The sequence below is a fragment of the Myodes glareolus genome, chromosome 18 (genome assembly GCF_982192425.1).
Source record: "Myodes glareolus chromosome 18, mMyoGla1.1, whole genome shotgun sequence".
Taxonomy (NCBI): Eukaryota; Metazoa; Chordata; class Mammalia; order Rodentia; family Cricetidae; genus Myodes; species Myodes glareolus.
In genome coordinates this window covers 16,767,255-16,911,433 of record NC_142043.1, presented here as the reverse complement: position 1 = coordinate 16,911,433, position 144,179 = coordinate 16,767,255, and the positions used below count along the sequence as shown (strand labels likewise).

General features: G+C 39.1%; 3 protein-coding genes across 4 annotated transcripts; 1 reads left to right on the top strand and 2 right to left on the bottom strand.

Moving 5' to 3' along the window:
• Positions 1 to 25,779: 25,779 nt before the first annotated feature.
• On the bottom strand, positions 25,780 to 34,274 carry Glyatl3 (glycine-N-acyltransferase like 3). The gene is made up of 5 exons (XM_048442704.3): positions 34,197 to 34,274; positions 33,287 to 33,394; positions 32,342 to 32,468; positions 30,279 to 30,411; positions 25,780 to 26,940 (listed from the first exon to the last, which is right to left on the bottom strand). The coding sequence occupies exons 1-5, from the start codon at positions 34,272 to 34,274 to the stop codon at positions 26,514 to 26,516; spliced, it is 873 nt and encodes a 290-aa protein (XP_048298661.2). The 3' UTR covers positions 25,780 to 26,513.
• Positions 34,275 to 42,997: 8,723 nt separating this feature from the next.
• Cenpq (centromere protein Q) lies at positions 42,998 to 55,551 on the bottom strand. Its single transcript, XM_087898003.1, has 9 exons — positions 55,399 to 55,551; positions 52,805 to 52,939; positions 52,515 to 52,569; positions 51,530 to 51,656; positions 50,431 to 50,499; positions 49,169 to 49,298; positions 44,413 to 44,532; positions 44,198 to 44,275; positions 42,998 to 43,550 (listed from the first exon to the last, which is right to left on the bottom strand). Exons 2-9 carry the CDS (start codon positions 52,901 to 52,903, stop codon positions 43,419 to 43,421), a joined length of 810 nt encoding a protein of 269 aa, XP_087754129.1. The 5' UTR covers positions 52,904 to 52,939; positions 55,399 to 55,551; the 3' UTR covers positions 42,998 to 43,418.
• A 101-nt stretch (positions 55,552 to 55,652) lies between these two features.
• Mmut (methylmalonyl-CoA mutase) lies at positions 55,653 to 86,371 on the top strand. 2 transcript variants are annotated; one of them, XM_087898001.1, is made up of 13 exons: positions 55,653 to 55,790; positions 59,404 to 59,822; positions 61,072 to 61,439; positions 64,518 to 64,675; positions 66,316 to 66,487; positions 68,942 to 69,190; positions 71,827 to 71,938; positions 73,658 to 73,773; positions 76,895 to 77,010; positions 78,032 to 78,163; positions 80,718 to 80,865; positions 81,285 to 81,452; positions 84,986 to 86,371. In XM_087898001.1, the coding sequence occupies exons 2-13, from the start codon at positions 59,444 to 59,446 to the stop codon at positions 85,112 to 85,114; spliced, it is 2,247 nt and encodes a 748-aa protein (XP_087754127.1). In that variant the 5' UTR covers positions 55,653 to 55,790; positions 59,404 to 59,443; the 3' UTR covers positions 85,115 to 86,371. The 2 variants fall into 2 exon arrangements, with proteins under 2 accessions (XP_087754127.1, XP_087754128.1); XM_087898002.1 differs by lacking the exon at positions 55,653 to 55,790 and adding an exon at positions 55,987 to 56,005.
• Positions 86,372 to 144,179: the final 57,808 nt, after the last annotated feature.

The window sequence follows — 144,179 nt, the reverse complement described above, 5'->3', positions numbered from 1 at the left end:
ATCACTTCAATTCTGATTGGCTCGTGTCTAGGGACTTCTCAGGAATTTTATTTTTGAACCTTGCCTGTTGCTTATCAAGTTTTCTTATCGGCTGAACTTCGGATGGGGACATTCGGCAGTTATCTGGACTATCCAGAAGGCTATCCTCTTACTTTTGCCCCAAGCCATTTCTGAGGACTGGAACATTTTACAGGAAATGGCTTACACAAGGCACAAGATGGGGGTGGAGGACAACATGGAGGATCTTTGGTTCTTCATTCCCCTCTGTTCTAGTAACTATAGTGAACCCAGTCATGGGTTCCTGACTTACCTCTTGAGTATCTTCAGTCCTAAGGGGTCTGCAGATTTGTGGTCTCTGGGCCATAAGTTGTATTGTACCCAACTTGTCTTTCATGAATTTTACTCTTTGTTTGAGAGTGCAAGGCCCAAAAGTCAGTAACAAAAGTAGAATTATGAGGGGTCCTGATAGAGTGGGGATGAGAGTGGTAAACCAAGGGGAGCCATTAAACCAGGTAAACCTGGTTGGCTTCATGTTCTCTTTTCCACTTTGCCAACCCTTTTTTAACTTTAGCCATATTGTCTTTAATTATTCCCAAATGATCAGTGAAGAAACACCATTCTTCCCCTAGAGCTGCACAGAACCCACCCTGCTTTAAGAAGAGAAGATCGAATCCCCTCCTGTTCTGCAAGACTACCTCTGCCTGGGAGGATAAGGACTCCTCTAGCAGGGAGACAGATATTTTTATGTGCTCTATATGCACATCTATGGCCACACATAGATTAGAATAATATTGATTCTGGGTTACTAGTCCTGAGATTCCTATACCCAATCCCCCTAGACTAGCGCCTAAAAGTAGCCAAGGATGAGGGCTGTCATAGGCTCTGTCTTACGTCTCCATAGCCATGAGGGCTGGCTCCATCCTTGCTGTACGAGGTCTAGGAACTCCTGATCAGTGTGATAGCTTATTCTCAGAACAAGCCTGACTAGTACACAGTATCCTCTGGTCTGGTATATCAACAGGCAATTTAGGTAGTCATTTTGTTCCCCATGCCAGGGAGTTCCCCCTTGTCTCAGCATTTCAACCTATTCTGGGAAGGAAAATGAGACAATGTGTTCTTTTCTATAACTACTTTGAGCTGACATTGGGGTGTTGTTGTTAGGGTCCAAGTAGGCTGAAAGGCTAGCCAAAGGTAAGGAGGGAATTATGCAGTGGGGCACTCATCAGAAGCATCTGGTTCGCAGACTCTGTTGAAGAGACAGGGAGCATTCACATCAGCTGCACTGGTCCACATCAGCTTTCAGCAAGGCCAGGGCTTGCAGTCATTCAGAGCAGGTTGTAGTCAGCAATTGATGCTTAGATGTATGTGCCAGTCAAGTGGAAACCTATTGAGAGAAGTTTAAACTAGAAACTACAGATTTTGATTAGAAACGTGTATTTTTCTGCTCTCCAGACAGTCATGTATGGATTGGACAGAGACATCTTTGACCTGATGAGAAACACCTTTGAGTTCATATTTAGATGGCAGCCAGAAAAAAATCTAAAATCTCGAGCTTATGACCAAACAGTAACTAGTCATTTCTCTATCAGCTTATCATAACTATAATTTAGAAGGGGAAATAAATTAGAAACATTTTCCTGTGTTTACATCTTAAACCATTTTTAGACCCACAACGCTTATGAGCTTTTATATCCTCAGACCTTTATATATCTTAAAACATTTTTTTTAAGTCAAGAGACCTAGTAGCTTTAGCAAAAGCAAGACTTGATTTTTGTATCTATAAATTGAGTTGACAAGCTGGCTAAAGCTTTGTGGAAGCATCTGGATTCCTGTTGCTGCTAAACTGACAACATTATAGCTGGCCTAGCCATCAATACTCTCAGTGATCTTAGAAGGATAAATAAATTATACCTGAGTACAGATTAAGCAGCTTCCGAATCTACTAAAAATGGCGGGGACCAGAGTCCATATACAGTTAGCCATACTCAGGTCTCCATAGCATTGGAGGCAGAAGGATCAGAACGGCAGTCTTAAAGTCTTAGCCAGGCCCATAAGTTGTTTTTTTCCCCCCTGTGGAGGAGGGCCATGGAAAAGACTGACCTTATTTTGTCTAGGCAAAAGTGGTGCGATTAATTCTCCAATGTCCTGCTGTCTGTCCACAGTCTGGACCGGGTCCTGGCAGCAGAAGTTGCACTGGGGCATCTCGCCCAGTGGTCGGTATCATTATTATCCAGGTGGAGACTTCACAGTGTCCTGTAATCTTCTTTGGAGCCCTTGGGTGCCTCGTAAGATCTGGGAGTATCTATCTAATATAATAAGCTTTTTGATCATAATTTTAAATGCCATATTCTGCAGATTTCTGAAGTATGAAAGCTGCCTAGGTACATCTGATTAGACAAGCTTTGTTTCTAGTTACTTGTTTTAAGTTTGACTTTGAAACATATACAGGGACCTAAATAAGGCTTATCCCAGTAATTAATTATATCAGTACTTTAAGGATGACTAACTAACATGTATTTCCTAATGGTCTATAATAAATTAGCAGCTCTTATAAGACTAAAACTTTACAATCTATTAGGTTTAGCCTTAAAAAAATAATGATTTTGAATTGAATCTAATAAAGAGTCATTGTGAAGATAAAAACAGAACAAGTTTGTATCCAGCTGTTAATACTGTCTCCTGGGAAACCAAGGAAAAGATCCCAGGGCAAACCTGTAACAGGAGGGAGCCTAGGGTCTGGCATTGCCCTTGACAAGTTCTAAGGCACCACAGCTGCTGTGTTAGGGAGGAGCCACAAGTTCCCCTTTGCTAGAGATTAAGAAGGGCTACACCCTTTTAGGGTGTTAGAACTTTCTCCAAGCCCCTTGGGGGAATGGGAGCTTTATCAGAATGTCTGACCTTGGGGAAAGGAGTTTGTAGTTTTATCTCTGTTAAGTAGAAGCCCTAGAAAACATAATTTTCCAATTGAAGGTTCCCCTTAGTATCAATACAAATAATTTATGACTCAGTTCATTCAAATATCTTAAACCCAATAAAGTTAGGAGGCTAAACGTACATTTTTAAGGCTGAATAGACCTTGAGCAAGAAGATACATTTTTAAACCACTGATTCTCAAGTTTTTAATGTTTTGACCTTTTAATATAGTTTTCCATGTTGCGATACTCCACTATAAAATTTTTCCATTGCTATCTTACAACTGCAGTTTTGTCATTGTTATGAATCATAATGCAAACATATGACATGCAGATGGTCTTTGGCTACCCCTGTAAAAAGGGTTTTGGTTTTTTTGTTTGTTTGGGTTTTTTTGTTTGTTTGTTTTCCATCAAAGGGTCAAGCCTCAATGGGCTGAGAAACTGTTTCAAGCCTTTTGCCTGACAGCTCAGGTCATTGTCTTGCTGCATTATAAGAAATGAACATCCCAGTTCCTGGTTAGCATTTGGTGTTTATGACTCTGACCCTAATTTTTAGCCTTTTATTATGTCCAAACATTAACAATATAAAACATTTTATAAGCACAAATGTCCCATAGTTTTAACTGTTCTTAAAACATTAAAATCTCTTAAATTTCTTCCTGCAATATCAAAAATAAAGGACCTCTTTCACTGCATCTTTGATGGCATTATACATAGCCTGTCTTTTAGATCTCAGCCTACTCTATTTTACTGTAACTTGTACTTCTGGTGATAGAGAGTGTGTGTGTGTGTGTGTGTGTGTGTGTGTGTGTGTGTGTGTATGTGTGTATATATACATTTAAATAAAATATTGCAGGTCTCCAAGTGGCAGCCACGGGCATTTCTAAAACTGTTAAGGTCCATTCTTTCAACTGTACATTCTTTGGGACTCTAGCCCTGCTGTACATTTGTAAGCCTCAGCTGTTCCCTATGATCCCTTTATGTCTTTATAACCATTATCACCTGGGTGACTCTTAAATGAACAAAGTCTAGCTGGCAGAGCAAGGTACATTTTTGAGTATAAAAACATTGAGGTGAAGCTTTAATACATATATATATATAAATATATATATATATATTTATATATATATTTGTTTTCAGAATGGGACAGGAGTCATCATACAAAAATCTAATCCTCGATTCAAACTATCTTAGAGATCTGCTGTTGCCTCCTATTTAGGCCCACTCCATGTGGTCACCTTTAATCAAGATGGCCGTGAAATCATGTGGCATCCGTTTTTTTTTTTCTAGCAAAAGTGCAAGCCAAAATCCAAAAAGGAGACATGCCTTATGGTTTCTCTAAAATTACTGATGCATAAATTTCAAGTTATCAATTCCCAGTGTTACTAATTAACTTTTAACTAGTTTTATTTTAATTTTAAAAGATTTTTGATTGTACCTAACAAAATAAACTTAAATCTAAAGCTACAGAATGCTCACATAAATCAAGTCCATTTTTTTTTTTGATTGTTCTGCTTTGTTTTCTTCTCCTTGTCACTGTGTCAGGGGCTCAGACTGACAGAGCGAGCGACAAAGGAAACTTTTAAATAAACATGGGTCTAGTGAAGGAAGAGCCATAATCCAACTCTATAGCCAGCTTTTCAATAAATAACAGCATAAAACAGTTGAACATTATCTATAACAAGGCATCTGAATTTCTGTCAACCCAAGTCCTATAACCAGAGCTCAGAGATAAATTTTGAGGTCAGGCCTGCAAATGTGGTCACAGCAGTGATGGGTGACATAGACAACAAAAATATCCAAACCACTTCTGTCTCAGCGCCGTGTTTGCAAGAAAACTAACATAGACAAACTTTTCAATGAAACGAGCATATTCAGTATTTACATGTATGAGAAACTACAGCAAACATAGTTCACATCCCCTTCTGACCTTCTATAATTTTTTATATACCTTTAATCCATTTTTCCCTCTTCATTCTTTCAGTCTCCTGCTTTCTCTCTCACTTCCCAGACAACATATCAGAATTTTTCTTGCTTTTTACCAAAGTCTTTCTCGCCTTTCAGACAAGATAACAACTCTTACCAAAGTCTTTCTTGCTTTTCAGACAACATAAAAACTCTTACCAAAGTCTTTCTTGTGATTTTCCTCAGTAGTATGTAATATGTTGTATGGTTGCAATATTTTAAATAAGAACAGAAACACCCATATACTATAACAAAAATAACTTTAAATTTGCATCACTTAAAATCCTGTACCAGCATGAAACATCTGAGACTAACAGTTTTTTTTTTCATACCATAACCAGTAGTAATTTATAACCAGCCTCTCTAAATGATGACAGATATTTATAACCCACCGGATCTGAATGACCAAAGCAGCTATGGTGGAGGGAAGTCTGGTCATAGTATTACAACACGGCCACTACAGCTTAACACCTATAGTCAGTGACTTCTCCTCACTGCCCTTGGCCCGCAGAACCAAACCATGGCCATGTTTGGCCAGAAATCGAGGCCCACAGTCCCCAGAGCAGGCCAAGGGAAGTCATCCACCAGCATGGGAAGTAACAGGGTGACATGCAGCATGGGGGTTTTAAGGGGAAAACCTGCAAAGGCGAAGGGAGTACAGTCAGATTAGGTGGAAGGAAAAGCCTGTCCATTCAAGTCAGTTGTCAACAAAGACACAAAGACAGAACACACAAAACCAACAAACACAGCAGTTAGACAAAGGGCCCAAAACAGACACTGATAGGTACCAGATGGTCTGATTTATTGGGAGCCTGAAGACTCGGCCTCAACAAGATCAAAAAACATACAGGAGGGATGGGAGGCATTCAGTAAGGCTATCTAATTACCAGAGACTTCAGATTCAGAGTTTCAGATGGGGCTTGACTGAGTCCCTGACGGGATGGTCTCAGATGAGAGACCCCTGTCCAGACAAGGAAAGGGGACGTCTTCTGATTCCTCCAGGTCAGCCATCTAGTGAGTCTGCCCGGACAAATTGACCTGTTCAAATTTAGATTCAGATTCCGAGATTGGCGCTGGCGAAAATGGAAGAAAGACAGACAAAACTTCAAACACAGATTTACCGCAGTAGATCAAAATAAACCTTCCAGGGTCAGGGGTCCCAATAGGGGTGTCTCTGGGGATCCCAGACAAGCCCCCGAATGTTATGCCTAGTCCTTGGGGACTCCAAAAGATCTCCAGGGAGATAGACTCACTGAAATGCAAAAGTAAGATTTATTGTGTGCACAATACAAGCTGGCAGGGACCTTGTCACAGCAACTGGTGCAAAAGCAGCAAGAGGAGGTGCCCCGCCCTTCTAGAGGGCATTGTTTAACCCAGAAAACATTAGCACAGTATGGGGTGATGGGTTTAATCCTGATTGGTCACATCTAGGGACTTCTCAGGAATTTTATTTTTGAATCTTGCCTGTTGCTTGTCAAGTTTTCTTATCGGCTGACCTTGGGATGGGTGTACTTCCCAGAAGGCTACCCTGTTACTTTTGCTCCTAGCCATTTCTGAGGACAGGAATGTTTTATGGGAAATATCTTACATAAAACATAAGATAGAGGTAGAGGACAAAATGAAGGGACTTTGGTTCTTTACCTAGGAGAGGGGGTGTGTATCACTTCCAAGTACATTTTTTGCCTTGGGATGAGATGAAGAATTAAAACAAGGAATGAAAAAAGGAGAAATCTATTTGCTAAGGAATGAGGCAGAGACACCCCTCATACAGCACTTGCAATTTTAAATGAAAAGACATTATGTATTCGTGCACATAGGCTATGAATGAAAAATGTGGAGGAAATACACTCACGAGAAACAAAAGTAGAGAGTTTTCCCTGAGGGTGGCATTTGCTGTGTGTTGTGTGGCAGTATGGCCTCCCAGGGAAATTATTTTCTCACTGGGGTAGGAGGGAGGTTCATGATATCCAGGAAGTAAACAAAACTTATGAGGTTCAGGAAGCTACTGAAAAGCCTGCCATTCTCAAGCCCCCTAAAGTAATATAGACAGTGTAATGTTCTGTACAGACTGAGCGAGTTACCGTGGGAGAACTAGCTGTCTGTCTGTTGTGCAATTTAGTGACTCACCGCTCATGTTGGTGGGCTTTCCTGTGAAGCAGCTGCCTTTGAGTCACCCATGCTCCTGTAATTAACCCCAATAAACTCCCAGGCTCACCAAGCTAGACTTAAGTGACATCATGTCTCTGGCTTGTCGTCGATGCCCTGGGCTGAGTGGACAGTCCTTCAGAGTCCCTTCCATACGTCACTCTTAATATATCAGTGATTTTAAAGACTGTAGAAAGAGGACTGAGATGAACCATTAGCTGACTCTTTAAGTTACTTATGAGAGCTGCACGAATGCTGGCCAGTGAGTGCGGGTGTGTCAGACTGTGCTGAGTTCTACTGAACAGTAATGGTGAAACCCCAATTTGAGCTAGGATCTCAAAGTTCGGGAGAAGATTTTCATTAATTCGCTGTGAGACTACGTGTCTTTTAGCAAAGGCAGAAACTCCACCCATAAAGTCTAACCAGCATGACTGAGCTGAGCTGGATGTGAGCTGAGCAAGGGTGACACCAATGGACAGGCCAAAGTGAATGAGGGAAAAGCCCATGAGGTCTCAACCCTGCACAAGAACTACAGACAACTGAGGAATTCTGGGAGTGGGGGAGTAATCTTCCTCAGGACGAGCACAGCAGTTGGTCGATCCTGAAAACATATATACAAATAAAATGTTATACTGACTGAGCAGGTTATATTTAGGAATGCGTATTTGTGTGCACGCATACACATACACACACACACACACACACACACACACACACACACACATACACACACACACAAAAATAACAATGAATGAAGAAGAGACCAAGAATTTGAAAGATAATGGGGGAAGGATATATAGAAGGGTTTGGTGGGAGGAAAGGAAAGGAGGAAATGTTGTAATTATGCTATAATCTTAAAAATTTAAAAGAAAAAACTTATAACTACTATTTTTTTCTGTATTATACTTGTATACTTTTGTCAGTGTTCTTCTGGATTGGACTTTGAAGGGTGGTTATCTCTCTCTCCTGCCTTTCTGTCTCTCTCATCATATGTGTGGGTGGCAGGGGACACCCCAAGCCTTGAACATTCTAAATAAGCACTCTGCCACTTAGCTACCTCTGTGGCCTCCAGGAGTTATTTCCCACACTTATAATACAGTGTTCTTGTCAGTGATTCTAATTCCACTTCCTCTAGATGTGCCATCTGTTGGCAGCCTCCTGGTCTTACCTTACACCCACATTAGTACTCAACAGCTTTCTTCCCTTATCTGGTCTAACATCCAAGAGTTGAAAAACTGGTCCAGCAACCAGTTCTCAGCTCCTGGGAAAGTGACTGCAGTCCTTCCAGCGGGCCAGGTGATGAGCCTAATGGAACGTAGTGAGTCAAGCACTGACCCAACAAAAGCTGCCCTGGAACCAAAATGTTACACTTGAATACTTCACGGCGTCTCAAACTTGACCGGACACTGGGATAATCTAGGAAAGTCTTTTAAGATGTCATCTGGCTGACTTTGAAAGATTGTACCATAACTGTGCTGGAATGGGGCTGGGGCCCATGTTTAAAGCGTCCTAGATGGTTCCAACAACTACTACATTTCAGAATCATTGAGTCAGATCATCTTTAAGGCAACACTAAATAAATAAAAAGTAAGAAAATATATGGAAATGTTACACTGAACCCTGAAAATCCATGCAGCTACTGTGTGTCCATATATATATATATATATATATATATATATATATATATATATATATATATATTTGATGCATTAAGAATTTTACATTATGCACCCCAATTCCACTCAGTTCTGAGGCCTTCCATGTCTACCCTCCACCCTTGCATCCCCCCCAAGAAAAAAATCACTTCACTCCTTCATCTTTCCCTCCTCTCCATCATTTACTTGTTCACCATAATGTCATTAGAAACTGCAGTGTGCCACATAGTATATCCTTCTACCCAAACAGCATTACTTGTAAATGTTCATAGTAATGAGCTGTCGGTCTAGTACAAGGCCTCTGGCTTCTGCTATTTCATCAATACTGGACCCTCACCAAGACTCCTGTCTGGGGTCTAGTTGTTGCCCCGAGTCATGGAGCTCCTTTGGCATGGTTCAGCAGGACACATGTGGTCCCTCCAGCAGGTTAAATATGGGATAGATGTTGGGGGTCATAAATGGGGTAGATGTTGGGAATCACAGAAGGAGTGGTTGTTGGGGTGGGACAACTCAAAGCCCTGGATATGAGCTTGGATGATAACTGGCTTGGTAAACCCAGGCCTCCACCAGGACACTGTGGCTGATGGATGGCAAGGCCAATTCTCCCAGAGCAAGTGAGAGACAGGACCAGCTCAGTACTGGCCCTTGCAAATCAGCATGGCCTCAGATGGCAGTCCAGACCACAGGCATCTACATGGTACTTGGTGGCAACAAGAGCCAAGGACTTTAAAACAGACCCTGGCTTCAGAAGGACCATGAACATAGACATGGCCCTTGGTGGCAGCATGAACTAGGATGCCACCATGTCCTCAGGTAGCAGCACAGGCCATTCAGATCAATATGGCCCTAGTGACAGCACAGTCCTCAGACATCAACATGGCCTCAGGTGGCAACCCAGACCATAAATAAACTTTTAAGCAGAACAGCACCTGAGGAAGCTCTAAGATTGTCTGCAAGGCCTCCACATGCATAAGAATATACACACAGAGAGACACGTGCACACACGTGAATGAATAAATCAATGAAGGAATGAATGCAGAGAGCAACAAATACTGATTGACCCACACAGTGAACTACTGCCCAGCCATAACAAGAAATGAATTGTGGGTTCGTGATGTAGTAGTCTGAAGAGAAGAACCTGTACTGTGTGGTTTCCCTTGTGTGAGATATTGGAAAGTGCTAAGTGATCTGATGTGACAAGATGATCTGGGGCTTCCCAGAGGTCCAGTGGGAGCAGGGCAGGACAGAAAGTTCAACACAACCTTCTTGCATAAGCATAATCTTACCAAATCTTGCGTATTAAGGATGTACACTAGCGACGGTGGGGCAGTTTGAATATAATTGTCCCCCCAAACCTCATAGGCAGTGGCACTCTTAGTGTGGCTTTGTTGGAGTAGGTTTGGCCTTGTTGGAGGAAGTGTGTCACTGTGGAGGTGGGCCTTGAGGTTTCCTATGTTCAGGATACTGCCCAGTGTCTCAGTCAACTTCCTGTTGCCTGCAAGATACAGTGCTCTCAGCTCCAGGACAATGCCTGCCTGCATACTGCCATGCTCCTGATGATAATGGACTGAACCTCGGAAACTGTAAGTGAGCCACAAGGATTGGAGATGGAATTACAAATGTTACTGAATCCGATCTTTAGTAGGTAATAAAGGGAGCATAAAGCCATAAGGGTCATGTCCTTAATCTGATGGTACTGTGTCTGACAGAAAGAAAGAGGGGCATTGATATAATCCTTTGACACTGGAGGATATTGCAAGGAAGGAGCTTTCTTAAGACAGAAAGAGAGGCTTCATCCAACCCCAACTGAACAGTGTTAGCACCCAGACCTCAGAGCCCCTAACTCCCAAACTGAGAGAAGACCATTTCTTGTTTATTTAGCCCATCCATACTTTGTTGTGACAGTCTGACCAACCCAAACCTGTTTAAGAAAAACAGGCTTTGTTGTAAGGATGTTAAGATCAGCAGACTTCAAAATAAGTAAAAGAAAAATGTGTTACAGAGGAATAGCAAGTTGGTTCTGCAGAGAGTCTTAGCAGGCTCCACCTCTTAGCTGAATGAAGAGCTCTACCACCCATTCCTGAGGCATTTACTAAGAAATTAGACCCTTCCCCCCACACACACTTGGAACCAAACTGGACCAGTGTACACAAACTTATTTATTCAACTTATTATTACCAATAAAATGAAAGATACATTTGAAGAATCATCTGGAGATCACTGTTGGCCCTTACAATATTTAAAATTTATTTTTAGAATTATGTGTATGCACATGTCTATGTGTAGATATGTCCCCACAATTGAAAATGTCCGCAGAAGCCAAAATAGGTCATCAGATGCCCTGTAACTAGAGTTATAGGTGTTTGTGAGCTGCAGTCTGCCATATGTGGGGCCGTGAATTAAACTTGTTTCCCTGCTAGGATGGCAAATGCTCTGAATCACTTAACTTTTTCTCCAGTTGGCTGACTTTTAAAATGGAAAACCACTCAACTGAAAATAAAAATTGTAAAATATGTATTAATATGACATGTGTCCCACACCCTCAAAGGCTTGGTCACCAGCTGGTGGGTCTATCCGAGAAGACCAGGGAACTTTTGGAGGCGGGTCTAACTGGAGAAAATATGTCACTCACGTCATATCATTGTGGTCACATTGTGGTCCAGCTCTGAGTTGTTTCCCTCTGCTTCCTGAGTGCTAGCAATATTCTGTCATGGCGCTGGGCTTCACTACAAGCCCACAATCACGGAGCCAAGCACCCTTGTCTCCAACCTTACAATGTGTGGACCAAAATATAAATTTCCTGCTTTTAAGTTCTGTCAAGTGTTCCGTCTGTGATAAATGAAGACAACATGCCGTACAGACCGAAGCAGAATGCAGCAGAGCTGGGGCAGTTGATACACATGCAGAGAAAGAAATCATTATTGTTATTATACCCAGTGAAAAGTCCTGATTTACTTATGACAATCAAGACCTAATTAAAAAAAAATTGTCCTTGGTCAATTTTCTACTGGATAGCTCTTCAGAATATTCCCTGTTCACATCAAAGCCCAAACATCCCACATCCCAGATTAACATAATTTTCTCTTTGTCTCTGCCCGCCGCCACCATGCTGACACAGGGTCTTTCTCTCTATGGAGTACTGACTGTCCCAGAACGGGTTATGTATCAGCCTGGCCCCAAATCAGAGAGCCTTCAGGCTACGGTATAAAGGCATGTGCCACCACACCCAGCTCCTCTCTTCTCTTAACTCTGTTTTCTCATTCCTGTGCTGCTTCTATGACTGATCAACAGGACTGCAGTTTTATTGCCCTTCCTCTCCCCCAATGGCTTCCCCTTTCCCACATACCTTGTATTTAACAAAATTATGGAAATCTTACTTCCTTACTGTTTTTTTTTTCTTTTTTTTCTGTTCCCTTCCTTCTTAGCCCTCACAGGTGCAGACTCTGAGGTCAAACATAATAAAATCTTTCTAACCTTATCCATCCTAATTACTACATATGGTGGACCGAATCGCCCAAGCAGAAAACTAATGAATAATATCTATGAGCACAAAGTGCAGATTGGAGAAAATGTGAGGTGACTCAATATAAGTAAAAGTTAACCTCATTATGAATAATATTGAAGATTATAAGCATCTTAAAGGAGAACTTAATCACACTTCCCGTTTATAGCTGGCATTCTGTGACTAATCCATTTCAACTGTGAAAAGAAATATAACCATTCTTCAAGTGTGTTCTTGCTATTGTGTGTGTATAACTGTGTGCGTGTGGGTTCTGTGAGTTCTGTTATGGTAAAAATAAAATGCTGCAGGTCCCGAGTGGCAGCAGTGGGCAGTGGGCACAAGACCATGGTGAGCCACGAAGGCAGCCAGGTCCTAGGCAGGGAGCTGTTGTGTGGCAGGTGGGAGACCCAAACAGATAGGCAATGCCATGTGGAGGGAGGCTGGATATTTATTTAGTGGGTTATGGAAGGGAAAGGGAAAGAGGGGAAGGGGAGAAGGGAGAAAAACAGAGAGGGAAGGAAGGAGGGAGGAGGGGGTAAGGGGAGAAGAGGGGAGAAGGGAGAGAAGCAGAAGCTGCCTCTTCAGGAGAGAGACAGAAAAGGAGAAGGCTCAGGCTGAAAGTGAAAGAAAGATCTGCTTGCCTCAGTGGTGGATGGGGGCAGGGTTTCTCTCTCTCTCTCTCTCTCTCTCTCTCTCTCTCTCTCTCTCTCTCTCTCTTTCTCTTGATTTTTATTGAGTTCTACATTTCTCTCTGTTCCCCTCCCTGCCTCCTGCCTCTCCCCTCTACTTCAACCCTCTCCCAAGATCCCCATGCTCCCAATTTACTCAGGAGATTTTGTCTTTTTCTACTCACCATATCTATGTATGTCTCTCTTAGGGTCCTCACTGTTGTCTAAGCTTGTCTCTTAAAGGCGCAGGACAGACCATTGCAACTTCAACATGTAAAAAGCATAAACAGCACTTTCTCCAAATGTTTCTTGAGGTGTTACAGAATTAAAATAAAATGCTCTCCTAAGTTTTCATAAATCATCAAATATATAAAAATATAAAACACACTTTAATTTTTAAGGTTTCAGTTTTCTTTTAAACTGAGAAGTGATTGCAGGGTTTTTATAAGTTTTCTAAATCCAGAAGAAAAAGTCAAAAGTTTACATGTGCCTGTGCATGTGTGTGCATATGTGTGTGCGTATGTATGTGTGTATGTGTGTGTGTTCGCATGTACTTTCTACAGTAAAAGAGGCAGAGGGCAACTTGTGGAGTCAGTTCTTTCCTCTCCCATCATGTGTGTTGCAAAGACAGGCACTGGTTGTTCGTCTTGGTGGCAGGCACATTTACCAGCTGAGTCATCAGGCAGACCGCCCATAAGATAATATTTACAACATGGAATCTTGTTTAACACATTGAATTCAAAGCGTTCATGTTTTGTTCTATGCATTTTATGAACTTTTAAGAACTTACACACCATAGAAGAGGTGGCAATTCCTGTGCATAATAGTGTTGCTAAGATATTTTGAAATTCTTAGTTAAAAAAACTAAAAAACCCATTTAACCACAAGGAATAATATATATGTATATATAAACGTATCTCAGTAATACATTTATATATGACATTCTGATTAATAAGTAGCTGCTTACACAAAAATTTTAAATTATAATTCATTATTGGCTGTTTGCATTATTCTAGGTTTTAGAGTAAATTTATCATAGTTCTTTTCTGTCAGAGATCAATTTAGGGCTCAACTCTTTGATGATAAACAAGCGTTTTACAAAACAGGAAACCATGCCACCAGAAAAAAACAATGTCAACACTCAAGGACGTTAACGAATACCCAGTATTCTCCAGACTGTATTCTATTGCAACACAAACAAATACATCTCTTCAACAGAAACATGTAGTGTTGCCAGAGAAAGAATTTCACCTTTGACCCAATATATTAACACTAATTACATATTCCAAATGAAACAAATATGTAGTTGTGGTCTGAATATGAAGTGTCTCCTGCAGGCATATGTGTGTGAAAGCTCTGCCTCCAGCGGAGGATCCATGTTAGGAGTGGGTGAGACACTGCTGGAGGGGGTGAATCACTGGGAATGTGTCTGCCAAGTGTGGACCTGGGGTACTGGTTCTCCCTTCCTGTTTACCAGGAAGTGGAGAACAACCTCTGCCACACATTGATGTTTACCAGGAAGTGGAGAACGACCTCTGCCACACATTGGTGTCTCTGATGTTTTGTTCAAGCAAATGAGGCTGAGCAGCCCTGAAGAGAAATAAATCACTGTAACTTTAACCCACATTTAATCTTTCTCCTCTAAACTGTGTATATAGATATTTTGTTCACAATGATCAAGAGCAACTAACAACAAGAGCTGGTCTTGATTAGGGTGCGAGACCATTTTTCTTCAGGTGACATCATTGTATAAATTCTACTTCCCTCTCTGTCTGTCCTCCCCGTTTTCTTCTCTCTCTCTCTCTCTTTTTCTCTCTCTTTTCTTTTTTTTAAATCTGACTTTGACAACCATAGAAATAATGTTATAGTCACAGAGATTTTGCTCTCTAAATATTTAGCTCTGTATGAAGATTCATGGATGTGTTATTCTCAGCAAGAGACAAACCGAAAAAAAGATACTGTCTGCTTTTCACCAAGATCACAAACAAGTTGTTCTGGAATGTCTATCAGCTCAAAGAAAGGATTAGTAATAATCGCTTTTCCTTCTCCGTTTTGTACATATTGCATAATCCACTCCTTAAGGGCAAGGCTTGAGCAAAATACACAGTGAGTTGAGCCGGTTTGGACTTCCCTTTGCTGTTTCTCAATCCCTCGACAATCAACTCACCATTTCTGTTTATTTCTTTCTCTCTTTTTCCCTTCCCTTTGCCCTTTTCCCTCTTGCTTCCTGCCTCCTACTCCTCTTTCTTCTCTCATCTACCTTTCTCTTGTTCTTTCTTTCTCTTTCCTTTGCTTCTTTTCTTTGTTTAAGAGAGAGGATCTCGCTATGTAGCTCAGACTAGTCTAGAGCTCACACTGTGTAGACCAGGTTAGCTTTGAATTCACCATCCCAATGTCTCCACCTCTCCTAAAGGCATACTCAACAAAGGCTGGCTCTATGTATTTATTTTCAACACTATAACTTCATTAAGAACCAAATAGAATCTTCTCTTTTATGCAACCCTTTCTTTGATTCTTAGATTAATTCAGTACCAAAATCTAGGAGTGCAGATGGCAGAGTCAATCTTTGTAAATTTAGCTCTGTCGCTGCTATATAGCTAGCTAGCTGTAAGACTTCAGGCAGGACATCAATTTTCATCCAGCTTTAGTTTAAAGAAGGGAAAAGTTGGAGTGAGAAGAATACTAGTTGGTAGGGGAAATTACTATTTACAGAGCCCTTGGAATAATGCCTGTCATTAGATGTCATGGGGCGAAGGCAACAGGTTTTGTTTCTTTTACTTGCTTCAGTACAACCTTACCTACCCTGTTCTAACAGCCTTCTAAAGACTTCTCGACATTGCTGTTAGCTAATTCATTTATTCCCTCTGGATTTCTATCATCCACAGTACTATTTCCCCTGTGAATCTTGTCCTCTATCTCTTTCCTCTCTGAGATGCTTCCCCTCCCCCTTCCATTTGCTTTCACATCAGAATTCTTCCTCTCTGTCTTCCACCATCTATTGCTGGTGCTCTTGTTTAAATTTGGGTTTAAGGTTTTAAAGCAAACAGAGACATTTCAAACTCAGTACACATTGGTAATTTTTAGTTGTGGGCTTCCTTAACCAGAGTGAAAATCAAATAACATTTTGATATAACATTGCATATAGTTTGTGGTAGTTTCTCTTTTGGTCCCTTGTATAGTTTGAGGTATCTCTTAAAATCTTCACTTAAGTAATAAGTTTTATTTAGATTCAAAATAAAATAATTAAAATTATAGTATAATAAACTGATATGTGCCTTTTATGTGCATCTGTTAATATTTTATCATATGGATTATTTTTATTATCTTTATCTTTATTTTTTTCTCCATGCCCAAAATACTTAAAATAATGTAATTACTTGACCCCTGTATCATCTAAGAAAATTGACTTTAATTCACAAGTACAACTTAATATAAAATTCCAGGTTAGTTGTCCTGAGACCTCAAAACATACTTTATACCTTATTCCCCTGAAGGTCTATCAATTACAATTTATTAAGACTTTTAGCTGTCCTATAAAACTGAATAAAGTGGTCAGTTTTTTTCCAGTGATACTAACTTTTTAAGCAGTCAGGCAAATTATGTGCTAAAACATTCCACATTATAGGTTTTTAAAATTGTTTTATTATAATGGGATTCCTGTTCTAAAAATAAATCTGTAGATCTGGCCTGTCACTTGGGTACCCTGTCCCTTTAAGAGATAAGTCCCGCCCACTCCCAATTGCCCCCTTCCCACGAAGGCAATGGAATCTCCAGCCTCCTCTCCTGTTCTTGCTCTCTCTGTCCACCCTTCTTGTAGAGAGACAACTTCTGTCTCTCTCCCTTCTCCCCCCTTCTCCTCTTTCCCCCTTCTTTCTTCTCTCTCTCTCTCTTTCTCTCCCCCACCCCTAAATAAACTCTCTGCCCAAGCTCTCTCCACATGGCATAGGTTTTGACTTTGTGCTTTGTTTTGTGACAGGATCTTACTCAAGCCTAAACTGGCTTCAAACATGAGGACTGAAATTAAAGTCATGAGCCGCCACAGTTGGCTATCTGTGGTGAAACTTTGTTTGTGCTCTAACAAATAAAATTTGCCTGAAGATCAGAGGGTGGAGCTAACTACTAGGTAACTCCTAGTAGGTAACCAGGCAGGGGTGGCACACACCTTTAATCCCAGCACTTAGGAACAGGAAGCAGGAAGATCAGGAGTTCCAGGCCACTCTGGGCTACAGGACTCTGAACCACCTAAAAGAGCAATAGAGCCCCCTGATGGTGGTTCACACCTTTTGGTCCCAGCACCTGGGATCTCATGTGTTGGATTCCAGTACATGGGAGGCACATGCCTTTAATTTCAGCACTAAGGAGATAGAGACAGGAATATAAAGCAGGTGGAGCCAGGACCTGTTCTGTCTGAGGATTTGTAGAGACAGGATCTTGTCCCTTCAATTTGAGAATTCAGTAGAGGCAAGAAGTCTCTCTAGTAGCTGGCTCCTTTACTTCTCTGATCTTTCACCATTTACCTGGATAACTGACCTCTGGTTTTTATTATTAAGACCAATTAGAATTCACACTACAGCTGTCTAAACACTTTTGACAAGGATTTTACTTGGGAATGGGTGAAGCACAGTTCTCAACATTGTTGGTGTGCACATTGCACCCTTCAGAATGTCCTAGCATGAGGCTGTTCTACTTATTGGAGCTGACAGTCCTGTCTGACCAGTCACCAGTGCACAGCCCCATTACAAAGGTGCATTTCTCCCTTTACAGTTAGCAATTAGCCTGCTGCAGAAGACCTCTGTCCTACATTGTTACTGTTTCCCATCATCTCTTTCATGGTGGCAATGGATCCTCCTTTCTTGCACAAAGTAATAATGTGAGTAGTGAAGAATGACAGCTTTGTCATCCTTTCTAATTTTTAAAAGTAAACAAACTTCTGCAAACCATAGCCTTTACATGCTACCCCTCCTCTTTTTTCATATCATTTTGGACTCAAGGATTTATGAAAAAATATATTTGCCATATCTGTTAGTAATATAGTCCTTTGTGATGTTTGTTACACCAACTCAGATAGGGAAATTTTTAGGTGGATACATACTTTTTTCTTTCTCTTTTCTTTTTTCTTTCCTTCCTTCCTTTCTTCCTTCCTTCCTTCCTTCCTTCCTTCCTTCCTTCCTTCCTTTCTTTCTTTCTTTCTTTCTTTTTTGGTACAGTGTTTATCTATGTAGCCCTGATTGTCCTGGAGCTCACTTCAGGCTGGCCTCAGACTCAGAGATCTGACTGCCTCTCCCTCCTGAGGGCTAGTATTAAAGGTGTGCACCACCACTGCCTGGCAGCTCATACATTTTTAATAGTTGTTACTATTAGCAACAAACCTGTGAGATGAGCTTTGTGACTGTGTTGGATGTACACTGTTTACACTGGGGTGTAATGTCTAATGTTATAAGAAAACATTTTTGTATTTAAAAATGATTTTTAAAGGGTAAAATAAAAACAATATAAAAACAAATAAAAGGATGGCAGGGCAGAAATTTTAAAAAGAACTAAGACATTTCAATGTTTAAAAAGCCCTTCATCTGTCATATGGTAGAATGGGCAAGTGAGAGAAGACCTCCCTCCTTCCCTTCCTCTCACTGCCTGGGGCAGCTGGGAAAGCTGGCCCTGGGGTCCCGAGACTGAGACAATTGGCACTGCACCTCACCCAGGTGAGTACCTGCACAGTAGAGCTGACCCTCTTGGTGGGGAGGTGGAGCACAGTTGGGGCACAGGCTGGAGGGCGTGAGAGCAGGAGAACTGAGACACAGCCATGTGGTGGCAAGGGTGAGAGAAAGAGGCCCTTCCTCCTTTGTCCTTTGCCACCTGCTGGGGAGCTGGCATTGCCTCTCACCAGCTGTAGCACAGGGGAAAATAGGGCTTGCACCTCACCTGAGCAGCACACTAGAGCTGACCCTGGTGGCGCTGGGGACAGCGGGGCAGGTGAGCCAGTCCTGTGGACAAGAGAGCCGCAGAGCAGAACCTGGCCCTCCCTGTACACCACACAGTGGCAGAGATGGGGAAATAGGCTCTTCTCCCCACTCCTTGCCAGCTGTGGCAGGCAGGAGAGCCAGTTGCCCGAGAAGTAAGAATGGACTAGCTGGCCCTGTCCCTCACCAACTGCAGCAATTGGAAGAGTGTGCTATACACCTCTCCTGGGCAAGTCAGTAGAGCTGGCCACAGAGGTATGAGTGTGGAAGAACCTGACCCAAGAAAGTACCGAGAGCAGGAGAACTGTCCCTGCTTCTTGCTGCCTGCTGTGCTGAGTGAGTTAGCTGGGAAGTGCTGGAGAGCTAGCCCTGTTGGTGACTAAGAGGGAAAACTGGTGGACTGACCAACGCAGCTACTGCCCAGGCTCAGTACCAGGCCTATGAGTTAGCCTATCCTAACATCCACTTCATCTATGAATGGCTAGAGTATGTGAAGGGGCCAGTCCCCAGTCCTGCAGATCCAAAGCTGCAGGATCTTCATGACACAGGACAACAGGATATCAAGGAGAAGTCCCAGTGAGGGCTTAGTACAGACAGGATAACAGAAACCAGAGGCCTCAAACCAGACCAAAACATTCCCATTGTAAAAAACACAAATAAAGATGAATGGACTATGGGGTGGTGGGCCGTACAAGCTTCCACTTGGAGATTTTGTTGTTATTTTGTTTAGTCTTTTGGCTATACTTTTAAATTTTATTTTGTTCTTTTTTAATGGGGGGTGGCCATAAGGTTAGAGGGCATAGGTGAGGGGATGGGGAGATGAGTGGGATCAGGATTCATGGTGTGAAATCTATGAAGAATCAGAAAAAGTTAAAAAAAAAAAATAGAAAATAATCTAGAACTAAACTCTGACATCTAGTGTTCACTATAGAAACTGCATTTTCTTGTCTAACCACTTGCCTGTCCTCTGTATTCATTCAACAGTCTTTAATATCTCATGTCCGTTTTGCCTTGGAAACACAGGTCTGTTGAGTGAAGAGAACACTGGGGAGGAAGAACTACGTACATGGTGCATCCCTGTCACTTATTTTAAAGCAGAGGGATAGGAATTGTGAACAGCAGTTACCCAAGGAGGAGAAAATCACCCAGAGAGGGAGCGACGTTGGAGCAGTGGTGAGGACATGTGACAATCCTCCCTGCCAAGCTTTATGAGGCATCTGGAAAGGAGGAGCCATATGCAGTCAACATTTCCAGCTTTATTTCAGACTTCAGGCACAGTACAAGGTAGATACTAGGAAGAACAGGGAGATTCACAAATTGAATTTCATGGTTGGGACTAAAGTAAAAAAAAAATCTTGAGCTTAGATAAATGGTTGAAAAGTGAACTAGTTTGTTAAGTCTGCCACCTCAAAAGCAGAAACATATGGCAATATGTTGTTATACCTCTGCTACTTTAGAATACCCCCACTCAAAATTTTTAATCAACCATCACAAACAAGAAGGAAGATGCTGTTGGAATCTGGGCCATGCTATTCCACTTGCTTTTACTTTCGTTCTGTGTTCTAAAGTTTACCAAGATTAGAAAAAATGAAATAAACTTTAGGTCTAAAATGGACAACTTAAGGGAATTTAATGTATAGTTACCTTGTTTGCGTCCTCAGAAGTCAAACTACCATGTGGTTTGAGAATATTTCATATTCTGCTCTTGGTTGTTTTTGTCACTTTTCCTTGGTGAATTTCAGAATGTCAGTTCATTTTTGAGAAAATACTAGACGCTTACAAGACCCAAGGAAGTGCACATCTTGGAGACATGAGGCTGGTTACCTCTATTGACTCTTTATATCACCCTGCCCTGCATGGCTGCGCCATACAATGTTTGTTACTACTTACCAAGGGCTCTTCTCTCTCACTGCACATCATTAAACTGCTTTCAGATCTATTTCCAGCCTCTGTACACTTCAGTTAAAGTTTAGCTAGGTTATATATGCTTCTGTAACTGCTTTACATTTGCACATGTTGTATTTTCCCTCATTAACATAATATTCTGATCTACCATATTATTTCACCTGGTGGTAGCATTGTATTTAATCAGTGTGCTACTTTAAAAATTATTTTCCCTTTTAAGCAGTCTTTTTACATTTTGCAATTTGTTCTATAATAAATTTTATGAGTAGAAAGGTAGGTCAAAGAGCTGTTGTTTCGCTAGATTTCAGCTCATTTGCTTTTAATGAGTTTTTTTATTGCGGAATAACATGGATACACAGACGTATTTGGGCTGTGGTAACTTGATGGCTTTTCACAAAGTGAAACCTACCCAGGAAGTGCTCTAACACTGAAACCCAGCCTTTCTGAACTACAGCCCAATTCTGATTTCAGAAGCTGGAGCCTGGTTTTGCCTGGTTTGTTTCCAGGCTGTGTGTAAACAGAATCATCCAGCTGGAATCCCGTCCCTCCTCAGTTTTCAGCACGTGTGTTTTCAAAGTTCACCATGGTGCATCAGAGAATTCTCCTTTCATATTCTCTTGTAGTTTTACTTCATTTGAGACAATCTCCTGTAATTTGGACTGACCTCAGACTCATTTTGTAGCTGAGGATGGATTTGAATCCTGCCTCCACCTCCTGCCGAGTAGGAATACAGACTTGCCCCTACAACTCCAGGCTCTCGGCTTGTGTTCTTGAGCCTCAGCAAATTTCATGGCTTGATCATTTCTCATCTAGAAAATTCTTCTTTGTGATGGCCATCTGATGGTGTTTCTCTGTCTTGAGAAACATTCTAGAGACTTTTTCCATTCTAGAGACTTTCCTCCACTTACCTAAAGTGATTTATTCAAGATCTAGTTCTAAACAGTCTCAGTAAAACTCCTGTTTCTTTCTGTCTGCATCCTGATGATTCCTGACTATATATTTATGTCTTAGACGTCTCTGTGTTTAAAACTTGGCATTCAACTGACCCCACCGCTTGCTGTTCCACAACTCCAAAGTTTAACAGTCTAAGACTGAACAAACGTTTTCCCTCCTTCCAACCATCCCTGACCCAGATTGTTTCTGGTCTCTGAAACATCCCACCACCTAGTTCTCACAGCACTGAGAATTCAGTCATAACTGGCATTTATCACTCACCATACCCAATAGTCCCTCAGCTCAGTCCTGACATTTCCTCCCTAGTGACTCAGGTAACTCTCCACGTTTCATGTTAGGATTTGCTAGCACCCAAATCCAAATCATTGTTGTCTTTTGTTTACTTCGTAGCCTTTCAAGGAATAACTAAAGAGATGGCTTAATTAAGTTTAATCAAGATTAAGCTCTACTTTGAAAGTCTGCATTGGTTTGAAGTGCACAGAAGAAAAGTTTTTAAGCGAGTAAATAAAGGCCTATTATCTGCTACTCCTCTCTCACCCCTGTAGAAAGGAGCTGCGGGCAGGCCTGCTTTTCATCCTGCCTGGCTCCCGCACAGCTAGCTTAGCCCCAGAAATAATAACACACAAGTTATATTCATTTAAACACTGCCTGGCCCATTATCTCTAGAGAGTTAGTTACTGACTAACTCTCATATCTTGATATTAACCCATTTCTAATAATCTCGTGGTAGCACCACGAGGTAGTGGCTTACCGGAAAAGATTCAGCATGTCTGACCTGGTGACTAGCTCCATGGCGTCTGGCTCATAGCCCTCTTCCCAGCATTTTGTTCTGATTACTCCGCCTACCTAATTTTCTGTCCTATCAAGGGGCCAAGGCAGTCTCTTTATTGACCAATGAAAATAACACAATAGACAGATAACCCTCCCCCATCACACCCCATCCTTCCTCTAGGCATTTCTGGATACATCCATACTTTCCTTAAATATGATTAAAACAGAGTTGAAAGTTGAACAATTATTTCCATCATGGCTCCATGTAAGATAGAATGGTTAATGCAGTGCAAATTACAAGGAAAAAAACTTAAATATTGGGTCCAATATTTTCTGACAAAATTACATATTTAATGAGTGACATCATACTAAAATATGATCAAATTTGTCTAACACATAAATATATAGACTCATGATTTTTTATACTTGTATGAGTTTTAATTAAATTATATAAAATTATTTCTTACATATACAGACAATGAAACTGAAAAATGACCAAAAATGGTGTCAATTGTTAGAGGTAAACATTTTTGAAAATGGGAAGATAATAGAATCATTTCTAGAAGGTTCCAAACGACATGAGGCAAATTAAAACAACTAGAAGAAGCTTTGTTCCCAAAGGAACTGTGAGGGATCATCTCAGTTTGTGTTCACAGCAAAGGGAACCATCACTTGCTGAAGTTAGTTTTCCCAGGTCTGAGGAAAAAGCAGGGTGCATGTAAATAGAGTCCATACCTCAGAAGACAGCAAGAGAGAGATGTTAATATCCTTTCTTCTACAACCTCATCACAGCAAGAGGGAGATGTCAATATCCTGTCTTCTACAATCTCATCACAGAAAGAGGGAGATGTCAATATCCTGTATTCTACAATCTCACCACAGCAAGAGAGAGATGTTAATATCCTTTCTTCTACAACCTCACCGTTCGCATTGGCCTATGGTCGCCTTCATTTTGCAAACACTGGTGTTCTCGTCCTTCTAAAACTGTAACAACTATAACACAACTTCTACACATAAGGCTCAGAGACCATTGTAGAAGAGGAGGGCAAAAAGATTTTAAGAATCAGAGGAACAAGCTGGGTGGTGGTGGCTCATGCCTTTAATCCCAGCACTTGGGAGGCAGAGGCAGGCAGATCTCTGTGAGTTCGAGGCCAGCCTGGTCTACAAGAGCTAGTTCCAGGATAGACACCAAAGCTACAAAGAAACCTTGTCTTGAAGAAACAAAAACAAACAAACAACAACAACAAAAAGAATCAGAGGAACAGGGAATGAGACAGTGTCTCCTAGAAATGTCAGAGAAGCCACGTTCATGATGTCTCACCAACATGGATGCCTAAACAAGACCTGACTCAGGACAGCACCAATAGACATGGGGGAAGGGTGGACCTCATGGGGACCCACCCTTAGAAAAGGAACTATAGAAAAGTATGGAATGCTGAGAGTGGGGAAAATAGGTTTCTTCAGGGAAGAGAGACCCCCAGTTGGTTTACTAACACTAAAGCATCAGCCTTGAAATCATATACATCAAGTAATATTATACAGACTGAGCAGGTTGTATTTACATATTTAGGAATGTAAATTAAACATTTTTAATTAAACATTTTAATTAAACATTTTAAATTAAACATTTATGTAAAAAGAAAGGATATTTACAAAATAAACATTGTGTAAGTTAAACAATAGAAACCATGACTTTGAGATAGAGTTCAGGTTAAACTGGAAGGGTGGAGAAACGGGAAGAGGGAAATGACGTGTTTATATGTTAATATCAAAACTAAGAAAAGTTAAAAATGTAACTAAAAGGTTTTCTGTATCTCAATAATAGGTGTTTCCACCTACGCAGTATGCCAGATCAAGCCAAATTGTAAAAGTCAAAGAACAGGTTTACTTGAGCAAAGTAACCCCTGGGTGAGTTTTCCAGCCCCAGTGACAGAGGCAGGAGTAGCAGCATGCCTGAACTAAAGCAGGTTATATAGTCTGTAGAAGAGGGGTGCTGGTGTGTCCAACCCCAGGTTGGGTTTGTGCCCAAGTGTGGTCATAAACTGAACAGTTTACGTGGGGACTTGGGCTGCTGGCAACTTTAGGGGAGGAGCTATCACAGCAGCCCAGAATGCAGAAGTGGGCTTTTTGAGCCTTTTCTTTGTTGGAGAGTCTCTGAGAGGGCAAGATTTGGAGAGGGAGAGAGAGAGAGAGAGAGAGAGAGAGAGAGAGAGAGAGAGAGAGAGAGAGAGCGCTTCTCAGACCATGCAGGATCGAGTTGAAAGTTCCTACTGAGCAGTAACAACTAAAAATACAGTGTTAAGTGTACAATTAGGGATGCAACAGATTCAGATAATGGTCATGATTTTGCCACTTACACACTGAATAATTTTTGATGAGTCATTGCATCACTAACTCAGTAAGAGAACAGTTCATCTATCCTGAAGATTACATTATGAACATACAGGGTTTGGTGTACTTATCAATAAGTGGTAGATAAATTATCACTAGGAAGAAACAAGCAATAATGATAACACCAAGAACGCGGCAGGGGCTACTCATGTTTGAGTCAGGGCTAAAGATAATGAGCCTCGCAAGGGCAGAAATTAGCCCATGTTTTCCCCAGGGTTTTATGGACTCCTCTTATTTCTCTCTGGTACCAAGCATGAGTTTCTAGGTAACCGTTGGCAAGGATCGCCTATGAATAAATCCGCCCTCAAGAAGTCTTATTAAAATGTTGTGCACACCAACCATTTTGTCTCCTCACAGAATAAACATCAAAACATTGGATTTTGTCTCATTTTTGTAATTAAGATTTGTAATTTCCAGAGGAGAGGAAGCAGTGGTTTCTGTATGGTAAAGTCAACTTTATTGAGTCTACATAAATTCACCCATTGCATTGATGTCTGCTTTCATTCTGTTGTTTATTACATTATTACATTATTGAAAATTGCATATGACTAGACCAGTGGAAATTAAATTTAAAATAATGATAACAGGGATGCTGAGATGACGTGTCAGATAAAGGTGCTGGTCACTGAGTCTGATGGCCTGAGTTTGAGGTCTGAGACCCACATAATGGAAACAGAAAATTAACCCCCTATCTATTCTCCTCTGATTTACACACAGAGGCCAAATAGCATAAAAATGAATCACAACAGGAAAATAGCAATAAAATAATTTAACTATTCGAGAACTAAAATAAAAATTACAGACTTCTGGCTTTCCAGTACTAATAATAGTAAATGTAATCTTGAAGGATTTATTGCCTCTAGATTTCAAATTTCTTCAATGTAATAAGATTAAAATTGATTATAATATCAATATTCAAGGATTATAAATATATTCCTATAGAAAATATGCATGCAACACATCTTATCTGCCATTTTTATAACCTCATACACACCTATATGTGAATTTCAGATTTTCATAAACAAGCAGATTATCATTCAGGTGTCTGGAAGAGTTCACGGGTAAGGTCTTGTCTTACAATGACAGTTGGTCATCCAAGGCAAATGAGAAGGAAACCTGGGAAATCCTAATTCTCAGGTTCTGCCAGGTGCTCAGTGCAACAGGAGCTATGGGAACAGGTCGGCCTCTGTGTTGCAATCTCTCAGCCTGGGGTTTCTGATAAACCACTCCCACGGAAGAGCTATAGCTAACGTCACCCTCAAAACCAGCAGTCAGTTACTAAAAGGGGACCCAAGACAGGTTGTGAGCGTGAAGATTTTACAGCAGGAGGGAGTGGCATGGCTGGAGACTATGGAGCAGGGGGCCAATGGCCCTACATTATAGCACACTTTCTCATGCAGCCGTTTCTAACACGAGCCAGGAACGGCTGAATTTAAAGGTATCTTCCCTGCAGTGGGTCCTCACAGAGGACACACACCCTCTATTCTGAGACATAGTTACTGGGACCCTAGCCCTCAGAATTCTTGATGGTGGAAATCTAAGACAGAAAAGGTTTCTCCGGGTGATCTTGCATGCGTTTTTCAGACCCTTTTCATTGATACGCTTTTTTGGTTTAATTCACACTTCACAGGTATCTAAAACAGGGTGTATATTCAGGGAAAGTAGAACATTCTTGGAGTTTCTGTGAGCTAAAGTAGAGTTTGTCTAGAGAAAGCCGCAGGGGTGAGAATAAGTCTATGGAAACGACAAGGCAAGAACTCAGCATGGACACTCTTCAGGAGGTTTATAGAAGCCACGTTGTCATCCAGGACATTTCCCTGGGAGGGGAATCCGCGGCTTTGCAACTTTCTGGCCAGTGTGAGGGCCACCAGTCGGCTGTAACCTTTCCTGCGATGGTCAGGTAGGGTGTAGCCGTGACACATGGTGGCAAACTGGTCGGTGATACCCCAGGACACGGGGTTTCCCTGCTCGTCACGCACACACACGCTGGGAAAGCACTCGATGAGTTTGGCTATATACCGCAGGCACTGCTGGTTGCCGCCACGTGACCAAGTCCGGTTGAGGAGATCAGCATCTGAGACGCTCAGGTAGGTCAGTCTCGGGATAGGCCCAGTTCTGGAAGAAAATCAATAAATCAATAAATTGGTAGTCACATGACTACCAACAGCTACCCTTTTCCTACCGATTATAAATGAAAATCATCTCCAAGACTATGTTTGGCTTTTTCAAGAATTTGGAACTTAAACACTTCCCACTTGAAAGACCGTCACGTGAAATTTAGTTTCATGACCACTTGTTTTCATCAACTCTGCAGACTGCGGTGTGGCCGAGGCTGCTTCTGCATCTTCACTCTCTGGGAGAGGAAGTATAACTTAATTTATATTTGGATTGCTTTCCAACTGATGCAGAAGGATAAGAGACTCTCAGGGTTCAGCCGGTCACAAGCAGACGGTTGACCAGAATCACTGCCAAAGGAGGCAGACACCTAGCTGATGACAATCACGTGATTCCCTACTTTGTTCCCAAGTATCCAACTTGCTATCATCTGGAGGGGTGGAGTGTTGGAACCTCTTTTGATTTTGAGTGTTGCCAGATACTTGAATCATAAGCTAGGCTACAGTTAACACACACATACATTATTATTATTATTATTATTACTACTACTACTACTACTACTACTACTATTTTCACCCAGAGTTGCCTTTAAAAGACTGTGTGAAGTCTTACGCAATCCAGATTTTTTTGCTTCCTAATATTTTGAACCTAATGATATTTTAGCATTCAGTATCCTTCTGCCTTTGCATAGTCATGGCTACACAAGTCACAGTGAATATGTACACTCTCTGGAAGAATTAGGTTTGCCAGACTTTCCCTTCTGCTGCTTCTCTCTAGATCGAATGTTCTCATTTTTTCACTGGCCAAGGCCAAGTTTTACAGGACACTAGCTTTTATTTATTTTAATTGTTCTATAGAAGTGTCTAGTAATTTTATATGTAAAAGTCCTGATGTCAAGATAAAATTCCCGGTTCATCTTAAGAACTGAAACAAAGGTCTGGACTGGAGAGATGGGTCAGCAGTTAAGAGCACTGGCTGCTCTTCCAGAGGTCCTGAGTTCGATTCCCAGCACCCACATGGTGGCTCACAACCATCTATAATAGGTTCTGATACCCTCTTCTGTCATGCTGGCACACACAGAGAGAATTCATAAACATAAATGACTGAAATTATAAGATCAAAAGCAAAGTATTGCCTCTAAGGCTGAGTGTGCCTTGGAATTTGCTATCTCTGTGAACTTGTGAATACTACTTAATCCATTGACTAGTAAAGACTTATATTGTAGCCCTGCAGTGGTGTTATAAACGTATCTAATTATGCATTTTACTTTTCTTAGTGGTTGCCAGCTGCAGCACTGGCCAATCTTCTATTGAGGAGAAGAAGGAGGGAAACTGTCTTAGGATTTTTCAGTTCAACTTTGAAAGTACTACTTTAAAAAAAGGACAGAGAACCTCAAGCACAAATATTAGTACAAGGAGGAACATTGTCAAGGCAAGCACACCTCAGGCATAGTGTGTTACACATTTGCACATGAAGGATGAAGTATTTAAAGTACAGTCCACAATTTGAGTATGGCTTTGGGGTTAAAGGCAAAACGTTACTGCTAGGAAAGATCACCAGAATAAGCCCCATGACATTGGGATGGACAAGGATATTTTGAATAAGATACAGAAGTATGGGAGAAATTGCCAAAATAGGACTGCATCAAGCTAAGAGCTTCCAGAAGGCAGCTATATTCACTATAATACACTATGGTGAAAGGCTATGCACAACTAAAGAAACAAAACAATGAGGAAAACCCCTGAAGAATGGGTAAAAGCACTTGGAAATTATCCTTGAGGTAGGTGTCTAATATTAGAATACAAGGAAGGAAAGAATCAAAGAATCCTAATGAGGATAAAAACAAAGAACACAATTTAGAAGTTTAGACCTACAGGGACATTAAAAAAAATACGGTATACAAATGACGAAGAGGTATATGAAAAAAACTACAAGTCAAACCCACAAAGAAATATCACCTCACTGCAGTTAGAAAGGTTCTTGTCCAAAAGTCAAGGACAACAAAAAGTAGTGAAGATTGGAAAAGGAAACTTTATACACCAGGAGAAAGGTAAATTAGTATAGCTACTTAGGAACAGGGTGGTGATGCTCCCAAAAATTAAAATCGGAACTGTAATATGATCAAGGAATTCTATTCTGGAGTATATAGCCCAAAGTAGTAAAATCAGTCCCTGTTGACCACAGCATGCTTCTCAATAAGCAAGACACGGACTCATGTTGGGTATTTCAAAATAATGTGACATATATACAATGAAATCGTATTCATCCTTAAAAAGAAGACTCAGTCTTATCATCTGTAGAATCATGGATGGGACTGTTGTTATATTAAAGAAAACAAGCCAAGTGCAGAAAGTCAGAGAGCACACAATCTCACTCACATGAAGAATCTAAAATCCTAATCTCCATACAGCAGAGAATGAAATAGTGGCTAGCCACGGCTGGGGAAGACAAACAGAGATTAGTTTTTCTTTTAAGAAATCTTCGTCTTACCCAGGAGTGGGGGCGGCACACACTTTTAATCACAGTACTTGGAAAGCAGAGGCAGGTAGATCTCAAAATTTGAGGACAGCCTGGTCTCTAAAGAGTTCCAGGACAGCCAGGGTGTCACAGAGAAACCCTGTATCAAAAACCGCCCCCACCACACACACACAAATATTCCTTGCCTTTTACATCTTAAAGTAGCTAGGATTAAGGATAAAGTGTACCACATTCTGTTTTAATTAATTGAATAGGTGTGCAGCATTGGTAGGGTATAGTTCTCAGGATGAATATGGAAGATTGTCCCTGTGCTGGGGGAGGTCACAGGGTATACGTGAAAGATTACCAATATACTGTGGGAGGGTTTTCTCCTTTCAAAGTTCGTGTGTGCTCCAAGTTTCCATATTGTGGCAACATAAAAGAAAGCCCTGGTAATTTCTTTTGATTTCCTGCAATTTTAGAGTTAGTCTGTGCTTACCAGCTCCTCCAACATTTACCATGGGAGCAGAGAACCAACAGGCATGGAGGTGGGCACTTTTTAATCAACTTTGTTTCATTTTTTTTTAAAAAAAATCTCTTAAAAAAGATACTACACCTTAATTCTTTTAATTTAACTTAAAAATTGTGTGTGTGTGTGTGTATGTGTGCATGTCAGCATGAGGTGTCTTCATCAATTATTCTCTGCTATATTTTTGAGACACACACACACACACACACACACACACACACACACACCCTTAGCCCAACGGCCCAATTCTAAAAGCCTAACTATTCCTCTACAATCATAAATATTCTAGCATTGTTGTTTGGACTTGCATAACAGTACATCCAGCTCCAAATGCAGAACCTGTTTTACATACAGGAAATTGTGGTCTGGCACAGACGAAACAGGAGAAAAATGGACAGCCTTGAAGGAAGACAGCTTTATATCCAAGTCCAACAGCTTTGCATTGGCAGCAGCTTTGGAAACAGCATATAATTCACTTTGCAGCCCTGGATGATGACAGACACAGAACCACAGTCATTTATTTCAGCATTTTTATGGCAAATGTCATCAGTACCACTCTCTGATACCCTGTCATGTTTTAACCATGATATAGTTAGCTATATATGTATTACTACAGACATTCTCTTCTTGATCTACAAATCAAATTATGTTGTCATCACCATTCATGCTTTTCCACTTCTGCTGGAAATATCTCAAGGGAATTTGGAATTTCTTACTGGAAGTTTTATTTGCTAATTTACTTAATACCTCAAATTAAATTTTTTTTGAAGAGAATTGTCCCTTTTTTATTTTTAGCTTTAAAAGTTAAAGGCCAGATGTTTATAGGAGTTTAGGCTTATTTAGTATGGTAAATCAACTTGACAACCTAGAATCACATGGGAAAAAAGTCTCATTAAGGACTGACTACCTTGGGGTTAGCTGTGGGCAAGTCTATGCAGTATTGTCTTAATCAGTTAACTGATGTGGGGAGAACCAGCCCGCGGTGGGTGGCAGCTTCGGCAGGGATTGGGCCTGAACTTTTTAAGAGTAGAGAAATAAAACTGAGTGCAAGCAAGCAGCTAAGTGAGTGAGCGTGTATGGGCACATCCTTGTTTCTCTGCTCGTGACTTCTCTGTTCTTGGATGCAGTGTTGGAGGTTAGTACCCTTGACTGACCACCAGGGATCGATGAGGACCTGGAGCTATAAGCTGAAATAAACTCCTTTTGCCCCTAAGCTATTTTTGGTCAGGATATTTTATCATCCACAGGAATGAGACTAGAACACTAAACAACTTTAAAGCTTCTTGTCCACTTCCACAACGTTCCTTATGGACTTCCAAGTGCAGCCTGGAGTTGGAAGATTGAGCTCAGTTGATTCATCCAGATCCTACTCATTTCTCCCAGCATGCTATATTATTTGCACCCCTTTGTTTGATATTAACTGTCCCCACCCCTACCCCCAGCATACAAAAATAGGTTTTGGTCTCTGTTCTTAAGAGCTACAGCATTGCACTTTTCCCAAGTGCCCTGTTTTCTAGCCTTTGCAGTCTGACTATGGGTGGACAGAATCCTCTGTAGTGCGGTTGTCTCTCTTCTAGGCTCATTCCTGAAGCAAGTTATATGGCTCTGTTTTCCTCCCCACTTGTGAGTCACTTCTCAGCATGGCCTCAAGACTACAACTGGGTGAGAAGGCATATGGAATGCAGTATGATGGCTGAACCTTGACACCTCCCTCTCTGAGCTGAGCCTCAGTAAAGACTAGAAAGTTTACAGGTGAATGCTACTAAAATTACAGCTGCAGTGACTAGTGTCCCTTATTATAAAGCTGAGTTATAGCTAAGTTATCAAAAGGTTTGAATTTTATTGTTTTTTTTTAAACCATGGACTATATATGTAGTCTGTGTGGCTTAGAAAGACCTAAAATTTGTATCCTTCTGCCTCTACCTCACAAACACTAGGATTGCAAGTGGGTTCCCTCATACCCAACACTCAAAATATTGCCTAGAAGAGAAAACATAAGTGATACAAGCCAAGGGTACCATACACATTCTGGTATAGGAAAAGTAACTGTATAAAACTCAAGTAGATATGGTAAGTATTTATGGACATATTGCTAAGTGTCTATATCTATGTGTGTAATATCTTTTAAGAGATCTATAAAAAGTGTGTGAGTGTGTGTGTGTGTGTGTGTGTGTGTGTGTGTACACACAGGGGCACACTGACTGCAAAGGCCAGAAGATGGTTTCAAATCTCTTGGAGCTGAAGTCACAGGTGGTTGTGAGCTGCCTAACACTAACATGGTGCTGGAAACTGAGCTCTGGACCTCTGGAAAAACAGCAAGTACCCTTAACCACTGAGTTATCTCTCTAGTCTCCATGATATCTTTTCATACAGGAAAATGCGAGCATATAGTGTGTGCTTTGAACTTGACCTTACCTTGTATCTGAAACACTTGGTCCCAGTTGATTACGTCACGCTCTTCCAATAGCTGTTGGTAAGCACTGACATCTTTGTAGAACACAGCGTATGCATTAGTGTAATGGTCAAAATTATCTGTCTCAGCCTTGGGCAGAAGACATAGTCATGAATGTAATACCCCAGCGTATCTTCTGGGTAATCCATGCCCTGGAGAGACTAGCTATTATTATTATCTAGCTAATTTTCAATTGTTCAAATCAGTTACATAGAAACAGAGAAACACGAATGAGGCTAATATACTGTAATGAGAAAATTAGAGATTTTGATTCTTTCTTCCAGAACTAAGAAAGTTTTAAGAACTTTCCGACTTTAGGATTTAATTAATAAAAATTAAAACTGTAGTAGCTTGAGCAGTGCCTCTGCTGAGTTGCCTCGGATGACTCTAGAAGCTAATCAGGATATCTGGCTTTAATCACTAGACACACACACAGAGGAGGAAACGTAAAAGTCAGTGAGCACCATGTAAGAGCCACAGCCCTCACCACCTTCCTCATGCAGAGGGCAGCTCATCTCTGATCACTTGAGGTTCTCGTTAGCCTCAGAGGGAGAATGACATCATTGATCTCATTGTGCTGACTGCCTTAAGTTTTCCCAATGTTTTTGAAAATTCCCAAATTCATCAGTCATAAGAAATCCACTACTAGAGGAGGAGCTAGTGTGTACATATTGGGTGCTTCATCTCCTAGAGACTGTGAGATGCTAAGGGAACACTTGCTGGCTAGCAGTCTTCCATCTGCCTGGGACTCCAAAGTAGCCACCTACAAATCACGGATGACATGCATAACATGTTAAGGTAATGTGTGGTATTATAATGGTCATACCACTCCCTTGATCTAACCAATTTTTTCCAGTTGGAGCCAATTTTTACTTTTAATGTGTCTTAGTTGCTTTTCAGCACTGTACCTCTCTCTGTCGCCGGGTGATGACAGCTTTGAAGTCAGGCCATGAGTCCACTACTACTTCCTTTTGAAAGGGATTACCACGATTTATGTTCATCACTGCTCCATAAACCTGAGCCAGAGAACCAGAGACCTTTAGCTATTCCAGTTGAGAGAGAAATTAGAGAAATATTCACACACATATACACAATGTGGATTTACCATTTCAAATGTGGTCATGGAAACTAGTAAAAAGTCTGTTAAATCCTGATATCTTAGAATTCTGAGAGAGAATGCTTGATGACTGAGTAACAATTAATATGAAGGTAATAAAAGAGGCTGTTCTGGAAAAGATGTCTTTCCCATCTGTTTCCTTCATTAAGAAAAATATCCATCCTAAAAACATCATGCACACACAGAATAAGTGAAAGTTGGAGCATAGCAAGGATTTTCGAGCTAATATCACAGTATTTTCATCATCATCATCATCATCATCATCATCATCATCATCATCATTATCATCAAACAGGAAACATTTCTAACTCCAAGTCAGCTTCACTGCTCACAGCAGCCTCATTTTTACATTTATTATAATATTGATTTATGAAATCTTCAACACTGTCACAGAGTGATCAGCGGGCCCTCTGGGATTTTAGATTGGAGGCTTGAGTGACCCAGAGGTAACAAACCTATAACTAAACTTCAGTCCTCAAGCATAGGCTTACCTTCAGCACCACCAAATTCCATCATTTAAATCGTGTTCAGAAATAACACAGTCTACCATTGCCCAAATTTCTCTAAAGAGTCCCCTGGGATGACAGAAGGGTGACAGGAGCAGATTGTGAAACTAACATGTTCATCAAAGACACATCTGACATTAACTCCTAGATTAACACAGGAAAGAAACTCAGTATGATTAGGCTCACAATAAATACCTTGAGGGATTCAGGAAAGTGACTCTTCAACATGTTCTCCAGGGTCAGTAATTTGGTGGAGCAGTTTAGCACCAACATCGTCTCCAAAGGGTTGCGCTTCCACACCTAACTAGAAACTTGAAGATAGACATTTAATTTCTGCTTATTAACTTTTGATCTTACTGGGAATATGCTAGCGACCCCGTTTTCTTCTAGTATAATGCCAATACTGCCTTTGAAGAGGATGGAAGTGGAAGAGGGGCAGGGGGCTGCAGGGTAGGTACACCAGTGAGTATGTGCAAATGGAGATCACTAGACCTAATCATTTACAGAGGGGACTACACATCCACTATATTCTGACTGTCCCCAGCAGGGAACTAGTAAAAGCTGGACTTCTATATTCAAGTGTGTTTTGTTTTTGTTAGTCTCAAATAGCTTGTTGGCAGCAAGAAGGAAGGGCATTCCTGGCTTGTCAGTTTCTTTACCATCACCCACCATATAAGTTCTGTGTTATAGGAGAGAAATGTAGATACTTATGGACCAATGATTACAGGGAGGGAAGAGAAATAACTGGGTTTGACACAGTAAAACCAAATAAAAATCCCTACTCCTCTAGCGACAATGGTCTCCTTAGCTTGGAGGCCCCTCATTTTCTGGAGGAATTGTAATGCTTGTCAACAAGCATTACCTTTGATTTGTCCTGAACTCTTTCTTGTCTCTCAACTGAAGGACAAAATGAAACCACCCGCTAGCTCTATCATTCCCTAAATGCTGTGAAGCAATTTTTTGAACACAAGTAAATATATGTGTGTGTGTGTGTGTGTGTGTGTGTGTGTGTGTGTGTGTGTGTGTATAAAAGAATTAAGTTGAAATTGAAATTCAGGGAAATGGAAAACAAAAACACAATAGGAATAGAACCAAGAGAATGTTTGGTCTATAGACTATGGTACTACAGATAGAATCTTATTCCTGGATTCCATATGCGATGTCTTTTAATTAAGATTATTTATAACTGCCAAATCAATCCTGGCAATGTGGTGGCATTTATCTATAGATGCGTAAAGAACAATAAAAAACTGTCTCCTGACACACATTGCCAGCTAAGTTAAACAGAGAACTTTATTATCCTATTTCAGGTCTGATGATGTAAAGAAGAGTCACTATTTAGTATTACTTTTATTTACCTAATTAAAACATACCTTTTGTTAGCAATTTTCTTCTTAAAATGTGTGGATAAGCAATGGTACAGTGCTTGGCCCTAAAAGGGACAGCTGTATCACTCTCTCTAAGGTTCAGGGAGTATAGAAGAGGGGGTAGGAAAAAGAGATAGAGGGAGGGAGATGTAGAGCAAAAGATGTTCCCTTGACATGACAGGGCTGTTGCCCTCATAGAATCACTGCGGTTGTGGTTATCTGAATAAGAGGAGACCTGCCAACATTTCATCATGGATGGGCCATGAGAGGTTCCACATCTCTGAAATTGACAGTTGACAATTAATAAGTGTTAAGGGAAATGTGTGTCATTTCCTTCAGAGGTGTCGTCATTGATGAGTGGCCCTTGCTCCACTGAATAACCTTCTACCCGTGGTCAAGGGAAAGGAAATCTAAATTGAGTGACCTTATATAAAAGGAATGGATGATGGGGTGAGTGACTCGTGAAGAAGGGTTCCAGTGGGAGAGAAAGGGGATGAGAGGGAGACAGAGACAGACAGACAGACACACACACACATACACACACAGAGAGAGAGAGAGAGAGAGAGAGAGAGAGAGAGAGAGAGAGAGAGAGAGAGAGGCAGGCAGCAGCGGTGAAAGGAAATCAAGTTCATGCCGTAAATACATGAAACTGACAATTAAAAAATTAGAAATGGCTACTAGTCATAGTGAATAAGTGCTGCCTAGATATTCCTAAGTGCAAGGAGACTGTGGTATCTCAGAGCAAAAGCACATTAAGCATTGTTCAAGCATGAGTTTTAGTGTTACTAACCACTTTGATGAGAGCCAATCAACAAAACATATTGACTAAACAACGTGTATAACAAAAAGAACATACAAAGTGAGGCTATGCATTACTCGTGATTGAAAACAGTCTTGTCGAACCTAACTCCGCTCCCCTAGGAGCAATGCTTCAGTATCAACTACATCAAAGTTTCACACGACAGTGCAGACTGAACCATCAGCAATGAGGAACGCCATGTTGGGAGCTCACATTTGCCACTAAATTTTCCAGTAGTTAGCATGGAGAGAAATAAACAGGATTAGGTACTGCGTCAGTGCTCCATAAGATTCTTCCATGTTCTTCTCCTGTCAGTTACTTGCTTTTGCCTGTCAGTCATCTCTACACCGCAGTCCGGTTTCCTATATTCAAAACCTCCCTGGATCAGACTCCTTTTGAGTCTAAGCTCTTGCAACCAACAGATGACTCAGGTGAAAAATTAAAATCAGTTATTCCCCTGGACCTTACACGCATGATACTACTTTTAACACACAGATGTGAAAATGCCTGTTCAATAAAGAGTGATGAATTTCACGAGTGATCGTCATCAAATGCGAAGATTTGGTTAGTGCCACAAAACAGAATATAGAAATTCCCATAGATAAAGAAAATATTTTTTTACACATTAAAAATATGTATATATTTGTATATATATATATATACACATATGTATATATACATGTATATATATATATGCACAAACTGTTACCAGAATGCCATGTCCTTCCCACTCCACTACAGGTCCCTAATAATCAGAATGTCTTCTAGAATTGGAAAGTAGAGGTGTATAACCCATTTAAGTAAATTTCTGCCAATAGGCACACATGAAAAGTCTTATTGAGAAAAATAAGTTTTTCAAGGTTTAAGACCTTGAGTTTCTATAAGAACATTGTTTATAAACACAGAGATAGTACTTGGGAAATTTTATTGATTCATCATACAATGGAAGAATGACTGTCTTGGAAAATCATTTTTAGGAACAAGAAAAACATAATTTGTTTTTATGATAGTACACCATTTACAACACAATGCCCAGTATCTTTTTTTTTAATTTTTAGGGGAGTACTCATATGAACATGATAAGCTCCTCCTATCATAAGTTATACAATCCACTTTCCCAAATTTGCAGAAATTGTACATACCTCGTGGGATGGATGAGTCTTGGAGCCTTACCCTGGGAAAACTACCTTTTTTATTATGGTATATCTCTGCTGCCAGTGAGCTTTTAAATTTTATTTAAATTACAATTAATAATTTCAAAATGTTTTTAATTTTCAAGGGCTACTCTAATAAACTACTACAACCTGGGTCTTTGAGAAGTTTTCTCTCCTACAGCCCTGGAGCCTAGACAGTGAAGAAAGGGATTGGGTAGGCGAAAGTCCTTTAGGTGTTTCCAGCCCCTGGAAGTTGCTGAAAGTGACCCCAGGTCACAGAACTGTATCCAGGGGAGCTCCCTGCTGAAGAGAGCAGCAATGAATGCATGGCCTCCAGCGAAACGCTAATTTTAAGGCTACTATGTTAGGAACTTCTAGAGTTGCATGTTCTAAAATCATTGTCCTTCGGTTGTGAATATTTGGAATCAGATTGATTTCTGATTCTAATATAAATACCTGTGTACAGGAAAAAAACAAAACCAAAACCAAAAACGTAACAAAAAACCTTTCATTAATTAGGTTCACAATTCCTGTGTTTTGTCTCTGTATGTGGCACGTTAGACTTGGGGAAAATGAATCAAAATCAGGGTGAAATATAGGACCTTTTTCATTCCTCTTTAAACAAGAAAAGTTTCTTTCGAGGACCTGTCATCTATTGCTTGTAATTACCACTCTCAGCGACCACATATAAAGGACTTTTGGTTCAGATGACAGACATATCTTCTGTTACTCAGGTTAAAATCACGGCACAGCGCAGCTTGAAACTATGCAGTGCTTATCCTTCCCATGGAAAATTTAAAATGAAAAATGAAACCACACAAAAGTGTTCTTTCCTCTAAACACAAGGATTTATCCTATCTATAGAAGGTTAATTTTATCTTTACCATGTCTCTCCTTCCTTCCCAATGATAGACTAATGACTTGGAGGGGGTTATTTACAAAACATACCTTGCTGGTGAGAGAGTTCTGTTGGAAACAGGTATTTTAGCTGTGTCTCTCTGCAGAGCGCGTTCTGTGTAAATGGTAAACTTATACGTCTGGGCTACTTTTCTAATTAAGCCTTAGTGGAAAGAGGAGGGAGAGTGGCCACACCTAGAGAAGGGGGGGGATTTGTGCAGGCCTGCTAATTATCATCTCAAATACAGCACAGGTATTTTCAATCCGTTTTTCTTTTCAATGCCATCTAATCTTGTAGTGCAAAAACCAACAAATATGAACCTTGAATAGATGGCTAGTTAGATCGGCTTTAGACATCGGCTTTAGACATGAGGCCTACCTATTTATCAGAATCCCATTGTGGGGCAGGGTAGAAAATAAGAACAGAAGCTAGGCAAAGGAGGTACAATAGAAAAATGATATCTGTACCAACTTTTTGGATGCTTTTAAATGTTTTTCAAAAAAAAAAAAAAGACGATTTTGTTGCCCTAAACTTCCAAGGTTAAAGCATTCAGAAAAGGGTATTTGTGGAACTGAGAGTTGTTTTGGGAATTATAATTTCTGCATCATATTCTTTTAAATGAAAAAGTCAGGCTCGGATTTCCACCACCGAGTGGGCACTTGAGCATCTCAGCACATGCTGTGTGCAACAGGGCTTTGGGAAACAAGCTGCAGAGATGTCCTGCATCTCTCCTGCGGAGAGTGCTTGCTTGAAGCAGCCATGGAGGAGGCCACTGTTTACCATCTTAACTGCTGAGACTAGGTAAGTTAGGGCGTTCTTCCTGACAGACCCTGTTCTAAAGAATAAAATGAGTAACTGGCAACTGAAACCTAGCTATTTGAGAAATCATTATGTCAATTATCCTGTGATAAAACTAAGGGTGTTAGATACTGGTACATTGATAAACAAAACATAAGACATGTAAGGGCAATATATATCTTTTTGCAGTCCTTCATTTTCCAATAAACTGATTCTGTTAATGTAGAATAGAACCATGTGCAGAGTGTCCAGTGGAATTATTTAAACTTACGAGGTCAGGTTATTTGTGGCCTTAGAGAGCTCAGCATCTCCTGCAATGAGAGCGATCTCCTATCCAGGTGTTTTGAATGACATCAGAATGACTGCTTCTGGCCTATAGGAAAATAACAAAGCAAAGTGCACTTTCCAGGACAACTGAATCTAAGATGACAATCCTGCAAATGGGTACTTTACAGTACAGTGAGCATTCGGCTCCAAACTAAGGAAAGTGTGTGTGTGTGTGTGTGTGTGTGTGAGAGAGAGAGAGAGAGAGAGAGAGAGAGAGAGAGAGAGAGAGAGAGGGAATGTAAAATAAATGGAAAGGGGCTTCCCTTAGTAAACACAAGTGATACATATGGAATGGACCTCACTTATTATTTACAAAGAAAAACAAACATCCCGGCTGCTGTAAGGGATCTACTGATATTTAGTAGTTCCTTCTAGCTGTAGTCCAGAAATTTTGAAGAAGTAGAGGAGCAACTAGACTGTCCACTGCCACATTCTGATACTAACTCTTTGTGACCTTAAGATAGGTACTTAACTTCCTGGTACCTCAGTTTACCTGCTGAATGGATATAATAGTGTTATGAGATTTAATCCTCACTGGGTTAGATTAAATATTGGTATAGGACAGGAATGGCATGGGTGTACACACAGACACACACACACACACACACACACACACACAATGGCAGGTCAACCCTCTAACAATGTGATCGTAACCAAGTCCCCTTTGCCATATTTATATCTGGAATGTGTATTAAATTCTCTTTCCTTCCTTCCTTTCTCTCTCTCTCTTTTTTTTTTTAAATGACCCTAAGAGAGACACACATGAATCCACTTATGAAGTAGAAAAAGCCAATCTCCTGAGTAAATTGGGAGTGTGGAGGAGAGAGTGAGGGTGGAAGGGGAGTGGGGAAGAAATGAGTATAGCTCAATAATAATAATAAAAAAAGAGAAAACTTTTCCATTGGCCACAAACCATTTAATTTAAAAAAATTCTAAAATCATTTCATTGAATTTTGAAGACATCTTTTTCGTCTTTTTGTTCAGTTTGAATTGAATCATGACATTTGCACTATTGCCACAGTAATTTATAGCTCGGGCACAGAGGCTATTCAAAAAGGGAAGCAAACTGAACCTAGTGGTGCATGCCTGGAATGTCAGCGTTCCTAACCAGAGCCAGAAGGATTGACACAAGCTCCAGGCCCGCCTGGGACTACACAGTGAGGACCTCTCTCAAAAAACTCCAAACCCCTAAGCCAAAAAACGTGGCTGTTGTGTGGCGATTTAGAAGTAAAGAAATGCACTGAAGGGCAGCTTTTTAAGAAAAGCGCATTTGAACACAAACAGGGCTCACACTTGTAGATAAGCCATCACTCAACTGGGAAATCTGAATTTCTCCTTCTTTCCTTTCTCTTTCCCAAAGCCGAAAATTTCTTGACAATGAACGAAATGTGAGATTTACACATGTTTAGAAAAGAAGCCAATATCAACAACTCAAATGCTAATTTTGACAGGTGCAAACTGCATATTTTTGGTAAACAAAGAATGAAAAGAAATGATATCCAACCACATAACACAAATCCTTTAATCGTAGGTTCTACCGCAGGTGTTTCACAATAAACAGAGCCCAACAGAGTTGGGAGGGAAACGGAGAGGCTTACATAAAGGATTTTAGATGACTGATGTGATGTGGAGGCTGTAATTTACCTGTATAGTTTTAAGTTAGTCAAACAGTTATACCATGTTATAGTCCTATGGCAGTTTACTGAACACTTATTTCCCTGTTAGTTTACTTCAACAGTTTTCATTCTGAGTTCAAAATAATTAACAAATAAACATTCACCAACCCAACTGGTGAAAACACTTATTTTGTGTGTAAATGATCATTTTAAGGTTGAATATTTTTCAAATATTTCTTCACTTTAAAACTTTTCCTTTGGGAATTAATCCATTTTTTTCTCTTGGTACTTCACTTATAGCTATTTATCTATAAAGACATACTTTAACTATGTTGAGCTCTCTGGCCTACAGTGCATTTAGTATCTGGCTTGGCTCTTAAACCCTTTTCAAACCCGTCAGAACTTCATATAGTTCTCTGTTGCTGGGACACAGGCTATTCTACACTGACACCTGCTGTTCACTCATACCTTATTTATTTACTGATCGTCTACGTGGCCATAAAGAATATTAGCCATGAATTTATCTCAAATCATTCACAAAAAGTATGACAAAATAAAGCATTTCAGGAAAAATGTATGTTTCTGGTTGCCTGTTAGGTCCCTGACAGTAGCACAGATCTAAGTTAGGGCTATATCTTTCCAAAGACCAAAGAGCTGTCGATTAGTTGATCCATGGCAATGAGCTGCCTCTCCCTCAGAGTACTGATAAACTAGAATTCTAATTGACCTGAAATCGTTCACCAAGCAGATGACCTGAGGAAAACAGCATGCTGGTGTAAAACACTCTAACTAATGATAAACATCAATGACTTGAGGTTTTATTAGTCTAAAAGTTTGAAGTTTTCAGTTGCTGAGTGCAGGGTTTTAAGTTATTCTGTGGCATTTATTCCTTTCCTGAAGTCTTCCTGACATTATTTCCTAAGACGATCCTGCTTCTGATTCTTTGGAATCGAGCAGCTCCATGATTCCTAAAACAATTCTTCCTTCTATAATAGGCATCAATCCCAAGATATTGAACTGTAGATGAATTTTGGGGAGCTCTGCTAGGGGGCAATTAGCAGTATTATGACATATCCTTAATAAAGTAACAAAATATTCTTTACTAGAATATTTTCAGCTGGAGTTATAAGTAGCTAAAAAAGCCAAGCCAATGTGCATCTTTTGCTTAGAGATGACTTTGACCTGCTTATGGAATTATTTCTTCACATACATAAACTTACCATGAGGCAAAGTCTATGCAAGAACCCTTTGGTGGGATACAGGTTTATATAACTAATGCTGTCTTTGTCAAAACCGCCACCTTGCCTGTCAGCTGGCCTGGCACACATCTTCTAGAGATAGTTGTTGAGATATGAGATGAACACCCGTGGAGGGCACTAACAGCACCTAAGCTGTCTCCTAACTGACATGCGTGTAAACAACATCTCAGAAAGCTGAGGTACATGAGTGAGCTGTGGGCCACCTCTATGTAGCTTCCCATAGCAACACTTCTTTCTACTCCAGGTGCTGGACCTTCCTTCCAGCCAGCAGCTACACTCCCAGCTGCAGGTCTCCATACATCACGGCTGGTAAGCCTAGGCTGTCACCTCCTCCTGTCACCGCACTGCCGTCTACCTTCGGCAGTCAGCTCTCCTATGCTGGCTTTCCCCAAAATTGCTTTCTGGCTGGTTTTTATTTATTTATTTTTTTCATTTTTAAGGGAATAGCTATACTTAGGTTCCTTTTAAACAATCTTCTTAGAGTATACTTTGAAAAGAGCAGAAAACATCCAACATCTAAGCATTCACCAACCAAAGGACCAAGATGTTATTACCTTCAAAATAAATAAACATTTGGAATAAACAGCATTAATTCCACAAAGACCAGGGATTTAAGGAAGCATGTGGGATTCTTCTAGTTCCACATGAGCAAACAGAAAATGTAGGTTATTAGCTAAAGGGAAAGATACACTCACGTCTTTACTGGTTAAGCGCTACACATAAACCCTTCTTATCCACAAAGCTACTTTCAATAAATAAGTTCCATTCAGAAATCATAAACTGTTACAAAATTGTCTTTTTATTGAATTTTAAAAATCATTCTTAGTACATGGTCTTAGCAAATAACTATAGACATAGTATATATGTATTTCTTAGATTTAGCAACTACTATAAACTGTTTTAAGAACATTAGATACTAATGATAGGCCCACAAAGGCTATTTTTAAAGTGGATATAAGAGGGGAACTGTTCTGCAGAAACATCAGGTTTGTAGTATTATTACAGTTAAGTACAACTTCAAGCCAGATGTGCAGCTCACACAAGTAATCCCAGCACTCAGATGAGGCCAGCATGGGTGATACTGGACTAGCCCAGGCTACACACAGAGTGAGGCTCTGTCTTGAAAAGGAAAGTTTTACAATTCATAAACAATAAGTTAATATGGAGCAATGTTTAAAAACAAAAACAAAACCAACTCTTTAAGAGTGCTCAAGTTTCTTATAGGCTTCTTGAATGAACGCTGACATGTTCTTCACTGAGGCTGAATTATGAAGGACAACCAAATCCTTTAGAAGAGCATTCTGGTTTGGAATTAGTGCCAAAATTTCTTTCTGTGGGTAAGACAGTACAATTAATTATAGCACTTTATGATGAAAATACATCATATTTCTATTATTTGAAGAAATATAATAATAACCTTAAGTACCCACCACCCAACTTCACTAATTATCAAGTGATGACAGTTCATTTTCAAATAAGTTGTTCCTTCTCCCATTCCTGCTAAGCTGGGCCATGACAGATAATAAAATGAGCATTTACGTGACAATATCAATAAGCTCTCTGGGAGAAAAGACAAACTACCAGCATATAGATTAATGATAAATACTCCAGTGCTATCTCATAAAGAGCTGTCAAAAGTTAGAGTTCCATACCTATTATTAGAACTCTACAAACACATAAGAGTATATAAAGGAGTATAATATAAATCTACTCATTTCTACTAGGACTTTACAATGGTACACTGGCGTACTGGAACATTAAATAAATACTGATAAGACTAGTCTACATGAGCTGACAGAAAATATGTTCAAATATGCCAAGTAAGAAAAGTAATTTGTCAAAAAAATTTATAAAAGGATTAGCTTGTTGAAAGAAATGGGATATGGTTTTATATGAGGGTGTGTGTGTGTGTGTGTGTGTGTGTGTGTGTGTGTGTGTATAACACAGCCTGGCAGGAATATGGTAAATGGGTACTTACTTGAAGTATGGGTGCTTTAAGACTTTTCTGAGAAAGTTCTGGAAGAGACAGTACCTTATTAGTATCCACGTGAAATTCCTAAATAGAAACAGAAAGATAGGGATTATTTCAAAAGCCTGCTTTTTTTCATCTTACAAAATTCAAGTTATCTTGGTAACACTTTAGAATTAAAAATTATAGTTAAAAATACTACCAATATGGTTTTTAACCATTACCTGTTTCATCTTCTGTTCTTCTTCCTCTACGTCATTTGTCAGAATTTGAATTTTGTTCTTTAGGCTCTGAATATTCTCAGTCATGGACTCTGTGGTTGCTACTATTTTGTCTATTTCGTTCTGAGGCAAAAAGATAAGTATTTTAAAGTAAATGTCTTCCAAATGAAACCCTAGGAGAGAGTGTGTCCATAGAATACCATACATTTTAACACGCTCTAGATGACAATTTTAACTTTACTTTTGCTTACCTTTCAAAAACAGAGCCCCTGGAATGCTGTTTGGCCACTTTAACATGATTTATAAGAAAAACGTACTTTCATGGGATAAAGAGATAACTGCCTATCACTGCTTCTTCTAAACTTAACCCAGCGGCTAACTAGTCCTGGAAAACCCTCCTATGGGTCTTGCAGCCCAAGGACTCTGCAGCAAGCAACAAGCAACAGCATTTGTTAAGCAGCATATACTTTCAAGTGCCAGAAAAAAAATGAAAATATTTTTTATTTTAGTTAGGAACATTTGAATGCCTGTTTAAATATGCCAGAAGAATAAAACGCTAGGCATTGAGATTAGATATTAATAAAAACCTTGTATGAACATTTTCTAAATAAAAGAAACATGTTAATTTGTAGAAAAAGACAAAGAAATATGCAAAATGAACGAAATATAGAAATAACAAGAATATGCTGATTGCAGACCAAGTACAGTATAAATCAGTTACTGGGTTACTAGAGTTGCACTATTTTAAAGTATATCCTAGACGTCATCCCACTGCATCTGTAAATATTTCAATGCACAACTCTAAACGATGTAACAAATATGTAAGATCTGTATTACCACATTAATTAAAATTCTATTAAATTCCACAATGTTGAATATATTATTCTTATTATTATTTCCTTATACACAGGAACTACTTTACACTTTGTTTGACTCAGGCTCCATATTGGCAATAATTGGTCTATTTTTTCTTTAAGTAGGTTTTCTATCCCCCCTTGGTCTAATTCTTATGTAACTGAAATTCCTAAGTCGAGGGAAGGAAGTCATTTGTTTTTACGAATGCTTCAGGGCTTGAATACTGCATTCCATGGTGAAGTTAACCTGCTCCACAGCATCACACTGCTATGAACTGACATCTGATTTTACAATGTGTGGATTAAGACAACTGTAAAGCAAACCATATATATCAGTTTACTATGGCTGCTCCAACAGATCAGTTCCAAAGGGCAATAGCCCAAACAAAGGTTATGGTTTGGCTATGATTCCTTTAAATTATCTGGCGTGAGGGTGGGTGGGCAGGTATTTTTGGCTTTCCAAGTTTCTGCTCTGCTTTGCAGCAGGCCTTTTCCCCCTGTGTATGCTTCCTTTCCCCGTTCTGTGTATAAAACCCTTCTCCAGCTGCTGGTTTGCTGCACTAGAGATTTCTCCTTTGTTACTTAGAGCTAAAGATTTTTCCAACCTTTTATTATTTACTTGGTTGTTTGTTTATTATTTTTTCAGTACAGGGTTTATCTGTATAGCCCTGGCTATCCTGGAATTCACTCTGTAGACCAGGCTCCCTCAAACTCAGAGATCTTCCTGCTCCCACCTCCTGATGTGCATCACCACACCCCGCTATTTCCTGCCTTTTAACTTTTTTACTGGCTGAGAAAACAAACCTTACTAAGACTCCTAGATGGTAAAATTTTTGAACTTTCACCTCACAATTTGTTCGGAGGATTGCAACCTCCCGCAAATAGTCACCAGATGGACATCTCGAGTTCTGAATCTTTGCAATCTGTTAAGTTTTATTGTGATCCTTAGATCAAGATCCCTCTGCAGCACTCTGACTGTTCCTCTGCCTTTATCACCCATTTTGACAGCTCAACGGAGCTAGAGTGATGGGTACCTCATCCCCCAAACTACCTACAGTAGTAAGGTGACCTCTAAAAGGGAAAATGAAGGATTAGAAGTTGTACAGATTTCTTGGTAGGAAGACAGACAGTGAGAGGGACCATGGCTGGGAAACAAAGGCAGCAAACTTCCAAGACGGCTGGCTTCTTCCTCAGCCTCCCAATCTGAGATAAAAGCCAGGCTGCTTAAAAGAAAGGCATTGTGCCCCACCACCATAATCCCCAGGTGGCTCCTCTAGACACATTGGCTATACCGTCTTTCTTCAAACCACTGAACCACTACATTAGGGAAGAAGGCTCTTTGGAGACTTTAAAAACCCAGTCCTAGTGAAGAGACTGGATTTTCAGCTTCCTGAGACTCCCTGCTTTGTGGGTGGTCTCTCTGTGCTCTGATATAGCCTGTTTCCTCATCCCCAACTGCTGGAAAAAAAAAAAAAGATTATATGGAAAAGCAGGGCATGGTGGCACATACTTCTAACCATAACATGGAAAGATTGAGTAGGAAGAGCAGGAATTGGAGGACAGCTTCAGATCAACAAAATCTTGTCTTAAAAACCCCCAAATTATAGAGATTTCTTCCTTGTCTATTTAGGTTTTTGACTGCACTATGCCACTTCGTACCTTTGTCTTGACATGGCCTTCTCTTTGTTTCTGTATTTTTATTTGCTTCTTGTAAGTACATTTATTGTTGGATATAAGAACCACCCATGAAGCCATGAAGCTGGGCGGTGGTGGTGCACGCCTTTAATCCCAGCACTCCGGAGGAGGCAGAGGCAGGTGGATCTTTGTGAGTTCAAGGTCAGCCTGGTCTACAAGAGCTAGTTCCAGAACAGGTTCCAAATCTACAGAGAAGCCTTGTCTTGAAAAACAAGCAAACAAACAAACAAACAAACAAACAAGAACCACCGAAAAAATTCGGGGCGCCTCATTTAGAAATTATTTAATTCCATTAACTAATTAATTTTGAGACAAGCTGAGTAACATGTCAGCCAACGTTACACACACACACACACACACACACACACACACACACACACACGTCCACATCACTCACTAAACAAAGAGTTACATACAATAATGAAGATTTTCATTATGACACTAGGAATGGTGGCATATATCTATAATTCATTTGAGCCTTCACGAGACAGACGCAAAAACATTATAATTTTATGGTCAGCTCAGGGAAATTAGCAAGATTCTGTCTCAAAATATAATAAAAAGCCTAGCCATGTAACTCAGTGGCAGAGTGTTTCGGGTGGTGGGTTCAGCCTCCAGCAACACAGGAGAAATGGAAATCACTGTAAGATTTAAAGTTTATTTCATCCCACATTGTTATTATCCTCTTGGATATTCCTATCATATTTATGCTGTGCGGCAACACATTCCATCGCACCCAGATGTGGTACCTCCTCTGAGTGAGTGCTAAGGAAACCACAGACTGTACCTGTACTTGTGCCATTGACGTTGAGTTTTAACTGGAAACTGGAAATACTTTCCCATAAGGTCACACTATCATTTATTGCTTATTTCTGAACACTCTTATTTGACACAGTGAACAATTATCATGGTTTAAAATATGTACAAAAACCCTATACTAATGTCATGTCACTGTTTATTAAATGGTAGAGGTGTTGCCAGTACTACAAGATGCTCAGAAGCAGTAACTTTGGGTTGGAAATTGTAGTATGGATTTATGAATTAAGTAGGGCCACTACATAAATATATCTCATTAATTTACAATATATGTGAATGCATTGCACAACATGTTTCTTCCTACTCAGGAAAAGTTGGAATGAATTAGTTTGAGTTACTAGATGCTCTTCACAACATCTTTCTTGTACTAACTACGATTACTACCCTCAGCTTTCAGAAGCTACTCAAACAATACCATCTGCAAACTACTCCAAAACGTCTCAGGGTGGTATGTTATAATTTGTTTTGGTTTCTATAACTAGTGAGCTCTTTAACATTGCTTTTCTTACTTGTTCAAATATCAACTAATCAAAGGCTAAAAGTTGAGCACTATGCTCTGATTCAATTTTAAGCAGTTTGTTTACAGCAAAGTTAGAAAAAAAAAACAGTATTTTTCTCAGATAAATAAAATGAAGATAAAAGGTTAGACTGTTCAGACTGTGTGAGGATAAAAGGTTAGACTGTTCAGATTGTGTGAGAATAAGAGATGTAGTCACGGTGTGTGTGGACAGCAAGTCTTCAATATTCACGAGCTATAGACATGCTAACAATCTGGAACTGTATGGAACAAAAGTTCTGGATTCCATAATAATCAGTATCAAGACCTGGCAATTAAAAATATCTAGAACTCAGCTAAACCAGAGTAACTAAAAGAATGGGGCTGCCCACGACTAGGATTATTTGGCCAACATAAAATAAACTAAATAGTATTTTTGTAGACTTTTTGGTCTTATTGTGGTCTTTTACTTATTTATTTTGATTTTCATTACTGTGTGTGTGTGTGTTTTTTTCCTTTGTATGTGTGTGGTTTTGCTTGCTTGTTTTAAAGAGGAAGACAGAAAAAGAACATAAAGTTGGATAAGTAGGAGGTGGGGAAGTCTGGGGAAACTGTAGGGGTGCAAAAGAACAATCATTATTTATGAAAGGATTTTTCTAAAATATTTATAAGAATAGGACTGTTACTTGATCACAGATAAATAAATCATAAATACGTCAATTTTAGAGGCCTAAAGTTCAAGTGAAAGTTTTCCTTTCATTACAACAAGCAAAACCAACAAAAACATCCTCCATTCAGAATTTGTACTTATTACTAGATCAACACTACGATGACTTAAATTTACCCTAGTCCCCTTTTGCCAGCTCTATAATTACTGAAGCCTTTCTGAATGTCATACCTGCAGTAAAGCCATGTCCTCCTCATTAGCCCTTTCCTGTGCCTTTTCCATTTTCAGCAGATTTGACACATCAGCTAAATAGTTCAGTGTTCTAGCAGGGACTTTCAGGGTTCCACACAGTTGTAGCAATCTTAGAAACAGAACAAACATGTTGATTTATGGGAACACGATCTCCTTTTCTGTTTTAAAACAGTTTCATTTTTTTCCTACTCCCACACTTATAAGGGTTACAATATTCTGTTTTCTTTCTTTCTTTCTCTCTCTCTCTTTTTTTTTAACAAAGCCTAGCTGCATTTTCCCCCCAAACAAATCATCACTTAACTTCAATACATTAACAATTATTGCAAGTCATGAAATGCTAAGGCTACTTTACTAGAACATATTTTAGTTTACACATTTAAAATATATTTTAAAATCAGAATTTCCTACTACTGTTTAAATATGCTTTCTAGACTACTATAGCCTGTAAGTCTGCCAGTTTAGTATGGATTGTTGAATAAGAGAAAGAACTCTAGAAGTTTTAAGTCTGACCACAAACCCCACTTCTCACTTTTTAAGAATGCAAGCAATACAGGTTAGTCTAAACATTTTCATTTTAAAACTGAGTTTTAAGTTTAGGGCAGAAAAGATGATGATTTTTACAGGCTTTGCTACAGAACACAATGAGACGAATTCTACTCTATATTCTAATAAAGTCTTTACTGATCTGCGTGACCACCACTTCCAGCAGATGACAAAATAATGTTCTCGGACCTGACTCTTCAGTTTTATGAGAAAGAAATTAAGAAAAATATACTCAATGTAGTTGTTCTGCCACTATAACAATATGGGTTTTGTAAAAATTCTCTGTAAGTTGAACACCCAGCTAAAACCCAAAATCTGAACCATTTTTGGTTCCAAACTGATCTCCCTGGTGGAAAATTCACCATCATTCACACTGTCTTATGCAAAAAAGTATTAAAAATATTGTACAAAGGCTGTTAAAATGGCTTAGCAGGTAAAGGGCTTTAGCAAGTACCTGAGGATCCAAAGTAGGATACAGGTAGGAACACAACGTGGAAGGAGAGAACCAAGTCTTCAAAGCTGTACTTGACCTGTAATAGCATGCCACAGCACATGCTCTCTCGTGCACACGCACACAAGCAAAAATAAAGCTTTAAAGGGAAATGAAAAAGCACATTCCACTAAAATCATTTTAGAAAACAAGAGCAAATCATATTTTAAAAATAATTGTAATGTAATCATTTCCAAATGTATCTTACCTTTTCTTCAAGCAGTTGAGATGATACTGAATTTGTTTTTTTTCTTTAATGTTCTTGCTTAAAATTTCTCTGGGGGAAAAAAGAGACTGACTAAATATTACTCTGAAACATAATTCAATCTGTATTTCAAAAATGTTTCAAGTGTTCAACCTTACTACCTAGGTAGAACCACTCACCTTCTTTTTTATAGTATATACATTTTTAAATAATTTACGTTGAACTGAAATTCATGATACTAAGATTTTAGTATTCTATATAAGTTTTTATTATTTCTGGTGCAATACAAATATAATACAAAGTAGTGGGTTTTAACATCTTCACAGCCACACCCACACCCACGATGATTTGATAGCATTTCTCTTCTGTTACCCACAAAACACTTTAAGCAGAACAATGACATTTTCTTTGAATCATATTGTATTATAATAATTTATACACCCAACTTATCTGATGTAGTTAAATTCTACTGTGGAATTTAACTCTTTGTATTTCATATAACATAGTAGTTTTCATAGAAAGTGTTATTGTGAATGCAGCTTCTGAAGAATCAATATTGAGAGAACAAGTTAAAAATCTAATAGACTGCAAATCAATCCACACAGACTTAATTTTTCCTTCACTGATAGGTTCCAGGTTTCTACAATTAAGCAAACTCTCCTTGTTAAAGACTAATATTGTCATGGTTTAAATTTGATATGCCTGCCACTGGCACGTGCACTGAGTGTACGCTCTTCATCTGTGGAATTCTTAGGGAGCAGTGACTGGCTGGAGGATATGCAAGAAACTGGGTGTGTTTTAAGTGACACCTGGTTCCTGTCTTGTTTCCCGCTTCCTTCAAGTCATGCTTCCACTGCCATGATGTTCAGCCTCCCAAGGGTTCAGAAGCAATGGAGCTAAGGACTATGGATCACATCTTCTGAAACTGTGAGACTAAATACTCTTTCTGCTGTTTATGAGTATCTTTACCCGTAATGTTTACGTAAGCATCCTGTCACCTCCATGAACAAGGTAACTAACGTATGTAGAAATATTTAGAACAATGTAAATAGTAAATACCTAAGTAGGAGTAAGAGTTGCAAAGGAAATATCTGAAACTCACAGAATGACTGACTCCATCAGACTTTGCAAATAATCTCCAGTGTTCTTTGGAACAGGCTGCCAGGTGCTTCTCTTGTTGGAGGCTATTTTTATCCGTTTTAAGTAAGCACGCTTTGCTTGTCCTGTTACTGGTAATACAAGAGAGTCTAATCAAAATAGAGGTTTGCAGTTTTACTTAAAAATGATTTTAGTGTAAAGAACATTAATGGCATTACGAAACTAAACATTCCACTCTTTAATTCACATTGTCTTGCAGCTACAACATCTCAGTTATTGAAGATAAATTTGCCCACTGTGATGATACCTGATATAGTATCAAGTAACAATGAAATACAAACACTTTTAAATAAACAGTTATTATTATTAAAATTTGTTGCTGAAAAATGACTTGATATTTTAAAACTTTCAATAAAAACACTGGAAAACTATTTCTAACATACACTAGAAACGACAGAACAAGCTACAAATAGACATTGACTATTACACCTTTATATCAGACATGAGTAATTCAGAGTGCGGAGAACTTTCTAGTTCTCATCAGCATGGCAGATAAACCTCAAAAATGTTTGCCAGTACAGTTAAATAGTGCACTGTTCTACTTACATGGCATAAACAATGAGATACAATACTGGCTTCATAAAGACTAGGTAAGGAAAAAAGAGGTATAATTTACTTTGAATAGTAAAGCTAGTGATTATAAATTATCCGTATAGTCCTGGCAGAATCGAAAGCGCATATGTTGAGAGAAAGAGGTAGAATTGTCTTTATCTCAGAGATGAATAATTTGGAGAGGGGGACAATGACTGTTTTCTAGTGCCTATCAATGTGACAAATAAACCTCTTTATATTTGCTAGAAGAATTAAGCACTGTGAATGTGGCTGCTTTGACCACCTTTCACTACTGATGAACTCATGATCATGGAGTTGAAAGTTCTTTCATGAAACTCAGGAGAAGACACTTTAAACTAGACATACAAGAGCAGTACCTTCAGAGGACAGATGCCCTGCATGACTTCTGTTCCTTTTTGCTGTGATTCCAACCTATAGACATAAAAGCAATTAAACATAAGATATAAAGATGGTTTTGAACACATTTCCATGTATACTAAAGGGTTGTATTGGATTTTTTAGTAGACAGAGAAAAACTATACAGCTGCTTCTACAGATAAGGTAAATATTATGAACAAAGAACGCACTAAAGACTTTTGGCCTTTTTAAAGTGATAGATAGTATTTCTAATCAAAGGATCTACATGATAGATTTGATATTTTATTACCTCATTGTCTGGCAAATCTCCATCCTCATTAGCTCTTTGTTTTGAAGTTCTCTTTAACTGTTGAGATTTTCTCTTAGAAGCACTTGCTTTTCCAGACATTTTGATCTAAACCATACAATTACAATGATACAAACTCTGCAAAGGTTAAAAAAAAAAAGAGAAAGATGAGGCTTATACCATGTTTTGTTGAAAAGATTAAAGGTAATTGTTCTAATTATGTCTTCAGAATTTTGGAAAAACATCTTTTCTTAAAACATTTAAATATGTTTTTAAAATATCACGTTGGTGCTGTTGATGTAGCTCAGTTGGCTGAAGGCTTGCCTAAAATGCCCAAAATCCTCAGTAGCTCAGTCAGCTGAAGGCTGTAGATGTAGCTCAGTTGGCTGAAGGCTTGCCTAAAATGCCCAAAATCCTCAGCACTGGAGGAATCTAGCTTGGTGTGCCGCTCTGTAATCAGCCCTCAGGAAGGGTGGTCAGAAGAGTGTAAGCTTATGGCTATTTTCACTTACACCCAGACAGTGAGCATCACTTAGAATGTACATTATGTGCATGAGAGACAGAATAGTGTGCTAAAGCAATCATCCTCCCAATCCTCTCTAATCACTCTTCTTCATTTCTCTACAGAAGTCTGCAGGGCCTTTTCAGTTCTCATCGTCTGACACAGTAGGGTTTTGTCAACCATTTTCTCTGGATAGTATATACTTACTAGCATTCAATCCAATACTACTCCAGATGTGATTTACAAACTGCTTTGAAAAAATATATTGAATACTGAAATTGAGAATAAAATTTCTATAGAAATTTAACAGAATTTCAAGTATGTCAAATTCAATCACAAAATATCTGGCCATGTCTTTTGAACTTCTTATTTTTCTAATAGCTAATACTTAAAATTAGATTAGCTTTGCAGTACAGTTTTAGATTCAAGCACATTGTAAAAAAGTGTAAGGTATTTTCACATCCTACACTGACACATAGTTTACCGTAGCTTTCATTGCTGGTGTTGGATGGTTTATGAGGTTGACTAAAAATCTATTTTAAAGTGTAGTCAACAAAATTATCAGTATTGACTGACTAGAAATCTGAAAACAAGCCAAAACAAAATTGGTCCGTTGTCAGTGGTGTCTTCACGGTCTCTACCTGTAATAGATTATAGTGGCAAAGCTTCTCAACCGCAGCCTCATTAACACTGGGACACTTTTGTTGTTGTGAAAGGCTGGCTTGTGCACTCTAAGATGGTTAGCGGCGTTCTCCTTTCTATTCACAGACACTAGAATGGTCCCACTCCCAAACTGTGACAACCGAAATTGCTTCTGGGTCACTGTCAAACATCCTTCTAGTCAAAAGGCCCCAGGTTGACAGCCAATGGCATGACAGGTAAGAACAAGCTACAAATGGGAGACAAACAGTCCAGGTTCTAAATTCCAATGAACTCACTAGCCCTAAATCCAGTAAATGAACTAAAATTTCCCATTGATACAAAAGTACCAATATCAAGTACCTGAAATGTGGAAACAGCAGAACAGAATACACGAAAGTCCTAGGTCAGTCTATGGGACAGACATGGTAAGAATATAAACAAGGGTCATTACTGTTCCCATTGTGGCAACTTCAGTTCCGAGATTCATAGAAAATCATAGCTTAATATTAGCTTGGCAGACACAGATAAGAAAACAATTACCATGTATGAAATTGTTATGCCCAAATCCGTGGGGTCCCCACAAAAGCCAACAAAGGAGACCGAGTTTCATATGTAAAAGCAAAGAGCCTTTATTTTAATTAAGTTTGCAAACTCGGTCTCTCATCATGTCCAACGTATTGGATAACCGGACAGCCCCGAGCTCAATTGGAATTGGGTTTTTATAGTAGTAAAGGGGGTGAGGGGATCTCTGAGGTTCAAGACCCCTGATTGGCTGACATTTGTCTAGGGGTGTTCTGGTAAGGTGCGCTGGCAGGTGGTCCCCATCCACAGCGGTTGGAAAGTCGGGCATTTTCTTTGAATGGTCTGCCCTTGGGTGGGGGTATGGTTATCTCAGCTTGTGGTTCTTTCCTGTTACCAGGTGTGGCTTCAGGGTAAACTACTGAGACTAAACGCAACCAAAATGACCCGTGAGCAGGTGTGGGAACACTGAAGAAGGAAGAGAAATGAAGTACTTAAATGAAAGCAGCCTGCGGCATGGGCATGACAGCTCAGGAGAGTGCAGTTCCGCCTCCGGAGCCAGTCGGTTCAGATTTGAATGTTCAGGCGAGGAGAGGAGAACCGCAGAGAGACACCCTACTTTTCTGTTTGCTGTTTTCCTTTCCGGTTTGCTGAAACTAGTTTAAAACCTACTTATCTCAATGTAGACCTTTGCAAGCCACAAACGAGAAGGAACTCTGGCGAGACAGCGGGGCGATCCTGGACGGGGTACAGGGCTTCAGGAAGGAGAAGCGGGAGGTCCGGGGGAAGAGGGAGGGAGGAAGAGTGTTTTCACGCCTCCCGGGAGATTCCAAGATCTCAACCGCTGCCCCCGAGAGCAGAGACCTATGCGGACCTTAGACATTGCCCTTCAAAGAAAACAAAAAGCAAAAAGCAAACAAACGACAGAGTTTACCACAAACGCGTGAGCCTCAAAATTCACGCCCTTCTGGATCCATCGGTCCCTTAAACGCTTTCTCCAATCAACGCTGTTCATTCCAGGTCTCGAAAAGCGCGGCTCAGTCTTTCGCGCCCAAAGAACCGGAAAAGAAAAAACCAAACCAAAACAAATACAACGACCCGGGAACCGGAAGTGTCCGTCAAGAAGGCCTGGCACCGCGCGGTCCGTTACGTCATCAGGAGCGCGCCCGCGACGGCGAGATCGGATTGGCTGGTCGGAGGGTGGGTCAGCTACGCCCCCTGACTGGACGGGCTCTGAGTTCCAGCTGCTGGCGCCGGTGACGGGCGGGAATCGGGGCTCGACTGTAGGATCGGGGCTCGGCCCGGTCGCCTCCCACGTTGTGGCCTGTGAGTAAGCCTGTACACCGCCGAACCCGGCAGGCTTGCAAATCTGTCCGCTCACTGCGGTCATCTTTCCGCCTGGTCTCTCTGTCCTCCTTTCCTTCCTTCTTTGCCGTCCTGCTGTGATAGAAGCCACCGGCTTTCTCCCTGAAGTTTAGGTGTCTTCGGCCGACTTCTCATTTTCGGCCAGGACATTGAAATCCGGAGGTCACCGCTGCAAAGTGCGTTTCTACAGCGCAGTAGCCTTGTCGCTCTGTTCCCTGGCTTCCCACGCACGCGCCTGGCAGAGGTCACTTGTGGGTAGAAGTGCCCAGCAGCCACGCTTACATGAGGCTCGGGTTGTTTGTAGGTTGTTTCTGCTAGTCTTGGTGGCACTAAATAAATAAATAAATAAATAAACGATAGGAGGAAGAAATGAAAAAGAAAAGGCAGGTGTAATTCCATACAAAACTAAAAATTTCCATCTTCTCAGTTTTGCCATTCAGAGCACAACACATGCGTGCAATTTTAAACCACTTGTTGATTTTCTTCCAACATAGTTTTGTGTTTAATGGTTTTCTTTAAGACAGTGATTCTCAACCTTCCTAATGCTGCAACCCATAGTGTAGTTTCTCATGTTGTGGTGACCCTCCAACCATAAATTGTCGCTGCTTCATAACTGTAATTTGCTACTTTTATAAATCGTAACGTGAATATTTTTGGACATAGAGGTTTGCCGGAGGGGTCGCGACTTACAGGTTGAGAGCCACTGTTTTAGGCTGGTGATTCCTTTATTCTAATAACTTTCAGGCTTTGTGTATCCACCACTTTTGCAAATCGAATAGCAGGAGTGGCTAGCTTTTATGAGTGTTAATGTGGAATCAAATGTAAACAGTTATACTCGCACGTGAGAGTTATTTTTGTTTATTCTTTTTATTCTTTTTTTTTTTAAATTTGCTTTTTGGAGTCAGGGTTTTTCCATATAGTCTGGGTTGCTCTGGAACTCCGTGCTGTAGATCAGACTGGTGATCTACATGTCTGCCTGTTTGAGAGCACTGGGATTAAAGGATCCCTGGCCTTTTCTAAATTACTTTTATCTGGGGAATATATGCATATATATATATAGTTATAATATATAACTGTTATTTCACTTTAATAAAAAGTGTGTTATTTCACTTTAACACATTCTAGTCGTCATTAACACATTTACATATTGCTACTTTGAATGCCTGAACTCTTTTTATGGCTCTCAAGAAAAATTTAGAAGTCCTGTTGTCACCAACAACAATACTGTTATGTATGTGTGTGTGTGTGTGTTCATGCATGCATGAAGCATGCATGTATGTATGTATGCATTAGAGACAGGGTTTCACTATGTAGCTCTGATTGACCTGGACTCCCTTTGTAGACCAGGCTGGCCTTGAACTCCTGAGGTCACCTGCTTCTGCTTCCCCACTGTGTGGATTAAAGGCACTCTGTGTGTCTAGTTCTGTTATTTTGAAGTGCTGTTTTCAGTGTTTACTAATTTGGCCTTTGGCTTTTCAGAAAATCCCTGTTAAATGGGGACTCTGTTTTGTCATTTCTCCAGTTTGAAGAAAGAGTCGCTAAAATTTTGTTTTCCAGGAGTCTGCTTCCCGTCTTCAGTGTAGTTTCAGACATTTTCTGAGTCCTTTTTAGTGCTCTGCATCACTGCAGAGGTCGTGCAGATGTCAGCTCAGTACTCCCATCACTCACTGCTTAGGCTTTCTGAAACCCAAGTGGCTTGAAATAAAAATGGATAGCAAAGCTCTCTTGTGGGGCTGGAGAGATGGCTCAGCGGTTATGAACCCTGGCTGTTCTTCCAGAAGTCCTGAGTTCAATTCCCAGCAACCACATGGTGGCTCACAACCACCTGTAATGAGATCTGGCGCCCTCTTCTGGTCTGCAGGGATACATGCAGACAGAACACTGTATACACAATAAATAAATAAATCTTTAAAAAAGAAAACAAAGCTCTCTTGTATTTAATAGGTTAAAAAATTACAAAAGCTTTAAAAGTTGCTATCTTTTTTGTATTTAGGTTTTGATTCTGTTCTGCGAACTTTGAGTGTATTGCATTTATGGGGCTGTATCTTGATTCTTTCACCTAATACTTACTTGAGCCTCTTTCCTTTCATATACTATACTCAACATAATTTTGACTTTTAAATTGGTGTCAAAATACTTAGAGAACGCACACACAGTGGTAACTGGATAGAGCACTAATTTCCACAAATGTAACACACTAATATAATTTATGTCCAGATCATAGCACTCATTGTAAAGCCTTCCTTTTTTACTGTCATAAATGAAAACTTCTGTAAATTATGATGGGAAATATTACCTTTTTCTGTTTTCTAAACTTAGTTTAATAGTTCCATTAAATTATTTTCTTTCTCTACGTTTTAACACACATTCTAATTTTAGTTTGTAATATTTCTGTTTCTCTAGTGCAAATAAGACTGCAGAGAATGTGTTTTATCTTTCATTATAGAAGTTATCCCAGGATAGATATTACTTCTCTTAAGGGGGTAACATTTTTGAGACTTTTTATGTATTGGAAATTTACATCATAAAGTAGTTGAAATATTTACTATTTCCTTCAGCCGTTTTATGTTTCTTGTTTTGTGACCAAATAACTATTTGGCAGTCTTCATTGTTTTACTAACTTGATAGGTCAGCAGTAAATGTGAAAAAGAGAATTTCTAAAAAAATACTTTTATATTTTTATTATTTTATGTATGAGTGTTTTGCCTCCATGTACATCTGCACCCCTTCATGCTTGGTGCCCGAGGAGGTGGTGAACCTCTATGTGTGGTCTGGGAATCAAACACAGGAATCCTTTGTAACAGCAAGAAATGCTCTTAACCACTGAGCCAACTCTCTGGCCTGAAACCTAGAGTTTTAAACTCATTTTGCCTAGTGTAAAGCACCTGGTGAGACAACTGTATTAATGAAATTTGCATCTGATTTTCTTTTGAAAACTGGGCTCTATATGTTGAGACTGTGTAACACTTAAGTGTCAAGTAATTGAGGCAATTTGCTGCTTTTCTCTGTGGGTAAATACACGGCATATGCAATGAGCTATGACTGTTCTATTATTTCTAGTACATAAAATGTATGAATGACAAAGACAGAAATACATTTGATACTACATGGAGACCAGGTCATGGATGCCTTGGAGGCCTACTTGTTCTAATTTCTACATTTTCCTCTATACACCAGTGTAATGTCTACCATAAACTAAAAGATTTGTAAATGGGTTTTGAATGAAAATTAATTGAAATACTACCTTACATTTACCACATGATGTGACCTTTGGAAATTTTTGTGGGGAGTAAGATGTAATCAGATTCGCTTTCTATCAGTGTTGAATGGGTTGGAGGGGCTAAATCTGGTCAGGAAGACCAGCTAAAAGGCTGTGGAGTAAGAAGACTAGAACAATAGTGATTATGAAGAACAAGGGTAGATGTTATACAATATCAGGTGCAAAGCAGAAAGGGAAAGAAAAATGAAACAGGACCAATATTACACAATTCCACCTTTTTCCATAGCCACTGAAAACTCCCAATTTTCTTCAGAGTTCTAAATGTACGTGTATTGCTTTTCTAACTTTTTCTAGGTCAGTTCTCATCTCTTTTGAGGAGTATCCATGCTTCACCATGTTGAGAGCTAAGAATCAGCTTTTTTTGTTATCACCCCATTACCTGAAGCAGCTAAAAGATACATCGGCCTCCAGATGGAACCGGCTTCTACATCAGCAGCAACCCCTTCACCCAGAGTGGGCTGTCCTGGCCAAAAAGCAGCTGAAAGGCAAAAACCCAGAGGACCTAATATGGCGCACCCCAGAAGGGATCTCTATAAAGCCCTTATATTCCAGGGCAGATACTATGGACTTACCTGAAGAGCTTCCAGGGGTGAAACCCTTCACACGCGGACCCTATCCCACCATGTACACCTACAGGCCCTGGACCATCCGGCAGTATGCAGGCTTTAGTACTGTGGAAGAAAGCAATAAATTCTATAAGGACAATATTAAGGGTAAGACTTCAGTGTGAGAGGTGATGGGTATGATGACATAAGAGACATTAATTCATTTCTGGAAATATGACATTCATTTTATGTGTAAATTTACTGTGAAGCAAATGCCTTTCAACTTCTGTGGCCAAAGAGATTTGAGGTAAAAGTAAAAAGTGTAAAATTCTTGGAGATAAACCACACTTTTGCCTACATTGTAGGAAAGAAATGAGATGAATGTACACAAAGGAGAGAGAGATGGGGTTTATCCTTGGACAGCTTTTAGATGGTTTCGTTGATGTAAGAATTGGAGGGACAGCTTAGGTGATGCCAAACAGTACAGTAGGAAATAAGGTGGTAACCATATCTATAGTGAAATCTGCCCTTCATTAAACAATTGTGTCTACGATTTCCTTTCTACTGTATGACAAAATCTTACTGATTGAATGCTCAGCTTTAGATTTTCTAGGTTTATGTTGCTTAGGGAGGATTAAATTTATATTTAATGTGTTTAGTTATTTGGCAGTTTTTCATAGGGACTGAATATTTAGCTTGGTAGTGCGCTGAAGGCCTTGGATTTCATTCCTAGTTCCATTAACATTTTTGAGAGATTATGAGAATAAAATCTAAAATTCTGTTTTTTGTTTTTTTTGTTGTTGTTGTTTGTTTTTCGAGACAGGATTTCTCTGTAGCTTTGGAGCCTGTCCTGTAGACCAGGCTGATCTTGAACTCATAGAGATCTGCCTTTCTCTACGCCACCACTGCCCGGCAAATTCTAAAATTCTATTTCAATAATATTTGAATGGCTGTGGTTTATAGCCATGACCTCGGTAAAGGATTAAAAAAGTAAAAAAGCTTATATATGCTAAATTGCGTCAAGTATATGTGATCATCTAGATGTTTTTCATGAATTTTGAAAACATCTCAATGAAAAGAATAAAAACAACCACAAAATTTGTTTGATGTGTGAGATTAAGCCACAGATCCTTGTGCGGGTGTGAGATGAGTGATACTCTTGCTTCTATTATTCCTTAGAGATCTAGCAGCTCAGTTTGCGTGTCTTAGCATCCTGGAATCAGCAGCTCAGTTTGTGTGTCTTAGCATCCTGGAATCAGCAGCTCAGTTTGTGTGTCTTAGCATCCTGGAATCAGCTGGCTCTTAGGAAGCCAAGCATTTGTTTCCCATGAGCACGGGCATGAGGTACATCTGCTTCCAGTATCTTCCCTGAGACTCTAACATACCCATGGCTTCTTTTTTTCCCTTATGTACTTAGCTGGTCAGCAGGGATTGTCCGTTGCCTTTGACCTGGCAACACATCGTGGTTACGATTCCGACAACCCTCGAGTTCGCGGAGATGTTGGGATGGCCGGAGTTGCTATTGACACTGTAGAAGACACCAAAATCCTCTTTGACGGCATTCCTTTAGAAAAAATGTCCGTTTCCATGACCATGAATGGAGCAGTGATCCCGGTCCTGGCAACGTTTATAGTAACGGGGGAAGAGCAAGGCGTGCCGAAAGAGAAGCTGACAGGCACAATTCAGAACGACATCCTGAAGGAGTTCATGGTCAGAAACACTTACATCTTCCCCCCAGAGCCATCCATGAGAATTATCGCTGACATTTTTCAATACACAGCACAGGTATGCTTTCTTCTGAAGAGTTTGCTGTACTCATTTGTAGAGGATTTCACAAAGCGCTGCAAGTTACCGTGAAGTTCAATACTGAATCTAAGTTATCTTGTCAGCCTGCCTTGTTATCTCTTAGTGTTTTGTCTTCGTGTGGTAATTGTATGGCCATAACCTAGGTGCTGTTCTGCTTTTCCTTTTACTGTTCATTTCATTTTTTGATAGTTAGTTGACTGATAATTGTTAGAGTAAGGAACTCTCACTTCCTTGGTTCTTTTCAGAGTTCGTTCAAATGGAGTTAAGATGCACACTAGTATTAAGACAGATCGATTTTATTTCTGTTACTGACTGATTTGGAACAGACTGCATGTCTGCCACCTCCATGCCATCCCTAATTCACCCCTGAGTTAAGCATCCCTTTTCAGGCAGATAAGTGAGAGAAGGCGGCTCCCTGGGCCTCCACGTTTTCTTTAGAGCAGTGCAATGTTTTCCTGGTCTTCTCTGCACTTCCTGTTAGCAGTGCCTGTCTCCTCACAACCCTTAGAACTGCTTAATGCCAAAGAGGAAGTCTCTTCTGCATCACAGCTTTTTAACCTATTCACCCTCTGCATTGACTTGTATCAGAAGTCCTGCAAGTATTTTCTGCATCCTTCATTTGCTATTCAGCCTTTGTCCTTTGAAAAGTATTTTGATGTTTTACATCTGCCCAGTGGAATTGTACTACATAAATTTGTATATGTAGAATGGTATTATATATAACTGTGTTTATACTACATTTGGAGATTTCCAAGACATATATAAATATTCTGCCTAACAACATATAGCAAGCACATAAATAGCTGTAGCTTAAACTAAATAGGAGTCTGCTCTGTTTGGTTTAAGGAAGCTAGAAGGTGGTCTATGAGGGTTTGCATCTGTGGAGCTCCACAGTAATCAGGACTCCAGGTTCCTTTATCTTGCTTTCTTTTGTTATTAGGTATGTTAACTGCTATGGTTAAGGAAAGAAGGAAGGAAGTATGGCCAGATGTGCGCGAGGGAGAGGGATCTTCCAGAGGACTATCCAAGTCCTCCTGTCTCTGTGGCCACAGTAGTAAGACAAGAGCGGAGACTAGGACTTGTACTGTGGAGCTCTAAGCTTAGGACGTGCTGTCAGAGCAAGACTGGCTGCTGGGGTGGAGAGTATCCTCCTGTGCGTCTGTACCCTGTGAATGTCACCGTGTACAAGATCCTAATGGTATCTAGAAGTTCAGAATTGTGCTTACATACTTACATAATCCTTCATGTGACAGCATGCCAGTTTCAGATTCTGATTAAATGATACTTTTTTAAAAAAAATTGTATAAATTGTGAGCTTTGTATTTTTAAAGAATTCTTAATTATGGGAAAATATGTATGTTGTGATATTACTGTGTTAACTACTTTTAAGTGTACAGTGGTATTAAGTATATTCCACTGTTGTGCAACCATTGCCTGCATATCCCTTTACTCTTAATTTTGCAGAATTGAATCTGTCTGTTCCACAGACAGTCCCATTGTCCCCTTTTTCCTGCTCTAGGATCCCACCATTGTATCGCTATAAGTAATGCAAATTTGAGTACTGCAGATTGCTCACATGAGTAGGATCATGCAGTATTTCTTTGTTTCGATAGGCTCATTTCCTTTAATATACCATTGCCAGTGTTGTCCTTTTTATGCCATACAAGAACTTCCTTCCTTTTTAATTCTACCATATTTTACTTCTATTATTTAAAAGTCTGTCAGTATACTCTTCTGCACAGCAAAGCACCTGTTTCCTGGCTTTTGTTTGTGAACTCCAAAAATACAGTTATTTTTCTCAATTTCATTTGATTCTATCCATTTTTTGATTTTGTTATAGAGAATTTTCAAAGAACTTTGGGTTAAAGTACTTGAAATTGTAAAATACACAACTATATTTGTGTATTATATGAATGTACATAAGTATGGTATATGTAAATGTGGTATATTTAATTTATAACATATATTAACAAGGCCACCTAACTTTTTTGAGAACTTAGTGTCTGCTAGGATAATACTACGTGATTTAGATGAATAATTTCATCTCAAAACAATTCTATAAGAATGGTATAGTTATTACCTCTACTTTGTTGGACACCAGCGAATAGCACTTTTGAGAAACTTCCCAGTGGTTAAGTGTCGTGGTGGAAATATGAGCCCTCTGATGTCAGAGCCCATGTTTACGGTGTTTTTATTTTATGTTCAGTTGAAAACAGTCATATGATAACTCTTTGGTTCTGCAGGGTCTATCCAATCAGGTACTAGACCTAACATGGAATTGGAATGTTGGGAAACATTGGTATGTGGCATTCTTAGTGGTCATGGTAGAAGGAGCTACAATATGCTTGATATTAACAATAACAGTAAATCAAACTGGAATCTTTGATTTTTTTAAAACAGGATAAAGCCAACCTTTTAAAAAACATTTTTTAATTTTTATTTCATATGCATTGCCGTTTTACCTGCATTTATGTCTATATAAGGGTGTCAGATCACCTGGAACTGGAGCTACTGACAGTTGTGAGCTGACATGTGGGTGCTGGGACTGGGACCCAGGTATTCTTGAAGAACACCAGTGCTCTTAGCCACTGAACCATCTCTCCAGCCCCAATCTCTGATATTTTTAAGCTGTATAATTTATCCTATTTTGCTTCAAAATATAACACTAAGAATCAAATCAGGTTTGCTTACCGTGTACTTGTTCATATTGAATACATTTATGCAAATATGAAAATAATGTGAGTAATATAAAATTTGTCAACATATCAGGCAAATCATAAGGTCTTTATGAAGTCTTAGCTAGCCTAAAGGATAACTAGGGCAACTGTTTTCTGGTAGAAAAACAAATATAACACCTTGAAGATGCTTCAAAGATCAATCACTTAAATTAGAGAGGGAATTTGATTAACAAATACTAGGTTTTTTCAGTTATGATTATTAACTACCAAGTAATCTGAAACTGAACATCATGTATAGATAATGCTTGCTTTCATAACCTAAGTTGAATAGAACCTTTTCATATTTCATTAATTGTTATATATTTCTTATTTTATATAGCACATGCCAAAATTTAATTCCATTTCGATCAGTGGTTACCATATGCAGGAAGCAGGGGCTGATGCCATTCTAGAATTGGCCTATACCATCGCAGATGGGTTGGAGTACTGCAGAACTGGACTCCAGGCTGGACTCACAATTGACGAATTTGCACCAAGGTCAGTAGATTAAAGTTAGGTATCTTTTCTCCATCAACAACATTCATGAGCTTGTCCCTGAAGTGAGACTTACCTGTGTGCTGGCAATTCAAATGTGCAAAACATGGCAAATGACATTTTTTTTTGTTCTAAGACATTGTAGCTTGTTATTACAACAGCTTCCAAAATGTGGTTCATTGCCTCCTAGGGATTACATAGATCTTGAAGGTTTACACTGTTCCTGAGTACTTTAAAACTTGGTTTTCCTTTTTCCTTTTTATTTCCCCTAGGGTTGGTATAAACCTGTGTGGTATGTTTTATTGAGATAGATGGGACATATAGATGGCTTTAGCTGTCTTCGTTTAAGCTGCTCATTAAAGAGGTTTGCAAAAGTACAAAACAGGACTGGGAAAATGACCAGTTGGTCTGAGGATCTGCGTTTAATCCCCACAGCCCACATATCAATGCTGTAGACATGTTTGGAATCCCAATGTTGAGGAGGCAGAGGCAGGTGGGTTCCTGGGGTTTACTGGCTAGCTATCTCAGATAGACCCTGTCTCAAAAATAAACAACAAAAACAGGTAGATACTGCCCAAGAAACAGACCTCAGATTGTCCTTTGGCTTGCACATGCACACCTCCACACACATGAGCACATAGGAAATGGACACCCTTCTAATAAAAACATTTTAAAATAAAAATGATTTTTTTTAAGTTTTGATAGTATAAGGAAATATTACTGTTTAAAAGGTATATATTTTACATGTTATATTTTTATTATTTTACATGGACTAATGGATAAAATTTAGATAATTATATTGAAATAAAGAAAAGTTCTTCACAGTCTTCAGTAGATTTTAAGGATGAGCCCAGATTCTAAGACCTCTCAGTATGGGAGTTCATTGAGTTTTATTAAATGTTCGTGTCCTAGTGCCCTTTTGGTTGACATGAGGTTATGCAGCCTTCTGGCCACTAGAAATAGGTAATCTATATATGTAAATCAGTTAAATCCATTGCAGAATGTGAGGTAAAAGGGAATAGTGAGGCTAGGAACAAATTAGAGGAGAATGTGACTAAACTCAGTGCTCAATCATTTCTTAAAACATATACAAATTAAGCCAACCCATGCTATACAAACAAAGTAAGCATGTGATTCTGTTCTTTCAGTCACAACCCTTTGTTACAAAGATTTTTTATTTTTTATTTTTGTAACAAAATGGATCTTGAGCTGGACATGTAGGTGAATGGTGAAAGCATTTGCCTAACAAGTGTAAGGCCCAAGGTTCAATCTCAGCGCTGGGTAAATAAGAATTTGACTCTCTGCCACTCAGGGTGAAACCCAGGGTCTAGTGTGTGTTGGGTGAATACTCTACCATTTAGCCATCCCCTGCCCAAGAATCTATCTTACTCAGCATACAAGAGCAAATTCTTTCCTAAAGGAAACCATCGTGAAGGGAATAATTTTTCCCAGAAGTAAACATTCACAGCCATTTTTATGTTAGGGTCACAGTTACTTAGATATGTGTGTGCTTTGCTTTTACTTCAAATTAATTGTTTGATATTCAGATCTGGACATGGGTTTTTCTAGTGTGTGTTACGATTTGTTTTAATTTCTTATTTGTATTTTTAAGTTTCATATACTTCTGGACTTTACCTTTTTAGGTTGTCTTTCTTTTGGGGAATTGGGATGAACTTCTACATGGAAATAGCGAAGATGCGAGCTGGGAGAAGACTCTGGGCTCACTTAATAGAAAAGATGTTCCAGCCTAAGAACTCCAAATCTCTTCTTTTACGAGCACACTGCCAGACATCAGGGTGGTCACTTACTGAGCAGGTGTGTATCTATCTGAAAATAGATATATTGAATAAAAAAACAAACATTTTTTTCTTTAGAATGTGTGGACAGGAACCATATTTAACAGCCTATTTGCTAATACTGAAAATCATGAGTATCTTGAAGTATAACGCATGCTTACGTTTTGAGTTTGCACATATCGAAAAGAATTAGCGCCCTCTAGTGGTTAACTCAGATCATTTCTATCTTGGCTTGTGACTATTCCCCTTTTATTTTCTTAGTAGTTTAGATTACTGTTTGATCCACCACGTCATCTTCATACACATATGGCCTTATACTTAGCTCTCTTCATTTTCCCTTCCCCACACCCTTTCCCCAGTGCTTCCCTTTCTTTTCCTAGACAGTCCTCTGTTCAACTTTTTAAAATCATATTTTTCTGTTTTATCACATCTGTCCTCTCTGTTACTCACCAACCATAAGATATCGTCCTTTCCCTCTTTTAGTTTTGTGGCCTACAAACACACTTGTAAATACACACACACACACACACACACACACACACACACACACACACATTTAATTTTAAATCTAGATTCTGTGGATGAGAGAAAAATGCAAGGTAATTGTCCTGACTCTGGCTTATTTCGCTGAACATTTGATTTCCAGTTACACCCATTTTCCTGCAGGTCATGATTCATTTTATTTATAGCTGTGTAAGATTCCACTGCATTTAGCTATCACATTCTCCTTTCATGCGTTGATAGAGATCTAGACTGATTTCCTCTCCTAGCGATTGTGACTAGAGAATTAATAAACCTGGATGTGCAAGTATCTCTGTGGTGTGTTGATTTAGGGCCCTTTGGGTGTGTACTCAGCAGTGGTATAGCTGGACCATGTGGTGTGCTGCTGTTCGGACTCTTTGACGGCGCACACAGATTTCTGTAGTAGCTCTGCAGCAGTTCACACTCTCTGGCAGTGAATAGGGCTCCTCTTTGCATCTCTGCTGATATTTGTCGCTGTTTGTTTCCTTTCCTTTTCCCGCCTCCTCTCCTTCCTTTTTTTCTTTCTGTCTTTTACACTATTTCGTCTTCTAATCTGGTATAGAACTCAATATGCAGATCAGGCTGGCCTCTGCCTGCCTCTGCATCCTGACTGCTGGAATTACAGGCGTGTACTCACACCTTGTGTCACTGGTGTTCATGATGATAACCATTCAGACGTGGATGAAATGGAATCTTAAGGCAGTTTTACTATCATTTCCTTAATAGCTAAGGCTGTGGACACTTTGAGTTTGTATATTTATTCTTTGGAGTTCATTTTGGTCTTTAGCCTTTAGCCTTTTTAGTCTTTTCAGTGCATTAGCTTGTTCAGGGATTTAGGAATTTGGTGGTTTGGATTTGGGGGCTCATTATTTGCAGCCCTTTACATATCTTAGGTATTATTCTCCTATTTGGTGTATATGGCAGATTTTTATTTACCCACCTGAGGCAGTCTCTTCACTCTGGTGGTTGCTTCCTTTGTTATGCAGGAGCTTTTGCCTTTCATGGAATTTCTTTGTCAATTCTTGGGATTATTTACTGTGCTAATACAGTAAAAAATTATTTGCTGATAAAGAAGAAATAAAAACCACAGTATAATTAATACATCTTATTATAAAACTACCTATTTATAATTTATTTTTATCCTAGTTCACACACTCAAAAGTTGTGTTTTAAGCAAGAAACACAGACATTTAAAGATTATTATCATTTGAATAGTATAACTTGATTCCATTAAAATCGCATGGTGATACTTGGCTTCTGTATCTGTTCATTTTTATATTCCACATACTGTGATTTTAAGTTACATGTCTTTTTTACTGTTAATAGTGAATAACAACCAACATGTTCTTTCTGACTAGAAGTAGAGATTATGAGGTTGGAAGGAACTTTTATAATCTTGTGTTACTATCCTGATTTTTCCAATTAAAACTGAAATATATAAACTAGCCAACATCTCAGTTAGACATATAATGAAATAGAATCCTATTTCCTACCTTAGAATTTACACAGAATCACTTTAATTAGTCATTAGTCATATTAAGTGCCTACGTCATACACATCCATTGCAGGAGATGCTCTGAGGTATGAAAAATACTTAGGAGATTATAAATTAGGAAAAAAAGATTCCTGTAATCTAAGAAAAATTATATTTCATGATATGCTTATGGAACAGTATTTAAACAATGTAAAATTGTTTGGTATTTTAGAGGAATGTATGAGACAATGTTTTCATGCCTAAGCCTGGAATAGACACTTGACTCTTACTTCTTTTCTAGCTTGCTCACTAATTTGTGTGAGTTTTATTTAATACTCTGACGTCTGATGTTCAGTCCCCAAACTGCTTTGGACATTGGTGTAGGTTATATAGTTGTTGCTTGATTATAATATCTCTTCTAGTTCTGTCTGTGAACTTTTTTCTTGTTTTGTTTTTATTTTTGATTTAATGTTTTAGGATCCCTATAATAACATTGTCCGCACTGCAATTGAAGCAATGGCAGCTGTGTTTGGAGGGACACAGTCTTTGCATACAAATTCTTTTGATGAAGCTCTGGGCTTGCCCACTGTGAAAAGTGCTCGAATTGCCCGAAACACACAAATCATCATTCAAGAAGAATCTGGAATCCCAAAAGTGGCTGATCCTTGGGGAGGATCGTACATGATGGAATCCCTCACAAATGATGTTTATGAAGCAGCTCTGAAGGTCAGTTTCTCCTCTTTTTTGATCTATAAATAATCATTTTTAAATTTATACTAAAATTATAAAATGTATGTGAGGAAAGTGAAATTTATCTTTAACTTTATAGTTTTCACTACTAAAGTGTAATTTAAAAGTATATTTCTGTTTCTATGGTTATATTTTTTGCAGGATTAAAAGCTAGCTGTTACTAAAAGTACATGTGCTTACACAGATGCAAAGACACAGACAGACACACATAGACAACATGCATAGAACCAGACAGACTTACACAGATAATATAGATAAATAAGCAAACAGACACATGGGCACAGGCTCACACTACAAAGACAGACATAAACAGATACACAGACACATACAGAGACACACACGGGGAGGGGGGAGACAGTACTCTATTGTGTTTCAGTTCTTATTTTTCTGTTTACAGGAGTAAGCTATACTGTGTATTTTAAGTGACACATATACTGTTTCTTCTGATTTTGTTGGCTTTAGGCATTAGACACAATGCTTTAGACACTGTCTTTTGATTTCTGCTCTAGAAATGTTTAGTATTTCAGTGGATAAAAATCACTTCTTATTTCCCCTTCCTACCAATATAATGATATCCCGTTTTCTCCCTTCCTGTCATTCTTATTTGCTTTGAACTGGCTTTTCTCTAGGTCTTATGACATTTATGGAATATAAAACCTGAATCTCATGCCTGTTATTTGGAAGTACTTCTTTTTTAAAAATTATGTAATATTCATACATGTGTGTAATATGTTTGAATAAAATCCACCCCTATTCTTTCTTTTCGAATTCTCCTCTCATCTCCTTTATCCTCCTAGCTTCACATGCTCTCTCTTAGAAAAAAAATAACACACTAAGTCCATTTGTGCTGCCTTTCTGCATGGATGCAAGACCATCTACTGTCAGAACACTGCTCCCTACAGCTAATGGGCTCTCTCTCTCCTCAGTTGCCAGGAGCTTCTAAGATGGGGATGGAATGCTAACTCCTTCGCTATCCATACTGAGGTTTTGACTGATTTAATCTTTCAGGTCTTTTGCTTGCAGTTCTAGACAGCCACTGTGAGTCCATGTATGCAACTGGACAGTCATGTCTGGCAAAACTGATGTTCTCCAGACATCTACTCTCTCTACCTCCTGAAAACTGTCCGCCTCCTCTTCCACAATGATGACTTGAGCCTTTGGGGAAAGAATGTGATGTAGATGTCCATTCGGCGCTGACCAGTCCAGTGTCTTAGTCTCTGAGTGCTGAGCAGTTGTGCCTCTCTCTGTTAATCTTGATGTATTTCTCAGAGAAGCTTCCTAGTCATTTATAACTTTATGTGTTTGAGTGTTTCTCCTTTGTGTTCTTATCCTTGACTCACATGGGAAGCAGAGGAAGCCCTGGGTCAATGTAAGGAGTGGATGAAATCCTGAGCACGTCACGTCAAGGACCTCGATGCCTCAGGCCAGGGAACCAGCAAAGCCTTCCTCTGCTCTGTGGGCAGATGTTGACAGTGTGTGCAGGAACTGCAAGTGCCGCTTGTTCCTTCTGGATGACTGTAGCCTGAGGCTGCTGCGTTAGAGACTCCATGTGGAGACTAGCTAAGCGCCCCTGCTGTGCTGCACATAAAAAGCACATAGTTTCTTGGTCATTGATCATCACTGGTGCATTTCTATCTGAGAGCGTAGGGCCCACCCCATCCCAGCTTTGCTTATATTACTTCTGTCTGTCTGTCTTTCTTAATGTCCTGTCACCCCTCGTCAAGTTCAGAAACCCATGTATGAGCTGCAGCAGACTTGATTTAAAATTATTTCTCTGTGTGACTCTGTGATCAAATTTATTAATACTAGTTTGCTTTTCATTCTTTTTCTTGCCTCATATTTGTGATCAGAAATTCCATGTCTTTCTTTCTGAAAGCATCAATATTCTTCTGATTTTATGTTGATACCCATCTCATATGCATATTTTTTCTATATTATACTGAGTTTTTGATGATTCTCTTCTATCTCATATACACACATATATGATAACATTTTTTTCAGATTGAGAGTAGAAATGCATTTTGATATATATTTTTCTTAAAGAGTCATAAACCTTAAAAACCTTTTGTTCATATAAAAATAAAGTCTGGAGAATGAATCTTAAAAACATTGTTCATGTAAAAACAAAGGCTAGGGAATTGGAGTGCTATTGTTGGTCTTTTTCCACAAGATGTGGCTGAGGAATTTCAAGCTTTCCAGAATATACTTTAAAGTTTTTCTTTTATCTCTTTAGGTAGCTTTATGCACATAAATTCTGATTATTTCTCTTGTATTTAGTCAGTTACTTTCTTATAAAATACTAATTTAGCCTGTAATTTGAATGCTTTTGGGAATATATAACATATAGGGCTAGGTTGAATGTCCTTCTCTCTATTTTACTAACCTTTTTGTCTTTTCTCCTTTTGTTTCCTTTCTTTCCTTTCTTTCTTTTCTTCCTTTCCCTCCCTCCCTCCCTTCCTCTCTTCCTTCCTTCCTTCCTTCCTCCCTTCCTCTCTTCCTTCCTTCCTTCCTTCCTTCCTTCCTTCCTTCCTTCCTTCCTTCCTTCCTTCCTTTCTTTCTTTCTTTCTTTCTCTCTCCTCTCTTTCCCTCTCTCTCTTTTTTTCTTTCATTAGCTCATACATGAAGTTGAAGAAATGGGTGGGATGGCCAAAGCTGTAGCTGAAGGAATACCTAAACTTCGCATTGAAGAATGTGCTGCCCGAAGACAAGCTAGGATAGATTCTGGTAAGAGAGAATAGAGAAGTTTGTGTATGAACTGTAATGATTAAGGAGGACTATTAGTTTCTGGCTGTGGATACCATGTACAACTGATACAAATACATTTTAAAATGAAATAGCAATGGAAATAGGTCTTTGATAAAATATTTCTCATATTCAAATATATTTAAATATAATGTATGTCCGTATCTTGTACCTTTGCATTCTTGCAAGCACACAGGCAAGCATATATTACTTACAACATAGATGTGCATATGTGCTGAGCTGTTGCCAATGACAATATCAAGCTGGCATGCTTGGCAGTCTTTGTGCTGTCCATGGAAGAATTCGTTCACTCCGGGGATACCTTTTGGTATGCCCTGTTCGAGTCGTTTCCCGTGGCTGGGGATGCAGCTGTGAATAGGACAGACATAAACTCCTGAGTCTAGAGATTTCATTGCAGTGAAAAGAAATGGAACTGAGTGACTACTGATGATGCTAAGTGCTGGGAAGGAAGGAAGGAGTATAAACTGGGGTGCAACAGTCAGTTACCTTTAGATGAGAGAAGTATGCTCATAATATTGATTTATTATTGATAGATTTTTAAAGTATTTGTCTTTCCATTTAACAACTGGCTGTATGAAAGTTCTATAAAATCATAGAAAGCTATTGGACATTGCTACTCTTTTTGCTTTCTACATCTGTCTTGGTAACTGACTGTCCTTGTTTTTTGTTGAGAATAGCAAAATTCTTTCCTGAAGAAAACCCATCATGTAACTATGTAACTGTTCTTTCCACCTTACCTGTATGCTACGGACCGGCTCAGGGGAGCCACTCAGACCGTGAGAGAATCAGGGCGAAGGACAGAAGATTTCAGGATACGGCGGAGGAATTTGACAGACAGCCACTCTCAACGTATTTTGAAAATGCTGCTGTGTTTTACTTATTCAGTGTGAGGTTTTTATATTATTACAAACAAAGAACTTGGCAAAGGCATACATCATCAGATCATAAAAAAAAGCATAGAATAGTTTACAAAAAGAATCTTTGAAAATGCTTTGACTTGGGCACAAGGACTTTTGCCCAGTCTGTACCAGGCGGCTGGTCATCAGATCATAAAAAAAAGCATAGAATAGTTTTTTCAAAATACAGCAGCATTTTCAAAATACATTGAGAGTGGCTGTCTGTCAAATTCCTCCGCCTTATCCTGAAATCTTCCGTCCTTCACCCTGATTCTCTCACGGTCTGAGTGGCTCCCCTGAGCCGGTCCGTAGCACCTGTATCCTAGGATGGAGTTTCTGCATTATGCTGAAATTTGTGAGACAGCTGTATTTATATTAGATAGCTATTGTTATAGTTTACCAGAAACAGAAAGCAAGTTATGATAGAAAGTAAATTAGGTATAAGATTTTAGACTTACCAAGATAGGATAGATATGAAATATTTTCTCTGAATTTGTCAAATGCAAATGTACTAGACATTGTTGCTGTACTTATTCTCTGTATATATTGTATATAGTCGTTGTACTTAATGTATATAGTTTTCTTATTTTCATTATAGCCTTTTTTTAGAAAAAAGGGGAAATGTAGTGACATTTCAAATGTATTTTAATAAAGACTTTAATAAATAAACAGTTAAGAATGATACTTAAAAGTATATCAGATAATATGTGATAATCAGAGCATTTTCAATAGGGAACCATTTATGCGTAAATTGACATGTTATTCTCCTTTGGGAAACCACTAGGGTCTGAGGTCATTGTTGGAGTAAATAAGTATCAGTTGGAGAAAGAAGACTCTGTGGAAGTTCTGGCCATTGACAATACTTCAGTGCGGAAGAAGCAGATTGAAAAACTTAAGAAGGTATTGTCAACCATTGTTTGATAAGTATGTCCTGGGTTATGGGTTCTGATTTCTTATATTGTTCTGTATAGCTTCTATAATATCCAGAAGAAGTCGGTATTACTTCTCATGTATTTCTTTAAAGGTAAGACATTGGAAAAGTTGCTTGGATTAAATAATTAGGCAGTCATGACTCAGTGCTGAAATCACAAAGTAAGAACACAGTGTAGCTTAGGACCAGTGTTTGTGTCAGAGTCTCTCATTGTAATGGTTCCTCCACTAGACCATGGTTCATTAGCTTTCGGATTTTTCCAATCATCAGTCTTTGTTAGTAATTTTGTAAGCTTCACTGTCTAGGGAGCTTTTTGCATTTTGTTTTAGTATCCTCTGTGTATCTTGGTGAGCATTGTATTTCTGTTTTATTTTAATTTCTTTCTGAAATGTTATATAAAAGTGGATAAAACATTTACTTCTACTGTTGTCACATATACTCTACTATCTGAAGCTGTCCTGTCTCCTAGTCTCTAGATTTTGTAATCACTGTTCTGAGGCAACAAACAAACAAACTAACAAAACCCTTTAATTTTTTCTTGATTAACAATCAACTTTTTCTCTCTTAGTTCAAACAGTCTATAAAACTAAATAGATTTTTTCTAGTTAGCTGGGATAGCATTCTTTGCAGACATTTAATGATCTCTTTTCCACTTTCATCCCTAATCTAAACCAAACATTTTATCATTGAGATGCTCTGTTTAGCAAGTAGCCTTATGTCCCTGCAGTCACAGGAGACTCAGTATTTATTACAGCTGGAAACTCTTGACTCTTGCGCTTTAGTTTCTTATTAACTATATTGTCAAGGCTTGGGACAATCTGTTTACCGTAAACTACCCTAAACTTCATTTGGGGAAAGAGAAACTCAGCTTTTGGAGAAATGGAAGGTTCTGTTGTAGCCTTTAAAACATTTAAACCTGGAATGACTCTTAGGACCATGGCTAAATCAGACTTCCTTCATTATAAAAGTTAACTTTTACTATAATTAATCAATTTAACATGTTTCTGCTGTGGCACCCTGAGCTCTTTCTGGTACTGGGTTAAAGTTTATATTTTCTCATGGTTTCTTTACAAGAAGATATGTGTTTGGCTGTTACGACACCCACCTGCTGGACCCCAAGACTGAACCCACGTCAACATTAATTTTCTCGTAATTTTTTCTTCAGTCTATAATCCCACTTAGTTTTAGTGTGTAATTTTTTGCTCTTTGAATTTCAGTAATCCGCTGTACAGGTAATTGTAGCTAACTAATGCTCTAAGGAGTGCTAGTGTTGTAGTGAACACGGAAAGGCGTACTTCCCAGGCCTTGCCTCATGGTCCACCTTACCTCAGAAACTCCTGGTAATTCCTACCCAAAGTCTGCCAGCTCCACTGCGTAATCATTCTTTCAGTCTTATCTGCCTTATTTCTTCTTTTAAATTAGAAATTTATTTGTTTATTTGCTTATTGGTTTTCCTAAAAATTCCAGGAATAATGTAAAATAGCAGGGTGGCATGGGCATTGTTCATTTGTTGATATAATCAATCACCATGACTACAGTAAAACTGCCAGGAATTGCTACTTAGTTAATACTTAACAATTTTTATTGAAAAATTTTGCTCATCAAACTTTTGCTTGCGCTGAATAGCTTAGAATTCCATGAACTTAAGACGAATCCTGCTTTTGGATCATAGTTGCTGAAAATACATGTTAAAGATTGAATTGTTAGCCATTCTAGCTGTAAGTACAGATGATACTTTCAGACATCCTTATTTCCTACAAGAATGACTCCACATTCTTTTACTACTGCTTCTACCATAATACCAAGATTTACTGAGTATCTGTGCTATGCCAACAGTTGCGTTAGACACACATTTTCCTCATTTAATTCTGTTAAGAATCACATGATTCTTTTTATTAATCCAGTCTGACAGAAGCTAGTTTGGAGAGATGTCTGTATGTTCTTAAGTGAATGTCAGATGGAAATTGTATCCAGTATGAGTAGATGTCTGTGCCTTGTCTCTTCATTCTAATTCTAGCGTATTTCCAATGTTTTGACCATAACTTTTGTGTAGTCAAAAGGTGCATGTTTCCTCCATTCCTCCTATATGCAGTGTGTGAGTACACCTATTATGAAGATAGGTTTCAGCAAACAGTACGTTTGTAAGCGATGCTCCATGCTTGTAGATGTTTTCTATTCTATTTAAATTCCAAAAATAGGTTTGTAACAATTGTTAATTCTACATCACCACACTGCAGTTCATTAGGCATCATAACTCAGAAGCACCACACTCTAGCACACTTCACTTAGATGGAAAATTCAGATTCAAGCCATGCAGCCATGCAATAACGGAAACTAAGCCTTTTCTTTTTGAAGAGGATTTTGAATTGAGTTTTTCCTTGCTGTAATACACATTTTCCATCCATCTCTGATGACAGATTATAATCTCAGTGGCATTCTGAAAAGTATCATAGTTTGAGTTCTGTTTACAGGCGATGCAGCTTTAAAACTTGGGCTTGAGTAACATTGACTGTCCAAGTTGTTGACAGAGCACAGGAGAGCTAGGACCTGAGGGGATATGGTTTTAGCTTTGTTTTCTATTGTCTCTCCTTTTTGGTCTCTTTCCCTCTGTGATGAGGTCTCCCATTAGAACGATTTTTAAATGAAAAGAATAGCAGTATGTATTCTGGACAGCATGTTGTCGTCATCTAAAGGGCACTTCTGGTAGAGTTAAGCTCCCCTGTAAGCTCCGATCTGGTGGTCTTTCCACTGTTAATTGTGAGTCTTCCTTGGCATTCCCCTGTAAAGGGCCCACCTGTTTTCATTGTGTTGTAGTTTCAGAAAAGCCTGGGTAACTATTTGCGATGTTACTACTCTGCTTGCTTCTTATTTGTTGGCTTTGTGCTATATCAGAATTTTACAAAATTCTGAATGAATGAGTTAAATAATGTACATACTTCTTAGATTGAATATTATGCTCTTCCATTGCTTCCTATTCTTTTAAGATAAAGATTATGGAACTTGTTCAGTAGAGTATGTATCAGGGTTTAATCTTGTAGTACCTGTTTTATTGCCCTTTTGCATAAAACTGTCTCTTCTCTTCTTCCTAAGATTAAATCCAGCAGGGATCAGGCTTTGGCTGAGCGGTCTCTGGAGGCACTTACCCAGTGTGCTGCCAGTGGAGATGGCAATATTCTGGCTCTTGCTGTGGATGCAGCTCGTGCAAGGTGAACATGTGGGAGTTTGAAGATTTCCAAATAATGAGAGTTTGACCAATTTAGCTTTTCACAGTGTACTCAAATAAAACATTGCTTCTGTAAATTCTGTGAGCCTAAAAGAAAGTAATGGAAACTGTTAGAAACTTCATACTGGTTTCAGTGCTTACTAATATTTAAAATATTAATATACTTTGAGGGATATTGGTAGTTGTATAATTCACTGTAGCTTAGAACACATGGCACTGTTACAATGCATCAGGGTCTTTGATTTGTAGGCTGTGATTCTGATAGACTCAGCTTTATGATCAAGGTTGTGTGTCCAACCCTGACAGTCTTTGAAGGAAAAGAGGGGGAACTCTTATCTGATAATTGTTAGATAAAGGTTATTATCCTGTCATTGCTTTTGAATCATTAATCTTGAAGCAACCAGAAGAATAAGAAACCCCCAATACTAATTCTTGCCCCTTTGTTGCTAGATAAGTCTAGTGTTGTAAGATGAAAATAGAAGGAAGGGTGAAAAGGCAGGGGGAGGAATGGCAAGAGAGTACTTGTCAAAGTGTTTTACTCTCTTATTTTGTGTCGATGTCTTGGCCTATTTCACACTGTTTTCTTCTGTGTTCTGCCTGGTCTTCTTGAGCTCACCTCTTCCCTTGGCTGGAACACACTGAAAGATTTATTTCTCATCAGAAAATGTCACTGGTACTTTAGCTCCGCCTGTTTGTATTGATAAATGGGATTTTGTTGAGTTACCTTCAGACACTGACTGACTGGTAACTTGAAGATTGTGTAGTCTTTATTTTGGTTGACAGGTATTTAAAGGGACTGCAGTATAGCCTGGCACCAAGAGTCAATTTTAGATTAAGTATTCTCAGGAAAGATGTTTTTTTAGTATCTTATAAACTTTCTTGAGGTTTTGCACTCTATTTTTATTTATTAACAAAGCATTCTAATTGTATTGATTATTGAGGTAAATATTTATCTATTTATTGTTAATTGATTCTCTCCCTGGCACCTCTTTTTAATACTGTAGATGTACAGTTGGAGAAATCACAGACGCTTTGAAAAAGGTTTTTGGTGAGCATAAAGCTAATGATCGTATGGTGAGTGGAGCCTATCGGCAGGAGTTCGGAGAAAGTAAAGAGATAACATCTACCATCAAGAGGTATTGTGTGAGCTCTAGTGAGCTCTGGTCTCATCTTCATGTTAGTTAATACACTTCCCTGAGCCTGCCCTGGCTTAGTGTCTTTGCTACTTGGGAAATACATTGACTGTTGTACTAGTCTGCTGTTCTTATAAAATGAATAAATATTGAATAAAATACACATATTATACAGTCAATATATAACATATGATTAACATTTAATTTATAACATTTATTACATAATTTATTATTCACAATTATTATAAATATGCAGTCCTGTGCCAGTATGTGAAACTATGATATTTTGGCAAATCATAGATTGTATGCATAGTGGCGATCCCATAAGATTATAATGGTTCTAATTTCTGTCTCCCATTGGTATTGCATCTAGTGATGTAGCCGTGGTCATAGCCATGTGTTTATGGTGATGCTTTATACATACACCTGTGCTCTACTAGTTACATAGAAATATAGCATTTACCATCATGTACAGTGTGTAGTACCTAGTGATAACAAACAATGCTATTACTCACTTCCTGTTGTTTTAATTTTTATGTTAGAGTATATTCTTCCTACTGGTAAGTATGGTGTACTGCAGAAGAGTATACAGCAGGCTGTAAGCAGCCTCACATACTTCTGCTTACTACATCTCAATTGCACCATTTTTTCCTGAATTTGATTTAATTTTGTGTTGGGGATCGGTCTCAACAAAAGCACTTCTTGCCAGGGTAGAGTCGTGGGAAAATAAAGACAGGAACCACAAAACAGTAATGGGAGGGAGTTTCAGGGATTATTCAGATCCTGAAAAATAACCCATGCTTATTGTTCCATAGGTGTTTATACCAAACATAAACTGGGGGAGAAGGTAACAAAGGCTACATTAACATGATAGCGTGAGACTTCCCATCATCAGCATTCTGTTGCCTAGGTATCAGGACTTCTCAAGTCAGGTTTACTCACATACACTGGTCACATAGGCAGAAAACACCCCTTCCCCAGAAGATCTCAGTTACAAAGGAAGGAGCAGAAGGACACTGGCATATCCTGAACACTTATCAGATGGTGCTGAGTTTTCTTAACTTCCAAAAGGGGCCAAGCAGCCACCTCCTGAACTAAAAGGTGTGATTAAGCCTTGTTATTCCCCAAACTCTGACCATCAGATAAGGTAGGAAATGGGCCTGCATTTCTTGGCCCCCACAGTTTTGTGCTTATTTTTCAACACTTGTAGGAACAGAAAGCTCTCTCTCTCGCGCCCTCTCTCTCTGTCTCTCTGTCTCTCTCTCTCCCCCTCTCTGTCTCTGTCTCTGTCTCTGTCTCTCTCTCTCTCTCTCACACACACACACACACACACACACACACACATCATAGAGCCTGGGTATGTAGTATGCTGTGCCAGTAAGCTTACGTAATTGTATCAGGTTTTCACATTGACAAAGCCAACTCATGATGTGTTTCTCTGAATATGTCTTGGTCATTTAATAATTTATGACTATAATGAATTACATGTGTAGTATATACTGACTGATGAGAATGAAATTAAATATTAAAACTAATAATCATTTGGCAAAATGAATACTATTTTTACCTTGCACCGTTGTTGCCATTAGGAGTTTTTCATTTCAAACACTTGTTTATTTAATTGATGCTGGTACGGCTTCAGACCCTCCAGGTGAGAGCTTACAGTCATGTTACTATATACTTCTTAACTTCTGTCACAAGGCTTAGTTACTTGAATAGTTAAAACTTAATTTTCCCATTTGAAAACTAAACACATGGCTGCTACCTGTGCAAACTGTAAAACCAGTCTTCACTGAGGTGACAGTGAGGACCGTTGCCACTGCCTGACGTGAAGCTGTAATGTGATTTGTTTCTTGGGTGTAAAACTGACCTCTGGGTGATTGGTGTTTTCAACTTGTGTAACACACTTCCCTCAAAAAATTGCATTACCAGTTAAATAGTCTATAAATGTTAAATATAAGCCAAAATACAAGTCATCAGAAGGAACCTTTATTACAACCAAAAAATTGATGTTGTATTTTGTCATGTTTATACAATTTGTCATTTTATACACACAAGCATTCTGATTATGTATTATCTGAATTGGCCACATTATATGGCAATACTGGCTTCACAGAAAGAGTGTGGTAATACTCCTCCCATTCTGTTCTATGGGGCAGTTTGAGGAGCACTGGTGTTAGCTTTTCTCTGAAGGATCGGTGGAAGTTGGCAGTGAAATCTCCAGTCTAAAACTTTTCCTTCTTGGGGCACTGTTTCTGCCTTGATTCCATTGTCAGTTGTAGATCAGTCAGGTGTTTGTCCTTTGATTTAATTTTAGCAGACTATAGTAGTCTGGGAATTTACCCGTTCTTGGGGTGGTGGGCACACAGGCTGCACTGTCTTTCAAACTTGGCTCTAACCATACAATAACCATATTTAAGGCTTGCATGGCATTCCCACTATTAAATACAGGTTTTAATGACGGCATTCTTAAAAGATTTCTCTGGGTAAATTGCAGTTTTACAACTTACATTGGACAGTTAATATTTAATTATTATTACCTTTTAAATGTTCCTAGAGTTAATAAATTCATGGAACGTGAAGGTCGCAGACCCCGTCTTCTTGTGGCAAAAATGGGGCAAGATGGCCATGACAGAGGAGCCAAGGTCATTGCTACAGGATTTGCTGATCTTGGTTTTGATGTGGACATAGGCCCTCTTTTTCAGGTATGTATTGAAATTATTTTCAAGAAGTCTAACAAATTCTGCATTTTCCAATGTATATAATTCACTTAATTTATGATTAAAAATAAAAACTCATGTTAACTCTGATTTTTGTGAATGTAAATGTCAGTTGGGAATGAAATGTTATAAGGCTTTGGATAGTGAAGTTTTATTATTGTAGTTTTTGGTATGTATGGTAGGTAAAGATTACTTTGAAAATTCCTTGGGGAAATTTTTTGTTCTAACTTAGACTTAATTGGTGAATTCCAGTCCCAGAAACACATACAAGATTGGTGTTCATTGTATCGCTAGCTTCGTTATCACTCAGAATGTGACGATGAGGGACTGGGAAGTGGAACGTTGAGGAAAGAACCCCAGTGCATTGTTTCACCCTTACCTTTCTCTGTCTTCTGTGTGCTCAGACCCCCCGTGAAGTCGCCCAGCAGGCTGTGGACGCAGATGTGCATGCTGTGGGTGTCAGCACACTTGCTGCTGGTCACAAAACCCTCGTTCCTGAGCTTATCAAAGAGCTTACTGCCCTGGGACGGCCAGACATCCTTGTCATGTGTGGCGGTGTGATTCCACCACAGGTATTTTTCTTCTTCATACTTTTCTGGACATATGTACATGTACATGTGTACACACATAGACACTCACACACAGCTTTTCCTGGAGTTACTAACAGGAGTGCAGTTAAGGGTTTACTTATAGGAGCAGGGGTGACTCGAAAGCAGATGCATCACTAAAAAGCCCTCCCTGACACTGGCGAAGACTTAAGAAAGCTGACTCTCTGGAGCTCTCTGCAGGACTTAGGCAGCTTTGTTGCTCAGTCTCCTCCAGCAGCAGTACATTGGTTCTGTAGCCTTGGGGTGGGGTCCTTGTCAATCTTGCAGCTTTCAGCTATCCCAGGCATGTGAATTTTGTTTTCTTCTGAGTCTTAGGAATCGCCTTGCTTTTCCCTCAAGGGAAGGTTTCAATGATTCAGAGAAAATTGCTGTGTAAAACAACACATATATACTGCCTACCCCCATGCATATGTATCAGGCTATGAAACTGGAGACAATGTAGGACTAACACATAGACAGACAGACAGACAGACAGATAGTAGATAGATAGATAGACAGACAGACTGACAAGCAGACAGACAGACAGGCATAGTTGGAAAAATAGATAGATAGATAGATAGATAGATAGATAGATAGATAGATACATAGATACATAGATACATAGATACATAGATAGGCAGGCATGTTTCTCAGGATGAACTGGTTTTAGATACAGAGACAAGTTATGCCTCGGTGATTTCACTGGGTAAATTCTGCACACAGTGAGCACTGTTATTTTTTATTAAGGTTATATTTTAATTCATTATATAAAATTTAATTTAGCTTTTTTCAAAAAATTGTATGAGAAAACCACCAGGAACTTATGATAGCTATCTACCATCTCCATATTCAGTTAACAGTGACAGAGAGATTCGGATAGAAGCAATGGGCTTCCCAATATAGAGAGAAAGATGGTGTAAATGCAGTGTGTTTGTACTTGGGCAGCAGTATAGAGGCTTTGGATGGGTCTTTTAGGTAGCTTGCATCTGTTGGAGTGTTCCTCATTCATTTCTTTGATAGCCCCATACTTGAATGGTTCTCTACCCCACAGTTCTGTCCTTTGCTTAGCTCTGTAAGCTACTTTACTAGTGAAACTGTTTTGATTGAAATAACTTTTCTGAAGTGAAAAGTAACCATACTGTTAGCACATGAAATCAGCTTGTCCTGAATGTTATAGGCAATAAGGAGAGGAAGTAGATACTCAAAAAGGAATAGAGAAATGAATGATGTCAATTAATTATTGTGAGGTAAAAGAACACCACCCCATGTTATTACTGTTGGTTTAGAAGAATTACTTAAGATGCAAAAGGGCCTATTCCCCATCTGACTTCAATGATAACCACTTTTCCTTTTTTATTAAGATTAGAAAAAAATTGGTTTTGAGTGTATAGGAAAGTAGATACTTGTAGGTGCTGCATAGACCCCACCAGAACATCCATCAGTAAAATGCAGTTTCGCATCTAGGTGTACAATCTTTATTCCTCTATTATACCTCACAAAATAAAATGGTGAGTTTATACTTCATTAAAAAATGAGAAAATAGATATGCATGAGGCTGAGATGATAAGGCGAGTGGCATCTTTTTTTCTTGTTTTCTTCCTACATTAATATGTTTTTTTAAAATTTTTATTCTGTTACTGTAACAGATTTTCTAAGTAAAAAAGCTATTTTAACTCACATTTTTGGAGATTTCAGTCCATTATCTATTGTTCCTGTTATTTTTGGGAGCCTACGTTGTAGCAAGGAGAGCATGAAGAAGGACAGTTGATCACTTCAGGGTCCAACATGAAAGATGAAGAAGGAATTCTCAGGCTAGTGACCCAAAACTTCTATTAGATTCCACCTGTACTGCTTTCGCACCTTGTAGTCATGCAAAGGCCTGGGTCCAACCCTTTAACATGTGGGCCTTCGGGGGCTACTAATCGAACTGTAGTACTGGGTGTGTGTGAAATGCTCCTGTTACTCAACTTAAGGCCATATAGTTATTGAATTAGAAAGTGTAACACAGAGTGTTGAACCAAGCAGATTCCAGATGTAGCATTTACAGTAGCCTCTTTGCATAATTGTCCTCAAGTGCTTTAGGCTACCTGAGAGAACACATGGATCCTAGGTACATTTTAAAGCATGATCTGGCCTGTTGTGTGGAAGACATTGTGAAGTACCTTTTTATTTGGAGATAATTCCAAATTATTACCTAAGGTGCAAAAATAAAACAGCATAAACAACATCTGTGTGCTTTTTGCCCATATTCGGGTATTGCTAACTTCTAACCCACCCACTAAGGTACATTTTGCAAAGCTTGTGTGAGAATTAGGCAAGTATGACCTTTGAGTTAGAGAATTTTAGAGTTCCCCAAAACTCACCAGCTGTCTGTAGCTCAGCTGTCAGGATAATGCCATGGAACACTGCATTATTAGAAAAGGAAAACGAGCTGGCAGCCTCTCAACCAGCCTGTTCTTAACCTGGAATTGTTGTTACCAGATGCTACAGTCATTCTTAGGAGCTCCTAAAACATGTAGCACCCACTCTTTCAAACAGTGCTGTAGGGCCAGTGCTGGGGATATGGAGATGATTGGACATGCACCCTCTTCTCAGAAATTCAGGCAAGAAAGACACAGGTTCAGGAGTATGTGTTAAATGCTATTATAAAACATCTAGTATTGTAAGAAGGGTACAAAGGTAGGAAGGGCTTCTTGGCAGATAATTGGTCTGAATTGTAATTTATTCTCTAGTTTTGACCATTTGTATTGTAAGAAGGGTACAAAGGTAGGAAGGGCTTCTTGGCAGATAATTGGTCTGAATTGTAATTTATTCTCTAGTTTTGACCATTTAAAAATGAGAAAAAAGACCACTGTTGCAACAGTTAAACACAGACTGTATCATCTGTATGGTAAAGGTCAAGCCTCACAGCATACACTAAATTTGCTATTGTAGTTAAATGTGTTCTGCTGTTAACAGAGCCTAAAGCCCATGGTGGTGCTTGTGCCCTGGGAATCCTTGCACTAAAACAGTGGCTGTCACTAAATAAGCTAATGACCTGCTGCCGCAGGACAGAAAAACAACCAGTCCTCCTAAACAGAAAGCTGATTACCATGAGGGCAGATTCACGATGTCACTGTTCTGGTGACAGAGACGTGTCCAAGAGAAAATAGACTGATACTAAGTTTAGCACAGAGAACGATAAGCAGTAAGGATTTAAAGAATGGAAAATTAGGTTTTAAAGTACAGTTCCTTCTCATTAGGGCCACATAGCTTCACGTTGCAGACAACAACCGGCAGGTTCTGGTTTAGACATGGGGGTCTGAGCGTAATGCTGCTGGTTATTGTTAACTGCCCCATCAAGAAAGGCATTTGTTTCAGCTCCACATGCAAACAGTGTACCAGGTGAGAAACCTTTGGGCATTGATGAAGAAGAAGAAAGGGAAAGGTGTACACATTCATGCAGGCACGTATGTATAAAGTATGTTTCTTCGAAGTTGGAATAATGTCTCTATTAACCAAGTAAATATGTCCAACAGGATTATGAATTTCTGTATGAAGTTGGTGTTTCCAATGTGTTTGGTCCTGGAACGCGGATTCCCAAAGCCGCCATTCAAGTACTTGATGATATTGAGAAGTGTTTGACAGAGAAGCAGCAATCTATATAACATCTGGATCTGTAGTTATGACCAAAGAAGATAGTAAAGCTATGTCTTCAGGTAATTCCAACATCTGTTGTTGTGCCTGTCTTGGCAGCCTTGCAGTAAAAGACCCTGATTATAAAATGCAGTCCTGCTAATACACATATTTAAAGAATATGAGCTTGAAAGTAAAAATCTCTAAATGGTATCTATACCAAATATTTTTAAATACATTATTTTGAAAATGAAAATGACATACTGCTAAGAAATAACTAGTAAAACAATTTCTTAAAAATAATTAAACTTTTATTTTGTTTTGATTTTTGAGGCAGGCTCTCACTATGTGTCCTTGGATATTCTGTAACTCACTAAGTAGACCAGGTTGGTCTTAAACTCGTAGAGATCTACCTGCCTATGCCTCCCAAGTGCTGGGATTAAAGGTTGTGCCAACATGCCTGGCAAAATTGAACTCTACATATAACAATTTGACTGATTCCTTCTGTCAATTTAGTGTTGATTTGGGTACTAGAAACTCGAGTTCTTGTGTTAATGAGTTAGCAAAATAATAACATTTATCTTGGAAAAGATAGTATAGGGTATTTTTGTATGGAAATAGATTGGGGTTATGATCCTCAGCCAGGTCTACCATTGCTTCAATAAAAGTATTGTGTCACACTCTGCACAGTGGAATAGGGGACAGACAGATACACTGTCTAGAATTGTTCAGTTCATTCTTAGCATGAGAATGTGATATTGTTAAAGTCAGGCCTGCCTCCAAACTCAGGAAAAGATGTTGTGAATGCTTTCTTAAATGAAGTGCTGATGGTCATATGGATTCTTCTAGAGTGCTGATTTAAGTCTGTTACATAAAATCAGCAAGCCTTCAGATAGAAACAGGCTGATTTGTATAGATCGTCTTATTAAAGATGAGTGACCTTAAATAATTTATTCTTTAAAGGACGAGAATAGTTCTTTATTAGCATAAGGCATTCAATGAAGGTGAAGTAAGAAATGAGGGTACTTCTGTAAATTTCTGTATTATAAATCAGATAGTAGGGTTTTGAAGGGCATAATCACATATTGCTGTGGAATTAGACTACTCTATAATGCAGTTTAATTTTCAGAACATGACTTGTAGAGGGCATCATGACTACTATTGTTCTCATTTCAGAGATGAGCACTTTGACTTCATGGTCAGCAATATATTCATTGTGTTATCTTATGTGCCTTTTATAAAGAAATATATATTCAATAAATATGTTATTCCTTTGTTGTGTTCCATTATGTGATTGGTAACTTGATATGTACCATGTTTTATATATTTATAATTCCTGACATTTCTCTTTGAAGATCACTTTGAGAAGAAGAGTCATCAAAAAGCTACTAGATTTTGTTTTTCTTGTGTTTTTTTGCCCAAATATCAAAGTAATAAAGTCAATAATCTCACTATTTTAAAATATTTCCTGAAGTATGCAGAAACACAATGCATAGGGTGGTAAATTTGGCCTTGCACTCGATTAAGTGTTTATCACTATTATGTGTAGAAAATGCCAGCATTTAAACATTTTACTGTTCATTTATTTCAGAACATTCCAAAGGAAATATTCTGTTTAATTTTTCTGTCTTTGCATAAAATTCTCTGTGTTTACCAATAGGCCCTTTGGAATTAGACGATGACCAGGTATACAGAGAAAGTGAATGTTCTATGGTCATCACATGTCACAAAACAGAAAAAAGTTAGGAAGGCATCTGCTGCCTTATGTCTTCCTAATGGGACTGAAATCAAAACAGAATGTTTTAGTGATATTATAAAGCACATTCAAAATACACTGCAACGAGGATTTACTTTACTGAGATGCCTGGGTCAAAGGTTAGTGTCTCCCCCAGCTGCTAAAATGTTCAGAGCCACATCTTAACCCGAGCATTCATCTTTTATCAAACGTTGGTTTTGTGAACCATAGGATGGGCCAAGGTGACAAAGTCATATACCATGTGGCATAGAACACAAATCTTTAAGTATGTTCAGATAAAGAATAAACAGATCAGTGAGAAGCAGTACACCCTTGCCCACACAGTGCGGAACTGCAGAGAGAAGAAAGCCTCCATTTCAGTTAGGGTATAATGAGAACAGTTACCAGGGAGAGGGATGTCTTTATGATTTAATATGAGGAATTTCCTCACACCACTGAACAGAACCTACAGAAGATTCCAAGGAGGCAGCTGCTCTCAGGCACAAACTGAGACAGGCTTTCTGAAGTAGGTGGTCGGGAGGGAAGATAAACGGGGTCTGGGGCAGCAGTTGCAGGTCCAGCACTGTTCTAGGCTATTCAGGAAAGGTATTGGGCCCCTTCAGAGAGCTCCTGAGTGGATCAGATGGGCCATTTAGGATCCCCTCTCATTTGATTAAAGCAACTGAATAAGAACTTGACTTATAAAGTTTCTTCTCAGTATCATTAAAGAGTCATTAAAGTATCATTAAAGAATGATTGATGTAGAGTGAGTGTGTGTGTGTGTGTGTGTGTGTGTGTGTGTGTGTGTGTCTGTGTCTGTGTCTGTCTGTCTCTCATTCATTCTGTGTACATGCATTCCACAGAACTGACTGTTATTATCTTTCTACTATAATCTCAGGTGACTAACTCTGGAAGCCACCTAACTAGAGAGACTGTATTAGCAGTTAGGGGATGGTTTTGAATTCCTGCATGGAGAAGGTCGTGAACCAGAGAGTCATAACCTGTCCATGTTTGGTATCCAACATGGCAGCCCCAAATATAGAAAATGTAGTGGCATTTCATTTATATTTTAATAAATAAAGCTTGCCTGAATATCAGAGAGTAAAACAGCCCCACTGGTCAGTAACACACACATTTAATCTCAGTAGCCATACTAGTTTGCCATAGAAACCAGGCAGTAGTGGTGCACACCTTTAATTCCAGACCTAGAGAGGATTATAAGACAGCAGGAGACAGCTCTCAGACACAGTCTCATTCTGAGATTCCTGGAGGCAGGATGGCTATTTTGGACTCAGGTAGAGGTAAGAGCCAGTGGCTGGTTGCTTTGTTTTTCGGATCTTCAGGTTGAACCCCAATTTCTCTTTTGAGTTTTTATTCTTGCTTCAAGAAACAAGTATGTATTTGGTGATAGAAAAACTGAGCCTGGATGCAAGCTCTTGCTCTGAAACCTCCAGTCTTCTACAGCCATGCTGTTTGTCTCTGGTCATGGGGCCTGAACTCTCTTCAAAGCCCTCATCCTGTTGTTGCTTCTCTGTCCATCCATAGTGTTAGTAATTTTCCTGAGTTATTAGTAGTGTATTCCTCAATAGTCCACCTAGATATTCTCTGGAAAAATCTGCCCCATCTAAAACCTAACAAGTTTATATGGCGATAATAGCCGTCATCAGCTAGAATATGCACAACCTTGCATTTTCTCACCAAGACAGAGATAATGAACATGCAACTGAGGTCAATTTTTCTTTTTGTAACTTTTAAATTTTGTTAGAATGAAGCAAGAATAGCTGTTGTACCCAGGCAGGACGCCAAAGACCATCAAGAGGCCAAAACCGATGCAAAAGCAAGGATATTCTCTCTCTCTCTCTCTCTCTCTCTCTCTCTCTCTCTCTCTCTCTCTCTCTCTCTCTCTCTCTCTCTCACCATCCTGCAGAACAAAGGCAAAATTGCAAGGACCTCGAGAGGGAAGTTGGGCCTTCTTTTAAGCCTCACCGAGGGGAGTGTCTAAGGAAGTTAGGTCATTTTAGATATGATTGGCATAAGGAAGTGGAGATCATATTAGTACGTCTTAATTGGCTAGGGCTAGTGAGGGATTAGTCAGGGCTGTAGTTTTTCATTTTGGGGCGGGCCTGGACAAGTCCCAGGTCCTGTCCTTGAGCTACTATAGAGACCGGCTCAGGCCTGGCCTAGTACTGCATATACCAGGCCTTCCCTTGTTGTTGGGGTGTTAGAGATGGATTGTCCTTTACTTGTGGCATTTTCTCAGAAACTGCTTGATCAATCTCAGGAGACTGAAATCAAGGCCTGATCTGAGAGAAGACTGAGCAGCCTGTTGCTGCATCTGTTCGGTTCTTTCAAGCTTTGTATATGTTAGTGGGGTATGGCGTGATGTTTTGTTAAATACATCATTGCTTCATGATTTTAACATTGTAATTAGTATATTCATCACCTTGAATTTCCCTTATTCCTTTAAGACAAAGAGGTACAGATCCTCTTTTGAATGTAGTTTTAAAGAGTAAACTTTATAGAAGTTGAGAGAAGAGGGCCTGTGCCAAGACTGAAGAGAGCTGAGGTACAGGGAAGTTGGTTAACCCGCGTAACATGGAGTTGGGATAGGGTGGATAAGTTGTGAGTTCTTGCAGCATCATTTTGGAGTGGAATTCCGAGGGTTTGAGTGTAATGTGTTTATTGATTCCGGCTGGGGGAGATTGAATTTTCCTCGTCCTGTTCAAACATCCTGGTTGTTGGTTTTCCTTTGCCTGTGCTTCCTTGCCTGGAATTTCAACCTTCATAGACAGTGAAATCTTCCTTGACATTTTCTCCGAGAAGTAACTCCTTTTCTGATACTGTACCCTGCGGGTCCTAGTCCTAGCTGCCTTGTCCACCTGAGCTCTGGTCTCATCTCCTTGTCTCAGTGAGACGGACACACTCTGCTTACGTTTAATTTCCTATACAGTGTGAGTAGAAAACTCTCCAAGCAGTAGAATGGCCCAAACAAACACATAACAGCGATGGCAAAACTAAACATTATACAAACATGACGTTGGGTGCTTACCTTCTACCATTTAAATAAAATGTAACCCAAACTGGACCAAATATAAAAATAATAGCTAACAAGAGACTGAACTTGACAGTAATCTGTTGAATGTGATATCAAAAGCACAGGCAATATCAGGGGGAAAGTACAATGTTTTGACATCAGAACAATTAAAAATTTGTTTATTTCTGTCCTGACCCAGTAGTTTTTCACTAGGGAGTTGTTCAGTGTCCATGAGTTTGTGGATGTTTCTGTTGTTTTGAAATCTACTTTTAATCTATGGTGGTCTGATAGAAAATGGGGTATTTAAATTTTCTTGTGTCTATTGGGACTTCCTGGGAGGCTCTTGTCTAAGGGGAGGTGGGAGTTGAATGTGGAGGACAGGGGAGGTGGGACCGTGGGAGAGAGGGGAAATGGCAGTCGGAATGTAATATACGAGAGAAGAATAAAAATAAAAAATTAAAAATGTATGCCTCAAAGTACATTCTCTACACAAGAAGCTTGGAGCTTGCTCAGTGAAAGAATTACGGGAGTAGTGTGTTTTTATAAGTGTCTGATCTGCAGAATATATGAATAGTTTCCAGCCCAAGGTCAAAGCAAAAGCATAAATATTCCAGTTGTAGGCAACGGGGGTGGAGTGGATAGAAGGTGCTGAGGTTATAAAGACACTTGTTGCTCCCGCAGAGGGTCTGGATTCTGTTCCCAGCACCGCGTGGCCACTCACAACTCTAACTCCAGTTCCAGGGATTGTGACTCCTCCTCTTCTGGCCTCTGCAGCAGCAGTGTGCATATGGCACACATTCGTATATGCAGGCAATACATATACATATGAAAGAAAAAAATCTAGAAAATAAAAAGTGGACAGAATTTGACAGGGATTAGAGATGGGGTGTGGGTCTGGTTTGGGTTGGGAAGAGTAGGGATGAATGTCATCAAAATACAGTGCTTGTATTCCATTCTCAACTCATGAAATTCTTTTTTTTAAAAAAAACTGGGCAAAAGACTTAAACAGACATTTCTCCAAGTCAATCCTGTAGCTGTCCAAAGCACAGGAGAAGATATTCACCATCACCACTTCCTAGTCTTTAAATGTAAATCAGTACCAAGTGGCATTTCATTTCCCCCTGTAAGAATGTCTGTTGCCTAGTCTAAAAGTTGTGGGGGAAATAGGCACCTTGTTCATTGCCTGTAGAAACTTACTGTGGTTCATCTATTGTGGAGAAGAGTTTAAGTCCTGCAGCCAACTAAACATGATTGCACTTGTAGGTGTGTAGGTTTGCTTTTGTTTTTAAATGTTTTAAAAAGGTGAGCACAGGAAATCAAGCATATTTGTGCAACAGTTGTCTTGTACTGACTGTCACCTCAGTCTGTATTTTGAATACTGAAATATGATAGTGTTTGTAGGTTCTGTAAGGAAATCACTGCCCAGTTTTCATGATGGAATGCATGACTTGATAAGAGGAGACCACAGACCCTGGTCCCTGACCCCACTACAGTAAGAAGGTGGGAACTATCTTCCACATGCCACTTGACAGAGCCTGGCGTGTTGATCTTTTACTTCACCACTTTAATTATTTTTTCTTTTCATTTTACATACCAACTGCAGTTCTCCCTCCCTCCCCTTCTCCTGTCCTCCTACCTCCCCTCATCCCACGCTCCATCCACTCCTCGGAGGCAGTAAAGCCTTCCTTGGGAAGTCAATGAAGTCTGGCATACCAAGTTGAGGCATGACCACCACCTTCCCCCACCTCGCATCCAGGTGAGCAAGGTATTCCATCATAGGGAATCGACTCCAAAAAGCCAATTCATGCACCCGGGATAAGTCCTGATCCCATTGCCAGGGGCCCCACAAACAGATCAAGTCACACAGCTCTCGCCCACGTTTAGAGGGCCTAGTTTGGTCCTATGCAAGCTCTCCAGCTGTCAGTCCAGAGTCAGTGAGCTCCCACTTGCTCAGGTCAGCTGTCTCTGGTTTTCCCCATCATGATCATGACTCCCCTTGCTCATATGATCCCTCTTTCCTCTCTTTAGCTGAACTTCAGGAGCTCAGCCCAGTGTTTGGCTGTGGATCACTGCATCTGTTTCCATCAGTTACTGGATGTAGGTTCTATGATGACAGTTAAGGTAGTCACTAATCTGATTACAGGGGAAGGCCAGTTCAGACATCCTCTCCACTATTGCTTGGAGTCTTAGCTGGGGTCATTCTTGTGGATTCCTGCCAGTTTTCTTAGCACCAGGTTTCTCCCTAACCCCATAATGGTTCCCTCTACCAAGATATCTCTTTTATTGCTCTCCTACTCTGTCCCTCCCCCAACTCAACCATCCGTTTCCCTTATGTTTCTATCTGTATCACTCCCCTTTTACACCCCCTCCACTCAATTTACCCAGGAGATCTTAACTATTTCCCCTTCCTGGGCCCTCTATACATGTCCCTCTTAGGGTTCTTTTTACCTAGCTTTTCTGGGGCTGTTAATTGTAGCATGATTGTCTTTTGTTTTGCATCTCATACCCATTTATGAGTGCATATACATACCATGCTTGTCTTTCTGAGTCTGGGTTACCTTACTCAGGATGGTTTTTCCTAGTTTTGCCCATTTCAAGATGTCTTTGCTTTTTACTGCTGAGTAGTGCTCCATCATGTAAATGTATCACAATTTTTTATCCACTCTTCAGTTGAGGAGATTCTGGGTCTCCAGTCCCTTTGTTTGTTTGTTTGTTTGTTATTTCTCTATGTTACAGCTGCCTCTGCCTCCTGAGTGCTAGGATTAAAGTCTTGTACCACCACTACCCAGTGACTTAACCATTTACAAAACTTAAAACTAAACATCTTTTCTAGGCTATTAAGTCTACAAGACATTATTTTATCAATCTGACAGATAGATATCAATGTTCATAGTGGCATTATTTGTAAGAGTGAAAAGGCAGAGGCAATCCAAGTTTCTGTCTACTGACAAAATGTGGGATGTATTTGCAATGGAATAGCCCGCTGGAATAGGAAACAATATTAATACATGCTACCATATGAACAGAACTAGAAGGCATTGTGCTAAGGAAAACAAGCAAGTCACAACAGACAAAGTCTGTACTTGTACGAGTACTTACGTGCTTATAAGAGATTATTATAGAGCTGTATACAGAGTTTCAACTGAAGAAGATAAAAAAGTTCCTGGAGTTGGATAATGGTGTTGATTGCAAAACAATATGAATGCATAAAATCTATTGAATTGATATAATCAGTTTTGCATTTTTCATATCTTGTTATGATTATGTATTTGGGATAATAATGCCCGGCTCTATCTAGTCGCTACTCCAAGTATAGATGCTAGTATTTTTTTTTCTCTTTTCTTTTTTTTTTCTCTTTTCTTTTTTTTTATTAAATTATAAAAGTTTCCATTTCAGCCCCTCCTCCCAACACCCTCCCACTCCCCCCACTCCCTCTCCTCCTCCCTCTCCATCCCCTAGAGCAGTCAGGGTTTCCTGCCCTGTGGGAAGTTCAAGTTCCTCCCCCCTCCCTCCAGGTCCAGGGAAGATGAGAGTCCAAACAGACTGGAGCGCCAAAATCCAGTATATGCAGAGGAAGCAAGTCCCAGTGTCATTGTCAATGGCTTTTCAAAAAGGCTCCGGGCCAGCCACATTCAGAGAATCTGGTTGGATCACGTCCTCGTTCAGTCCCAGTCCAACAGGCCTTGGTGAACTCTCATTATATCAGTCCCCTTGTATCAGTGGGTGCTCGCATCCCTCGCAGTCCTGATTACTTTTTTTATTTTCTTCATCCTTCTGTTCCTCATTTGGACTGTGGAGTGCTCAGTTCGGTGTTCCAATATGGGTCTCCATCTGTATCGCCATCCAACGTCGGATGAAGGTTTCCTGTGCCCTTGCCTTCTTTGCTCACGATCTCTTTCCTTCTGCCTCTCATTTGGACCTAGGGAGCTAGGTCCAGTGTTCCAACGTGGTTCTCCGCCTATATCTCCATCCATCTCCAGATGAGGGTTCTATGGTGACATGCAGAATATTCATCAGTATGGTTGTGGGCCAAGGCCGGTTCAGGCACCCTCTCCTCTGTCCAGAGAACCATCTGGGGATCTCTCCTTGGACCGGGGATCCCCTTTATAATCAAGTCTCTTGAAAACCCTAAAATGATTCCCTTAGTTGAGGTATATACTTGCCTGATCCCATATCCATCCTTCCTCCCTCCCCCCATCCCAGTCCCCCGATCTTTCCCCAATCCTCCCCTATTCCCTTCTCTCTAACCCTCTCCCTTTCCGACAACCCTCCCACCCCACCCCCCATGCACCCTAGGTTACCTGGGACTCTTGTCTATTTCCTACCTCCTGGCGGGTAGCTATATAATCTTCATCAGGTTCATCTTCTCATTTAGCTTCTCTAGGATCACGAATAATAGGCTCAAAGACCTTTAATTATGGTTAGAATCCACTTATGAGTGAATACATACCGTGTTCCTCTTTTTGGGTCTGGCTTACCTCACTCAGTAAAGCGTTTTCTATTTCCATCCATTTGCATGCAAAATTCAAGATGTCATTGTTTTTTACCGCTGAGTAAAACTCTAATGTGTATATGTTCCACACCTTTTTTAACCATTCTTCTATTGAGGGGCACCTAGGCTGTTTCCAGGTTCTGGCTATTATAAATAGTCCTGCTATGAACATAGTAGAACAAATGCTTTTGTAGTATGTTAGGGAATCTCTAGAGTATATTCCCAAGAGTGGAATTGCTGGGTCCTGAGGGAGGTTGACTCCCAGTTTCCTGAGAAACCGCCACACTGATTTCCACAGTGGCTGCACAAGTTTGCATTCCCACCAACAATGGATGAGTGTTCCCCTCATTCCACATCCTCTCCAGCATAGGCTATCATTGGTGTTTTTGAGTTTGGCTATTCTGACAGGTGTAAGATGATATCTCAAAGTTGTTTTGATTTGCATTTCCCTGATCGCTAAGGAGGTTGAGCATGACCTTAAGTGCTTTTTAGCCATTCGAAGTTCATCTGTTGTGAATTCTCTGTTAAGTTCAGTACCCCATTTTTTAATTGGGTTAATTAGAGTTTTAGTGTCTAGTTTCTTGAGTTCTTTGTATATTTTGGAGATCAGACCTTTATCTGTTGAAGGGTTTGTGAAGATCTTTTCCCAGTCAGAAGGTAGCCTTTTTGTCTTACTGACAGTGTCCTTTGCTTTACAGAAGCTTCTCAGTTTCAGTAGGTCCCATTTATTTATTGTTTCTCTTATTGTCTGCGCTCCTGGGGTTCTGCTTAGGAAGTGGTCTCCTGTGCCTATATCTTGTAGACTACTTCCCACTTTCTCTTCTATCAGGTTCAAAGTGGTCGGATTAATGTTGATGTCTTTTATCCATTTGGACCTGAGTTTTGTGCATGGTGATAGATATGGATCTATTTTCGTTCTTCTACAGGTTGACATCCAGTTATGCCAGCACCATTTGTTAAAGATGCTATCTTTCTTCCATTGTATAGCTTTAGCTCCCTTGTCAAAAATCAGGTGTTCATAAGTTTGTGGGTTAATACCCGGGTCTTCTATTCGATTCCATAGGTCGACTTCTCTGTTGTTATGCCAATACCAAGCTGTTTTCAATACTGTTGCTCTGTAATAGAGTTTGAAGTCAGGGATGGTAATGCCTCCAGAGGTTCCTTTATTGTATAAGATTGTTTTGGCTATCCTGGGTTTTTTGTTTTGCCATATAAACTTGATTATTGTTCTCTCAAGGTCTGTGAAGAAGTTTGATGGGATTTTGATGGGAATTGCATTGAATCTATAGATTGCTTTTGGTAGAATTGCCATTTTTACTATGTTGATTCTCCCAATCCAAGAGCAGGGAAGGTCTTTCCATTTTCTGGTATCCTCCACAATTTCTTTCTTCAAAGACTTAAAGTTCTTGTCAAATAGGTCTTTCACTTCCTTGGTTAGAGTTACCCCAAGATATTTTATGCTATTTGTGGCTATCATGAAAGGTGATGTTTCTCTGATTTCCCTCTCTGCTTCTTTATCCTTTGTGTATAGGAGGGTTACTGATTTTTTGGAGTTGATCTTGTATCCTGCCACATTACTAAAGATGTTTATCAACTGTAGGAGTTCTTTGGTAGAGTCTTTGGGGTCGCTGATGTACACTATCATATCATCTGCAAATAACGAAAGTTTAACTTCATCTTTTCCAATTTGAATCCCCTTGATCCCCTTATGTTGTCTTATTGCTATTGCTAGAACTTCAAGCACTATATTGAAGAGGAATGGTGAGAGTGGACAGCCTTGTCGTGTTCCTGATTTTAGTGGAAAGGCTTTGAGTTTCTCTCCATTCAATTTGATGTTAGCTGACGGCTTGCTGTATATTGCTTTTATTATATTTAGGTATGATCCTTGTATCCCCAGTCTCTCCAACACCTTTATCATAAATGGGTGTTGAATTTTGTCAAATGCTTTTTCAGCATCCAATGCAATGATCATATGGTTTTTATCTTTCAGTTTATTTATATGATGGATTACATTGATAGATTTGCGTATGTTGAACCAACCCTGCATCTCTGGGATGAAGCCCACTTGATCATAATGGATAATTTTTCTAATGTATTCTTGGATTCGGTTTGCCAGTATTTTATTGAGTATTTTTGCGTCAATGTTCATGAGTGATATTGGTCTGTAATTCTCTTTCCTGGATTTGTCTTTGTGTGGTTTTGGTATCAGGGTAACTGTAGCTTCATAAAAAGAGTTTGGCAGTGATTCTTCTGTTTCTATATTGTGAAATACATTAAGGAGTATAGGTATTAGCTCTTCCTGGAAGTTCTGGTAGAATTCTGCATTGAAACCATCTGGTCCTGGGCTTTTTCTGGTAGGGAGATTTTTAATAACAGCTTCCAATTCTTCACGACTGACAGGTCTATTTAGATTACTCACCTATTCTTGGTTCAACTTTGGTATATGGTACTTATCTAAAAAAATGTCCATTTCTTTTACATTTTCCAACTTTGTGGCATATAAATTTCGTAGTAAGATCTAATGATTCTCTGGATTTCCTCTGTGTCTGTGGTTATGTCCCCCTTTTCATTTCTGATCTTATTAATTTGCATATTCTCTCCCTGCCGTTTGATTAATTTGGATAGGGGTTTGTCGATCTTGTTGATTTTCTCCAAGAACCAGCTTTTTGATTCATTGATTCTTTGGATTGTTCTCTGTGTTTCTATTTTGTTGATTTCAGCCCTCAGTTTGATTATTTCCAGTCTTCTACTCCTCCTGGGTGAATCAGCTTCTTTTTTTTCCGAGAGCTTTCAAGTGTGCTGTTAAGTCTCCAATGTGTGCTTTCTCCGTTTTCTTTAATTGGGCACTTAGTGCTATGAACTTTCCTCTTAGCACTGCTTTCATAGTGTCCCATAGGTTTGAGTATGTTGTGTCTTTATTTTCATTAAATTCAAGGAAGACTTTAATTTCTTTCTTTATTTCTTCCTTGACCCAGGGGTGATTCAGTAGTTGACTATTCAACTTCCATGAATTTGATGGCTTCCTGGGGGTAGCACTGTTCTTGAATTCTAACTTTAATCCATGGTGGTCTGACAAGACACAGGTGGTTACTAATATTTTTTTTTGTATCTGTGGAAGTTTGCTTTGTTACCCAGTATGTGGTCAATTTTCAAGAAGGTTCCATGAGCTGCAGAGAAGAAGGTATATTCTTTCCTATTTGGGTGGAATGTTCTATAGATGTCTGTTAAGTCCATTTGATTCAATACCTCCAATAATTCTCTTAATTCTCTGTTAGGTTTCTGTCTGATTGACCTGTCCATTGGTGAGAGAGGAGTGTTGAAGTCTCCTACGATTAGTGTGTGTGGTTTGATGACTGCCTTGAGTTCTAGAAGTGTTTCTTTTACATAAGTAGGAGGCTTTATATTAGGGGTGTAGATATTCAGGATTGAGTCTTCCTCCTGAAGAATTGTTCCTGTTATGAGTATAAAATGTCCATCTCCATCTCTTCTGATTGATTTTAGTTTGAAGTCAATTTTGTTGGAGATTAGAATGGCCACACCTGCTTGTTTCTTAGGTCCGTTTGCTTGAAAACCCTTTTCCCAACCCTTTACTCTGAGTAAATGTCTGTCTTTGTGGTTGAGGTGTGTTTCTTGTAAACAGCAGAATGTTGGATCCTGTTTTCGTATCCAGTCTCTTAGTCTGTGCCTTTTTATAGGTGAATTGAGTCCATTAATATTAAGTGATATTAATGACCAGTGGTTGTTGACTCCGGTTATTATTACTTTTTGTTTGTTTGATTAATAGAGTTTGTATGTGTCCCTTCTTTGAGTTAAGCTCGTGAAGGGTCGCTAGATGTCTGAGTTATTGTAAGCAGCGCTGGCAATGTTGGACTCCTTGGGTTGCGATTTTCCTTCTATTACTTTCTGTAAGGCTGGGTTTGTGGCTGCGAATTGTTTAAATTTGTTCTTATCCTGGAATATTTTGTTTTCTCCATTGATAGTGAATGATAGCTTGGCTGGGTATATTAGTCTGGGCTTGCATCCATGGTCTCTTAGTTTCTGCAGTACCTCTATCCAGGACCTTCTGGCTTTCATGGTTTCCATAGAGAAGTCCGGTGTAAGTCTGATAGGTTTACCTTTATAAGTTACTTGCCCTTTTTCCTTTGCATCTCTTAATATTCTTTCTTTAATCTGTATGTTTTGTGTTTTGATTATTATATGGCGAGGGGATGTTTTTTTTTTTTGATCAAGCCTATTCGGTGTTCTGTATGCTTCTTGAACCTTCATAGGGATATCATTTTTTAGATTGGGAAAGTTTTCTTCTATAATTTTGTTGAATATATTTTCTGGTCCTTTGATCTGCAGTTCTTCTCCTTCTTCAATCCCTATTATTCTTAGATTTGGTTTTTTTATTGTGTCCCAGATTTCTTGAATGTTTTGTGATGAGAATTTGTTGGATTTGCTGTTTTCTTTGATCAGAGCATTTATTTTCTCTATGGTATCTTCAGACTCTGAGATTCGTTCTTCCATCTCTTGTATCCTGTTGGTTATGCTTGATTCTGTAGTCTCTGTTCGTTTACCTAGGTTTTCCATATCCAGCCGGCCCTCGTTTTGTGATTTCTTCATTGCCTCCATTTCAGTTTTCAATTCTTGAACTGTTTCCATTACCTGTTTGATTGTTTTTTCTTGGTTTCCCAGTATATCATTCATGGATTTACTCATTTCTTCGATGTTTTTTTTTAATATTTTTCATCCATTTCTTTACTCATTTCTTCAATCTTTTTGTTATACTTCTCATCCAGTTCTTTAAGGGATTTATTCATATCCTGTTTAAGGGACTCTATTGCTTTCATAAGGGCATTTTTTCCCGCTTCTTCTGAATTAAGAGGTTCAAGTCTTTCTATTGTAGGGTCATTGGGTTCTGGTGTTTTCATGTTGCTTTTTAGATTGTTGGAGGAGTTCTTGCCTTGGCGTCTGCCCATCTCTTCCTTCAAATGCTCTCTACTGGATCTTCTAGTACCAGGTCAGGTTCCCTTGTTGGGCAGGGACTTCACTGACAGAAGGCCTACCTTTCCTCAGGCAGTCTATTGAAACACAGGCACTCCCTACTACCGGGTTGCACTCACAACCCAGGCCCAGCGAGCAAGGGAGTTGCTCTGGGGAGATCTTGTGGCCCCAGAGGGAAGGGGGGAAGAGAGGAAGGTGTACCTGGAAAAAGGCTGGGACGGGATTCAGGAGAGCTCCGCAGGGAGGAGTCGCCTCTACCTGGTGACCAGATTGTCAAGGAGGGCGGGGAAAGGCTGAATTCCTCCTAGCAGAAGCCCTCTGGCCAGGAGAAAACTCACCACTCCTCCAATGGAAGTCTGCTAGAAGTACACTCTCTCTTGCTGGCCAGGAATGTGATTGAGCTGGATAAAGGCTGGGAAGGGATTCAGGAGAGCTCCGCAGGGAGGAGTCGCCTCTGCCTGGTGACCAGATTGTCGAGGGGGGCGGGGAAAGGCTGAATTCCTCCTAGGGGAAGCCCTCTGGCCAGGAGAAAACTCACCCCTCCTCCAATGGGAGTCTGCTAGAAGTTCACTCTCTCCTGGATAAAGGCTGGGATGGGATTCAGGAGAGCTCCGCAGGGAGGAGTCGCCTCTGCCTGGTGACCAAATTGTCGAGGGGGGCGGGGAAAGGCTGAATTCCTCCTAGGGGAGGCCCTCTGGCCAGGAGAAAACTCACCCCTCCTCCAATGGAAGTCTGCTAGAAGTTCACTCTCTCTTGCTGGCCAGGAATGTGATTGAGCTGGATAAAGGCTGGGACAGGATTCAGGAGAGCTCCACAGGGAGGAGTCGCCTCTGCCTGGTGACCAGATTGTCGAGAGGGGCGGGGAAAGGCTGAATTCCTCCTAGGGGAGGCCCTCTGGCCAGGAGAAAACTCACCCCTCCTCCAATGGGAGTCTGCTAGAAGTTCACTCTCTCCTGGATAAAGGCTGGGATGGGATTCAGGAGAGCTCTGCAGGGAGGAGTCGCCTCTGCCTGGTGACCAGATTGTCGAGGGGGGCGGGGAAAGGCTGAATTCCTCCTAGAGGAAGCCCTCTAGCCAGGAGAAAACTCACCCCTCCTCCAATGGAGGTCCTAGATGCTAGTATTTTCATTAATCTTTTAGAAATTCTGTTAAAACTTTTTATGTATATTTTTTAATTGCATCAATGTCTTGCACTACTTGTGTACCTGGTGCCTGCAGAGGTCAGAAGAGAACTGGATCCCATGGAGCCGGAGTTACAGATGAGTGTAACCTGCCATGTAGGTGCTAAGAACCAAACCAAGGTCCTCTGGAAGAGCAGCTGGTCTTACCTGCTGACCCACTTCTCCAGCCCCTATGGTATTGATCTCATTGTGTGTCTCCTACTGCTGCTATATGTAAGAAAAATGAAAAAAAAAATGAATCACAGAGAAAAGGCAGATCATTTAGAAAGCTGTACAGTTAAAGAATTTGAATTTTTACTCTTAAGGCTGCAAAGAGCCACACAGGAATTTTAACTGTATGGAGAAGACACATGTGGTATAGCACAGCTGCGGTGTGTGCGCTGCTTTCTGTGGAGAAGAGTGGAGATAAAGAGTTAAGAGCTTACTATAGGGATGTGTCAGAGAGATTCTAAGCATGTAAGTTTATCTCCTTAGGTAGTTTCTTCTCAGAGATGCCAGTGATGTAGAGGATATGATCATACTTGAAAAGACTGACTTGTAGAAACTGACTTGTATCCTTAGAAAGATCTCTGCATATCTATTGTTTGCTGTGTAAATCTTTTGTCTCTCACCTCATTTGTTGTTCTGAAGATTTAAAAAGAATATCTTTTGTCTTTCTTCAACAGTTTCATACATGCATCATGACTTCCAACTTCCCCCGTCAATCCCTGGACACCCCAACACTCCCATTCCTGTCTCACTCTTTTAATTCTTGATGATTTCATGATTGAAGACACAGGTATAAAATCAAAATGAAGGAAATTTAAGTTCTTGAATTTTCATGGGTCAAAACTAGAACTTTGGAGATCAGATCATGTCTGATCTCCAAAATATACAAAGAACTCAAGAAATTGGTTGTCAAAAGAACAAATAATCCAATAAAAAATGGAGTACAGTCCTAAACAGAGAACTCTCAACAGAGGAATCTAAAATGGCTGAAAGAAATGTTCAGCATCCTTAGCCATCAGGGAAATGCAAAACAAAACAACTCGGAGATTCCATCTTACACCTGTAAGAATGGCCAAGATCAAAAACACTGATGACAACTTATTCTGGAGAGTTTGTGGGGTCAAGGGAACACTTCTGCATTGCTCGTGGGAATGCAAGATGGTCCAGCCCCTCTGGATGTCAGTGTGGCGATTTCTCAAAAATTAGAAAACAACCTTCCTTAAGACCCAGTAATACCACTTTTGGGTATATATCCAAAGGACGCTCAATCGTGCCACGAAGACATGTACTCAACTATGTTCATAGCAGCATTGTTTGTCATAGTCAGAACCTGGAAACAACCTAAATGCCCTTTGACCAAAGAATGAATAAATAAAATGTGGTACATCTATACAATGGAGTACTACACCCCAGAAAAAAAAGACATCTTGAATTTTGCAGGCAAGTGGATGGAACTAGAAAACATCATTTTGAGTGAGGTAGCCCAGATACAGAAAGACAATTATCACATGTACTCACTCATAAGGGTTTTTTTTAAAACATGAAGCAAAGAAAACCAGCCCACAAATCACAATTCCAGATACCTAGACAACAATGAGGACCCTAAGAGAGACATACATGGATCTAATCTACATGGGTAGTATAAAAAGACAAGATCTTCTGAGTAAATTGGGAGCATGGGGAACTTGAGAGAGGGTTGAAGGAGTGGGGAGAGGTAGGGAGGGGAGCAGAGAAAAATGTAGAGCTCAATAAAAATAAAAAAGACTAGAATTTTGTATGCACTTTGGCTTTTTCAGCACATGAGAAAAATGTCCTTTACATCAAAACTCTTGGTTCACCTTGGTTATCAACTAGACATGGCTGGGACGAGTGGACCTCAACTGGGAAGGCTGGGTGCCTTGATCAGAAGGGTCTCTGGCCACTTCTGAGAGGCATTTCTTAATGGCTAACGACTATAGATTAGCAATGGGCAGTATCATCCTTCAGGAGATGAGCTCGAGATACGTATGGTAGGTCACTGAGCATGCCAGAGGAAACAAGCCAGCAGACAGTCTTACTCCATACTTTGTGTAAGTTTGTGCTTCAGGCTCCTGCCTTTACTCAGCTTGACGACAATAAATGTGATTAATTCTTCCCTTCGAAGCATGGTACTTAACATAGCAACAAGAAACAAACGCACATGACGCGCCCGCACATACATAGATTGGCATGCAGGTGACATAGCTCGCCTGTAGAGGTCAGAGAACGACTTTAAGGATCAGTCTTAAATACTATGGGTCCTAGAAGCCAACTCAGGTTCAGGCTTACAAACACCTTTATCCTCAAAGCCATCTCTTGGCCCTTGGTTATATTTATCACTATGGAAGTTGCTCTTCGATTTTAGAAATATTTTAAAAGAAAAATACCCCCCTCCACCCCCACAACCCGTTTTTAAATTAAGAATGTTGTTTTTCTTTGGTTCTTCGATCCGACATTTCTTTTTTCCTTTATGATCTCTAGGTGGCGCTCGAAGCTCAGGATTATTCTATTTCCCTGTTTGAATCGCTTCTCACTTTTGAAAAACTCTCCGCCCATAGTCACTTTCTGAAAAAGCATGTCTGTTTAATAGTCCATTTAGGCATCATTTGGAGCGTGTTCTGTTGGTAATTGCTTATGAACATAGTGTTCTGCACATGGTTGCTGAGGTGGGCAGTTTATTAGCAGTGCGGCTTCGACAAGATTAATGTTGAGTTCTGTTGGGTAAATCCATCCTTGATTCACATTGACTCATTTTAAGCTACTAATTTTTCTTGTCCTGTGTCACCGCATTTCAAATTTCCTATTGTGCTGACATCTTACTATTAACCATGAAACCAAGCTGTGAAATAGTCTGTTTTACATGTTCAACATAATAAATAATTACTCAGAAATACTTTAAAAGGGTAGTGCAGAAATCAATAATTCATTTCCGAATAATTTTCTGCTTTATGTTGAAATCAAAGGCAAACTGTTTTCATTGTCACGTGCTTTTACTTTGACGCGTATTTGTTAAATTTTAATGTCTTACTACTCTGGAAAATAAAGCGGTGTAAGGATTGCCTTCTTTTTTTGCTGTTGTGATTTTGACTTATTGAGACAAGTTCTCACTGTCGCCTTGAACTCACCGTCCACTTGCCTCAGTCACACAAGTGTGGGATATCAAGTTTGCATGCTCAACACGACGTCTTCACTCTTAAATGTGGCACACCTGCAAATCCAATGACCTCTCTGTGCCTGTGCAGCAGGCAGACAGCTTTGCTGTTCAGTCATCCTGTGAGCGTTCAGCTTCGCTCATAGGCACTTGGAGAGGCACAAGACCAGAGCAATGTGATGTGTTTCTGTCCTGTTGTCCCCTCTAGTGCTGTCTGTCTTGTCAGACCACATGGTCATCAGAACAATGTTAGTGAGACTTTTTTTTTTTTGCCAGAGAGAATAAATCAATACCTAGACATTAAGTGTGAAAGGACACGAAGCACATGGCTCTGTCTCCGACATGTTCTTTTTGATCTAAGGTAATTATATTCTCCATGATTGCAGATATACCTGTTAAAAGATGAATATGAAGGTGATCGTTTTAATTCGGTTCTAAAATCACTAAGAGAGTGACTGCTAATTTTGAGATTAACTTCAGAGAGACATTTACATCGTCCTGCCACACTGCAAGAGCTGCGTGCCATTTTCTGTTCAATGAAGGGATGACAGAGCCCCACTAAACTGTTGAGTAGAAGCAGTGAGATGTTTATGATGTCTTTGCACTGTGCAGTAAAAGCAAAAGAAAGCCTTTACTGAATGGAAAATATTATACTTTCTGAGAGCCAGAGTCCTGTTGCTATAGAAATCATTATTATGTAACCCAGTATTAATTATGTATTGCGCACCTCATGTCTAACTGATGGAAATGAAAAGTACACATTCAGGCCCCATGGCAACTGTGACTGCCTGCTAGAAAGGAGGTCTCCTTAGTGCTGCAGAAGGAGAGAAGGAATGGCTGACTGTCTCCTGTGAAATCAAGGAGAGCTCTAAGGAAGACACAACATCTGGAACTTAAACTGGGAGAAGGGTACGGTGGGCAGACGTGTGAATATGTATAGCATGGATGGATAGAACCACAGCATGTCTACGGAAGAGGGAGCAGTTAAAGCGAAGAGCTTGCAGTCCACAAAAGGCAATGATGGTGAAAATACTTTCTAAGAGTCCGTCTCATTAGCACAGTAAAAATGTCCCTGAAACAGCAGTAAAAATGGATTTCTTCCTGGGAGCTGGATGATGTCAAATTGACATATTACTGATGTATCAAAAAATATTCCCTATTTCTAAAACATTTCTAACCTTTCACACTTTCTGTATCTTGTCTTTGTACATAAGGAATTTGAGGATATCAACAGACGACAGTATGCTAAAATGCCAGTGAAATAACAATGGAAAAGTAGTTTCCTGTGCTTTGCCAATCCCTTGGGGCTTAGGGAGCTATTTTTCAGGTTATGGGATATGACCAACCTTCTTTGTGATCCATTGTGATTACTAAAAATATTGGTCATGTCAGAGCAAAGCTCCATTTTTCAAGGTTCATACTAGTACCCATGATTATTACACTAGATATATTATTGGTCACAAAGAAAATTTATACATAAGCTATTGACAAACAATTCTTTTGTTTGGTGGACAAAAATGCACACAGCTTATGCATATTTGAATAGGCAAAATGATTTATATGGACATTTCTCATCTAAAAAATTTATGTTGTATTTAATTGATTGGCAAGCAAGGAGTTAAGAATCAGAAGAAGTGTTTTGTTTGTTTTTGTTTATTTGTTTTGTCTCAAGACTTTGTTACTTTTAAAATGTCAGTTCTTACTGTGGAAAACACAATTCTGTGTTTCCGAGATAACTGCAAACTTGCATTTGCTATGCATCAAAAGATTCAGATTCTCTAACATCCAATTTTTAATCAATCAGTAGCTAAAAGACTTGTCTTTGGAGGGGAAATATCAAGTGATCTGATATCAGAGTTGCTGCCAGTCTCATGAATGCTAAGTTTTACTGGGACCTCACCTCAGGCTAACAGGCTGACCACATCTTTATTTCCCCTAAAACTGTGAACGTACTTTCTCATCAGCAGAGGTGCGTAAGCGAGGGTGTTATAATCCGTGTTTTATTGTTTTGCACATGTGGGATTTGATTTTGGAGATGCTCTAAAGAGGCTCTGAAAGCAAAAAAGTTAATTTATGTAGAATATGGAAAGGAACAGTATCGGGGACCTCTAAGTGCCAGCCTCAGTGTCCCCTCAGGGTCCAGAAGAAGACTTTAGCAAGCTCAGGACTGAGATCTGAGGGTGAAATGAACTCTCCACCACGTACCTTTCTGTATCAGTTTCATTGTTCTTCTTCTGTTCTCCTATTCTGTAAAGTTTCCAGTTTATATACACAGGCGAAACAAAGGCAGTTCTCTGAGCTTGAACATCCCTTTATCTTTAGTGGTCCCAATGTGATCTCTATGAAGGACTCCTTTTCTGACTGCATGTCCTACCAACTGGATGGTAGTTGCAGGGAAGTGGCTTCTAATGCATCTCAGGGAACCAAGTGGAGTATAGATTGTGGAAACCAAGCTTTTTGACTGTGTGACAAAGTTTCCCACTGAAGGTTCCACAGTGTGTGTGTGTGTGTGTGTGTGTGTGTGTGTGTGTGTGTGTGTATGACCCAATATACTAGTACATGGGGAATAGTTGGGCTCACTTATCCATACTCTGCTGAATCTTGCACCAATGGAGAGTGCTTCTTGCTTAACAAGAGATACACTGTGAGAATCAGTTGATATGCAAAAGGTTCACCTTGTGAGCTGGGTTTGCCTCCATCAGAACGCATTCGTTCTGGTGGGTCAGCCTTCTGCCTTATCAGCTGAAATCTCACTGCCTGATTCCTGCAAACCACAGCAGAGAAGAGGGGACTGGAGCTTATTCTTGCTCCAGTTGGCATCATTCTGTCTGTCTGTCTGTCTTTGACTCTGTCTCTGTCTCTGTCTCTCTCTCTCTCTCTCTCTCTCTCGCTCTCTTTCTCTCTCTCTCTCTCTCTCTCACACACACACATACTATGTTCAGCTCAAGATCCTCTTCTTTCTTCTTCCCTAATATTTAGCCTCAAAGAAAATATGGAATTAATGAGGTCCTTCTGCTTCACATACCGAGAATTCCTAGTGTATAAAGAAAGACACTTCCTGAAGAGATGATTGAGAACAGGGCTTTTGCACTCTACAGGGACCTCAGTTGAAAGAAATCAATATTGTAAGAAATGCTTCCTACACTATCCTATAGACATTTCTCTTTTTTATCATAAATAATTTGAGAGGTTTTAACACTCATGTTTGGATATATGTGCCTGTTATGCATGTTGGCACGAGTCAAGGTCACTTTGTGTGTGTGCAGATGAACACATGTGTTGCTGTTCTGTGTAGCTGAAGGAGAAGTACCATAGTTCTGGGTTCTGATGGGCATATTATCTGTCATGTATATGATTCTGATCCAACATGAAAATGAATTTTCCTTTCTGTTCTTTCAAAGTTTTCACTTTCTGTTTAAACCCCTTTAAAATATAGTATCTCACTATGTTGTTGAAGCTTACTTTAATCTAGCTGTCCTCCTGCCTCACCTTCCCAAGTCCTCAACTTAGAGCTCAAAGGCAAGAAGCAGCATAAGGTCTACCTGGAACGTGGCCTCCTATGAATTTTGTAAACTAAATCAATTTATTTGTGACTTGAACACTAGACGGGTGGCGGAGGCAATTGTCATTCAGTTTCTCACCAGCAGTTAGATTTGGGCGAATCACCTACTTGTTCTTCAGAGTCTCTTTTTTTTCTGACTAGTTTTGGTATTTTCCTTAAATCTCTATACGAATGTGCACCCCAGACAGAACCAACGGAGTGCATGTTAGATTTTGCTTCCTTTAGTGGGAGAAACAGATCTGCGCATTATGCAGTCGCAGGTACACAATGCTCTCCACTTGGCTAATGTGGGAGGGGAAACACAATGAGAACCTCTCACTTTGCATTGACTATGAGAGTACTCAGAGAACACTGGCATTTATTTAGTCACTTTCCAAGTTGTGGACTCGTAATTCCCAGAATCCATAGCAGCATGTCCCAAGTTCTGCAAATGGTGTGAGTTGAGTCACCTTGTCAGTTTTGAAACAATGTCATGAATATAAATGACAAGCTCTCCAGGAAAGGCAACAGATATGCCACTTTGCTAACTTCTACAAAACCTAATTTTCTGTGCAACCCCCAGTGCATTAAAAAAATAAAATTTAGCACAGGAGTTGAAAGGGGTTTCCAGATGGCCTTTTATTAGGCCCGAGGAGAATGCAGCTTCTCTTCTTCTTCAGCGGTGCCTGGCATAGCAGCAGTCTCCACTTTGATATGCCCCGAGCTCTCTTGCTGCATGGCCAGCTTAAAGACACTTGGAGGGCAGGTCCTTGAAGTATTTGTTCAGGTAACCACGAGTCTGGATTTGCCCTGCTTCCTAGAAGGTCAGACACTGCTAAAGCATCCCAGTTTTTCATTATTTCTGCCTTCCGCCTCTCCGATGACATTTTTGCTGAGCATAGACTAACACAGAACGATTTTGAGTGGACCAAATAGAGTTATGGTCTCGGGGTTTATTCTGCTGAGCACACCCCATTTGTTCAAGACAGGGGAATTTGTGTTTTAAAGTCAAATCAACGCGATTTTGTCAAAAGAATTCACGGAAGATGGGATTAACTCTTGCTTTCACTTTTCACCTCGCAGACAAAAGTCCTTGTCTGCCTTCCTTGACTGTCCTTTCCCAGGGGATTTCCACTCTTTCTGGTTATATCTCATTTATAAGAATATTCCAGAAGGTAAATTTGCTTAGAAATAAAGATTAAGAGGGGATGGGGATGGAATGTAGAAAGCTGGAGAAGAATCAGATTAAAGTACAATAGATGTATTTTTGGCTAAATTCTGGGTATCCCCTAGATCCTGACATGTATGGATTTGTATAGTTACTGGGAATGCGATGACCAGGACATAACAGTCTTGATATGAGTAGGATTAACTCAGGCCTAATTTAAGGAAGTCAAAAACTCCACTGATCTGCAAATCATGGTCCTCCTAAGGGCTCTGCATGAACCAGGAAAGGGCTACTCCAGTTCACACTTTTAAATGTAGGACTTGAAGAATAAGACTATGGTACACTGGCCAATATTCATCCTGACTGATCAATGTTCTTGTCAAATATGTAACTATAAATATAGTTTCATTAGAACGGAATTAATTCCCATTATCAGAGACTGCCTTAAGTAGAGGGAGAAGAAAACTGGATAAAATACTTTGGTACAAGACAGTGGTGTTCTCAGTTGAAATGAAAAGGTGTGGGGGACAGAGAAAGAGCTGAAACGGACGAAGGGCAAGTGCCATTTACCTAGACAGCCCTGGCCATTTAACCTTTAACTATCCCAGCCACTCGAAGGAGAATGAGTTACGATTCCCACATACAGTGGGAAACGAGGCTCAGCATGCTTAAATGGCTTTTCTGTCAAGTTGTGCAGTCATGAGTTGAAACCCGGGGCATCGCCAGGGCTTGCTTCATTTGCACAGATGGCTGCTTCATTCTTTATGCTGCCCCTGTCTTCTCTCTGAAGAGCTACTAAGGGCCTGAGCCAGGCTGTTAGAGTAGGAGCCTCTCAGCCATTTGTGCTGTTGCTGTTCAATTTAGGTTTGCTGCTCACTTGCGTGCAGTATGTGAGGGCTGTTTTTTTTCCCTGTTGTCCGTTCTCATCTGTTCCAAATGACCCACAGACCCAAACTGCCTCTTACCTTTACTAGGAAGCAAAAGAATCAAGTATTTATTTCCTGATTCTTCTGCCTGAGGGGAATTGAGAGTGAGCCATCAGGATATCAGGGAAAAAGAGGTGATCAGAGGATGGCCGGAGCTGACTGAGGCCCATTAATGACGTGCGAATCTCTCGAATATTCTCAGAAGACATGCATTTTTTGTGTTTGTTCAAGGAAGTGTGGTTCAAACCCCAAAAAGTCAAAACTCTCAACTGGAGCCAGCACAGCAGACTCTGTAGATCACAATTCACCTGGGTATGTGATCCTCTCCCCTTGTTGATACCACCCTACCCCCCAACATCTGGGAAAATGGACAGATAATGAGAAGGTGAAGTAACTCGCCCCAGAGCTTCACAGCCAAGCAATGACTGTGTCCTTGGGTAACTGTATTAAGCAGCAATCCCCAAGGATATATTACCAGTAGCTCCTGCATGCCCAGGGCACTCATCCCATGGATCTTATCCACCTGCAAATTATAGACTTGGGGCTGAGTTCATGCCCTCAAGAAGCCCCCATCAGGGTCTTGAGTGTGAGAATTTCCCCCTCTCACTCCCGTTTGCGTCTTTGTGTGTGTCATTTTATGGGAGTCTTACCGCCCTCGGTGAGAGTCTGTGTTACTGACTTTCAGGACCACAATCACCATTTCATGATGACACACACAGACAAGAAGATAAAACATACAGAGAGAGTTCAGAAAATGTTCACTTGCAGACACCTTGGAAACATAGCAGCTTGAAGGCTGGAAGGAGGGCAGAGCACAATGGTTATCCTCAGAGGAGAAAACAGGCATCAAAATGATTTGAAGATGAGATAAAAAGAAAAGAGACCATGATTCTGAGAGGTGATCAAGGGTGGGGGACATAGGAGTGATTGAAGGGAGAGATACGGGAGGAGTAGAGGGAGAAAAAGAAGGTGGGAAGTGATGTAATTAAATTTGAATTAAAAAATATAAGAAGTCTCTTACTCATTTTTTAAAATCAGACTTCCAGAAAATGTGGTGATCAGTTTGCATACTGTTCTCTCCATTGTAGGCCAAGAGTACTCCTTTGTTCCTGGTCACCCAGTCCTGAATAATCACACAGAAACTATATTAATTACAACATTGTTTGGGCTATTAGCTCAGGCTTCTTATTAATTAACTCTTACATCTTATATTAACCCATTTCTATCAATGTGTATATGACCACGAGACTGTGACCTACTGCTAAGATTTCTGCATCTCTCTCCTTCAGCAGCTACATGACCCAAAGAGCTAAAGCATTAACTATCTCTCCCTCCCTCCTTAGCCTTCCTTTTCTCCAGTCCTTCTCTTTCCTTCCTCTCTCCTCGCAGTAGGAGTTTGTTTTCATTCCGTGTTCCTTATAGCACAAGTTGGCTTCTAACTCCCGATGTAGCTCCAGGTGCTCCTGCCGACCCCTCCAGAGAGCCTGGAACACAGGTTTGGAGCACCAGCTGGTTTACATGATCCTGACAAATGTCCCCAGAACTCATGGGCTCTAGGCAAGCCCTCTACCAGCTGAGCTACATTCATAGCCTTAATTTAATTCTTTACTTTTTTTTCATTTAAGTAATTGGAGTTTTAAACTCTATTGATAAGTTCATATTTATCTCAGTGAAGAGTTTCTCTAAAGCACCCACCCGACCTCCACACTACCATCCCACTTCTGCTGTAATCATTTTTGTCAGAGTTGCTATTGTTTCAACATAGGGGTTTTCAATTTTTATTTCTTTAGTCCTGTCACCTCAATATGCATCTGACCTATTTTTTAAAATTTTTGTTGTTCCCACAGATTCAGTATATCTCAGACTCAAGCGTGGTTGAGCCTTCTAAACAAATTGTCTAACCACCTTCATTTCTCTGAATAATATCGATCTGTTCTAACAGTTCAAGCTAGAATATTCTGAAATCCTCCTAAAATTTCTGTGATCCTCTTCTTACACTCTGCCACATATTTCTGGAGGTTTTCAACTTAAGTGATGAAATTAGTTGGCATAAATGTTTCTACATACTTATGGAGTAGGGTATAATGCAACACATGATCACATGTGAAATGATAAAATCAGGGTTATAAATATTAACTTCTCAAGCACTTATCATTTTTAATCTGTTAGAAACCTTTGAGTTCTTCTAGTTTCCGATGAAAAAAATCATACATGGTTGTATCTGGAGTTACTTTACCGTGGCATAAAACATCAGAATATATTGCTCTTTTCTAGCTATATTTTGATATTTATTTCCTAATCTTTCTTCATCCTTGCACTTTGAATTTTTCCTTGTCTTTACAAACCACTAGTCTACTTTCTTTTTGTTTTTATTGTGATCAACTTTTATAAATGATCAAGGACATGTGGTCTTGTCTTTGTTCCTAGCTGATTTCACAGAATATAATCCCTGAGTTCCATCTAGGTTGTTGGGAAAGTAGGAGAACTTCATTCTTTTCTTAGCTGATAACGGTTCATTTAAGAGCTTCTAAAATAACCTGCAGTGGGCACAAAGGAAAGGGGATGCATACACAGTTGGTGGGGATGTGAGGTGATTCAGAAAAACACTATAGAGCCTTCGAAAATGGAAAATAGAGCTACAGCATGATCTGACATTTGCTTAGTATTTATCAGAGATGCAGTCTTTCCAAGTCCAGTGCTTCTACCAGTTTATTCAGAACTACAGTCTTACTGTCTTATAAAGCTCTCATCTATGTAAATGAGAATTTTCCTCTTTCTTATAAGTTACCCTCTTCCCACATTTCCATCCTTGTTCCCATGGCTACCCCATTCACTCCCTGGTACTCAGTGGCACACACCTGTGATGCCATTTGGGCTTCCTGCACATCCCACCTCCATTCTGTCTCCTTGATTTGCCTGAATGTGCCCTTAGGAACCACCCTCCAGCCTTCCTATTCATCAGTTCCTACCTATACAAACACTTGGATTGCTATGCTAACCTCCCTTGACCATTCCTCTGAGACTCCAGTCTTGTTCTCATCACACTCACAGATCTCAGTTTTTCTTCACTGTAAAATGTGATGCTAACCACTGTCTAAAGCTTATTTATGTCTTTCAAAATCTTTCCCATGAGCTCATAGCATAGTGCTTTTCTTTCCTCACTTAGAATAATTACTGATTACAACTTGATTCTACTTTCAAAGGACTAGACTAAGTCCAATTCACATGGTGTTCTCCACAGGCTGTCTTGTATAAAGTAGGTGCCTAATTAGTCCTGTGACATCAAGCTTCTCAGCTGCTCTTGTCCCATGTCCCTGTGTTAAAAATGACCATTTCTTTCTTCTTTCTTTTCGTGAAAGCAGGTTCTCTTCCCATACGCTACATCCTGATCATAGTCTCCCCTCCTCACACTCATCCCAGTTTTTACTCTGTCCCCTCCCCGTCTGCACCCACTTCCCGTCCCTCTCTCATTAGAAAAGAATAGCCCTCAAAGAAATAACCAAAAAGGACAAAATAAAATATAATAAGATGAAGTCAAAACTATCCCATTGAAGTTGGACTCAGCAACTCAACTAGAGGAAAAAAGTTTCAAGAGCCCACTAAAGAGTCAAAGACCCTCTCATTCCCTCAGTCCCAAGTCCCATGAAAGTACTAAGCTAATAGCTACAATATATATGCAGAGGACCTGGTGCAGACTCATGTAGGCCCTGTGCTTGCTGCTTCAGTCTCTGGGAGCTCGGCTGTGAAAAATCGCCATTTCTGCAGTGCTGCTTGTTTCTTGTCTACTTCCTTCCTCTTCGCCTTGATCATTAGGGAAGTTTTGGTTGCTATCACGGTATGTAGCAACTGGTTCCCCTCACTGAGTTTCTGCATAAATGTCACAATCCCAGTTCGAATCAATATCGGTGAGTTCCACGCTTGTGTTTCACGGTATTTGTAAAACTGGAAAAAAAAATTTCATTTGCTCTGTATTATAAGGTTTTATTTTTTTCAGTGGAGTTAACTTTTCTGGTTAGAAATTCGAACAGAAAATCTATTTTTCAAAGTAATGTGAAGATGAAATGGGGCAATTTATTTGAAAGTGCTTTAGAAACTGTCAAAACCCATACAAAATGATATGAGTGCTAAATTGGAAACCCTTTGGAGATATAATACACCTTACATCACGTGGCAGATTATACTCTTTCCCCACCCACCCACACCTTAGACGCTTTGCTCTCAGAAATCTGGGCTACCTGTTCAGGCTGAAGATGCTTCCAATTCTAATCCTTGCAACCCTCATGTTTAAGATCTGGGTATAAGTTCCAAAGAGTCAATAGTTCTACAGTTTCCTGGAAAACACTTTACTCCCAGGTATAACAACTCATGAAAAAAAATCCCCACCCTGCTGTGATTTACTCATGTTCTGATGACATTCTTAGAGCCCCAGGAGAAAAACCAAAATGAAATCCAATAACCTAAGTGTGGCAGAGGGAACCTTGCCAATAAAGATACATCCTGGTTTCACTGCTGAGGTTTGAAACTGCCCTGGCTCCAGAATCTTTTCATAGGAGAAAATAACTTTTTTTCCCCTTTATTAATTAGACCACTTCTTTCCTGCATGTTCTCTTCCTTTTAATCAAAATCATTCTACTCCATATTTGTATTTTCCATTTCAACGTCAAGGTTGAGTTTAGGGTCTTAAATACTCCCTCGTTATTTGACTACTGCAGTGTCCATTTCTCTGGCATGTTTTTGGAAGTGAGAACTCGGGTTTTAGAGTGGTTATACAAAGGCAAAGAAATTACAAAGCAGGGAAGTGGGAACAGATTGCTCAGCTCATATAACTGTGTCATTCATTAGTCAGATACCACAGGCCCCGGACTGATGAAAACAAGATTTAAATTGAAAGAGACCTGCTGTAGGCAAGATAAAGAGATTCCAAGGACATTAACTATTCCAACCGTGGCTCCACACTGGCAGAGGAAAACATTTCCTTTTCATGTAAATTGCCCAGTTTTTCTTTTAATTACTGTTTTCCCTTTTCTCTCATTTCAGATGTCATTGCATTAAGTTTGCATCCTTAGTGACCTATTTACAACATAGATCCAGGAAGGCTGCCTAAAATAGTTTTTGGAAATCCTCAAAATCAAATTTATCATTTCTGAAGGAATCACCTATGAATATTTGAAGACTGTTAGTGGAAACTCATGTCATCAAGATAGCTACCTGAAATTGTTTATCAGGTAGGTGTGTGTGTGTGTGTATGTGGTGTGTGTGGTGTGTGTGTGTGTGAGAGTGTGGTGTGTGTATATGGTTTATGTGTGGTGTATGTGTAGTATGTGTGTGGTATCTGTGTGGTTGTGTGTGTGTGGTGTGGTGTAGTGTGTGGTTTGTGTGTGATGTGTGTGTGTGTGTATTTTTTGTGTGGTGTGTGTGTTATAGAGCAGACAGAAAAGAGAGGACACTCCTGCTTTCTTTCTACCATGTGGATTTCAGAGATCAAATTAGGTCATCACACTTGGAGACAAGTGTCTCTACCTGCTGAGCCATGCCCCTAGCCATAAAGCTATGCTTTCTAATTCTATCCTAGGCAATTAACTTTTTAGCATGAAGATAAAATACATTTTTTGAATGACTGACAAATACTTTAAGTAAATGATTCTATTGGGCTTCAAAAAGTTTATGACCCCTGAAATGGCTTTGTAATGTAATGATTGGTGATAGAAGTTGACTAAAATGAAGGCTATTTGCAACAATATCAGAATCCTCTGGGCTTTCTTTTACATGTTTTGATAAGATTCTTTATTGCGAATTATCCCAAGCGACAGAAGGAATTTCAGACAGGGAAGTGTGTAGCCCTGCGCACATAATTTACATTGAAACCAAATGTACTATGTGTTTCTCCTAATGCTGAGATTTTTAAGTTAAGGCACGTTGTTCAATTAAGCAGATTAAGACAAACATGGAGAAAGGCTGTGAAACTGGGAATCACAAATGAAATTGGAAAACTTAAGTTAGCAATAGGAACCCAATTGCAGAAAACACCCTCAATCTAAAGATGGCTACAACAGACATTTTCAACTCTGTTGTCTAGAACAGCTGGTGAGAAACCAGCTCTTGTAAAGATCCAGCCATTATGGACTTGACTTTGTATAATGGCTCCCAAAGAATTAACCTCTCAATGACTCCTGCTCATTTCAGCTCGTCTTTTCCAATGAAAAGAACAAGATGACATCTTCCTCTATATCAAGTGCACAATAGAGATACTAGAGGAGGGCATCATTCCAGAAGCAGTTGCAGGATTTAGGTATTTGGGAAACTTGGTGGTGCTACCCGCAAGCAATTTGGAGTGGAATGGGTTAGTTACCAAAACACATAGAGAAATTTTAACCTTCATTGTTAAAATTTTAAGTAATCTGAAAATGTTGGCCAATGTATTTTAACTGATATTTCTCCAAAAAAACCCCATAAAATGGTTAGCAATTCACTTGACATAGAGCTTCAGTTATGCTAGCTGAAGAAGTGCTATAAACAGTGATCTGCATGATAATGTTAATGTTAGCAATGCGTATGTTGAAATCTCATCACTTTCCCCACCCCTCAACCCCTTGGGTCCAGAACCACTCCTGTGTTCTCTGCATCTATGAAGGTAGAGGCAATATTAAGCATTATTTATGTTTGTTTTTAATTAAAAGGGATGGAGTATAAATCATTAATGGTCATAATCAATCTCTCATTTTTAAAAAAATAATAAGGGAAATACAACATAGGGATGATTATTTTGCATTGGTATGGATCGTGGTCTATTGATACAAAGTCAAGGTCAATTTTGTTATATATCTTTTTGTTCTTATTTAAGGTATTATGTTTAGATAACTTGTTTAAAAGTGTAATGTAAAATTAAAATTTCAGATTAATAGGTAGTCATTTATAATAGTCAAACTAATAGTCATGTTAGGTTATATACATTATATATAATTATATTTCAGTTAGATAATCTTCAGCACTTCAAAAACCTATGGAATGTGGCATTTAAAATGTTTTAAGAACTTAGACTTTTCTCAACAGTGAGACATGTTCGCTTCTGGCAGCACCAATTACTTCAGAGAGGTTAATAGGCATAGAAGAAACTTATTATGGAATTTTTCTTCAATGTGACAAGGTTAGCCATTTGGGCAAGAAATTGCTCTTGCCTGGACTGCTTGATGGTATGCTATATGAACTGGAAATGCGGGACCGACAGAAAAATGACTGCTGAACTTGCCTAAAGAAGATAAGATTGTTCTTCAAGGTTCCCACTTCACAAAAAAGTTTGACAGACATTCTTCAAGATACAGAAGAAAACAACTGATGAACTTTGCCATTGCAGGGCAGAACAGATCTTCAAATTTACTACTTTACTGAAAACTCTTCTAGATACTCTTGGCCTGTAGGCTGAAGATGGATGCCCCAATGTTACAGAAAAACTTTGAGTGACTGCTTTCTCAGTGCTGGGATTAAAGCATGTACCACCACATACAGCTCTAAGTTTTTCTTAAATTCCTTTTCGCAGTTTGGAAACTTAGTTGGATGAGATCTGCCAACCTCTGCCTCCCAAGGGCGGACTTTAAAGGCATATACCATCACACTTTGCTCAAAGCTTTTCTCTAGATTTTTTCATTATAAATTTTCATTAGAGTTACCATCAGAAACCACACAACAGAGTCTGTATTCAACTGTTTAGGGATTTTTTTTTCTGCCAATGGAATTAATCCAAAATTCTTCACTTTTGCCTTGGCAAACTTTTCAGACAAAGGTAAAAAGCAGTCACATTCTTCACCAAAATATTACAAGAATGATCTCTAGGCAACAGACTAAATTTCTTCTCTGAAACCTCTTGAGGTGGCTCCCAAAAGTTAATCAAATCACATCCAATACCACTGTCTTCTAAGCTCCTACTTAAAGCATTCCACTGTTCTCCAAACCCAAAGTACCCAAGCCTAAATTCCTCCAAACAAATATATGGTCAGGCCTATCACAGCAATGCCCCGCTCCTGGTACCACTGTCTGTCTTAGTTTGGGTGTTTATTTTTGTGAAGAGACACCATGACCATGGCAACTCATCTAAAACATTTAATTGGGGTGACTCGCTTACAGTTTCAGATATTCACTCCATTATTCTCATGACAGGGACAAAACAGTGCTGGAGAAATAGATGAGAGTTCTAAGTCTTGCTGGCAACAGAAAGTCACCTGATTGTCACATACTGAGGAAATCGTGAACAAAAGAGACCTCAAAGTTCACCCCCAAAGTGACACACTGCTTCCAATAAAGCCACACTTTCTAATAGTGCCACTCCCTTTGGAGGCCGTTTTCTTTCAAACTACCACACTTGGGCAAGAGGGTATGTCAAAGTATTCTTTGGCAGTGGCAGGCAGATCTCTGAGTTTGAGCTCAGCCTTGTCTGCATAGCAAGTTCCAGGACATCCATGGCTATACCAAGAAACCTCTAAAAAAAAAAACAAAACAAAACAAAACAAAACAAAAAAACAAAACAAAACAAAAAGTATTTCTTAGCCATTAATATTTAATAGTTTGAGAACTCTGGTTGGTTTTCTTTTATTCTCTGCTAGTCATAGCTTAAAAGAGGGGTAAGTTCTTGTTTAGACTAATAGGGGAAACTTATTTCTAGAATGTGATTTTGTAATAGTGAAAAATGATCTCTGATCTCTAGAGCTCATTTGGCTATCATTAATGATACTAATGCTTCACTAAAAATCATCTTGGTGAGTTTCAGGCACACTCTTCAGGAATACTCTTTCAGGTTTATCTTTTGAACCTTTATTATTTAAAATCAATTTTATTAATTACATTTGAGGTTCATAATATCATGAAATACAAATAGGAAATTAATACTGCAGTAAAGTCAACTAAGATTTGTACTATTTCATAAAAATTACCATCATTCAGAGACAAGTATAGCTAAAATATATATTTTAATAATTTTTAAAGCATTCTTTATTTTAATTCTTTGTGTGTGAGTGCTTGTCTGCATGAATGTATGTGTACCATATGCATGCTTATTTGCAAAAAGGTTTGAAAAGGCATTAGATCTCCTGGAACTGGAATTACTGGGATTGGAGACACTTGTGAACAGCTATGTTGATTCTGGGAACTGAACCCAGCTCCTCTGCAGGAATAACAAATGTTCTTAACCACTGAGCCATATCTCTAGTCAAAGTATACATATTTTATTTTTACATAATTCCCTAATACAATACAACATGATGCCAATTTACAATCTGATTAAATATAAGACAGAGCAGAATTAATATCTATGGTTTTTCATTTAATGGGGGGGTACTAAATTTCTTGATATATTCATTCTGTGCCTCTGTTACAATAGTGTGTCTTTGATGTAAAAATAGTCCCAGGAAGGGAAGATATGAAACTATAGCCAAGATTTCTTTCTTTGAGTATAAGCACCTTTTCTTTAACTCAGGGTGCCACCATTGGCATCTGTGACCTAAGGTACTATTAATGTCTGGATAAAAGGTAGAGGGTCATAGAATGAAAATTATACAACTGTCCTTTCATAAATCTTAGAATGTAGTTAAGAAGATGATGAACAAAAATTACTTGAAAGCTCAGGGATATGGCTTAGTGGATAAAGTGCTTGCTGTTCAAGCATGAGGACCTGAGTTTAGACCCCTGGTATTGCATGAAGTCTAAGTGTTGCAGCAAACATCTATAACCCTAGTAGTGATAGGGCAGAGGCAAACTTGCTCTCTAGCCTGTCCGGCTGAAATGGCAAATTCTATATTCTGTGAGAAACATTGCTTTAAAAACTATGGTGGGAAACAATAGAAGACACAAATTATTGATTTCTGACCTATTCATGTACACAGATATGTGAGAAACCTCTGACAGGCACACGTGCATACACTATCCACACAAACTCACTGAAAATCATAGTTTAATGTAAGAGGCATATGGACCTGCTTCACTGGCAGATTTCAGGAAGGAAAATTATTGATAAATTCATTTATTAGTTAATAAACTTCCTTAAATATTTATTGAAGCACCACACATCAGTCACTATGCTAGGCAGACAAGGGCAAAATATGTATTATCTTTTTAATTCATGGCATTTATGGTTAGATGGGATCTAAGAGATAAGTGAATAGGCCATCGTTAGACAGATAATTATAGTGTATATAAAGATAGTGAATGAAATCACACCAACACAAGGAGTATGACGCAGAGGAAAAGTGGGGTAGGTAGTATGCTGTATCACAGAGTATGGTGGAGAGAGACAAGAAAAGAAGAACTGTTCCTTTATGACAGCAGACATGAAGACACAGCCGATGCAATTAAAAATAAAAAATTAAGAAAGTAAGATACATCTATTAAGTGCTCTGGGATATAGTAACTATTTAACTAATTGTAATTTTTCCCCCAAGTTTGCCATTTCTTTCTTGTCCTTTTACCTTCATTCACCCATAAAAACTTTTAATAGTGGGATGGTTTTGTAAGTGCCACATATTAGACAGATATTCACAAATAGAAGTGTCAGGAAGCAGATGGCAAATGGTAATTCTGCTGTCTTTTTGGGAGACAGTTTGCACAGAGGAAAAGAATATGAGATTTTAAATGTGGAATTGCTCCAGTGCCTGCTAGCTCTGGGATCAGGATAAGCTAAGACTCGTTGGCAAATAATGATGTGAGTAACATCAAAGCTGATAGAGATAGCATACTAGGTAAAATACTTACGCTATAAGTATGAGAACCTAGGAAGAAAATATCTGAAAAAAAATCGTATTTAGTGGTATGCACTTGTGGTGTGCTTCACTGGCTGTGGAGGCAGAGACAGTCAATGGCCAGTTAGTCTAGAGAAATTGGCAAACTCAAGGTCCCAGGAGAGATCTTACTTCCAAAACCAAGGTAGATAGTACCTAAATAATGAATTCCATTAAACACATGCACATACAAATGGACACATGTTGGGATAATTTGTTTGTACACTATGTATAGATGTGTCTGTGTTTTACCTCACCTGTCTAAGGCACCTTCTGATGAGCTTAATAAAGAGCTGAATGACCAATAGATAAATATGAAAGGATAGTCAAGACTTGGGGACAGATTGGAACTCTGGAAAAAAACTCTGAGGTGGGAGATTCACTAGGCAGACATGGAGGAAGTTGGACATATGGTCCTAAGGAGAGGTAATGAGCCATGTGGCAAAATGTAGATGAATATAAACGGCTTAATTTAAGTTTTAAGGGCTAGTTGGGAACAGGCCTAAGCTAAGGCCAAGCTTTTATAACTAACAAAACATCTCTATGTTGGTATTAGAGAGCTAGTGATACAAAGAAAGACTGTTTACAGTTTTCTGAACATATTCATGCACCTACATGAAGCATGATTAATAAAAACTCAGAGACAGAAAATGGGGTTCAACCTAAAGGTCAGGAAAACAAAGCAGCCAGCCACTGGTGTTTACCTCTAACTCAGTCTGAAAATGGTGATCCTGCCTCCCAGAATCTCAGAATGAGAGAGAGAGACTGTGACCTGTCTCCTCCTATTTTATATTCCTTTCGAAGGCTGGGTTTTAAGGCATGCACCACTGGGATTAAAGACGTGCACTGCCTAGTTTCTATGGCAAACTAGTGTGGCTACTGGGATTAAAGGTGTGTGTTACCACTGCCTGGTTTGTAAGGCTGACCAGTGGGGCTGTTTTACTCTCTGATCTTCAGACAATCTTTATTTATTAAAATACAAATGAAATATCACTACATCTACACACACACACACACACACACACACACACACACACACACAACTCCCATAAAAATGTTTATGAATTTATCAGGTTTTTATAGGTCAGTATCACAGTATAGAGCACATGGAATGGAGCTCTTTGTATCCTTGTGTAAACGTTATCCTTCCTCATAAGTGTGCTGCTTCCACTTCTGTATGAACTTAGCACCCTCTTTATTCCATGGATCACTGGCAATTTCCTTGCCTAACACCATGTCTTCTAAAGCTCACTAGTAAAAGTAATTGATTTTGGAGAAAGAAAGAAACACAAAAGTAGGGAAGGAAATTGACTCCAGAGAAGTTGTTTTACATTCTTTAAAATATTCAGGTATTTTACTTAAATATACTTTAGGAAAAACACGTTGTTTTAACCGAAAATTGATTATTCTCTCATACAATACATCCCAAGCATAGCTTTCTCTTCTTTCACTCCTACCAGCTCCCCTACACTTCCCCTCTCCCCCAGATCTACTCATCCCTTTCCTTTCAGATAAGAGCAGGCCTCCAATACACGCACTGAAACACAGCAAAACAGTGTACAATAAAACAAGGCAAATTCCTCCTATCAAGACCGAGCAAGGCAACCGAAATGGAAGAAAAGTCTCAAGAGCAGGTAAAAGCACCCACTCCCACTGTTAGAAGTCACAGGAAAACACCTAGCTAACAGTCATACCGTATATATAAAGGACTGGGTGTAGACCCACAAAGACCCAGAGCTTTCTGTTTCAGTCTCTGTAATTCCATGTGAGCGCTGCTTAGTTGATTCAGTGATCCATGTTCTCCTGGTGTCCTCCATGTCCTGTGACTCCTACAATCCTTCCTTCTTCCTCAGCGTTCCCTGAGCTCTGAGGTGGGGAGGTACTTAATGGAAGCCTCTAATTTAGACTCTGCATAACATCTAGCTGTGTCCTTAAACTCTTCTTGATTTCAACAGCTGCCGTTTAATTGATTTTTTATATGCTTCAATGTTTGGAAGATTGGTCAGAACCTTTTCAGAATGTCCTGAGATTGTTAACCTGGGTTATGCTTGAAGAGAAGGACAGCACAGAGGTCAATGTCATCAACTTTATTAAACCAAATCGACGGTGTCTGCCATCAACATGATGTATCCTTGTTGACACTGAGGATACTAAATCCCATCTGAAGGGACTGTAGGGTTTCTCTGGAGTCCAGAATAGGGTGTTTGATCCCCTCGAACTGGAGTTACAGGCAGTCATGGATCCATGTGATGTGTTTGCTGAAAACTAAACTTGGGCCCTCTACAAAAGCAACAAACACTCTTAACTGTTAAGTCATCTGTCCAGACCCCAGAGGAATACATTTAATCATTTACATTTCTGGGAGAAGAAGTACTAAAAGGGAGGAAATATGGCCCATTTCCTGTGATAGATAATGTACAAACCATGTGTTCTGAGGCTGTCAGTTCATTTTCACAGCACCATTTTGCTTTGCATGTACTCCAGCACCGGCTGAAATCTACATAAATGAACTGAAAACAAAGTTTGATAAATCCACATGCCCCTTGCTGTTAACTTCCCATGGGCAGTGTCTGGAGATAACTGCTAGTAAATTAAAGGCAGATGCATACTTACTTATTAGTATCCACTTTCCTTTACCAAGTAAGGCTTGTGAATATAAATGAATGATGAGCAAACTCGAGTGGGCAAATACGTTTAGTTATCAATGTAAAACTACCATACAAGGATGAACTCTTAGATTCAGCCTAGAATTTTGATAGGTAATTGACAGAATTTCCAGAGGAAAATAGCACTATAATTTACTTAAGTTAATTGTTTCTTAGAACCATTTTATGATACAAGGAGCAGGAGTGGAAGAATGACCGCCATTACTTTATGCTTTGGTATGCTACCCTGTCTTTTTGGCAATGGTAATTTGATCTTTGCAACGCTGACAGTCATAGAACACATGTGCAAATGGATTTCTGAACTCTACTTATTCCCATGCCTGAACTAAACAATAGTTATCCAGAAGAGTGTGATCTCAGGGATATTGAGAGTCTACCTGTGATTTATCATGAACTAAATAACATTGATATGGATGTGGAGATGGCAATATGAAAGATAAATTTCATGCCTAAAGTTTTCCTCTTAGGAATGGGATTTTACTTTTCTCACCCCTAGTGGTGGGCGGAGCCTTATAGTAACTCCAATCTTTTGTATTTTTTAAAATTCTTACCTTTTTTTTTTAAAAAAATTCTTGGTTTCTCATACTACTTTTGAATACTCTGCTTCTCTGTCAAGGTCTTCAAATTTTTGGTTTCAGGGGTTGATTCTAGTTAGTTTAAATAAAATAGAGTAGTTCATTCCATTGTGAATACTGATTAGTTGTGAAAATGATTTAAAAATTCAGTTAGTGTAAGTAGGATGGATTTTCTTGGTAGATGGAAGTTTCTGTCCTGCCTGGTCCCACAGCTATTCAGTCCCAAATAAGCACACAGAGGCTTATATTAGCTATAAACTATTTGACCTATTGCTCAGACAGTATAATACTACCTAGCCCCTACAACAGCTATCAACAGAGGTCAACAAGCAAGAGTGAGAGGCCTGGCACAGCATAGCAAGACAGTATTTGTGCCAGGACTGCAGTTCTGAAGATACAGGATGATAAGCAGATAGTGAGTGTTCCTGGACAGGAGTACCCTAAGTGGCAGCCACAGTGGTCCAACGAAGTGCCCAGCTTGTATGTATATACATCCCTGAAATGATCCAAAATACTTTAGTTGTGAAACCACAAAAAGGGAAAAGAATTGTTCTTTGTCAGCAGAGTGGGTGCAAGATTTACCAGTTGGAAAACTTGAGACTGTACTGTTTGGGGCAAAATATTCATGTTCTACAGACATATTCTTTGTTTGGTCCCAGAGTCCAGAGCAGTTTTGATTCAGAGTTAAACACCAGGGCATCCTCACTATTGCAGAGTCTTTGGAAATTTGAATTTATAATGTGTTAAGGAATTGAGGCAATTTACCACCTGCTGTTGTGCATTGTAGTGTTATAAGATGACCTGCCAACAACTTGAGTTTTCTGTTTGACGGTTACTCTGGTTACCTTCATTTAAGAGCCCCAGAAAATCATAAGACATGGACCTACTGGTTTGCCAATATTCAGATTTGAGTGATAATGTATCCTTTTCCTTGTTAGTGGTTTGATAGTACTCATCAACGTTTTTAGACAATAAGAAAAACTATGCTGCGATACAAGCACAAATGAATAGAATATAAACAAGTAAAGTCTCCAATTAATGAAAGGCATTAGAAGGAGTATACCTTTTATAAGACCAAATGAAACATTTTCCCTAAATCAAGGAATTACCAAAAAAAGAAGAAGAAGAAGAAGAAGAAGAAGAAGAAGAAGAAGAAGAAGAAGAAGAAGAAGAAGAAGAAGAAGAAGAAGAAGTTAAGACCTGAGGGTAATGGCCAGTTTGAAGAAAATCAATGTTAATTAAACAAGAATAGGATGTTCTTTCTAACAGTACCCTTGAGGTGGGAAAACCTGGTGTTCTTCACTATGAGACTTACTGACAGTTTATCAAGCTTTAATACAGGCAATGGCTGTGGGTGACCTAGGCCTTGAGGAAGAGCTAGTTATGAAGGGCACATTCATCACATGATTTGATGAATGCTTTTCCTAAGCAAAAGAAGCTGCCTATTCAGACCCTTAGGGTGAATTGTATCTGTGTGAGTAGATAGGCTAATTTTCCAGATGTTTCATGAAACTGTTAACACAAATTTATTGGTTTCAGCCTATTACCTTGTTCTATAAGGAATAAAAAGCTCAAACAAGCCAAAATCATCTTATGCTATCAGCTTAATCCTTTTGCTTCTGCCATCTCTTCAGTAACAAATTAAAGCTTTAAGGTCCATTCTACTTAACTTGAAGATGTGAGCCTTTATGAGGAGACTTCACGGCTCGTAATACCATGCTTAACGTGTGGTTGTCCCTTCAGTTCTTCATTGTCTCATATCTTCCTTTGGACAATGCCCTTTTCAACATTTCCTGGGACTCTTTCCTCTATGTTGAGCTTTTTTTTTCTCTCTCCCTGGTTGCTTCACTCGACCTCTATTCAGGCCACGATAGTTCTCCTCTCTGGCACGTGTCTCTGAATGTTTCCCATCGCTGGCTCCCTTTCACTCCTTGTTTGTTTCATAATCCGCAGCATTTCAACCTCTTCAGTTACTGTTCAAATGAAACGACCTTTATTTAAAGCTGTACTGGTTTCCTAATTAGCGTTCTAATTGAACATCTTTCAGTAATGGGTTTCTTGGATGACTCTACTTCATTTTCTACTGTGGAGCCCCTCTTGACTTCTCAAACAACAAAACAAAACAAAGAAAATATTTTTTTTTACAGTTATAGCACCACTGTCTACTGTTTCCCCATGTTTCTCTATCTAATCCTTCTCTGTTTTCTTTGTGAGATTTTTCTCCTCTTTGTAATCATCACCATCATCATCACAATCATTTTTAGTGAGTGTATACTGTGGCAGTTTGGATAAGAATTGCCCCCACAGGCTTAGAGGTTTGAATTATGAATTTAATAATGACATTTTAAATCACACATCATGTTGTATTCATATTTGACTCCATTATCTTCCCTTGTTCCCCCTACTCTATATTGCTATTTCTCCTGTTAAATAGTTCTCCTTTTCTGATAGTTTCCTCCTCCTAATTTTCTTTGTGTATATTTTGGCAACTTCTGCAGTAGTAGGATTTCATATGCCTTTCTTTTGTAATGCTATTAGTATTAATTAGCTCTCCCTGTATTTTCTTCTTTAACCAGCCCTTCTATTCCCCACCCCATTTAACCCTTTCTGTTACTTTATTCTTCTGCGACTATTTGTCCCTCACTTGGCAGATCTTTTCTGGGAGCCACAGCTATTCTCTGCCTAGCTTTGTAGCCCCGTAACTCTTCACTCTTCTCTTTATCATTTATAACCTTTGATTTAGAGTCATCTCACAATCCCCACCATGTAGTCTTAGTCCACTGGTTTTGTTCACATTACCTCTTCTTTCTGGCATGTCTTCCATACCTGACTCTACTCTCACCATTTTTTTTCACTTAACACATATGCATATTCCAGACCTCAATGCAAGGGTAATTTCTGGATCTTCTTTCATCACACCAGGTGTCTTACACATGTGTTTGTCACCATCAATGTACCTGCTCCACAGAACTACAATGTTTATTTATGGACCCATGTTTTCCAAAGACAATGAGTTTCTTGTGATCAAGAGCTCTCCATGCATCTTTATTTATACTCTGAGCTCAGGAGAGTATATTGAATATCAGTTTAATTAACCCCAATGGCTCTCTCCCAAACGGACTTATGAGAAAATTACCTTTGTTCATCTCATTTCCCCAGAGCTTTTAGAACTTGATAATGGTCAAATTCTTTCAGACATTTTATTTTGTGTTACAAAGAGGGACTGATGAGTTTCAAGTTGTAAATAAAAGTTGGAAGACTAACTAAAATAGGCAACGGGAAAAACATATTTTATGCAAATTTGTATTCTGAGACGCAGTGATACTTGCTTTACAGTGGAAGGCTTCACATGCTAATAATATGAGTCAAGACTGTAGTTCAGAAAAGAAAACTTAGCCCTGTGTGAAAGGGCCTGCAGGGAAATATCCCCAACTATAGCACATCACCACCCCCACAACTAACTTTCTAACTAAGAGTCATTACACAATGGCAGCCTAGCAATTCATTACTACCTGTCTACTTATAGTACTAATGTGATTCGTGACTTGGGGGAGATCAGTTCTATTCCATAAGTAGATTTCATAAGTCATATGGCAGGAAAACTCTCAATGGATGAGCAACTTGGATTTTCCAACTCAAACTTTATATGTCACATTTATTTGCAAGACTAGAGCTGTGAACTTAAACAACAGTTGGCCTTAGATAATAACATGGATTGGGGTGCTTTTATTCAGATCTACACCGCTGAGTGACTTGATAAATCCTTTGTAGCCCCAGAGAAGAAACCAAGGACTTTGTTAACACTCAGTTAATGTGCGCTTGCCCTACTTTCTGAGAATACCCCCCAGGATTTACCTACGAGTATATATACTCTTTAATTAAAGATATCAAAATAATCAAGCAGTACAAAGCTCTGGAGATATAACTAATGGCACAACTTTTAATTATTAAAAAATTCTGCATGGAATTTCAAAGACTGCACTCACATTCAAGAGTTTTGCTGATGTATTGCAGCGAGGGGCCTCTCCCTTGTGATTTATCCATTCTTTCACAGCTTCTAAGCCTGCTCTGATTGTTATTTTATTCATGTACTCCTGGGATGCTGCTGGCAAATGAAAGAGTGTGTCAAAAGGAAAAGATACGTTTCTGTCTCTTGAAAAAAAAAACCCACCCGGGGATGCCATTAAAAAAGACAGAGGATTAAGTTTAATAAAATATTATAGGAGACACAAATTGGATATGGCCTGGTTTTAACTTAAGAGTGTCTTTTAATATCGTCTACATTTTTTAATTGCTATTAATTCAGCTACTATGTGGATGTAGTAGTGAGGTCAAGTGTTTCAAGATATATGTATGTTCTATATGTATTTTAGAGGTAATTGATTATGTTCCTTTTATTTTATATTCTACTTATTTGGTTTATATTATATATTTCAGTAGTGAGGTCAAGTGTTTCAAGATATATGTATGTTCTATATGTATTTTAGAGGTAATTGATTATGTTCCTTTTATTTTATATTCTACTTATTTGGTTTATATTATATATTTCAATGTTTTCTGTTTGTTTGGCTTTTCCTGTCTCTTTTCTTTCTTCAGACATCATTTAACACCAGTTTCAATTTAAAGTCAACACAATATGGTCCATCATTTATTAAATGAGGGACATTAGCTAGGCTATTTAATAACCTTTAAAAAGATTTATTTGTTTCATTATTATGTGCGTGTGCATGCCTCACATGTGTTTATGTGTGTGGAGGTCAGGCAATGACATTGTGGAGCTGATTCTCTCCTTCTAATTTCATGTAGATTTTAGAAATGAAACTCTGGTTGTCAGACTTACATGGCAAGCACTTTACCCACTGACCTATGTTGCCTGCTCCTGCTAGCTTAGTATATGTGTGTTCTTTTCATCTGTACATTGCTTGAAGTGATTGCAGAGAGTTACTATGCTGATTGTACATCTGCATTAAGGAACTGAGCATCTAGTTGTTTGTCATCCTATCTCTACTCTCAATGAGTTCAGAGTTTATTGAAGAAAACACAGAGCAAATGAACAATACATTCAGTGTGCTGCCAAAGCTAATTTAGTGTAATCTATCACACTTCCACAAACTATGCATAATTATCTAACCATAATCATAACAGCTTCAAAAGTTATAACCACATGTATACTATCACAAATTTCAGAAACCATAACATAATCAAAACTAAAAGGAAATCATTCTATTGTGAGCATTGTTCATGTCTTGTGATGTTTGGTTTCAAATTATATATATTGTATATTTGTTATAAAGATCAGGTTAGAGCTTTTATTTTGTGACCTTGATTTTCCCTCTTAATTATGGACTTAATTCTGCTCCTCAGTAATGTTTTTAGACATTTTTTTTGGATGTGGGAGGTCCTTATGTCTATGTGTTGCTTTTATTGGATAAAAAAATAAAAAAAAAACTGTCTTGTCCTATAGCACAAGAGTAGTTAGAGAAGCCATGTAGCCGCTAGAGACAGACGCCAGAACTTTACCCGGTAAGTCACAGACATGTAAGGATACACAGATTAATAGAAATGGGTTAAATTAATATGTAAGAGTTAGCCAATAAGAAACTAGAGCTAATGGGCTAAGCAGTGATTTAATTCATACAGTTTCTGTGTGATTATTTCAGGGCTGAGCAGTCAGGAATGAACAAGCAGCCTCCTCCAACATTTTTTTCTATTTCCAAATACAGCATTTTGACAATTCCTATCCTCTACATCAATGTTCTTGGTTTCTTTTTCAAGGAACCCAATGGGAATTCAGAATGCACACTCTATTTTCTCTCTCTATCCCTAGAGATAATTCACATCACAATTGGTCTGTGACTCACTACTGTATTAATGGACCAGTGAATTTTATTTTCAGAACTCTGTTACTTTTACTATCTCCCATGTTGCTGGACGTGTGCAGTCCAGCCCAAAATTAACTACAATACAATGTCATACTTCATTTCTCAACCCCCTCTACTTTCTTGAGTCCTACAGTGCTCAAACCAGGACACAGTGTCAAGAACACATCACCTCTTTATACTACTGTTTGAAAAGAATCTCATAAGATGATTTCATTGGCATGTGTTATATGCCAGTTTAGGAAGAGACATGGATAAGATTTTCTTTTTTGTAGTCTATCAGAAAAAAATTTTACAGAAAATTAATAACATATACATACATAGAAAAAGATACTTTGCATTCTTGGAAATATCTTTGTAACACATTGTTTATCTACAGATATTATTTACATATGTCTTGGATACATATTTTGAATATTTTTTGTACTCTTCAGTAGATAGATCAATTGTAAAAACTTATATTTGGTAAAATATTTATTAATATAATTTAAAATAACTTTGAAATATCCACTAAATGAGTACTGTGGACGATTAGTTTTGTGCTTTTGAGTCTTAGGTTCATCATCTGTGTTTAGAGAATGCACTACTCCTTCCGAAGAAGAGTCATTGAAAGAATCTATAAACATTGAAGCAACATAGAAATGAAAATTTTTTGTTCTTCCTACTCTTTAGTCCAACTACTGACAAATTTGGAGATTTGACAGTACAGTTTCTCTTCCAAGTCTTTGTCTCAATAAGTCAGATTTTTATTCAATTCCTTATTGTACATTTGATTTCAGTGATAAACTAGTAATAGGGCTGGTTTATAGAAAAAGCTGAGCATGCAGTACAATGGTGATTCAGAACTCTGGTGGTCTGTTTCATATGTCCACTTTCAGGGAATCACTCTGATCCTGTTCAGAGTGGACAGGATGAAGGCTTATGCTGTGCTCCATACAAAGGCCACTGGTAGAGCTGCCTTCTTTCAACAAGGCTTTTATGGATGGTTGCAGAACAGTACAAAGCAAAATGCATCTTTGAGGACAGAGGAGAATGTTCTGCTTTTCATTCTGTCAAGTTCTTTTAAACACGAATAGGTATGGAACAGCCTGGCAAGATCTAAGCTTTCCATAAGGCCCAGGTTGTTCTGTCCTTCAGTTAGCCTAGAACATTTGCTTCTAAAAAGCTTCATTCTATTTTCATAAATGTACTTCTGGTTAAGAATAAGCCCGGAGACTTGAAGAATGGTACACAGAGTAACAAGAGACCATGTGATGCTCCTATTTGGCTTTTATTACCAGGGATATCTTCAAATATTAGATTTGGAGGGTTCACTTTCTAGACTTTATTTTACAATGCTCTCCAAGTAGCTGGTAAGTTAATGCCTTTAGAGTTTTTTTTCTTAAGCAAATGTGTAACACTAGTTTACTATAAAATTCAGATACCACCCCTGCCTTTCTCTCTGACTCTAGAAGGTAGAAGATCTCTGTTTTCAACCCATAGCTTCTGGGAGTTCATTTTGACTTTTTATTATCTTGCTGTTGAAGGATTCTTCTAGGTCTTTCCCCGTATGGAGATTTCTTTTGAAAACCAGGCTCCAGTGCTTGTTTTGCTTCCCATCACATTTTTAAAAAATATTTTCTTTTCATTGACTATACTAGGGGTTCATATGTTGGTTGCAAATACTGACTGACAGAACAAAGTTTTAAATATCAAAGGGAATATTTTATTGTATAATACACAGCTCTAAGGTCCTTTGAAGATCAAAAACAACAAATGGAAAGCCACCTAATCTTTGACTTTTTCTAAACATCTAAGAGGTACACTGGACATCAGTAACTATCACAAAGATGTTTGCTGAGCTGTACAGTAATCTACTTCTCTTCCACATAACACAGTTTGTCTATATTTTAGACCCATGTTCAAATAGTCAATGTCTTTTTACTCTAAGGTCTTGTACTTTATTTAAAAGAAAATAAAAGCAAAGAATACTAAGGGTGAGGACTCAATAGAAAACCTTAATGATATTTCCTCAGGTTGAAACACATCTTTAGCAGCTCTATTGAATGATGTGTTCAAATACAGTTTTGAGTCAAAATAGAAACCATGGACCTTGTGTCGGGTCCTTGTTTCTCCCTTTATCTTTGTCTTGAGCTACCCTTGAACACTAGAACTGTAGAACCCACAGGCTTCCAAAGCCTCTAATTTCATTTATTAGGTAAAGATGAACTCTTGCCATGTATATTAGTTTGCCCAGAGTTGCTATTTCATAGGCAGGTGGCTCAAATCGAGTAAATTAATTATGTTTCAATTCTTTTCTGGTGGCTGAAAGTCAGCAGTCAAGGTACAGGTTAGATTGGTGTCTTCTAAAACTTTTTTTTTCTTGCTCTATAAATGCCTATCATTCCCCCTTTCTTCACTCAGACTTTCCCTGGCACATTTCTTAATCTTCTATTATGATGACAACTATTGTTATATAGGATTGGGACTCCTTCATATGAACTGGATTTTTAAAAGCGTAAATTTCACAAGGGTCCTCATCTGTTGCACAGATAAGTTTCCTTGATGAAAACCGAAGGCTGCACTTACTTGTGAGTATAAGGTCAAATGTTTAAACTTTTGAAAACTATAACAAATCAAAACACAGATTCGTAGAGCCCAGACCAAAGGTACCCATCTACAAAACACTGGTTCCCCTAAGGCTCAGGAAACATTACCGACGTGGGGGCCAGAATATCAGGGAGTTTCTTCTGAGACTGTGTGTCTCCTCCTAATATCGGAAGCGACACTCACAAAGTCTCACCAGAATGACTGCATACATGCAAGCTGAACAAGGATGATGTCAACACACATGTCAAAGTGGATGAGGAAAAGCCCAGGAGGCCTCAGCCCTACACCAAGGACTATAGGCAGCTAAGGAATACTGAGAGTGGGAGAAATAGGCTTCCCAAGGAAGAACATGCTAATTAATCATCTACTACCAAATGGTCAGTCCTGAAAACAAGATATATCTAAAACTATACAAAACAAACAGGTCATACTTAGGAAGATGGATGCATACATGTGCATACATGTATGCATCCAGAAAGAATTAACTGGAAAAGGGGACTACTGCCAGAACTTCAATTTTTGTTTGTAATTGCTGTGTCAGCTCTTTCCTTTGAATCCTTAAATGATTTCATAGTAATTCTTTGAAATCTTGAGAGTTAAATTTGATATTTGTGGGATATCTGGTTCTGCTTCTAGTATTCTTTTCCCTACTACTGAATTTTCAAGGTATTTTTATGTCTTATAATTAATAAAATTCAGGGAATATGAAGACCATCTATTTGTTTTTATTTTCCTCCCTCTTTTTCTTTACTGCTGGGAATTGAAACTAGCCCTTGGACACATTAAATAGCTAACCAACCACTGAGGTATAATCCAGCCTTTTTAATTTTTTTATTTTTGAAGCAAGGTTTCTATAACTTGCCTAAGTTGACCTTGAACAAGCTTTGTGCCCAGACAAACTGCGGCTTGTAAACCCCAGGCTCATCCTTCTGAGTAAGTGGGAGTACACATTTGCCCCCAAGCCTAGTTTGAAACCATGTTTTCCTAAGTTTTTAGAGACTTTTTCAATTTTTAGTTGATTTTTTTTGTTTCTTTGGACAGGAATTTAGTTTGTTACAGGATCTATTTTTATCTTATTAGAGTTTATTTAATGCTGTTTAAATTGATCTAGAGTTAACCTTGCTGTTGTTGTTGCTGGGCTCCCCTTTCTCCTCTTCTTTATTACTGATTCAGACCAGGACCTTTGCATGGCAGAATATGCTCTACCAGTAACATATGTTCCACTTTTTGTGACATGTTTTCTTTTTAATGCTTAAATACCTTTCTCTTGTTATATTTTTGTCATTGCTAGGGTTGAACAAACTGCTCCTCATGACTCATTTTGAAAAACTGTTGGGTACTCCCAGTTTATAGTACAAACACCAGTTACTTAAACTATTTAGTTACAAACAGAATCTTACTCCATTTCACTCCTACATCAGAAATTAAAGCACTAATAAATGCCTTCAACAGATTAAATTTCTAATGCAGTCTTGTATTTCAAATGCATAGATATTTATAATTGTATGTAAAATAAATATGACATGTCCTTCCTGTTCAACCTACTGCCCTCCCAAACTAGTGATTATTTCAATAGAAACTTATGAAAAAATTTGCAAAATGGTAAATGCAAAATAATTTATACACAGCTTATAATCACACTTGTTATTTCAAAATCAATAGTAATGTGCTGTGATGCACCTTTACCACATGCCATTTGGGAGATCTGAATTTATTATCCCCTGTATCCTCCTCTATCTCATCTGGCTTGAAGTCATCGCCCACATCTCTGTAACTTTCAGAAATACCATTCATATCACAATCCATACGTATATGTGTGTATATGCTCCCTGTGTTTGGACATACACACATTTGCATTTAGATGTAACTATTCATGTTGTTCAATATAAACGGGTGTTAAGCTAATTGCTCCCTCTTCTCTTCATTCCTACAGCCTTTTGTCTTCAGAGTTCTTGCCTCACTGCTATTCTTCTGACGTTCTAAATCTAATGTCTGCTTTTAAAACCCAGAGAAACCTCTGAGCTCCACTTTCCTCCATCATGTTTTGAGAAGCCCTTCATGACAAAGCTGGGTGATGCTGGGCTTTCCATTGTCACATTTCTATTTTTTTTTCAAGAACATTGCTACAATGTTTATTCAGTACCCAAAAGTAGTTGTTCTGCACATTTTCCACCCTTGTGTTACATATTACATAATTATGCATGGCTGAAGAGTAAATCTAACATATATTTCCCATTATACAACTGATGTTTTATTATGTGCCATTTTATATCACAAGCTCTGATTTTTATCAATGTCTTCAGCTCAATTTCAGTTAAGTTAAAGATACCCAGGAAGACTCACCATGCCTGTGCAGTTTCTTTCGGGTCTAGGGAATCCCCAGTGTGTCCTGGACATTAGGAAGCCCAGTTCTACATCCAGTGCAGATGGCTGATTTCTATTTCTGAGGAGGAGTGGGAGAGTAACAAAATTTCATGCCTCATGCTGGTAGGCGCACACTTACTACATTTGCAATATGCTCACTTTTACTCCAACGTGATTTTTACCAGCATGTGGAACTCAATATTCTTCTTGTACCAATAACTGTTTTTAGGATAGTTAAAGGGTAGAAATCTGGTCATTTGTTTCCTGGCATTTGTAAAAATAAACAATTCCTCAGCCGCTCATTTGGAGCAGTGGTTTAAGAGGTTCTCTATGAGCAAACGTGTTTGGAAGATATTGACGACAATTTCTGTTCTCAGAGGGGGATCAGGCAGATTCCAGAAACTTCACAGTGTCTTACAGAATTGAATTTAGCTTCCTATAAACTGAAGGTTTCCAAATGTATTTCCCCAAGAAGCCTTTTATTTACTCAATAAATACATTTAAAACTCTTCCAGAAACTAGTGTTGTAGGCATGAGACTAATCTTTATTAAGTCAAAAAGAGTTGAGTAAGCGTTGCTAACAACTCAAATGCACTCAGCACCAGCTGGTCACTGGTCCATCAACACCTCTACTAAGTAGCCACTTTCCTTGGAGAACATGTGACTAATTATTTCAGATTCATAATTTTAAAGCTTTGGTTAAACAAATTTCAGGCATTTTTACTATAAAATTAAGGCAAAAATCTATGTTTAATAAATGTGACATCTTCCTTACTCCTTCCCCTCAAATAAGGAACACAGAGCTGGAAAAGACTGCTTCTTATCTGGTTGTCTTAACTTGTGCACTGAAATGGACCTTGCATGAATGATTTTGCTCAGGAAAGATTGCGTCTTTACATACTTCTGTATGTATGAAAGCCAAGGTATAATGCTACATGTGAGCCTTTTCAGAGCTATCTAGAAAAGAAATAAAATTAAGTTTTAATTTATTTCAAGGCTATTGTAAAAGTTTTGCAGTCTGGATAAGACTTTTATCCCACCAAATATCCTTCTAAATTTAGAACATTTAGAATGTAAAATTGGTAGAGATTTGTCATATTACTAATATCTTAAAAGTTTCTACAAACATTTTTTAAAATCTAGGTCACTATACTTTCACTTATAAAAATCATTTTTTTCAATCTTCTTAAATGTTTGTGCCTGGCAATGACTAATTCTACTTTTAGTGTGTTTCCAGTATTTCACAGTTATGTATGTGTTATTTCTGTCAGAGACATTTTTGCCTGTGCTATAATTGCAGAATTAGTTTGATAAAGAAGATTCGAATATTTTATCCTGCCTTTCTTTCACTTGCCACACATGTAGTAAACAAAATAATCTGATATTCTGGCAGGTTGTTTTGCATATAAGATGCAAGTGATAGTGTTTGATTTCTTCATGTAATAAAAACTATTTGATAATTTGACAAATTCCAATATACTTTAAAACTCAAAATTTTATTTTATAAAATTACTTTCTAACTAATTGTACACAGATTTCAAACTCTTCTTATTGAATCCTCCACAAAAGTATAAACACTTTAATTCTAGATTTACCACATAATGCAGGACACATTAAGGCGACTCAATATGTGTGCCCATAAGCTATAAGACTCCTGTTGCATATCAGTTAGATGTCTCATTGGGTAAGGCTTCTACTGTCAAGCCTGTTGACCCATGTTCAATTCTTAGAGCTTATGTCATGAGTGAAAAGAACTAATTCTTACACACTGTTCTCTGATCTTCACATGCACACCTTGGTGCTCGCACTCATTTCTCCTCATTAAATAACAATGTAATAAAATATTTAAAGGCTATTTTTTTAGAGAATAAAATGCTAACAGCATCACAAGTGTGTCATATTGCTAAGCACCGAGACAGAACCTGCTGTGAGAGATCCTTTGGCCAATAGTCTTTAAGATACCAGCCCACTTGGGTGTGGTCTCTTATACTATAAAAGCAACTGTAAAGTGTCCTCTCAATCTCTTGCTTCTGGCTGTTGCTTCCAGCTGCTAGATTCTGTTCCTGTTCCCTGTTTGTGCAGAGAACTGTGATTTAGGACAGTGATCTGTGAATCTCCCCTGAATAAATAACCCTTTATTATAAGTAATTCTGAACTAGTGTGGGATTATTTTGTATCTTCTGAAGTGTTATTGGAGAGAAAAGGCAAAAATTTTAGAGCAATATGGGAAAGCAAATGGATTTGAGACTTCCCAAGATCAAATTCTTGGTGAGGGTCATTACTCTAATTCTCAGGAACGCACCTTGTCCCTATGTTGCATAACAGCTTTCTATGCTTGGGACAAGATTCAGGAACAAGAAAAGAGGATTGAGTCATATATTAGGGTTAAACAGGGCCAGAGAGAACCCTTTACAGACTTCTTACAAAGATTAACTAAGGCTGTACAATTAGGAGTGACAGACCCTGAAACTAGACATGTACTAATTGAATCCTTGACTTTTGAAAATGCCAACTTAGAATGTAGGAAGATCCTTGGGCCTTTAACGGTTACATCAGCACTCATAGATAAATTGATCTTGCATACAATGAATGTTGAAATATTTGACTATAGTACTGAAGGTAGAAAGTAGGAGAAGCGATCTCCAATGATATGAGGAGACACCAAAATGTCAAATGTTTTAATTGCAGAAGAATAGGACATCTAAAAGGGATTGTAGGCAAGGAGTTCCTAGGAATAATATCTCATCTAGGAAAGGCAAGAAAATTCTCAGGAGGACTCAGCCTTCTGGTATTTATAGGAGGTGTGTCAAGGGCTGACACTGAACTAATGAATGTAGGTCGGCAAGAGACAGACAAGGCAAACTGATACCACTGGGAAACTCCTTGGGGGGGGGTCTCTCAAAAATCCTGATGTCAAACAAGGTCCAGTCATTCCCAGTCACTGTGGAGATCATGTCTCACTAGAAAAATTAAACAATCCAGTGCTACTAAAAACATCTATACTGTTCTGGATGATGGAATAGACCTGGAGGATGAGTCAAAAACTTCAGTAGGAAGTAGGAAACATATATTTTGGCTCACTTCTATAAACTTTCAAAGACCAAAGTTAAGAGTACATATACATGATATTGTAATTGAGGAATTACTAACACAGGCATGGACATGACTATCATTACTCCAGAATTTTGGCATCCAGATTGGCCTCTTTAAGAGGCAAATATTCAATTTCTAGGATATGGAACTCTATCTTAAGTGAAACAAAGCACGAGGTAGGTTGAATGCATAGGGCCAGAGAGGTAGAAAGAAAAACTGAGGCCATATGTAGCTAATAATGCAGTGAATTTATGGGGCCATGACTTATTGCAGCAATGAAATACCCAGGTTAACATTCCTGCAGTCCCCAAAACTCATGTTTCTGGAAAGGATATAAGATATAAACAAAAGTCACCAGCCATTCAGGCTGTACAAGAACTCAAAGCAACTAGTAAGCCTTTAGAGGTACTCATGACCTTACTCTTAAAATGGTTAACTGAGAAACCCATATGGGTTAAACAATGGCCTTTAATGGAAGATAAATTGTAGGCTTTAGAAAAGGTGGTATAGGAGCAACTAGAAGATCACCATATTGAAGAATAAACCAGCCCTTGTAATTCCCCTGTATCTGTTGTTAAAGAGAAATCTGGAAAATAGAGAATGGTGACAGATCAAAGAGCTGTCAACAAATTTATCCAACCTATGGGCCCTCTACAATCTGGAATTCCTCTACCTTCTCTATTACAAAAAGAATCATCTCTTATAATTATTGATTTAAACGGTTGTTTCTTCACTATACCTTTAAAGAAAAGAATAGAGAAAAGTTTGCTTTCACAGTGCCTACTTATAATAATTCTCAGCCTACTAGGAGATACCAGTGAACCATCCTCAATGTTCAATAGTCCCACCCTATGCCAATACTTTGTAAGTCAACCATTGGAAATAATATGCAAGCAATATCTTAAGTCTAATTTACCAGTACATGGATGACATTTTGTTATCTGGCTCAAATGTGGATACTTTAGAAAGAATGCTTGAAGAAGCAAAGAAAGTTTTGCCTAAATGAAATTGCAAATTGATCCTGAAAAAATGAAAAAAAGGAGATTCTATCAATTACCTAGGTGACAAAATAGGATTACAGAAAGTTAGGACACAGAAAACACAAATTAGGAGCTTGGTTGTGGAAGTTTAATGACTTTCCAAGATTGTTAGGAGACATTTCCAGTCTACATTGGGATAACACTTGCTCTAATAGTTCATTTAAACAAAACCTTAGATGGTGACAAAGTCTTAAATAGTCCCAGGGAATTAACTGCTGAAGCAGAAAAAGAATTGATAGTAGTTGAAGAAAAATTACAACAGGCACATGTAGATAGAGTGAATCCAAATCTTAACTGTATTTTAGTCATGTTGCCTTCAAGGATTTTCCCTACAGGGATTTTAATGCAAAGGGAAGATATTATCTTAGAATGTATCTTTTTACCACATAAACCAAGTAAAAAGTTAAAAACTTTTGTGGAAAAAGTCTCTGAACTAATCATAAAATGAAATTTGAGCCTACACCAACCAGCAGGAATAGACCCAGCAGAGATTATAGTACCTTTTACTGTTGATGACACTAAAACAAATATGGGAAGACAATGAGCCATGACAAAGAAATTGAATGAATATTGATTGGAAGTGTGCTGAAGGCCTCAGAATTTCATAAGAAATATCATGTCAACAGCAAAGGTTTAAAGAAAGAATTTTTAATTACATGACAACAGGCTAAGGAGATCATAAAGAGATATCCTACTTGCTCTTTCTATAACCAAATACTCAAAGGGTACTCAGAGAAATGAGATATGGCAGATGGATGTGTTCCACTTTACAGAATTTGGAAAATTAAAACATGTACACTGTATCATTGACACTAATTCAGGATTTAATGGACAACTGCTCTAAACTCAGAAAAGGCTGATTGAGTAATCACACATTTATTAGAAGTTATGGCCATCAGGAGTATACCTGTACAAATAAAGACAGACAATGGTCCAACATATGTGTCTAAGAAAATGAAACAGTTTTTTTGCTTATTACAATATAAAGCATATTACAGGTATACCACACAATCCTACAGGCCAGCCAGTTATAGAAAAATCAAATTGAACTATAAAGGATATGCTAAAAAAAACAGAAAGAGATGGAAAATGCTCCCAGAAATAGATTGCATAATGCTTTATTAACCCTGAAGTTTCTTAACACTAAAGAGAAAGGAACAACAGCATCAGAGAGACATTAGATAATAGAAAAACCTTCTGAATTAAATCAGCTGGTGTATTTCAAGGATATGCTGACCTCACAGTGGAAACTAAGAGATGTGCTACATTGGGGAAGGGGTTTTTCTTGTTTCCACAGGAGAAGAAAGCCTGTGGATACCATCAAAATTAATAAAAATTCAGTTTGAAAAAAAGAAACCTCTTGAGAAAGAGAAATGAAGGCTTATCTACAGAGGTGACAATCATACAGGTGATAAGAAAACCTCATAAGGGTCGGGGCAGGGTTCTGTTCTTGTCTTTGCAGGAAAATACTCACCTTCAAAGACTCAAGAGTTTTTGAACATCTAGTTGCCTAAAGATTAAAACATAGCTATCCAGAAAAAATCAACAAACAAAGAGAAAACTGACTTATGATGTTGTATAATCTCCATAGTAAAATTTGATTATCTGCACATGTATATATCTTTAATTAAAATCAGAGCTAGTTTTGGAATTGGATGATGGCTCTACTCTTCTCTAAATCCAAGCATGTTGTTAAAAAATTTCAGAATTTCTGTCTCATGTCAGGAGCCATCTGGTGTGGGACAGAAGGAAGATAAATTTTAAGAAAATATTTTACATTTCACCATTCCCATTTTGTTTATATTGTATCTATTGTTGAATATATGTCTAGATGAATGATGCTTACATTTTCGACAATGAACAGCAGCTTTTGCTGAAGTAATCTTTGAAGCTTCAGGGAAGAAGATGGGGCCCCACAACAATGAATCCACATGGTTAATATGATGTCATGATGCTGATAGCACTACTATCAGACTGATTTTTGGGTACCACCTGCAGAAATGGTGTACCTTCTTAAAACATTCTGGCAAGAAATTCAAATACGAACCACCAAAACAAACAAACAAACAAACAAAAAACCATTGACTACTCAGAGGCTATTTACAACTATACAAACAGCAATCTTGAAACTTAACCATCATTTTATTTTTAGAGGATCCCATAGAAAGTACATCACCCCCATGACAGCTGGAAGCAATATTAGAAGATAACATTTCCTCTCCCAACAAAGTTTATCTTCATGGTTAGGGACACCATATAGGGGTTGATTATTACTTGTATATGGTTGAAGGTTGAGGTGGAAATTATGTAGGCTTGGAGACTTCAAAAAAATGAGCGAAATTCTAGCCATAAACAAAGAATATTGAGCCTATAATTTATGATCTTAGAGAAGCTAAATAAGAAAGTGAACCCCCAAAAAACATATGGTTATCCTCCTGGATATTGGAAGTAGACAAGATAGCTGGACAAAAGTGGGGAATATGGGTGTGGGGGTGGGGTGGGGGAAAGGAGACAGGGAAAGAGAGAAGGGAGAAGGGGAGGATTGGGGAGAGCTTGGGAGAATGGGATGGTTGAGATGGAGGAAGAGTGGATATGGAAGCAGGGAAGAAGATATCTTAATTAAGGGAGTCATTTTAGGGTTGACAAGAGACTTGGCTCTAGAGCGGTTCCCAGGTGTCTAAGGAGATGTCCCCAGCTATGTCCTTGGGTAGCAGAGGAGAGGGTGCCTAAACTGGCCTTATCCCATAGCCACACTGATGAATATCATGCATATCACCATAGAACCTTCATCTGGTGATGGATGGAGATAGAGACAGAGATCCACATTGGAGCACTGGACTGAGTTCCCAAGGTCCAGATGAAGATCAGAAGGAGGGAGAACATGAGCAAGGAAATCAGGACCTCGTGAAGGGTGCATCCACACACTGAGATGGTGGGACTCATCTAATGGGAGCTCACCAAGGCCAGCTGGGCTGGGACTGATGGAGCATGTGATCAAACCAGACTCTCTGAATGTGACTGACAATGAGGGCTGACTGAGCAGCCAAGGACAATGACACTGGGTTTTGATTCTACTGCATGTATTGGCTTTTTGGGAGCCTAGTCTGTTTGGATGTACACCTTCCTAGACTTGGATGGAGAGGGGAGGGCTTTGGACTTCCCACAGGGCAGGGCACCTTGACTTCTCTTAGGACTGGAGAGGAAGGGGGAGAGGGAGGGGAAAGAGTGGGAGGGAAATGGGAGGAGGGAAGGAGGTGGAAATTTTTAATAAATAAATAAATTTTAAAAAATGAGGGAAAACTGAATGGAATATCTGTTTATTAGTATAAACTTACTTACCTAATAATAATAATGATGATAATAATAATAGCAAGTAGTAGAGAGAATGCTTGTGAGCCATTATTTATGGACAATTTACATTGGTATAGATTTTTGTATATTGTTATTTGTTGCATATTTGTTGCATATTCAATATAACAATTGAACATTTGTTATATTGAATATGCACCTATTTATGTTTATAGTATTTGTACACCTATGCAAAGTTATTTTGTCAGATTGTATGCATGCATGTTTCTACCTCTGTTTAAGGCATTTTGTATATTGACACAATTTTCAAATATCAATTGCATTATGTATTTCTACATCTTATTAAGATATTTGTATATTACTTACATTTTGAAGTCATTGTCCTCCTTTACTGCACAGTTCTTTAATGATTGTTTAATATTCTGATATGAACTCTTAATCGCTCGGTAATATAGGTATTTAGTATTATAGGTCAATGGTCATTCATATTTGTTATACTTTTAGCCAGACTTATTAGGTTCTTTGGGTACATAGAGATTGTATTCTGCATAGATAGGTATCCTTTAACCATTTCAAAGATGTGCAGAAATGGTATCTAAATTAGGATTCTGTTGACATGAGACAAGATTGCTCCTGGCAGCACTAATCTATTCCTAGAGGGTGTTGAACACCAAAGAAACTCCACTTGGAGTTTGTTTTCTTCTTGGCACAATTGGTCTTTGGGCAAGAAACTGCCCATGCCCCTACCACTGAAAAAGTGCACAATGTGCTGACTGAACAAGAAGGATACAAGAAAAAAGACTGTCAAATCTTGGCAAGACAGGGTAAGATGGTTATGAAAAATTTCCTGCCTCTGAAAATGGTCTTTCAGTTACTCTAGACCTTAGCCAAAGTTGGTTGCTTCAACATTGCAAATGGGACTTTGGATGATTTGTTAGGCAGCCAGTTCTGTCATCTACTGCACATTTTGGAAGCTGCTTGATTGCACTTCCTGTCTACTCAAGTAATAATATCTTCTTTCTCAGGCTTTTGATTGGGTTAAAGATTAGACAGTTGTAGTTTTTGTCCTCTTATGATCTAGCGAAGCTATTTCCAATATAAAATTTAGACTCCTTGGGATATAATGTCAAAACATTAGGGTATGTTCCTTGCATAATATTGTTTATGCTGGTTGTAATTCTAACCTTATACTTGATATCTGTTCCTAGTTTACATAGTTTTGTATTGGGTTTGGAACTCTCTTATATAAACAAAGGGGGAAGTGCTGTGGGAGCTCATTTGGCCAATAGCCTTTAAGATACCAGCCCACTTGGGCATGGTCTCTTATATTATAAATGCAGCTGGAAAGCATGTGTTTGCTCTCTCCCTTCCTGCTCTTGCTTCCAGATGCTAGACTCTGTTCCTGTTCCCTGTTTTTGCAGAGGACTGTGATCATGGACAGTGATCTGTGAGTCTCCCCTAAATAAATCACTCTTTATTATATGCAATTCTGAACTAGTGTGGAATTATTTTGTATTTTCTGCTATCAAAGACAAGAGGATAAATTTTGGATTTAGACCTTAAACTTAGTTTTTTTTCAAATTATAGATACTTATTTTTAGTAATAGTAGTAGTAATCATTATTTTTTTACATCCCAACTACAGGTTTCCCTCCCTCCTCTCTTCCCAGTCCCCGCCTTCCTTCTGTCTCACCATGCCCACTCTTCCATTTCTATTTTTAAAAAGTGCAGACTTCCCACCATGAAAATCAATCAAATTGGCATATCAAGTTGAAGTGAGATTAGGCACTTCCCCTTCTCAGGGCTGTGTAGACAACCCAGTATGAGGAATAGGGTTCAGAAAGCCAGCAAAAGAGTGAGACACAGGTCCTGCTCCCATTGTCAGGAGTCCCATAAGAAGATCAAACTACACAACCATCGTATATATGCAGAAGGCCTAGGTCAGACTGAAGTAGGCTTCCAGGTTGTGGGTTCAGTTTCTGTGAGCTCCTATGAGCCCAAGTTAGCTGACTCTATGGGTATTCTTGTGGTGCCTCGGTGCCCTCTGGCATCTACAATTCTTTTTCTCTCCCTTCTGTAGGATTCCCCAAGCTCTGACTAATGTTTGGCTCTGGGTAATAACTGCAAGAGGAAAGGTCAAGTTACATATAAAGGCACATCTACTAGAATTATATCTGGCTTCTCAATGGAGATTCTAAACTTAGATTAGCTGACCACAGGGCTATGTTTATGTGAAAGCAGAATATTAAACCTAAAGGAAGAGCAGAAATCACAACATACTTGAAGATAGTGTGGCTGAAGACACATTTCTCTAGCCTTTCTCAACTCCAGCCAGACATAAATGTACCTTTCTTTTAAAAAAGAATCATGTTTGTTTTATGTGTATCTATGTCTTTCTGATTGTATTTTTGTGCCCCATGTGTTGTGAATGCCAGCAGAGACTAGGAGATGGTGAGAGATCCCTGGGGACTAGAGTTATAGATGATGAAGAGCTGCCATGTTGGTGTTGGCAACAGAACTGACATCTGTTAGTGTTTTTAACTGCTAAGCCATCGTTACAGACCTAAATCTATTCTTCTTAATCAACTTCAGTATTATTAGTA

Excerpts from the sequence above, each read along its gene's own strand:
- Glyatl3 (XM_048442704.3), bottom strand. The coding sequence starts at position 34,274 with ATGTTGGTGCTAAACTGCTCCACCAAATTACTGACCCTGGAGAACATG. Across the intron at positions 32,469-33,286 it reads TCACCCGGCGACAGAGAGAG|GCTGAGACAGATAATTTTGA; the intron begins GTACAGTGCTGA and ends CTTCTGCCCAAG. Across the intron at positions 26,941-30,278 it reads GTGCCAGACCACAATTTCCT|AACTGGGCCTATCCCGAGAC; the intron begins GTATGTAAAACA and ends ATTTTCTTCCAG.
- Cenpq (XM_087898003.1), bottom strand. The coding sequence starts at position 52,903 with ATGTCTGGAAAAGCAAGTGCTTCTAAGAGAAAATCTCAACAGTTAAAG. Across the intron at positions 51,657-52,514 it reads AGGGCATCTGTCCTCTGAAG|TAACAGGACAAGCAAAGCGT; the intron begins GTACTGCTCTTG and ends TTGTATTACCAG. Across the intron at positions 44,533-49,168 it reads AGGACATGGCTTTACTGCAG|AACGAAATAGACAAAATAGT; the intron begins GTATGACATTCA and ends TTTTTGCCTCAG.
- Mmut (XM_087898001.1), top strand. The coding sequence starts at position 59,444 with ATGTTGAGAGCTAAGAATCAGCTTTTTTTGTTATCACCCCATTACCTG. Across the intron at positions 64,676-66,315 it reads ATTGACGAATTTGCACCAAG|GTTGTCTTTCTTTTGGGGAA; the intron begins GTCAGTAGATTA and ends TTACCTTTTTAG. Across the intron at positions 77,011-78,031 it reads GTGGATGCAGCTCGTGCAAG|ATGTACAGTTGGAGAAATCA; the intron begins GTGAACATGTGG and ends TTAATACTGTAG.